General features: G+C 42.1%; 1 protein-coding gene across 4 annotated transcripts; it reads left to right on the top strand.

The window, feature by feature from the left end:
- The first annotated feature begins 92,838 nt into the window (after positions 1-92,838).
- PPP2R2D (protein phosphatase 2 regulatory subunit Bdelta) lies at positions 92,839-143,816 on the top strand. Of its 4 annotated transcripts, none has more exons than XM_045024402.1 (10): positions 92,839-92,994; positions 93,360-93,452; positions 114,586-114,683; positions 126,157-126,322; positions 130,803-130,915; positions 136,007-136,184; positions 137,122-137,286; positions 139,108-139,230; positions 141,016-141,124; positions 141,654-143,816. In XM_045024402.1, the coding sequence occupies exons 1-10, from the start codon at positions 92,988-92,990 to the stop codon at positions 141,931-141,933; spliced, it is 1,332 nt and encodes a 443-aa protein (XP_044880337.1). In that variant the 5' UTR covers positions 92,839-92,987; the 3' UTR covers positions 141,934-143,816. The 4 variants fall into 4 exon arrangements, with proteins under 4 accessions (XP_044880337.1, XP_044880336.1, XP_044880338.1 ...); XM_045024401.1 differs by lacking the exon at positions 141,016-141,124 and adding an exon at positions 138,887-139,056 and having other exon boundaries at positions 139,139-139,230; XM_045024403.1 differs by lacking the exon at positions 141,654-143,816 and adding an exon at positions 138,887-139,056 and having other exon boundaries at positions 139,139-139,230; positions 141,016-141,120.
- Positions 143,817-144,179: the final 363 nt, after the last annotated feature.

The following is a 144,179-nucleotide window of genomic DNA, read 5'->3' as shown; positions in this document are numbered from 1 at the left end:
TTCTGGATGAGTGGGGGAGATAATGCCCATGCCTCGGTTCACAAGTTCAGAGCAAACATTTTCAAAGTTATAAAGCAAAACTTACATATTTTCTTATAGCATGGCATACAGACATTGCAAGCGAGATTAATTTACAAGCGTTTCATAGAGTCTAAACACTAAATACAATCTTACGATATTAATACCTATTTTAGCAAAACTAACATACAGGTGAATTGGCCTCATCTCTAGCTATAAGTTTGTCATTTCTTAGCTAATGCCTGCAGAGCTGGCATCTGGCATGCCAGCATCACATATGCACTCAGCCATAAACATGATAGAAGAATATTTCTAACCGGGACAACCCAAGTAGCTCCTAGCTGTATGACACAAAACATAACTTGGAGCCTTTGCATGGTACACAAAATCCTATCTTAAAACTTACTTTAGTGAGTGTGTTACATATACTTGGGATAAACATATAGCAGATTGTCTAACCAAGGGATTCTGAGAGACTTTGGATTCCTTTTCTGAGAGAATTTGGATTCACCTATCTCTAGGTATTCCTCAGGGAATTTCTCTTCATACTTGCTGTTCCAAAAGTCCATTTTTATCTGGCACATTTTCAATATAGTCCTTTAAACTCCCAGGTCTCACATATGTCACATCGCCCCCCTAGAGAGGTCACATACAATCCTGGCCTACAATAATACATACACTTAATACAATAAGGTATTTTAAGAATATTGCAGGAAATTGCCATATCTGTCACAGCCTCATTAAAGGGAGAGGGCAGAGACTGCAGATGACAGGTCACAGCTGCTGCACCACTGAGTAGTAGACATGATGGAGATGTAGTAAACAGGCCTCATCCAGCTGGCCAACTTCATGGGATTGATGACAAAATGCAGGGAACCTAGAGCTGAGCCAGCACTATCGTCACGTAAACACTAATTAATCCCCCCCAGAATAGACCTGACAGGACCTAATTAGTGGATTAGAATGGGTTGGGGTGGACTAATGAGCAAATTGTCCCATTAACACGGGAGGTATAAGAAGGCACAAGAAGGAAATGTAAGAGGGAGAGAGGCAGGCTAGTTGAGTCAGAAAGGATTGCTGAGTAGAGAAATCCCTTCCCTCTCCTTAGCAGAGAACTGAAGTGAAACTGTCAATAATACATTGCATGCATCAGTAAGGTGGTGGGAAGAGTAAATGTAAATAAACTGCACTGGATGTTTAAAAACTGAAGGCCTCTGAGTCTGTGTAGACATTGCAGAAGACAGGAGGGAAATGTTGCCCTATCACATGATCCGTAAAAGCCAATGCAGAGCCTGTGGTCTGGTTTACAGTACAAAGTTAGGTTGATGCAGGGAGGCTGAAGTGTTCTCTGACTGGTTTTTGAATGTTATAATTCTTGACATCTAATTACAGACAACCCCACAACCTGAAGCAAATACTCACCAGCAACCACACACCACACAACAAAACACTAACCCAGGAACCTATCCTTGCAACAAAGCCTATTGCCAACTCTATCCACATATCTACAGGGCCCCTGAGAGTGGGTTTGGGCCCCGGTGAAAAAAAAATTGGGGGCTCCCCAGCAAGGGCGGACTGGCTAAACAGGGCTGATGAAGCCGGGGAAGCTGGGCTCCAGACCCCCTTCCGGACCACCGGGCCCCGGTAATTTGTACCAGCTTCCCCCACCTCTCGTCGGCCCTGATATCTATTCAGGGGACACCATCGTAGGACCTAATCACATCAGTCACACTATCAGAGGCTCGTTCACCTGCACATCTACCAATGTGATATATGCCATCATGTGCCAGCAATGCCCCTCTGCCATGTACATTGGCCAAACTGGACAGTCTCTACGCAAAAGAATAAATGGACACAAATCAGACGTCAAGAATTATAACATTCATCCAGTTGGAGAACACTTCAACCTTTCTGATCACTCAATTACAGACCTCAAAATCGTAATACTCCAACAAAAAAACTTCAAAACCAGACTCCAACAAGAAACTGCAGAATTGGAATTAATTTGCAAACTGGACACCATTAAATTAGGCTTGAATAAAGACTGGGAGTGGACGGGTCATTACACAAAGTAAAACCTATTTCCCCATGCTAATTCCCCCCTCCCCCATGTTACTTACACCTTCTTGTCAACAGTTGGAAATGGGCCATCCTGATTATCACTACAAAAGTTTTTTTTCTCCCGCTAATAATAGCTCACCTTACCTGATTACTCTCATTATACTTAGTATGGCAACACCCATTTTTTCATGTCCTCTGTGCATATATATCTTCTTACTATATTTTCCACTGCATACATCCGATGAAGTGGGTTTTAGCCCACGAAAGCTTATGCTCAAATAAATTTGCTAGTCTCTAAGGTGCCAAAAGTACTCCTCGTTCTTTTTGTTTAAATGGTGATTTCTGAGATTTTTAGTGTTTGTGTTGATAGGCAATAACTTAGAATTAAAGGCCATTCTGTTAACGGGGGGGGGGCGTTGTGGAGAATGATATAATTTTTTTCGGTACTTCCTGCATCAGCAAGAATTTTATACTCTTGGAGTATGAAAATCTTTGCGACTCTCTGGGAGAGACATACATAGGCTTCAGTAACTATGAAAAGGAAGACAGAGTAGCTAAACAATTTGACAAAGGCCACACAGTAAACTAGTGACAACTAGAAAGTAGAACTCAGTCCTACCTGTTCTCACTGCTGGACCACAAAGGCTTTGCCAAATATTCAGAATTTTTAGATTACATTGAGTATATCACCCTAGCTACCACAAGATAAGGACAATCTCCTTAGCTACTGCAAGATATAGAGAAGAGAGGCTATGAAACATTTTGTTTCAAATAGTGAAATTAATTTCAGTCGTATTTATTCATTGTATATATGAGGAATTATAGACTGTGATAGAATCAGGTCAGTCACGGAGCTCTTTCTACCTTAAAGGATATGTATGATAATTTATCCTTTTAAATAAAAAGTAGAACAATCTTGGGTTCTGATGACTAGTTTCTTTGCAAGTTTTCACTGAGAATTTTTTCCATTTAGCAAAAAGACTGATGCATTCTGATGATACAGAAGCTCATAAAAGATTTGGTTGTTTGCCTCACTCTCTTACAATTTATTAAGTCAGAATCGTTTGATGTTACATCAGTAAGCACAAGTGAGTACCCCCTTAGATGATGGTGAAAAACAACTTCAGAGTTAGAGCAAATAGAAAATATTGCCCTCTCTCTTTAGATATTGTAACTGAAAATCTCTTGTAAAATATATCTTCCCTTATCCCCTACTGACCAGTGTCCTTGGTCTTTTTACCAACTAGTGTTGTGCAGAGATTAATGTAGCCTTGAACACAATGGAACTTTCATGTGAGCACAGCGACAGGATGGCACTATGCACCATGGAAAATATTTAATCTGTGCATACAAAAAGGATCAACAGTCAATTCACTCAATGCCATCTTTGCCCTCCCTAGTCTCACTGTGCTGACTATGGTTATGGGTTCTGAGATGTGAACATTTGTCTACAACAAACTGGACGGCTACTGCTGATTCATTCCACAGCCATCAGAGGGAAGTAGCTTTCTGACAGGCTTTGAAGCAATGACCAAATAGTAAGAGGTTCTTTACCCCATTGCAAATCACATGATCCATCCAATATCATCAAGCCAAGGGACAGTGGGCCAGCCAACAATTGCAGTGTCATGACTTCCATTAAAAAAAATGGATGGCTTTACTCTGCCTTGTGGTGTATGAGTATAACTGCCATTAACTCCAGTTGTGGTTGTGTGTGTTATATCTTGGGATGCAATGTGAATAATTATTTCCTTTCTCCCCCAAAAAAGAGACACCTGATATTTTTGCAACTATCAGTAGTTTTTGTATATAATGCAACTAAATTTTGTAAAAGCCACTTTCACACAAAACATATCCCAAAATCCTTTGCAAATTAAAATAGTCGAGGGGGGGTGGATTTTGAAATTTTGACACAATTTTGGGAGGAAAAGTGTGGGGATTCAAAAATTGGGAATTGGGGGGCATTTTTCTACAAGGTGTGCCCTCGTTGCCAAGAAAGCCAATGGCATATTGGGCTGTATGAGTAGGAGCATTGCCAGCAGATCGAGGGAAGTGATTATTACCCTCTATTTGGCACTGGTGAGGCCACACCTGGAGTATTGCATCCAGTTTTGGTCCCCCCACTACAGAATGGATGTGGACAAATTGGAGAAAGTCCAGCAGAGGGCAACAAAAATTATTAGGGGGCTGGGGCACATGACTTACAAGGAGAGGCTGAGGGAACTGGGGTTATTTAGTTTGTAGAAGAGAAGAGTGAGGCGTGATTCGATAGCAGCCTTCAGCTGCCTGAAGGGGGGTTCCAAAGAGGATGGAACTAGGCTGTTCTCAGTGGTGGCAAATGACAGAACAAGAAGCAATGGTCTCAAGTTGCAGTGAGGGAGGTCTAGGTTGGATATTAGGAAATACTATTTCACTAGGAGGGTTACCCAGGGAGGTGGTAGAATCTCCATCCTTAGAGGTTTTTAAAGCCTGGCTTGACATAGCCTTGGCTGGATGATTATTTGGTGTTGGTCCTGCTTGAGCAGGAGATTGGACTAGATGACCTCCTGAGGTATCCTCCAACCCTAATAGTCTATTATTTTACAAAGGGAGAGAGAAACCTTTTGATGAAGTTTGCAAATATATGGAGAGTTGATGAGGTGGAGAGTTCTGGGAAGCTTGTGCCAGAGAAGATGAGCTGCAAAGAAGAAGGCTCCTGTGTCAGCAGTGATAGGACTGAGGGATACAGATTGGTAGAGCAGAAAAGGGAACATATAAAAAGGCTGTGAGGTATCCAGGAGAAATTCCACTGAGGATTTTTAAAAACTAGGAGGCAGTTTTGAAATTGAGTCTGAAATGAATAGGGAACTAGTACAGCATGTTAGAATATGGATAGTATATTTAAGCCTCCCTTGTTTGGCACATGCTGAAGTCTGAGAACCTGAATCTTAGGGAAGCCATTGAGAGGTGTTCTAGTAGCCAAAATATGTTTGTGTGAGGAAATAAATAATTATCCAGCAACTCTGCCCATGTATCTTCTGATCACATCCAATTTCTAAAACATGCTTCTTACCTTCACTGATTACTCTGCAGAACACCTAAGAAGGGTAAAGAAGCTGATATTCAAGGTATTTTTTCTTCTACTGAGGCCTATTCTTCATGCATTATTACAAATTATTGCATATTGTAAAACTGTAATTGTGATTCATATTCAGTTAACAGTTGTGAGGAAATATAGAGAGATTTACCTTTAGCTAACTGTGCAACTATAGCTGAAAGTTAATAGTAGAAATAGGAAGGAAGCAGTTTTTCCATCCCAGAGGAGTTTGTGGGATGTCAAACAATTTTCCTGTCCTGAACTAGAATGAAACATCAAATCTGAAATCTCAAAAATATTCATGAATTTATAATGTGGGGAAAATCCAATCAAAACATTTCATTTCAGGAACTTTAAAACGCTCATTTTTACTTCAACCTTTTCCAAAACTATTTTTTTAGTGTCAAGTAACTAAAATTGCAAAACAAAAAAGCCATTTTGAATTGGAACATGAAATGTTTCATTTTGAAAATGTCAAAACGAGGCGTTTTGACAATTTTGAAACTTTTTTCCAAAAATTTTTTAATCGGAGATTCATTTAAACCAACACTTTCTGGTGATCAGATTTGGTTTTTGACAAGCTGGCATTTGCCAATGGAAAAATGTTTTGTTGGCAAATTCCCAACCGGCTCTGTTCACATGTACATATTTCAGGGTTCCAGTGTGGTTAGGAGTTGTTCCCTCCCCTTTCAGATGTGGTCTCCCTCAAACATTATTCTTTTCCTACCCCTCTTCAGAGCTCAAATGGTAATATTTAGGTAATTGATTTTTGCGTAAATCTCCCACAGGTTTTGACATACGGACTGGTAGCAGAACTTGGCCCAATCAACATTTACACAGTGAATTCACCTTGCTTTCTGACCTCTCCTTGTATGCACCTAATAAACTGCCATACTAATAAAGACAGCCATCTCTATGCTCCCTTTTAGTCTTATTCCATAGCTCATCATGGCCAGCCAGAAATCTGTAAAAGTCCTTTTCATATGGGAAGTGGATATTGTTGCTCTGATCTTGCAATGCCTCCTTCCTCTGCTATAGTAAACTCTCTCCTTCATGAACGCAGCATTTCTTATCATGCTTTGACAGAATCATTTAAAAGATTCTTTCCTCTTTCATTCGTTAGAAACCAAGACACCAATGAATCTATCCGCAGCCATTATTGTTAACAGGAGTTATATGTGTATATTGCAAATAGCCCCTAAAAGTTTTGCATCCCTTGTCTCATAATTTTCTTTTGTCTCATCTGAGATAGATCTTATTTTACTCTAACAAGTAAAACTATCATCAGTTTCACATACTGGTAGGTGCAAGCTCCTCACACCACTTGAGCAGGGTTGGGCCCAGGCACGTGATGCTTAATTATTAATTTTAGTATTAAACACAATGGTTGAAAAAAAGGCACTGTTTTAATTTTAATCAGCCCAGTTTTTATATATTATTATCCATATTTTGAATGCTCTGTCACATTACAGAAGTCGTTTTCAAATATCACTTACAATTTGCAAGACAGTAAAAGATTTTCCATGGCTAATGTTTAACATAATACAGTTAATTAAGATTAGTTCTTGCAATGATGAGCCTGAATAAATCAAATTACTGCAATAGCAGGATCTGAGCTAAAGCCCATTGAAATCAGTGGAAGTCTCTCCATTGACTTCAGTGAGCTTTGGATCATGCTCCTGTAGGCACTCATGGGGATGGTGTTCCCCTTGCAGTAAATGCAACAAATATAGCAATAGGGGGTATATTCAAAGGGAACTGCAAACTGTAATAGGAAGAACTGGAGACAGCATATTGAGGTGAATTGTGAAAAAAATTTTAGTGGAGTCACCTCTCTCCTCCCAAAATAATTTATATCCACTGTAATCTCCCCTGTGCCCAGGGCCAGACTAAGGATTTGGGAGGGGGCAAATTAGTGAGTTGATTCTTTGGGTTACACCCCAAACTTAACTGACGCATTTTACATAAGAAGTATGAGAGGGGGGATCTTTAGGGATCTCCTCCTGCTGAGGAAGTGGAATGTAGCTGCACATTTATTTCACTCTTAGCAATGGGACAGGAATGGCTTATGTTTTAAGGCTATCTTGGAAAGAAAGAGTGACCGTTCTTCTTTAATGAAAGCAGAGATTCTCCTTTACAGACTCAAGGACTGGCTGTGTCCAGAAGGAGCACTTATCAGTGCAAGCAACCACTTTGCCCCTCAAAAAATTACTAGCTAGCATGGTGGTTGTAGCCTATAGAATGGTTTTGGATTAAGAAATAAGTAGAAAATAAGCCCAAAATTTAGGTGTAGAGGAGTATGGGAAATTGAAGTTGCTAGTGTGAGAAAAGTCAAAGATAAGTTGGAGACATAGCGTTATGGGTAAGTGAAAGCTAGCAAGAACATGACCCAGGGTCATGTTAACATTCTGTTTTGGTTATGATTGGTTTGAGCAAGGTTTTCAAACTGTGTTTTTGAAAACTGTGAACATTCTATTAAAATTCTATCAGTATTGATAGTAAAGGAAGGACATTAGTGCAGATGTTAATTTAAAGAATGTGTAATGTAAAGATCCAGTAAGAAGGTGGCAGAAATATAATTATGGTAAAAAGCAGTTTAATGTTAATTGGTATTATAATGGAGTATAAAACGAGTAGCCTTGCTAAATTGCAGGAGAGCTCCAATAAACATCCAAAAGGTATCATTAGGTTCCAAATTATAGGGAGTTCTGCAGAAAGGGATCCTTCCTAGAGTCATTTCCCATTTTGTACGTGTGCAACTGATTGTTCCTTCCTAAGTGGAGTACTTTGCATTTGTCCATATTATATTTCATTCTATTTATTCCAGACCATTTCTCCAGTTTGTCCAGATCATTTTGAATTTTAATCCTTTCCCCCAAAGCACTTACAATCCCTCGTCACATTCCCACCAGCTTTCATTATTGAACCTAATAAATGTCCCTTTCATCTCCAAAAAAGGTATATGTATATGTGATGCAGTGTCCACCCCACACAAGGCAGAGCAGGTTAAATTAGGATAATTAACTTGATGAGATGCACCTGGGAAAAAGCAAGGTGTGAAGGATTGATTGAAGATGGAGCCCAGCTGGGAAGGAACAAGCAGGACTGGTAAAGTTAGGAAGTTGGCAGCAGAAAGGTGCTGTAGGGGATGTAGGCTGCAGTTGCTCCCTGGGAGTAGGGAGGTGTGTTTGAGGCTGCGGAGTTCAGTAGTCTGCGGTTAGGAGAGAGTTTTAGCTGGTACATGTGGGGAGGAGGGAAGCTGGAAGCTGTAGAAAGGAGTCTGGGGAAAGAGCAACAGCATCTGAGGGAAAGCAGATCACACTTGACAAATATAGGGTCCCTGCACTGGAAGCTGGGGTAGTGGGCAGGCCTAATTTCCCCCTACCAGCTGCTGGGAAAATGGCACTAGACCTGGCCTTGGACTGGAAGGCTGATTGGGATGGCAAGAGGGCCATTGATTCAGTGGTTCTTTGACACCCTGGAAGGGGGAAAACACACAGTGATGTGGCTGAAGGGACACAATACAGCACCCTGAGTTGCAGAGAGTGAGAGAGAGAGAGCGGTGGCAGGGCATGCAGTGATTAGCAGAAATGGAGGTTGGACTGGAGTGGAGCTAATCTGCAGATGTGGCCACAAGGAGGTGCCCCAGTGGTGAGAGTGTAACCCATACACCTCCCGAGTGTGGTGTTCTGTCCCAACTAGTGGCACCGAGACCATTTAGAGAGAGTTAAATGAGTCTGCTCTACAGTGTTAGCTAACAAGCAGTTGGCTTTTCATACGGTAGAAGCTCATGCACTAAGCTCCAAAGGTCCCCAATTCAATCCTGTCGCTGACAACTGAGGTCTGTCATGTGACAGAATTAGAGCCATCAATGTCAATAGAGCAACATTGACTTATACTAGCTGAGGATGTGGCATTATACAAAATCATGCTACTGAGCTAAGGGCCAGGAAAATATTGTTAACAAAAATGGAACTTTTAATCCATTTCGTTTCAACTGTGAATGCCTCCCAACTGTTTCCCACTGCACTCTGTGGAGCAGAGGAGGAAAGTTAATTTTATTCTAGGAATACCTTGAAAGCTGTTCAAAGTGTTGCTGTTCTGCAACACCAGAGGATGAAATCTCCATTACAATATACTGTCCATGTCACAGTCACTGCAGAACAATAATGTCATTTAATTAACCTTAGTGGTACAGTAGGAAGCCATTTTAAGGAACTTTATCTAATCTAATTAACCATGCTGCATAATTAAAATTCACCCCTTCATCAGAATGCACGGTTGGCATAAACTCAGCATTTCATAATTAATAAAATGTCTACCTCAAAGTACAGCTCTACTATGTGACAGTATGGATGGAAATTCAAGTGACAATTCAAATACATTACATAGCACGGCTTGTAATCTGCGATCATCTGTGTCCCAGTGATCTTTACCTGGGCACAAAGTCAAAAATCCCACGGGGTGCAATACAGTTTCAAGAGTATGTTTTGCTGGTAACTTGAGAGAGGAAGGTAAGGGAGGAAGCACATAGAATTTGTGCTCTATACTTAGTGCTAATTGATTTTAAGGATACAAATACACAGTTTCTGTGTTTCACCTACAATTAATTTTGATGCCCCCAAACTTCTTTAAAGGGGTTAATATTGTTGACGGGTCAATATTGTTGATGCGTTTCCAGTATTCAAATGAGAATTTCATCTGAGTTAATCTGGATGAATGTTCGAAGAAGGATTTAGATGCTAGCATTACAAATCTTCTTCATTGCTTTATGATCTTTTGCAATTCCTTTAGGATTTTTCCACCGACATCTGTAAAAACAAGAAATATGCAGATTGTTCTGATTAACTGATGTATTTATCTTTAATTAGCCATGCTCAATAATATAAACTAAAAATAAAAAGGATCAGGGTCATTGCTCTCAATTCATACCTCTGGATGGACTTGCTGAGGTGAACCTAATATTTAACAAAGAAAGAAGAAGAGAAGCTGTATTTCAGTTAATCATATATGCTGATATTGTGAAGAATTGAGTTATTTCTGAATGACAGCAATGAAAATAGCCTTGGGGAACAATTATATTGTATCTGTGCTAACACAATTTGCAGAGTTAAGCCCACTGAAGTCAACAGAAGTCTTTCCATTGACTTTGACTGGCATTGGATAAGGCCCTTAGGGGAACATATACAATTGTTTTTTTAGATGTGCATTAGCAGGTGCACTTTCACCTGAGCTGATGCCTAGCCTCCCTTTTGGCAGTCACAAACTGTAACTGCAAGAGAATTCCAGACACAGATCTTAATAGTTATTTCCACATCTAACTTTCTGGTAGATGCCCACCACAGTATTTTAATATCATAATTCTCTTTCCTCAGTACTTTAACAGATCCATATTGAAAGCTCAACTGGAGAACAAACAGAGATTGAACTTTGTCCCACTGTCTCTTTTGATGATATATGTATATAATAGTAATATTAATGTCCTCAAAAACTGTACACTATGCAAATATCTCTACTCTGATCGGCTGCTGCCTTCAGAACTCCACATCCTTATGACCATAGCAAAAATGGCCTTGATCCCTCCTCGACCATTAGCCCATCTAATCCCAGGTAATATATATTCATTTAAAAAAAAAGACTTTCTTAACCTTCTTGTGCTCCACTAAGCCTTCTTCAAAGGGCATAAAAAAGGAGGGGCAATAAGACCAGGGTGGGAGGGAGTAACATTGACATAAAGCTTCTAACCTCTAAAGAGCTGACTTTGAAAAAACCTAGCTGTGTTTTGCCTAGTAGCTTTCACAGCTCTCATACATTTTAAAATTATCTGGGAATTACAGGTGTAGGCCTGAGACCTGATCAACCCGACCCTTCCCCCACCCCTCCCATATTTAACCAGCTTTGGGTGAAACTCAGGGAGTGCACCACTGAAATTGAAAAAAAGAATGTTCTGCTACTGATAAAGCACCCTGACCTCAGGAATGTCCCTAATGAGAGTTATAACTACCAAGGTTGTAAAGTAGAGACACCCAGGCTCTGGGAAATTAGGGAGAATACAGAAAGATACTCAATAAATGCTAAGATAAGCTCTGACCAGCGGTTTAATGCTGACCATCTGCATAAGCAGAGAAGGTAACAACTAAGTTACAATTTGGGAATTAAAGATAAAATGTAAAAAACTTGGGCAGGAAGGAGGACACATAGGTGCCAGTGAGTAATTGATTATTTTTTTGTTATTTAGGACTGTGGGATAATGTGATAGGTTTAATAAATTTGAAGGAGGGAACTAGTTTTTACCTATATAATGTAAATAAAAAACAGTGCTCTTTGGGAACCATTTCCGGACTGCAGTGCAAGATCAAGCTGCTGGAACTCTGACCCCTCTGCACAACTGGGATGTGCAGAGGCATTGCTGGGAACCCCCAGATGAATGAATCCTGAATGGTCTTTGGGTGAAACCTGTCTGTATATTGGGAATATAAGAGCATAAGAGATTTGCTTGGTATATGTATTCTGTGTGTGTTGCTAATAAATAGATGTTTAGAACACAACTGTGTAAGGCTCTTTCACTGGGAAAAGGTTCCGCAGACCCATAGAGCCCTGATCCCCAAGGGAAAGGGCAGGTAATTGACCAGGTTTCTTCCTGAGCCCCGTGGGTAAGGATAGAGTGCCTTACACTCTGAGCCCTCGGAAGGGAAAGGGTGTGGTTACCTACATTAATTGGGTCACACCTTGAGCCTATGGTAGGGTATAGACAGGGTTCACTAAATTGACCAGGTCACACCTTGAGTCCATGGTAGGGTGTAGGTTGGGTGCCCTAAATTGAGCAGGAAACACAGGCTCCACATTTGTTTCTATGAATCTCACGAATCTCACGGTGCATAACTGGACTAGACTAAGAGGGTATTATTATTTTATCTGATCTTTCGTGTACTGGAGTACAAAGCTCTCAAGTGCAAGGTCTCCATTACTTGGTCTCTCACATAGCTGAAAAAAGATTATTATTTATTTCTATTCTTGTAGCACTTGGGAGCCCCAATCATGGACCAGGATACATTTGTCTTAAGTGCTGTACAAGCACAGAACAAAAAGACAGCCCCTGCTCCAAAGAGCTTACAACTGGGGGCCCCAGTATTGGGGCTTTACAATTCAGGGGATAGGAGAGTTGCTAAAATCAGATTTGCCACAAACTATCATTTCAGTTAATTGAGATGGCTGGTCCCAGCTGGCAAGGTTGTTTGTAAGAGCCTCAAAGGATTTCTGTATATGTAAATATTCATCAGTAAAGTCTGAAACAAAATATCAGTTCCTCCACTTTTGATGCCTTCCTCTGGAGAGCCAGCTAGGAGACTGAACTTATCCTAGTGCCTCTCGATGATGTATGTATATTATAGTAATAATAAAATTAATGTTTAGCAAGTACCAGTCATTTAAAAAAGGAACTTTTTTTTTTTAATTTTCAGAAAGGTTTGGGATTAGGTAAATTCCAGTTTACTGATTGAATAATACCTAGTGTGAAGAAAGATGCAGCTCTCAGCATTCATTCTCTCTGTTGGACGTATGCAATATCCCCTTTATGAGCTATTAAAAACTCTGTTATATTCAATAATCTTTTCATGCAGGAAACTACAGTTCATAGTGTGCACAGTTCATTAAGTCTGGTATGAAAATCACCTCAAATGCTACAAATACTCAATGTCTCAATGTGGGTGTAAGAGATGGAACTCAACAAGCTTTTAATATCTAAAGAATAATATCAGATATCTGAGTGGGTATCATTCTCTTTCTAGCAAATGGTGGAATAAAACAATTACTTAAACAAAGGCCTTAATGCCAGTATTTGGTAACAGGGACATACTGGTCTCTGAGATGTAACAGATCAGACTATAGCACAGGGAAAAACATCATGCTTCACAAGTGTAATGTGAGGAATAATTTAATTTTTTTAACTAAAGCCTTGTTTCCAAACATATGTCACCCAACAGTGAAATACCAGCATAATAGGCTGCAAAAGAACAAGAAGTGTGTCATTCTGCAGAAACTGATCTTTACCTGCAGGAATTTCAGTGAAATCCCATTGTCCAATGGGAAAATATTTCTTTTGAAATTTTTCAACCAGCCCTATAAACAAGGCCTTAAACATAGGACCTAGACTCACTGTTGCTCTGTGTCTTAGGTAGTAATTTATATAATTGCAAAGTGAATGTGAAAACACTGCCAGATGAGAATGGTTGTGGTTCATGCTCATTTTGCACTGATGTAAATTGCTACACTAGGTGCAGGGCAATGGTCAATCATGCCGAAAGATACCCACAGACTTCTTGAGGCACTACAAATAGGTAACTTACATGATTAATACTACAGCATTTTATTTTTTCCAAAAAAAGGGAGAGAAACAATGGAGAGGAGAAATAGATTTGTTTGAATTATCTGTGCTTCTGGACACATTCAGGAAACAAATACAAATGGGAGCTTAGCTAGAAGTGCCCACAAACATCCTCAAGAAGGGGATTTGGTTGTAGTTACTAGGTATGACTGATAGGCTTTTAAAAAACCTTTGTAGAAAACCACCATTATGAGTGGGCAGTTTTGTGCATGTCATATTCACAGCCTGACAATAACAGCTCAAGGGCTGGAGGAGGAAGAGAGTTCTATATACAGGAACAAATACTCAAATGGACTTGACAGAAGAATAAGATGTAAGACCGGGAGAGTTATTTGCTGTCAAACTAGGTCTCAAAAATTTTTATTCTTTGGATACAGGCTGCAGATTTAATAGATTCATAAAGTTTAAAGCCAGAAGGACCCAGTAGATCATCTAGTCTGGCCTCCTATATATCAGGCCTACCTAATCACGTGCTGAGGAAAGCAAATCACCTCTGAACCTCTGAAGAAATCCAGGTGACACACTTTACCTTAGGCCAAATTATAGACTGAGAAATCATCTCTGAAGAAAGATCAGAGGGGCAAGAATGTATTTATATGTGTCTGCTACCGTGTAGAAGTGTAAGTGTCATGCTGAAGCTTTCCATTGTCAAGCAGATGTTACAAACCTAATTTTCATTTTTCATTGTAGGAATGTGTATAGTAATAGTGGTAGGGTTGTGCAAGTCTGTATGGGACAAAACACTGGTAGATTTACTAAATACAATTTACTATCTCTGTGTTTACTAAAGTAAATGTTTGTTAAGGGGATATTATTTCTCTTGGAAGCTGACTGGAAGTTTTTATGCACATTTTATTCACATCTACCTTAAAGTTTTGAATACAATAGCCATGGGAGTTGACTCTGTAAAGCTTTCCAAAAAGTCCTGAAAAGACAGAATTCTGGCTGATGTTTCAGCAACAACTTCAGCGGAGGTGCAGGCAGGGAAGTGTAATAATAGCTGTACATGGTTTTAGCCCCTCACTTGTTATACTAATACCAAGCCCACCCCTTCAACTGACAAGCAAGATAGTTTAGTTTGAATAAGAATATAAGAGCTGGCATACTGGGTCAGACCATGGTCTATCTTTCCCAGTATCCTGTCTCTGACAGTGGCCCATATCAAAGCTTCAGGAGGAGTGTATAGAACAGGCAATTTATGGAGATCCACCCTGTCTTTCACTCCTAGCTTCTAGTAGTCAGAAGATTAGGGTTGCCCGCCCCAGTCATGAGGTTGCATCCCTGACCCTTTTGTCTAATAGCCACTGATGCGCCTATACTCCATTAACTTATCCCATTCCTTCTGAACCCAGTTATACTTTTGGCCATCACAACATCCAATGGCAATGAGTTCCACAGGCTACTTGAGTGTTGTGAGAAAAAGTACTTCCTCTTGTTTCTATCAAACCTGCTGCTTATTAAGGTCCTCAGGTGACCCCTGGTTTTTGTATTGTATGAAAGGGTAAACAACACTTCCCTAAGTCACACTGTCTGGAGTGGCTCACAACCATGAGCGCCTACCTCAGGGCAGGCTGTGAAAAACAGGGCAGACCCCCCCAAACTGGTTGTAAGTTCTGTAATTAGATTTCACCAAGCCTCTAACAAATGAGATCTCTTGGGTCACTATAACAGTCTTACCACAAACAGTCCACTTAGACTTTCCAGTCTCTCTCTCCATCCAAGCAAGCTGGACTTAGTGATAAATAGTCACTTACACCAAAATTCAATTATTCGCTTGCTTCCAGTTCCAAGAAACCAGTCACTTCCCAGATCCATTTGTATCTTAGATCACACACCAAAGACAACGCCTGTAGCCAATTCTGTAATAAACTCACTAAAGGTTTATTAACTAGGAAAGAGAAATAAGAGATTTTTACAAGTTAAAGCAAGAAAACATATACACACAAATGTGTTGAAATCTAAATCCTGACATTGTTGTAGGGGTCTGTCAATTCAAAATGTTTTTCAGAGCAAACCCAGGGGTAACCCCTGGGGATCTCTGCCTCAAGGCCATCCGGGGAGGGGGGGCAATTTGCCCAGGCCTCCACGAGAATATAGTATTCTATAGTATTGCAACTTTTTTTATGGAAGTGGCCCCTGAAATTGCTTTGCCCCAGGCTCCCTGAATCCTCTGGGTGGCCCTGTTCTGCCTTAGTTCAATGTCTCTGCCCCTGTGAGAGTTCAAACAGCAAAGAGATGACAAATTTGTGACCCTGTTTTACCTTTTACATTTGGCCTTCCAGTCCACCAGTGAGCTTCTTTGCATTTCCAAGGTGTGATAGGGCCATTCACCAGTCCTTTGCAGTGTGATGTTTTTAATGACCCATTTAATCTTGATAAGTCTCCTGAATGGGGACAGGAGGGAGGGGATGATTACTGTGCCTGGGTTCACAAGTTCAGAACAAACATTTTCAAAGTTATACAGCAAAACTTACATATCTCCTTATCATATGGAATACCGGTGTTACAAGTGAGATTAATGCATGCAGCAATTTACAAGCATTTCATAGAGTCTAAACACTAAATACAATCTGATAAAACTGATTCCTATTTTGAACAAAAGTAAAATACAAGTGAGCTGGTTTGGTTTCCAACTATGATTATGTCAGTTCTTAGCCAGTGCTTATGGCCTTGGCTAGAACTGTCACTTAGGGCTTGGCTACACTTGCAAGTTGCAGCGCTGGTAGAGGCTTTCCAGCGCTGCAATTAGTAACCGTCCACACCTGCAAGGCACATCCAGCGCTGCAACTCCCTGGCTGCAGCGCTGGCTGTACACCTGGCCAGGCTGGGGTGTAGCGATTGCAGCGCTGGTGATCCAGCGCTGCTCATCAAGTGTGGACACACACCAGCGCTTTTATTGGCCTCCAGGGAATAAGGAGATATCCCAGAATGCTTTTAACTAAATTACTCTCTTTGTTTTGTTATGCAGCCTCTCTTTGTTTTGTTGTGAACTCCGATGGAGCTCCGTTGAACTGCTTATCTAAAAAACAAACACTGATCACAGCAAACAGGAGCTATCTGTACCTGGCTGTGAATGATCAAATGAGAGGCAAGCAGTTTGCTTGACAGATAAACAGCGTTGGATACAGGCTGTTTGCAATTAAGACTAAGGGTTCGCGAACATTTTGTGATTTTTCAATCCAGGGAAGCTAACACACAGTGTTGGCTCCAAAAATCCACTCTCTCTATCTTCCCCGCTCCCTGTCACAGTACACCACAGGGAGTGAGTGAAACAGCGGGGAGTCCATGTTGGAGGCAGGCTGTTTGCAATTAAGAGTTAAGACTAAGGGCTCGCAAACATTTTGTGATTTTTAAATCCAGGAAGCTAACACACAGTGTTGGCTCCAAAAATCCACTCTATCTTCCCCACTCCCTGTCACAGTACACCATCCTCCACTCCCCTCTTTTGAAAAGCACGTTGAGCCACTTGAATGCTGGGATAGCTGCCCATAATGCAGCACTCCCAACAGCGCTGTAAATGCTGCAAATGTGGCCACACACCAGCGCTGGTAGCTGTGAGTGTGACCACACACCAGCGCTGGCCCTGCACAGCTGCACGACCAGCGCTGTAACTCCCAGCGCTGCAACTTTCAAGTGTAGCCAAGCCCTTAGTTTGTGAGTGTCACACTCTATTCACTTTTTTCCCCACACCATTCATTATTTTATAGACCTCCATCCCCCCTTGTCTCACTTCTGCTTTCTGTGAAGGATCTGATGGAGCACAAAGTCATCCAGTTATCTTTTCTTTATACTGAGGCTTGGCCTTATAAGTGCCTCAGAGAACAATTTACTTGAGCACAGCACAGGCTGAGTATGTAAACATTCAGGATCTCCCAAGGTGAGATTTCCATAGCACTTTAATGAGGAACAGAGAACTGGAAGCTCTTTTTTAAGATTATGTATAGTACACATCTCCCACTCACATCCACACTCTTGAGGTTAAAGAATAGTGAAAAAGGACAACAGAAAATCATGTACTCTAAATTAGTCTGCCATGTACCATAGAAATATTCTACATTTTTAAAAGGATTATGCTAACCCACATAATATAGATCCCACAGCTCAGCATAAATGTTCATTTCAAGCCTGAGGATCATTAGACACAGTATTTGTTAATGGATTTTACTCTAACCAACATGCCAATTGTCCTTGGTTATATTTTTATAAAAGGGTATCCAGAAAGACATCAGACTCCATTCTCAGCTGCACTGAGTTCATGATTGACAGTGGGGCTGCGTAGGGCACCAAAATAGCTAGGGATGGCCCTGGTGTCCTGAAACTGGCAGATTGCTAGATGGAGAGTAATAGAAGCATCTTCTCTTTAGTGAGCTGATTATTGATAAATTAATCTGAATAGGTACAGAGGGTTGGATAAAGAGAAGCTTATCAGAAGGTAATCTAAATCTCTTGACCCAGAACATGGGATGAATTATCACAAAAACTGCCTGGCTTAATATATTTCAGCACATTCTTTTGCACAGCCATAAGTTTGAGCATTGGCCTGCTAAACCCAGGGTTGCAAGTTCAATCCTTGAGGGGACCACTTAGGGATCTGGGGCAAAAATTGGTCCTGCTAGTGAAGGCAGGGGGCTGGACTCAATGATCTTTCAAGGTCCCTTCCAGTTCTAGGAGATTGGTATATCTCCAATTATTATTATTATAACCTTTGCAAAGATATGTTACATGCCAGATCTAGTGTAAAACATATTCCAGTTATGTCATATTTATACTCATAAGCATATTTCTATAAAGCATTATGGGGTGCAATGTCACAGAGGGCTCTACCAGAATTTCCTGCCCCTTTTCAAATGGAAGAGGGATTGTTGGGTGATAGACATTTGAAAAATGTCTTGATATGATCTTCCCATTGATGCAACTGATCCTGCAGACTCTTCCTGATGCTGCCATCCTGATTCTTTACTGGACAAGCTGGTGCCACGTTCCCCCACTGACACTGCAAAGAAGAATAAAGGGTACAAAAATCACATCTGGTGGCTGCCTTTTCTAAACTGGCTGCTTCAGTTGACCATAAGGATTCCTTATCTTTCTTACACAAGGACTCAACGACGTTCCAAAGTCAAGCCAATATACAAAATAACAAATATGTCATTGAAAACTCAAATTTTAGTTTCACTTTTTTCATAGCTCCACTTGTAAGTGTTTCTTCACTGATCCAGGGCTGACATCTGAAGGGCTGATAACCCCACAAATGAATTCGCAACGGTCAGCACTGATTACTTGAAACAATGTCATTTCTCATCAGATAACAAAGGAAATGAGACTTCTCTCTCTAAGGGTAGGTCTATACTTACCTGCCGGGTCAACGCGTAGAGTTCGACTTCTCGGAGTTCGAACTATCGCGTCTAATCTAGACGCGATAGTTCGAACTCCGAACACGCTCCCGTCGACTCCGGAACTCCACCACCGAGAACGGCAGTGGCGGAGTCAACGGGGGAGCCGTGGACTTCGATCCCGCGGCGTCTGGACGGGTGAGTAGTTCGAACTAAGGTAGTTTGAGTTCAGCTACGCTATTTGCGTAGCTGAACTTGCGTACCTTAGTTCGGCACCCTCCCCCCCCCGAGTAGACCAGGCCTAAGACTTTGATGGCAGTCAGAACAGAAGGTCATCTGATAACTTGACTGTAATAAGAGCTTTTGGTTGAATCTGACTAATTTTGTACCATTAACTGTCTTTGAAGTCAGAGGCACACTTATGTCAGCAGAAGCCAATGGTCTGTGTCAAGTTCAGCATTTCTGTGAACTCATACTTCAGTGACTGTTAACCATTAATGATCATTAACAAGGACATGACCAATAACAGTCCTAGAGAAACCATCCGGGCTGTATGGGTCTGCTTGTGTATCTTTGGGTGATGGAAGACCAAATCACAGATCACCATTCATTGGCAGCAGCAAATTTCTCAAGTTGCTGCCCATTCCTGTTCTTCTGCCCAATACCAAACTTCCCAAGAGTACTTGCCCATTATCCTTTCCTACCTGTGTACTAAAGTTGCCCGGGAATATGATAACATGTCTTCTCAGAGTTTCATTAAAGATTGATTGCAGTTGCTGGTAAATATTATATGCAGCTGCACTGTTGGCCTTAGTGTTGGTGAAAGCATACATTGCAACGATGGTAATATGCCCAAAGCCAGTATGGAATCAGATGCTGATAAGTCACTCATTAATCGCCTGCCATACCTGGGTGAAAGTAAAATGGACAACCTAGCCAGAGCAATCCATCTATGCATTTTTGCTCTCAGGCTGCCTTATTGCCAACTTTCTTTTCACTATTTCCTGGCCAACACACCTCAGATAAAGTGCAGATATCAGTGTTCAGGATTTTCAACTACTTGACAAGGAGGACAACTTCAGCTATTTTGGACAATGTTCAAATGTTCCAGACACAAATTTTACATTTGCCACCAACATTTAGGAAACTAGAATAGCCCTTTTGCAAGATTGGTCATTTTGCCTCAGCAGCAGAGAAACTCTGCCATTTCAGCTACAAGGACAAATGACCAGATTGTTGCAGTTGGCACAGAGAGAATATATCAAATCAACCCCAGAAGGCAATGTAAACCAAAGACAAAGGTCAAAAAATGACAGTCTACAAACTAAATTCAATCCTCCATTGTATCAGCTCCCTTGTGCCCAGGAGGAACCATTGATATTATTTTTATCTTTTGGAATGGAAAAGAATGAGACAGAAAAGTTATGTTCATATTATGAAGGCATCTGCTTATCTTATAGCATATGCATGCCTGCAGTAGTAATTATAGCCAATGTTCACCACACAAACAGGGTCAAAATGTTGCAGTCACTCCACAGGACTTGGAAAACCTGAGGAGCAGAAGACTCTTAATGGTTCTGTTGTATAGTGAGATAGGCCATGGAGAAGCTGTGATTGTCTAGATGTTAAAACAGAAAGTGGGTTTGGAGGAGTGAGTGGTTTATGCTGGGGCAGAGAAGTGGCCAGTGGTTCCACCATTATGTCAATCCACAAGTTTAGCTACACAGAGAGGCCCTAGCTGCTGTTATAGCTCATGTAGGCTGTATTAGTGGCAGTGGAGTAATTGTATTGATTCTCCACAACAAGTTAAGAGAACTTTTATTTATAACAGATCGACATATTTTGAACAAAAAGTGGATCCAAAAAATGGCCTTTAAAAACATCAGGACAAGTTGTTGACTATTAATTTATTATTATTATTTTCCACAAAATTTTTTTTTATTTTTTTAAATTATGTATTTGATGGTTACTGAAATTTTTCATTTGCTAAATCAAAAATTGTATTAATCATTTAAATAACATTTCCAAGAACATTTTTGATTTTTTTTATTTATTTCGGGGTGGGGGTGTGAGGGATTGAAAATTTTCAAACACAACTTCAAATTTTCACACAAAAAATAATTTTTTATTCTTCCTGTGGCTGAAAATAAGTACAGTGTTTACTGAGACCTGAGTATGCAGCTCCAAAGAAAATTTCTGTTCATAAGTGAAATTGGGACTCAAAAAGAACTACTAATATCTGTGTCTTTAGGTTGAAGTGATGGCTGTACTGGCAAAAAAAATAAAAATAAATAAAGATTAAAAGGCTCCTGGGCATCTCATTCATTAGCTGTTGACTTCTACACTTCTTAACAATAAAGTTTTAAAACACACAGATATTTAGCAATGCCTGCCACAACAATACTATGACCTGATCAATAAAAGTGGGTGGGTGGGTGAGGAGGAAGGAGTGATAATGATAAACCAGCATGTAATGTTCAATTTCAGGGAGCTATCTTACCCAGATCCAAGTCTAAGTATAGAGTAAGACATAAATCTAGGTCATCCTTGTCAAATAAGATGTTTAGCTCTACTGGTTTTTAGTTTTTATCTTTTCCTATGAAAGCCTTTGGGAAGGTACAAATCAGCCAAAGTGCATATATGAGAATCTGAACATCTGGATGAAAGAGTTAGTGCTAAAAGTAAAGTCACTTTAGCTCTTGAATGAGTGAGCGTTTCATGTGCATTGGAAATTAAGCAGGATGTTTACATTCCAAGTGATAGCCTCTTTGGGAAGTATTGCCGCAACAAGCATATCAGCCTTTTTAAGATGTGTAGTAAATGCCAGCTTTAGTGTGGTAAAGATTGCTCTATAAAAGTGTCAAAGCTGATGGCTTTTTTGTGAACATGGGTGCTAGAAAATTCCACTCAGAAGCCTGTGGGTCTTTGTTTGAAGGAAGGAAATCTGAAAGGAAAGTTGCTGAAATTAGTGATACTTTGATGGGCAAATAAATATTTACTCATTACGAACATTATAAATAAAGAGATTTGAAAGAGTTTTTAGAAATTCTTTTCTCCCTTTTAATATGACTTAAAATGGTGCTGGAGTCTCTAAATAAGAGCAGTTACTTTTTCAACAGAAGTCCTGTTTGATGATGTATTTATTTGGATTTATTCAGAGTGGTAAACAGTAGGGTCACCAAAGGATCTATACTGGGACTAGGGCTGTTCAATATTTTCATAAATGATCTGGAAAAAGGGGTAAATAATGAGTTGTCAAAGTTTGCAAATGATACAAAATTACCCCAAATAGTTAAGTCCGTAGCAGACTGCAAAGAATTACAAAGGGATCTCGCTAAACTGGGTGACTGCACAACAAAAAGGCAGATAAAATTTAATGTTGTTAAGTTCAAAGTAATGCACATTGGAAAACTTTATCTATACATACAAAATGATGGGGTCTAAATTAGTTGTTACCACTCAAGAAAGATCTTGGAGTCATCATGGATAGTTCTCTGAAAACATCTGTTCAATATATAGTCACAATCAAAAAAGCTAACAGAATGTTAGGAACCATTAGGAAAGGGATAGATAATAAGGCAGAAAATATCAAAATGGCAGTATATAAATTTATGGTATTCCCACACCTTAAATACTGCATGCAATTCTGGTCAACCCATCTTAAAAAAGATATATTCAAATTGGAAAAAGCTACAGAGAAGGGCAACAAAAATGATTATGGGTATGGAACAGCTTCCATATGAGGAGAGATTTAAAAGACTGGGAGTGTTCAGCTTGGAAGAGACACAAGGAAAGAAGGGTTATAGTAGAGGTCTATAAAATTATGAATGGTGTGCAGAAAGTATATAAGGAAGTGTTATTTACTCCTTCTCATAACACAAGAACTAGGGGTCACCAAATGAAATTAATTGGCAGCAGGTTTAAAACAAACAAAATGGAGTATTTGTTCACACAATACACACAATACACAGTCAACGCACAGAACTCTTTGCCAAAGAAGGCCAAGACTATAACAGGATTCAAAAAATAACGAGATAAATTCATGAAGGATAGGTTCATCAATGGCTATTAGCCAGGATGGGCAGGGATGGTATCCCTAGCATCTGTTTGCCAGAAGCTGGGAATGGGCGATGGGATGGATCACTTGCTGATTACCTGTTCTGTTCATTCCCTCTGGGGCACCTGGCATTGGTCACTGTTGGAAGACAGAATACTGAGCAAGATGGACCTTTGGTCTGACCCTGTATGGCCATTCCTATGTTCTTATGTAATAAAATTAATAGATGGCAGTTTTAAAACTAACACAAGGAAGTACTTCTTCACACAACACAGTCAACCTGTAGAACTTTTTGCCATGGGACATTGTGAAGGCCAAAAGTATAATGGGTTCAAAAAATAATTAGATAAATTCATGAAGGATAGCTCCATCAATAGCTATTAGCCAAGACAGAGAGGCAACCTATGCTCTGGGTATCCCTAAACCTCTGAATGCTCGAAGCTGGGACTGGATGACAGGGATCATTTGATTAAATCGCCTTTTTCTGTTCACTCCCTCTGAAGCATCTTGCACTGGCCACTGTTGGAAGACAGGACACTGAGCTAGACTAAATCTTTCCAGACAAACATGATAGCATTACAGAATGAGCACAAGAAGATGAAGAAATAACTTATTTTGATTTTAGTAAAGTATTTGATACTGTGTCTCACTGAACCTTGATTGATAACCATTCAAATTGGTTTGGGTAGGAACACTGTCATGCACACTGAAAACTGGAAAAGATACAAAATAAAGAACAATGATAAATGGCAATGTACAGCATGGAAGATGTACCTTGTCGGCTTCTAGGCACTACTTTATACAAATAACAGTAATCAGCATTCATTGAGGCTACCGTCATCAAGAAATGGCACAACAGAAGGACATCAACATAACTAATTTAAGATTAAATTATCAACAATTCCTCTCTAGCAATACAAAAAAACCAGTAACAACAGACAGCGTTCAAATTACTGAATAAAAACTTTGATGGAAAATCATCAGTATTATTAGAAAATTCAGAAGCAATCCAACAGATGTAATGTTTCAAGAGACAAATATCAGAGAGGTAGCCATGTTAGTCTGGTTCTGTAAAAGCAGCAAAGAATCCTGTGGCACCTTATAGACTAACAGACGTTTTGCAGCATGAGCTTTCGTGGGTGAATGCCCACTTCGTCGGATGCAAGAGTGGAAATTGCCAGGGGCAGGTAAATATAAGCAAGCAAGAAGCAAGCTAGAGATAACGAGGTTAGATCAATCAGGGAGGATGAGGCCCTGTTCTAGCAGTTGAGGTGTGAAAACCAAGGGAGGAGAAACTGGTTCTGTAGTTGGCAAGCCATTCACAGTCTTTGTTTAATCCTAAACTGATGGTGTCAAATTTGCAAATGAACTGAAGCTCAGCAGTTTTGGCCTTGGTATGTTGGGAGAAATGGTTACACAAACAGCACTAACTAGAAATATGCTAGCAGGGGAAGAATACTGCATGGTAGTAACGTAGGACTCATGCTCCCTGGCCCAAATGAAAGGTATTCACAATTTAATGATTCAGTGAAAGTACTATTTACTTTCTTAATAAGTCCTGAGAAATGACTTATTCTATATTATTTTTCTTCCTGGAGTTAAATTTGTTTTGATTTTCCCCCCTTCATTCTCTTTTTGAGAGAGGTTTTATTGTCAACTTGAGATTTGCCATAACATACAGATGGGCTGATTTTTACAGCAGTAGCATTACCTGCAATTTTATAAACAAAATATATGCATAATTTAAGTGTTTAAGCATTTAATTACTCTAAAAGGAGTGAAGCCCTGTTTGATGTTCTGCTACTTTAAGATTAAATTTTAATCACAAAAGATGAATTCAGTCCTGTGTGAAGCAGGTGAGTGTTGCATATATTAGAACAGGTAAAAAGTAATGAGTGAGACCTGGGAAAGGGGAAATTAAGTCCTGCAAGTAGGGGAGTGTGTGCTTAGGGGTTTGAGGATTACTACAGAATCTCTCAGTGTGGAAGAACTAAATTTAGGACTTTCTGCTGAGCACTACAATCCTGAGACAACAAAACATGTAAGTAAGCTCCAACTCCGAGTGTTTTTACCTATGATGGGTTTTTCCCCAACAGTCCTGTGACCTTACCCACAAAAAACCCTGCCTTCATTATGCTATGACCATCTGGTTCCATGTAGATATGTAGTTTCTTTCATATAGATTTTTTTTCTTAATTGTCTTTAAAACACAGTACAAAACACACAGGTGTAGATAGAACTGGATAGACAACTATCATTCAGCTAATCAGAATTTCACCTGCTCTTGTGGACTACAACTGAGACTTGTCATCAAAGCATTTGGTTGAGGAGTGCATATTATAATGCTGGCTGTGACATGAAGAGTTTCCTGCATAGCAACCAAAAGCATTGCCAACAAGCCACAGATGTCCAGCACCTGAGGAAGAGACAATGTGATAATTGTAGACACCACTCTCAGATTCCACTCTTTTGAAGTTCCACTTTTGCATCTATTATTCTATCTGTAATCTCTTTTGGAGTTTGTCAGCTCCTGGAACACTGGACTGAGTCTTGACAGGACCTTGCTTATGGAGTGCAATAGTAGCTCCATAGCTTTGGACACCATTTACCAGCCTGCTTAGAGTCTGTAGCACTTGTGATGGGGTGATTTACATGAGGAGCCAAGACTGCTTAATTCTTCGGTGTGAGGGGATAGCTTGACTCACAGACAAAGGGACTCAGTTTATTTTCACTTTTGGAGCTTTTATTTTGAAGTTAGAGTTGCGAGAGAGGATGTCAGAAAGGCAGACAACCAATCCCCTGTTGGCTATAGGCCCAGCTGAGACCTCTCCAGGACTCTGGACCAGGGAGCCAGGCAACCTGCCCCACTCAGTTGAAAATACTGTGAGAGGGCCTCTTGCCTGCAAGCTGGCTAATGTTTGCAGTGCTCTACACTCCTCTTTAGACTCATTCCTCACATTTCCTCTCCCTGGGAAGATGCCAGGGAGGGAGCTGGTGTTTATGGTACAGTTGTGAATGGTGGAAAGTGGGGAATTTATTGTATTATTAATATATTATTAGTTGACCTTAACCCTCTACTTCCCTGGATCCACTGTTCCCTGCCTCCCATAAAGTCCCCCTTTGTTGTACTGTTGTTTTGGGGTGTGGCACATTATTTGTTGGGGTTTGTATTATTGTATTTTGTTTGTGTACAGGGTCCTATTCCTTGCTAAGGGTAGCATTATTAGCCATTGCCCAAGTGACAGCAACCTTTGTGTCCCAGGCACAGGAAGGAATCCCCTTGAGTGGAGGTACAAGGCATCTCAACAAAGAACCCAGGACCCAACTCATGCAAGAAGAGGGGAGAAGCCACTCTGATTAGCAAGCACCAGGGAGGGACAACATAACTATCTACTATAGTAAGTATATCTGCTTAGATACTTATTACAGTAGCAGATATTGATAAATATATTTATCAATCTATTCTCTATAGCTATATATTCTTTATTTTACATGGAATCTTTCATCCAAGCTCCTCAGAGTGTTTTACCAATATTACTTAAGCCTGAGAATACTTCTCATTTAGGTATTAATATACACTGCTACCCCGCTATAATGCGGTTGTAGGGAGCCAAAAATCTCTACCGCGTTATAGCTGAAACCCCGGGATAGTGGCAGCAGGGCTCCAGCGGTGATTTAAAGGGCCTGGGGCTCCCCACAGCAGCTGGAGACCTGGACCCTTTAAAGCGCTGCCCGAGCCCCGCTTCCGCAGCCCCGGGGTAGCGGCGGCAGGGCTCCAGCAATGATTTAAAGGGCCTGGGGCTCCCCACAGCAGCCGGAGCCCCAGACCCTTTAAAGAGCTGCCGGAGCCCCGCTGCTACCTCACTATACGCGAACCTGTGTTATATCGCGTTGCATTATAGTGGGGTAGAGGTGTACCTATTTAGCAAACTGGTAAATGGAGGCAGAGAGATGCTAAAGGAGAAGCTATCAGACACCATTCCTTCTCTTTATGGGCAACTACAATATATCAATAGGAGTTAAGCACCTAATCTGCTTAGGTGCTTTGAATATCTTGCTAGGCCCTATCTGCATCTTCAAGCACCTACATACCTTAAAAATCTAGCCCTTCACCCTCCAAAGTGATGAGCACTCCTATGAGATGTTGAACACCCTCAACTCCTATATAAGTCAGTGGTATTAGTTGGTGGTGGTGTTAATTGTGAACTTTTAGAGTAACCACTCAGGGGCATAGAGCAGGGAGATGAGACCATGGGCTTGGCTACACTTGCAAGTTAGAGTGCATTAAAGCAGCCCCAGGCACACTAACTCATGACACATCCACACTAGCAAGGCACATAGAGCGCCTGGACTCTGCAGCTGGAGCGCTCCTGGTAATTCACCTCCAGGAGAAGCATAAGGCTTGCTGCGCCTCGGCTGAAACACCCCAGCATCATTGTGAACGAGGTGTTGCATTATTGGCCTCCGGAAATGTCCCATAATCCCTTTAAGTCAAGTGGCCCCTCTTGTCATTGTTTTGGAATTGGCTGTGGGAAGGCGGATATGCCCTTTCAGAGTTCCGTTTCTGACAGCGGCATACTTATCTGCTCCGGGACAAAGTAAGCCATTACTGTGGAATGTTGCTTGCTGTGAGTATGTGAGAGAGAGAGGCGGGGGAGAGAGAGAGGGGTGGTCTGTTGCTGCCTGAACTTACAAGACAGCTTGCTGACATGCTATCAGCCCCCCAAAAACCCACTCTCTCTCCCCCCACATACACACAACACACTCCCTGTCACATTCCACCTCCCTCTCCCCCCTGCATTTTAACAGCACATTGCAGCCACTTGCATGCTGAGATAGCTACCACAATGTACTGCTCTCTGTGGCATTGAAAGAGCTGCTAATGTGGGCATGCCAGTGCGCTTGAATCTGACAGTGTGGACACACTGCAGCGCTTTCCTTACTGCACTCTCCGAGGGCTGGTTTAACTCACAGTGCACTACATCTGCAAGTGTAGCCATGTCCCATGTAAACAGGACATAAAGTCACTCTTGTGTTCACCTCAACCACAGTGTTCTGAGCCTCTAATCTCTATATGGTGTCAGAGTGGAATCAAATAAAGACCCAACAGATCATAGAACTCCCCCACAAAAAGGGAAAAAGAAAATAGTTAAACTAGCTCTCCAGCCCAGCCAGAACAGTGAAAAGCTGGACAGAGCTAGCAGCAAAACAGGTGGAGAAGAGGCCTGAAAATCCAGATCCCAAAGAGGACTGGTAAATCCATGATGGGAAAGTAAAGGACACTGAAATTAAGGCTTCACTCACAGCAACACCCGTTTGCTTTCTTAAAGGGCCACACCACCTTACTTCTCATAGAAACAAAGGAAAGTGTGTGGGAGGAAATCTATAATCTGTAAAACAGCAGAGATGACTACATCTGACTCCAAATACCACCTCCAGGAGAATTAGATTTCCAGCACCCTGAAGGATGACTACTTTGGGTAAGCAGATTCTAGAGCTCTGTCAGGCTTCCAGTATTGACCAGCAATCTGAAAAAATCAAGCTATCATCCTGCTCTGTACAGTGGGACCTGCAGCAGAGGACTGTGAAACACTTCAACACAGCTAAAGAAAAAATGGATAAGTATTTCATGACAGGCTGCGACATGAATTTTTTTTTTTTAAAGCAGGCACAATTTCACTTATGCAAGCAAGAGAGGGATGAGTCAGTGAATGATTTCATCACAGCCCTGTACAACCTAATCCAATACTGTGGCTATGTGGAGATGAATAAAAAACTTGTCAGACAGGCTTGTTGCAAGGCAGAGGGACAGCCAGCTATCAGACTCCAAAATGATCCTAACCTCACACTAGAGACAGCCAAGAACATTGTTACTTCTTTATATACTGACTTAGGAGGACTGACTCTTCTCAGGACTAATGTAGAGGAAAACCCCACTGTACATGCTGTACAAATGGGAAGGGAAATACCTCAGGCTGCCCAGAAACAATGCCCACCCAGACCAGTACAAGCACAGAAGGATCCAGAGAGGGCTATATTAACATAGATTAAAGAACAAGAATAAAACAGGAGCATGAAAGAATGCTCATGGAGTGATAAAACACCTTACAACAAATGGTTTTGTTAAGGAAGGGACACCACAATCAGGAAATGTCTAAAATGGGGACATTATGCAGCAGTCTGCCAGTCTACATGCATAGTAGCAGCTGTCTTTCAAGGAGATGATCCAAAAGACTGTGAGATTGCACTTCTTGGAGCCATAGGATATGACCAACTCCTTCCCCACCACCACCACCACCACCACCACAATGGATCATCACAATCACCCTGGGGGAAGTATAAAATAGACTTCAAGATAGTCATAAGTGCTAATGTAGCAGTGATTCCAGAATCATTTTATAGGAGGATGAAGGCACCAACACTTCAAGAGCCCAAAAAGATGTTGAAAGGCCCAGGACAGTCCCCTTTAAAACAGGGAAGGAAAATGTTTTGGGCCCTCTAAAACTGAGAGAGAAGACTACACCCAGAGGTCTATGGTGTAGATGGCCTACACGCTGCTCTGCTTGGCTGCCCAGCAATCACAGCCCTAGGCCTGGTTATAGGTATAGAACCAGCCACCACAGACATAAAACCTGAGATCAAGAAGAGGTTCCCAAAATTATTCCAAGGACTGGGGAAAGTGGTGGGAGAAAAACCATTTGATCTGGCTACACCTAGGAAAGTCTACCTTTCTACTGCCCAGAGTGAAAGCAGAGCTCAGTTGCATGGAGCAGATTGGTGTCATTTCGACTAGACGTCCAGTTGAATGGTGTGCAGGCATGGTAGTGGTCCCAAAACCGAATGACAAGTTCACTAATGGAGGAAGAGTCAGACCAGAATGAGAGAGTGTAAGTGATTACCCATATGAAGGAGGTTCAGGGTGTCAGTAAAGTAAATTGATTCATGGGCATTGTAACATCTGGGAAAATTGACTTGTCTACTAGGTGATGTAGGAAAGCCATTATGAGATCTCTGGAGTTCACAAAATTCTGGTATTGGGGAACTAAAAAACAGTAAGGCATTCAGAGAAATAAAGCAAGATCTGAGTTCTCTTTTGGGCTAAGGAGCTCAAGACAGATATGGAAGAGGCCCTTTATGGAGGAGATAGCAATGACATGTCCTTTAACTGAGATATATGGGTGTTGTGAGTCAGTAGCCACTAAACAAGAAAACAATCAATTCTTCTATCCTTTGTAAGAAAGTTTTAATAGTTGACTAAGTTCGGTCTAGGGTGGAGTGAAATCCTGGCCCTATTAAGGTCATGGCCAAAATTCCCTTTGACTTCAATGAGGCCAGAATTTTACCTCATGTCTAATATATGCCAATGATGCTTGAAAGCAGTAAACAATGTCAGTACTACCCTGAAGGAGACTGTTTTGAATGAGATCTAGTACAAAAAGATGAAGCGTGACTGGTAGATATAGAATGATTTGAAGCTATGTGGATGGTATGTGAAACTAAAGAGATGGAGGATAATGAGACGAAGGTGAAGTTTTCTTTATAAGTTCTGACTGATCTCTCTGTGACCCCTCAGTTAAAGTTGACCATTTGTGTCAGGTTTATGTTCCTGGAATATAAAATGTCACTATATCATTACTCATTTGAGCAACAGAGTGGAAATCTGTGCAACTTGACAGCATGTACATTTGCCCGGAGCAGCCTTAACTTAGACAAAGCCATTTTTGTCTATTTTCCTACATTTGTTACTAAATATAGGTTCCCACATCCAGTGCACTGAAGCAGACACATCCCTTTTTCTGCTGATGCTGATTTTTTTTACATCATATATCCGTTGGGTACCTAATGGAGAAGTAGCCACTTCTGTGTATGAGAAAGAAAAGTTTTAATGAATTTCAATGTCATATGTTTTATTTGTAAAAGTGCCTTGCACACTTTCGTGATTACTATACCCATACATCATATGCAAATAGTGTATTATGTTCTAATGAATTGGACACTTAATTTCTAATGTCATCCTTGAAAGCTAAATGAAGATCTTTTTGGTTTATTGTCTTTTACTTTCACATCAGTGCAGATCTAGTCTGGAATAGAATCAGTTTTGTTTTTCTTTTATTCTCTATTTTTACAGCAATGTTTTCATCAAATGCCAAGTAATCAAATATAGACATTCCTTTCGTCAGTGTTTATCATCACGACTTTTAATTCAAGGTCAAAAAGCATCATGGAATATCCGCTAAGGCTTTCTATTGATTTTCAGGAATGTTAATTTTGAGAAGAAATGGTTCATATCCTTTGTGTATTCATATTGCGTACTTTGGATATTAAAACAATGATTTCACGGTGCTTTATCTCAAACTATTTTATAAAGCAATGTTTAGTACTCATGTTGGAAGGGCTGGATACAGGCAAACCCTTATGCTTAGTATGCACTAAGCAGAACCACTTTACACATTTGGATGTGAAATGTAGCATCAGCCAGCCATGCTACTGTAGGTATATTGTAAAGAACATGAAGGGGAGTGTTAACCAGATTTCTAGGCTCCGTGCAGCTCCAGTTTAGAAAAGCAGTTAAGTCTGTGCTTAAGAGTGCTAAATTCCACTGTCAGTCTCAGGGAAGCTCTACACTACAGCCTAAGTCAATATAATTTACATGTCTCAGGGGTGTGAAAAAGCTCCCCCAATTCCCCCCCAAAGCAACGCAAGTTATGTGAAAATATGTGCTGTCCGGGATTATTATGTGGGGGGCTGCGAGCTGTCAGCTTCCACCCCAAACCCTGCTTTGCATCCAGCATTTATAATGTTAAATATATTAAAAAGTGTTTTTAATTCATAACGGGGGTCACCCTCAGAGGCTTGCTATCTGAGAGGGGTCACCAGTACAAAAGCTTGAGAATCACTGGCATAGAGTGTCTTCACCATTATTTCTGACTGTGATTACGCAACGTTGCTTCTGTTCCCTTACTGGATGAGTGTAACTGACATAACGAGGTGAAGGATGCAGTAGAAGTAGAGAATTATATCCTGCTATGGAATGATTCAGACAATCAGTAACAAAGTTAACATTACCTTTTAAATTATGTGGAAGTTTAGAAAGACTCCCAGAGAATCCTCTTGAATGAATTCCTGGTAAATAATGCTTTTCCAAAAGCGGTCTAGTAGTAGTGTGTCAGGTAAGTTCTGATTCAAGTGGCCTAGAAAGGAAAAGGTTTAAAGTATCCTAAATATTTCCTAATTCTGCCATTCTAACTTGTCCTAAATCTGCATCATGTTCCTACTGTGTTACTGAGACTCAAAAGCCCTAATTTTTGTAAACTCATTTTAAAAACTATTTGAGAAGTTCTGATCATTACCTTCCTCAAAGAATACTACTTACCACAAATGCAGTAGTCTCTATGACAAACTTCTGCTCTAAAGAGTGAATGCACCAGCTACTGAGCTGGCAATGGATTATTTTAATCATCCAGTACCTAAATCTACATCTACTTTCAACACTGATCTCTGTGTCCTGATGCCTGCATTTGCATGCTAAAACATTCCTGTTAACTTTTGAGAGTTGTTCTGCTTTATTTTAGAAGAATTTCTCAATATATCAGGGCAATTATTTTACAGTATATTTTACCGTGTACATACCCACAACGTAGGCTAAAGATTATTGCACACAGTAGCACCTGAACATTTTTCTTAATGAATGAAACATTTAGCTGGGTTTCCTTTACCCAACAAACTGCTATGCATACAATAATTAGTTTATGCAAATTAATAGAACTTAAAATTAACCTAGGTAAAATATGGGAATTAAACAGTAATTATACTTCTGAATTCTAGTAAAATAATAGAGCAAAGTTTTTTTTAATCTAAAATATGGTAAGATTTAGTTTGTTTTCTTATCATATATAATTCTTAAAACCACAGGTCGTCAGTAATTTCCAGCTTTCCTGGTAAACAATTACCTGGATCGAATATCTAAAATATTTAGAGTAGTTTTCCTTAAAGTTAGACTCAGCTTCAGTGTGTTTCTTCCGACATTGTAACTAAAGATTGGTCTCAGCTGAGTTCAATGAAAGAGGCTGCAGCTAATGCTCTTTTTCTGATGGCTAAGCACACATTTTACTCTAGATCATGTATAATGAACCATAAGGTTTTGAGAAAATAGCATGTATGATGCAATACATTTTGGATTAATAAAGGGCACAGTCCTCCCCTGTGATACATGGTCATGGAAAGCTTTGTGTATGTTGTAAAATCACCAACTCCTATTTGGTTCTGAGCACACATTGGTCAGAGGGCAGGGAGAAAAATTCCTCATCCTCCAACCCCTAGGATTTTGAATGACAGATGCTGGTGTTTCCCCAGTGAATTATTTCCTTGGAAAGGTATTACCAAGGGTGAATAATAGAGGAATTTGCACATATTTCTAAAGAGGTCAGATACTATCTTCATATAAAATATAAATGAATCTTTAATGTACTTGATGCAGACATGGGCTTAGGCTAGTTATGAAATGTGCTGCCAGTTATATCTCCTGATATTACTCATCTAATAAATACCATTGGAAAGAAAAGTAAATGAGTAAATTTCAGGAAAAAAACTAATGTACCAAAAGTGAAACAGTGATGCAGTAATGAGGCCCAGGGGTTTTAGGCTAAAAATTAATGAGGGAAGTACATCAAATTCAAAAGATAAAATTAATGCCAAAGCATATTTTCTTTTGCACATAGTTTAATGTACAAACTTAATTAGATGTGTGAACTGTCTTGTTAAAAACAACTCAAATAACTAAATAAAAGGTTTACTTTCAGAAGAAGTAATGTTTCACCAGTGGGTTGGTTTATCTGTTACTCTTACTTAAGCTGAAATTTCATATGGTTCAAAATCACAATATTCATTACCACAAAAGAATCCAGTCCCCAGGGGATGCTCTAGCCATTTCGCCGCCCCAAGCATGGCAGCGCTCCGCGGGGGGTGCTCTGCTGGTCGCCGGTCCCGCGGCTCCGGTGGACCTCCCGCAGACGTGCCTGTGGAGGGTCCGCTGGTCCCGCGGCTCTGGTGGACCTCCCACAGGCTTGGCGTGCTGGGGCCTGGAGCCGCCCCTGCCAGTCCCATGCCCACCTACCAGTACACAGTATTTGTGGATATTGAGAGCTTTAGATGAAACTCTAGCAAAGTAAAAAAGTGAGTACAAAGCCATAAAAGGAGTTAAAGGCAGAGCTGGGCATAAGATAAGACATTTACTCCACAGTCCACCAGCTTTTTTGTTCTTAGATAAGTGACCTTGCATTTGGCTGTGTTCAAGTGCATGCTGTTCAAATGAGCCCAGTTTATGAAGTAATCTGGATCACTTTGTATAACTGTCTTGCCATCTTTATTGACAAAATTGTAAGCTCATTGAAGCAATATGAATCTGTTTTCCCCAAGCACTGTATACACATAATCAAAAGACAGTCACTGGTCTAAAATTTGCTATATAAGATTTGCGTTCAAAAAATTAGTCCGTGCCAAGTATTCTGTGTTGATCTCTTCTTCTGCATAAAACCAATCAACGTCACTTAGCTTAATTAACATATATGGAACTTAGGGCTTGTCTTCACGTAGAACACTACAGTGGTGCAGCTGCACTGATGTAGCACTTTAGTGAAGATGCCCCAACACGGATGGCAGAGCTTTTCCTATTGGCGTAGTTAATCCATCTCCCCAAGAGGCAATAGCTGTGCTGATGGGAGAAGCTCTCCTGTTGACATAGTGCTGTCTACTCATGGGGTTAGGTTGGTATAACTACGTTGTTCAGGGTGTGTATTTTTCACAGCTGATTGTTATGCTGATATAGGTCTGTAGTACAGACCTGACCTCAGACATACTGTAGTACAGACCTGACCTCAGACAACTGCCAGTATGAGCATGGACACTCAAAAGAACATGCCTACACTGCCTCTTTAATATCCTAGTACAAGGGTGTTTTTTTAACAGGGTGAGTGTTTTGCTTGTTCTTGATGCTAGTCCCTGGGAGCCACTCACACTAAATATATTATCGCTATTTCTATTTAGGTCATATTTAAAATAATGGTCCAGTTTCATACCAAAGTGAATTTATCCTAATGTTTATATTCAATGTATTTTTTTTGGTAAAATATTTTAACTTTAAGAATCGTGTATGGTTTTCATTTTCATTAAATATGTTGCTAATGTAATCAATATATGGAAAAGGAGAACTTTTTTTTTTTAAAGGTCGATGTCTGCAGCTACTGATATATTAATACACAATCTTCTTACATTCAAAATTAGGTACTTAGGAACCAAGAATCAGATATGCTGTAACAAAATTTTGGACAAAATCAAAGAAAGCTTCTGGTATATTATAAATAGAGCCCTGTAAATCCACGGATATTCATTATATATCTGTGGATAATTTTTATGGATTGCGGATCGGATGCGGATACAAATTTTGTATCTGTGCAGGGCTCTAATTATAAGACGAGAGTGGCCTAGTCCTCTACAAGTGATACAAATTATTGTGACACAATATCTGTTGAGAACTGTTCTTATGCAAAGACATGATATCCGTTGCTTTGCTTTTGTTGTCACTGTTTCCTCCTTACTAATGAAATTTTTGATTGGGTTCTTCTTTTAGCTCTACTTCAAAACATCTCATATGTATTTTGCGTATTGACTAGGGTTGCCAGTTTTGTTCGGACATATTTCTGGAGGTTTCATCAAATGACATAATCTTTAATTAAAGATTAATCTTTAATTCCTGGAGACTCCAGGACAATTCTGGAGGCAATCCTAGTACTAACCAAGGATAGAAGGTGAATCGTTGAATAGAGTGAAACAAACTAGTGCTTCACAATTGTAAATAGTGAGTTGGAGTGAGGGGGAGTTTGGAGGTAAGTTTTCTTACTAAAGACTTTTCTACACAAAGCCTTATTCTGCACCAGCTGGGGTGTACATTCTGAGGAGCACCAGTGTGTTGCATAGTAACAGGCCATGCTGGTGCACACAGAAAGTTTCCTAGTGTATGTTAATGTAGTTCCCTTTCAAACAGTACAATATTAACACTCCTTAGAGAATTGTTACTGATGCACCAGAAGGGTCCATGTGATCCAGTTAGCGCATGACTCATTGTTGCACATTTAGAATTTACACCCCAGCTGGTTTCGACTAAGGCCCTGTGTAGACAGGATTAAAATTCAAATTTAGCTAAATCTTTATGGGAAAAGTATCTAATTTAAAAACATTAACAGCTTTCAGAATATAAAAAAAATTGCAAAATGATACCCCTTATGAAAGCGACCCTAGTAACACACCATATGATGGAAACACGGCCCCTTTCGGGGTGGGGGGTGAGGAATCTTTTCAGTAAGAGTTTTGGGAATAAGGCTGGAAATTATTGTTCCAGTCCTGCAAGGTACAGAGTGCCCTCATTTCCCATTGCAGGCAATGGAAGTCCTGCCACGAGTAAAGACTTGAGAGTTTGGATGAATGGGAGCCGAAGGCATCAATATTTCACAGGACTTGGCCCACAGTCACAAAAATAATGAGCTTATTGCCATCCCTTTCACCAGAGATACAACTAATGGGAAGGTGGCCAGAGATGCTATTGATTTGCTATTATGTATAGATTAGTTTTCTATTATACACTATGCACCAGCTATTTAATTATGGTAGCTAAGAACTCAGTTCCCTCTCCTAATACAAATGGATTAACATCTGGAAGGTAAAGGTCAAGGAATCAAAGAAAAATTGATATGTTTAACCCAAGATAAATATGAGGACTACTTAAATCCATGGACACCAATTTATCCTTACTTTCAAATATCACCCAGGAGGTATTGATCGCCTCATCTTCCCTTCCCTTTTCTTTCCATTTAGATTATTCCCTCCTAACTATACTCATCCCCACTGCCCCCCAAAATAATTGTGGAACGAACATGCTTTTCATCACCATCATTGTTCTACACCATTACTTCATGTTTATGTTTTGTCTATTTCGATTGTAAGCTCTTCAGGGCAGGGACAATCTACTGCACTGTGTTTGTATCATGCCTTGTATAATGGCCTCACGCTTGGTTGCCCCTCAGGGATTACCATAAACATAAATAAATAAATAAAACCTCTAAAGTGCTTTCTGTGCAGCATAACTAAGCGTATTGCTTTTCCAAATTCACATAGTCTACCCATGCTTGTTTCACTTTCTCCATTACTTATTTAACTCCTTTTCCTTTCTTACACCCCTATCTTGCTCTTTTGGTTTGACCAACCCCTCTCCACTCTCTTGATGTCAACTCTACTTAGCTCTTAATTCCCTCTGTCAATAAAAACTGAGGGCCCTATGGAAAACAGTGACAATGGAAGACAGCAAGGGCCTAACCTGCTCTCACTGGAATCAAAAGTAAAAGAATCAAGCACTTGCATGGTAAATTGGAGTGAAGGGGTGGGCTGTTTTGAAAATGTCTCCATTAGAGCTTTTATCAAATTAACAGTTCATTCCTGATACATGGGGATACATTCCTTGTTTGTTTTGTTCTAAATAGCTGAAAACACTTTTTAATTTCATTCTTTAATAAGCAAAATCTTTGTAAATTAGTAATTAGAAGAATAATTTAGGGAAACATTTTTCTCGATTGGATTGTTCTTTTGATTGCCTTTTACAGTGTGATAAACAAATATTAAAACATGCTTCCTGGCAGGCAGTTACTGTAACTGGAGTAGGGCTTTTTAAATGGAAATCTAGCCTTGATCATCGAATATTTAACAAATTGAAAACACTGCTTTTTCTTTTATTAAAAATCTGGCAAATACATTTTTGATAATCAGTTTGAAGAGAAGGAATACTGCTATCTGAAATACAAATGCGTTGTACACCAGTGACATCCATGGACTTCCTTGGCACTAAATGATTTGGGACACAGTACTGAAATTGGAAAAAGCTAGAGGCCAGAAGTTCTTACTTCTGGAAAAGTGAAAGCTTTGAAACATATGTAATTGTTAATTATATAAATAACTATATTCCATTTCTTTGGAGCATGTTATTCCCAAACTACATGTCAATATAATACATTACTATGTACAACACATGGTCTTCAGCATGTTGTACTATAAGAGCTCTGAGATCCTACTATTAACTCTGTTATATTTCAGAGATGCACAAAAAATAGTCTTGTGCAGAATAATGGTGTTGGAACCTACACAGGTCTTCCACAGAACTGGACAAAATTTTTCAGTCCAGACTTTTTTCAGTGAAAGATGCAGATTTGGTGACACCAAAGCATTTTGCAAATTTGCATCAGTTTTTCCGAATTGTTAAACTTGGAAAGCAAAAAGTATTCTGAAAGAAAAATCAACTGTTTCCTTTTGACACTTTCAAAACAACATTTTAATTTTTCTGGTCAAAAAGATTTTTTTTTGGCTTACAAATTTCCTTTAATTTAACATTTGAAAATTCAACTTAAAAAAAAATCTTGCCATTGAACCATAACATTTTGTTAAACGCAAAAAAGATTTTGTTTTGGGAATTTTGGGGGGTGGGGAGTGAGGAGGTTTAATTTGAAAAAAAAATCAAAATTTGCTTTTCATCTCATTCAAAATAATTTGTCTTCAACTTTCTGAAATTGCCAACAAACTGAAAAATCCATGATTTGCCCAGCATCTTAGATTTCAGACAGATCTACTATGTGCCACTTAAATCCTGTTGCAATACTATGCAAGAGAGTTGTATGGGGAGTGGCAGGGAATCACTATATGGTCGCAAGGGGGTTTCATGCTAGCTCGAAGTGTGTGGGCTCAGGGTGTGGACTGGGGATATAAGAGAGCAATGGAAATGTAGATTTAGTGGTCCAAAATTCCTACATAGCAGACAGAGGAACAACAACTGCTGTTCTCAACCATAGGCTCCATGACAGGGCCAAACTGCAACCCTGCAGTGTTGCCTATGAGTTGAGGGTGAGATAAATTAGCACACTGATGTTTAGTTCCATAGACAATCTGACTGCCATTGCTTTACTCCGGAAGGGCAAATTTCACCTAGAATGAATGTAATGCTCATGAAATGTAGCAAAGTGCCAGCCTTGGACACAAAACACATTGACTTATGAATGCACAGAGCAGAAATATAGCACAGGCAGCAGCAGTGCAAGTTTTGCCAGGCTGCCCCACCAGTGGGCCTCAACCATTCATGGAGAAACCCCCTCTGAGGCAAGGAGATCTGTACCCATTCCTTGGATAAAACAGGAATTTAAGGCTCTAGGACTCTTACGAGACCTAATTTCATTCAAAAAACTGTTATAAAACTGAAGTTAGTGAAGCTTAACAAATGTGAATTTGAGATGGATCAGAAGTTCAGAACCTGCACAACTTTCAAATCCATGATGATAGAGTGGGTTCAAATTCAGGCAAACAAGTTCTCCCATCCATAGCGAGAACCCAGATGTTCATTAACATTCAGTGAGTATTCACTGAACTCAACAAGTACCTTTTGTATTTTAATGAGTGCTGCATTGGCTCCTGTGGAGCAAAATATATTGGATGCAGGTGGTGGGCATGTGCCATACTTTTAAGCAAACATCAATGTAACTAGGAAAAAAATAGTGAAGTGAATAACACATAAAAGAATAGATTAATGAAAATAAGCTCTTCCAGATGGTTACTGTGAAAAAACAAGAGGCTAGGGCTGGAAAGGAAATGGGGGTGGGATGCTGTGTATGTTATTTATTAAAAAAAATTTAAGGGGGCAGGGGAAGGGCAGAGAGTGACAGGAAGATGAATATAGAAATGAGTAAATCATTTTAACAGGGAGTTTGGCAAACTGGGAGAAAAAGACAGAATACTGGAGAACAACAGCTAACCAGTTTTTGTGATTAGTAAAAAGATTAGAGCTAAGATTATCAGTATTTCTTCAGGGTCATTTCTCTTTGGAAGACTGACATATAGTGCCCTGGACAAGTATAGGCCGAGCTGGAAGCATGAGTTCTTGAGATTGCAAGCATAATATTCTTTTAACATAGTCTTTTATGCTTAGTAGTGTGTATATAGTACAAGTAAGCCAAGTACAAGAAACCAATCCTTACTAGGCAAATTAATCTGAGTGAGATGTTCAGAACTAGATTCGTTTTGTAGGGTCAATCATCAGTGCACACGGTGAACATTTTCTTCTAAGAAAATAAGCACAAAATCAGACACCTAAATCCATGGCATTGACTTCAGTGGGAGTTGTAGGTGCTCTGAAAATCAGGCCCTTTTCTTCTGATAGCTAATATTTAGGCATAGGTGCCTGATTCAGAGCACTCAGTTTGGAGGAATTATGCTGGATTGACACTAGTGTAAATAAAAGTAGAACTTGATTGCCTGTCTATTTAACTAACTAAAAATGTGAACTAGAGAGTAGTAGAGAGATCAAACACTCATTAGTGATGAGCCCAAAGAAAGGGAATCAGTAACTAATCCCTGCTCTATCACCATTTTACTGTTTGTCTTTAGGCAATTCATTTAGCCTCTTTGTGCCTCTCTTCCTTCAAATGTTAACTGGGGGCAGTAACATTCATCTAGCTCACAAAGGCATTTGTTAATGCTTATATAGTACTTTGAAGATACAGGATTGTATAGGTGCCAAGTATTGCTGTTTCATGTTGCTTTTCTTTATGTTTAAATTGAAGTAGATGTGTCCCATGTCCCGACACAGACAAACCTATGGTGAAGGGTAATGATCATCAGTGTTAGAGCTTATGGCTTTGTCCATTTGCAGCAGAGCCAGCTGCAAATTCCAGCAATCGCTATGCAGTGCAAGAGCTATCTACACAATGCTTCAGTAGCTAATTGTTGAAAGAACAATATCTGCACAGCCATAAAGACCCAGTTGGCTAGAAGCAGTAAAAATAAATGTCTCTGGATCTTGATCACACCCAGGCAAAGATATCTGATTCCTTACTGCTAGAAGTAGCCCAGGGAGAATGAAAAACTTGTATTGCCAGGCATACATACATATTGCCACAAGACACATATTGATTGTAAAATTCAATTATAAACTGCAAGGACAAAACACAGGTTTGTAAAATATAGAATTTACTGTACAATAGGATCAGACTGAACAATCTCTCATCCCATGTGCTCGCCTGCATTGTATTTGGAAGATCGTAACTCCCATGGCTGAAGAAATTGGGCCATACAGGGCAACCACTTGCACTAAGGGACTATGCCCAGCTCTAGATTATACTGATCAGTCAGCATCTAGGCTGAGCTAAATCCTTCCCATGCACCACAGGATAAACACTGTAAGTATTCAGCAGCATATTCATTCATCACCTGTCCATTACTAATTCTTCTGAAGATCAAGTTGGACCAATTTATGATATTCTGACACCAACACATTGAAACAAACTCTCATGTCACCTGAATATGTACAATTGCATTGAGACTATTGGAGTTATATTGGTGTAAGTTACATTGGTGTAGGCAGAATTTAGCCTATTATCTCTGGGAGAGGGAAATAAGCAACTTTGTTTTTTTGGAGAGGTAAATACCAAAAAGGACAGTAAATAAAAATGGGGACATACTGCACTGTGAGTTTTTAAGCAGAACGTCCAGTGGATTTTTGCTCATTTGGTTGTAAATTGGGATTCACTATTCATTCTTAATGTTAGAGTCAGTTATGGCCGTTTAAAATCACCATTGTTGACTATTTAAAAGATGATCATTGTAGCAGAAATATCCAGCTTCTCTGGAAGTGGGAGTGAATTTTGGAATTGTCAGTGGAATTTAAATTACCCTCCCCTCCCCCAGGACAGGGGCTGGCTTACTGGGGGTGACACTTAGTGGTTAGGTCTCTAGGTCCCAACTCTCCCCCGTCTGTAGCATCTCTCAGCATCAATAACACCAACACTGTGGCAGTCCACTTTTTGGTAAGTAGTGTCTCAGCCCTCCAGCCAGACTACCAGTTGAGTTTGCCTCCTTCTGGGGTAAGAGTCTGACAAAATATATACAGTCTAGTGTCCCCATAAAAAGAAAGGGTTTTCTACCCAGCTCTAGGCTCCTGATGGTGGCACATGTAGGGTGACGATATTGAAAATGGGACACCCCACAGGCCGGCCCGAAGCTCCCCTCTTCCCCCTGCCCACATGTGGAGCCAGCTGGCCCGAGCGGCTCTCCCTAGCCCTCCCTCCAGTGCTGGGCTGGCATTGCCACTCCCCCCCACTCCCCAGCACGTTCTTCCACACCCCGCTAGGGGTCACATCCCAGCTTTTTGGCAAAACTGGGCATTGGTCCAGTTTGCTCATGCCAATTTGAGCAGGGGGTTGGACTAGATGACCTCCTGAGGTCCCTTCTAACCCTGATATTCTATGATAATAACTGATCATCAGTTGGCAAGAGAAAATGGGACAAATGCCCAGTTTTGCCAAAAAAGTTGGGACGGCCGGGACAGGGCCTAAAAAAGGGACTATCCCAACCAAAATGGGATGTATGGTCACCCTAGGCACACCCTTGACTCAGGGTTTACAGTATCTTTATCCTTTCCAAGAGAGTGAGGTGGGAGGAAGAAAGGGGTTTATGCCCTTTCCACAAAAAAACATAATTGTATGGGACCCTGAGCCCTCCCTGTCCGCCAGGTTCTGAGCCTGGGCCCTGTGAGAAGCAGCAATAGAAAACATCACAGAGCACTTCATGTCTTCCCCCCCTGGGCCATTTCCTACTTTTTGCTTCCCCACAAGACTCAAACTCCTTCACTTAAAAATCCAGCAGAAAACAACATCCTAGCTGGACTCAGCTGGAAGCCTTCTTCTTTGTAAGCTAGCCTCAGCTTCACATTGCCCATGACTGTCACACTTTCCCTCCACCCAGGATTTCAGGCAGGTTGCAGTCTCTGATCAGCCTGTCTCCAGTCAGGCTTCCAGCTTCCAGCTTCCTGCCTCCCAGTTGTCTCTAAGCCCTCAGCCCAAGAGAAAGCTCCCAGCTACTCTTCCCTGGCCCCTTCTCTAGGGCCTAGTCCTTGCAGGCCTCTCCCTTGAAGTAAGGGCTACTATACCCTTATTCAGGAGCTCCCAACATATGGCTCTCCTCTGCTGTCTGCTATTTTTCCCTTCCTTTTTAGCTACTTCTCCAGCTGAAACAGGCTCTGGAGGTGCAGCAGGGTGGAGTCACCTGGACCCGAAAAGGCTTCTTAACCCATTCTGTCCCATCTCTCTCATTCACTCATACACACTCACCCCGTTTCTCCATCCTGGCTCTTGAATGACTTTTCACTGAAACTTACTTGATTTTTCAAGATTTGAAAGGGAAGAAGAGGGATATATAGAGTGCAACTTATATCTTCCACAAATAGTCAGAAATTGATACCAATAGAGAGGAATTTATTCCATCACAGACAACCAGATTTAGGTCGTTAAAGCCACACAGCACAGAACTTCGTAATCTAAGTCTTTTATATTAGCCTGCACCGCAACTCTTTTCTTTCATGTTGCTCCTCAAAGCATTGATTGACGCTATTATTTGTATCCGAATTGTCTCCCTTCAAATTGGGAACAAACACTGCTGGCAATACTCAACCCGTTGTATTCTTACATTGCATTAACTACATAGATAGAAAAGCCCTATAAATCAAACTACTGTGAGATTCTGCTTCAAGGATCAATCTGGGAGAAGGAGGATCCTTCAAGTTCATCAATTCACATGAGCCTGCTCATATGATTAATAAAACAGTACATTTTCCAAATCAGATATGTGCATAGAGTCAAAATCTTCATCTAGGGCAAGATTGTGGCTGGCACTTAAGTGTTGCACAGTGGAGATGGTGGAGGGGACAGAAGAAGGATCATCCCTTGGTGAACCTACTCCAGAGTCAAGCAGGTGATGAATGAATGAGCTGTATAAATAGCAGTCCCTGTGCTTCAAAGGGGTTGGGGAAAGTTGGGGAAGAAGTGCGGTCCTGACCCATTGCCTTCTGGTTCATAGAGCAGGACCAAAGCTGTGGGGGAAGTAAGGTCCACTATTAAAGAAATATAGTATCGGGCTCTGCTCCTATAGGAAGAATTCTGCCACCCTGAGACAAAATTGTTTTTTGACTTCCCTCAGGGGTGGTGTGGCTCTGAGACACCCTAATGTCTAAATAGCACAAGTGTGTGTGTGTGTCCTTAGTGAAGGCACAGCAAGTTCTGACTGACATTTCTTTCTCATGAAAGGTCAATGTCTTTTAAAATGGCTCTAACTAGTGTTTCCACAAGCTGTTCAATTCTTTATCTGCACCCACCCTGGTATACTCAAACATGCAGAATTTTTTCCTGACTATGAAAATGTCATAGAAATCAAAATAAGTTGCTTCCAATCTGACCCTTATAACCAAAAACCCAATAATCTGTAAAGTATGCAGAAAATAAATTAGCATCATGGGAAATAGCTTTTAACAAGTAAGATGTGATTCATATACTACCAAGTGATCACTGCAAGTACTGAACAGCAAACCAGATTCCACTGAACTTGACATCTGCTCTTGCTGATATCTGATGTATGCTTCAAGAATAATGAATAATAAATAACTGATTTTCTTGCTGTAACAATTGTTTGCAAAATTTCAGCTTGAATTATCACAACAGATCAAGTCTTGTTATTCTTCCCCAGTTAGTGTGTCACTTCATTCAGAATTATGCATTCATCACTTTCCATGCTGAATTGTACGTTCATTGTATGTAATAAATATACTTGGCTTGCTCTAGTTCCCTCTGAACTAATATGAGTTCCACTTTACCTTCTACCCACTTCATTGCCTATTTATACTGGATGTGTGTGTCCTGAAAAGAAGTGTCTATCTCAGGACTTTAATCAGCAAGATTCTAAAAGGCTGACTCTAAAGGAAGGAAGAGGAAAGCAGGACACATCTGGTTTGATCTATTTCTATCTGTCTTAATGAATCTTCAGTGGGATAATTTTTAATATTTTCTATGTCTCGCTGTTGGCATTCAGGGCTTAAATTGTGCCATCTTGTGGTGGCTTGTAAGTGGTGGGTTGTTGGGGTTGTTTTGTTTTTGGGGAGAAGCAGCACCTGCCATCCTGTACTCCAGAATCTAAGCTTTCATTCATAAAATGTCACTAGCATTTATGGCAATGAAGACAATCTTGAAAATGTTAACCATGTGTAAACCAAATACAATGTAGTCTGCATACAGCTTATAACTCTGAGAAGCTTGACCTGGCTCTTTCATCTCAGGGGTTGGTAACACTTACAGTTGAGGGATGATCATACTATTGCCTCTCTTTGGCCTGAGCCAAAGTTTGGGGCCCTGTGCGTGTTCCAGCTGGAAGAAGAGATTGATGGTATTAGGTATTTCTCTGATGCAATTTCTTTATTTACAAAGAACGTACAAAGTCCCATATCTCTGAACACAGAAGAAATCAAATAGAAAACATTATTTTGCTCACAGAACCAAGAGCACTCTTTTTAGCCTGCATCCCCGCAGCAAAAACTTCTTCCCAGGCTTCTTCCAGGGTCAGACATGCTTTCAGCTGTTCCTTCAGGCTGCCTCTCTCACTCCATCTGTTCCTGCCTGACCTCAGTTTCTGTGAAATCCCTCTTCTCACACATACCCAAAACAATACTCAGCCAAAAGCTTGTGAGTGGGTTCACACACACCTTTTGTTTTAGGTGGGGTTTATGCTTACAGTTATGTTTATTGAGGGGTGTGTTCAGACCTACTCATCTCAATGAGGTTTTAACTCAGCCCACAACAAGATTTCACCCCGCTCATAAACAGTATTATGGAGATCTGCACAATCTACTTTGAGGAACATCTTATTTTGATATTGACATGTGTGAGTGAAGCTTGGGTTTGGAGCAGTTTGGTAGAATATCACCAACTGTTTTCACAATCGGACCCCTGGAACCAACAAGCCACATGGGAAGCAAAGAAACCATAGAGGCAAGTGAGCTCCACCAAGTGGGAACAAAGTGAGAGGAGCTTGATTGCGAGCAGCAAAGATGGTATCCTGGGCTCTACCAAAGAGAAAGCCATGCCCAATAAGTCTAGCAGAGTTATGGGGAGCAATTAACCCCACCATATGGGAAGGAACCCAAAGAATGGATGATCACATGTTGAACATTTGCCCATCTGCTGTGAGTAGGGTCTCAAATGTTATTCCTGCACCTCAAATGGATGCAGCCTAGTGTATTGGCATAGCTTGGGAGACCACCACTATTTTATTTCTATTTCAAACCTGCAAGCAGTTATATCAGTATGTGCAGACAATGTTCAGCACAGCACTGGCTTTTAGCTGTGTTTAGTAAAGTGCAGTGTTGTTGTAGTCATGTTGGTCCCAGGATCTGAGGTAATATCTTTTATTGGACCAACTTCCATTGGTGGAAGAGACAAGCTTTTGATCTGCACAGAGCTCTTCTTCAGGTCTGGAAAAGGTAACCAGAGTGTCACAGCTTAATACAAGGTGGGACAGAATTAAAACCTCTTTTAAAGAAAACTAAAATGATCCTTTTTGATTGTCTACTAATTTCTTGCTGCCCAACCCCTTGATTTCAGGGGCTGCCACATCCCATTATTAGAGCTGGCCAGGAAATGGTCTGTGAAAAGAGTTACATTTTTGGAAAATATTTTGTCTCAAATAAGAACAAACCTCCAAGAGGTTTAGATTTTTTCCATGGAACTGGAAAGACCAGAAGCAGCAGGAACACTTTGATGTTTTCAAAGTAAAATATGCTCCCTGGAGGCACTTGGGAGCCTAGAAGTCCTGGCTCCACAGCACCCCACCACAATAGCCACTGCGGAGCTAGGAGCCTGGAAGCCCTAGGCTTTCGGAAGCCAGGGCAGGCTCCCAGGTAGGGATGGGAGAAATTTTTCAGACAAAACTTTTCTTCATTAAAAAATGTAGGTTCCGATCAACCAAAACATTTTGTGAATTTTCCTTGTTTTGGTTGGGAAAAAAAATCCCAAAGCCAGGGCTTCCAGGCTCCTCAGCAGCTCACCAGGCAGGCTGTGAAGGGGCTGGGAGCCTGAAAGCCCAGGCTTTACCACAGGTTTTCATGGGGCTGCTGAGAAGCCAGAAATTTTCCAACCAGGTCTACCCATTATAGCCCTCTCAGCTCTAGTTCTAACCCTGGAGAAATACGCTCAGCCAATATTAGATCACTATGTTGTTGCTATTATTTCATGACATTCCAGGGTACAATCCAGCCAGTGAGGGGTTGTGTCACCATATGCCCTGTAACCTGGGGTGTCTCACAATGCTTTGCTGCTATAGCTCCCAACCTAGGTCCCTCACAAACAGCCAAACAGCATGTAGGTCCCACCCTGAGCGTTTGTGTATAGCTGCAATGTGTCAGCAACGTCCAGTCACACTCTGGCTTCCACCAGCCTTGGTTACCACTTGCAGGGTGACCCCACAAACACACCCAGTCCTGAATTTCCCCCAAAAAAGAATACTGGATAGTTGAGGTATTTTAGGTTGGTTACCCCTCTTCGGGGATCAATATCCAACAGTTTGCTACCTTAAATGGAATTACCCACAATTCAGTTTAAACACAACACTGGATTAGTGTTGATTAAAGAAGAAAATAACGTTTATTTAACTACAAAGTGAGTACAAGTATAAGTCAGAAATGGTTACAAGGGAAATAAAGATAAAATACTTATACTAAAATTTAACAAACTAGATGTGGTTACCACATGAACCCAGTAACACTGCTGACCAAATTCTCAGGCCAGGATCTGCTCCCAAAGTCCAAAAGCTATTCCCTTTGTCTTCTTAGGTGAAAGAGAGAGAGATGGATAGGGAGAGTTACCCTGAGGTGTTTTGCTCCTCACTTTTGTAAGCCAGTCCCTCTTTGAAATGCATTTGCCTGAGGGTTACCTCTAGATAAGGTTTATTCTCACTGTAAAGGCAGGGACAAGGAGTCTCCCAGTGACAGAGGTTTCATGCTGCTTGCTAAAATGTAGGTCTGTTTGTTCCTGCCCCCCTGCCTTGCCAAAGAATGGCCACTTCATCTGTGATGGCCCATCAACTTTGATGACACCTGGGTAGAGGCATCAGCTTGTCCTTTGTGTGTGAAAAACTGATTTACCCAGACTTGTCTGGTAAACACATCTCAGATAATCTTATATTTAAAACTAGATATAATGTTGCTGCACACATTTCATCATGATATTGTTGACCAGTGAGTTTATTAGTTTTAAAATGGTACCTCACAAGGCATATTTGGTACAAAGATTATTAGAATAGTATGCTGGTTGTTAATACAGGACTGCATTCATTCACGCATCTCAACATTGTTTCTTTCATTTTGTATATATCTAAATGCTGGTATTGCTATATGATGCTTTATTTCTCTACTCTAGTCCTCATCCAGTTCCAATTAACGTCAGTGGAAAGATTCACATTGATTTCAGTGTGAATTGGATCTGGCCCTAGAGTCGCTTCATCAAGAATACTCTTTCTAACATTTTTTTTTTTTGCATTAGCACCACAGATGTTTGATCCTTCAAATGTGGCATTTATGGGTCCAATACTGCTCTCATCAATCAGTTGGAGTTTTGGCATTACTCCAGTCAGAACAGGATTAGGCTCAGAATATATTGAAGCAGACTGATCATTAATATTTTGTCTATTTAGTGGAATAATTAATCAAGCAGCTTTTAAAATTGTTGAGTGCTAAAGGCTAGTCTACATCAGAACACCAGCACTCATTAAAGATTCCATACAATCCCACAATATTTTTGCTGACCTTTTGCATTAGCGCACTTCCTTTTTTCTCCTAATTAAATCATGTTTTTTCCTAGGCTTTGATTAGTTCCCTTGTTTCTTAATTTCACAAAAGCAATTTGGGATAATTATTTCTTAGACGTGTTTACTATATATATTATCATCTGATCTTAGTTTCCCTAGGCCAATCTATACAGTATGTACTTTTTCTTCCCCCAAGCCGCTCTAGTATCAAATAATTATATGCTCATAAAAAATCACTAGTAAGTTTGTTTGCAAAGTACTTCTTTGTGTACTGATGTACTAAAAGTTAGCAGTTTACTGAGATCTCCACTTTTTATAAATAATTAGGCTGGGATTTGATCTTCCCCTCAGTAAAAGCAAATTGACGTCTCTCATTTAGTGTTTTTATTTTTAATTAACTGCTTCACAAAGTTAAGCTTGTTAACAACGGTGTTGGTTAATACATAAAGATATCTTAGCTAAGTAATTATCATAACAATGCACTTTTGTACTTAGGAAAATAGCAGCAAAAATACACAAAATGTTGTTTTTCTTTTCTCCCATTTCTTGTATTTTGACCTTTTAATTGTAAAGAAGCTGCTGAAAATTTGCCTAAAGCAGAGCCATAGTAACACTGTCTCATTGATCCAGAGGTGTTTATTCCATAAGCATTTGATGTTTTATGTACTAACTTCCCCAAGCCAACATAAGGTCAAATTCTGCTCTCGGTTACAGCAGTGTAAATCCAGTTTAACTGTACGGATGATAATTTATCCTGCTGTAACAAAGCAGAATTGGTTCCTATACTGGCTTGGCGAAGTGAACACATGAAGCCAGGGCTGCCCAGAGGATTCAGGGGGCCTGGGGCAGGGCAGGGTGTTCAGCAGCAATGGTCCCTCTAGGAGGGAAGGACCCACTGCCGAAGAATGAAGCAGCAGCAGTAGAGCTGCTGCCAATTGCAGTTCTTTTCCTTTTTCCTTTTTTTTTCCCGCCGCTTGCGGCGGTGCTTGTACCAGGGCCGCCCAGAGGATTCCGGGGGCCCGGGGTCTTCGGCGGCAGGGGGCCCTTCCGTTCCGGGACCGCCGCCGAAGTGCCCCGAAGACCCGTGGCGGGGGCCCCCCTGCCACCGAATTACCGCCAAAGCCGGACCCGCCGCCAAAGTGCAGCCCGGTCTTCGGCGGTAATTCGGCGGAGGGGGCCCCCGCCGCCGGTCTTCAGGGCACTTCGGTGGCGGGTCCCGGAAGGGAAGGGCCCCCCGCCGCTGAATTACCGCCGAAGACCGAGCTGAACTTCGGCGGCGGGTCCCGCTCCGTCTTCAGCGGTAATTCGCCGGCAGGGGGTCCTTCCGCCCCGGAGTGGAAGGACCCCCCGCCGGCGAAGACTGGGAGCAGAAGCTCCTGCGCCCGGCCCCACAAGAGTTTTCCGGGCCCCCCGGAGGGAGTGAAGGACCCCGCTCCGGGGCCCCCAAAAAACTCTGGTGGGGGCCCATGTGGGGCTCGGGGCAAATTGCCCCTCTTGCTCCCCCCTCTGGGCGGCCCTGGCTTGTACTCACCGGGCAGCGCTCCGAGACTTCGGCAGCACTTCAGCAGCAGGTCCTTCACTCGCTCCAAGTCTTCCACTGCACTGAAGGACCCACCGCTGAAGACCCGGAGCGAGTGAAGGGCCTGCTGCCGAAGTGTCGTCGAAAACCCGGAGTGGCACGCGGGGCCCCTGCGGGGCCTAGGGCAAATTGCCCTACTTGCCCCCCCCCGTCTGGGCAGCCCTGCATGAAGCATTATTCCAGCTAATAACCATGACAGCAAAGGGAAAGGGGGCAAACCGCTGCAGGGAGGCTGATGGGCAAACAGAGGGTGTGGGGGCCTCAGCAGCCTAGTGTAGCTGGGGAGGGACAAACACAAGGGGAGGGGGAGGACACATGCACTAGCATGCGCTTGTGAGCAAAGTCCCAGCTGCTCTTGGAATCCCAGATGGCAGACAGGGCGGAGGCGAGTAGCTGAGTTGGCGAGTGGAGGCAGTCCCAGGTGGTCCGTGGGAGTCGCGGAGGGGATAATGGTGGTAGTGGGAGAGCAGATGGAGTCATGTGGGGGAGAGTTCTGTTCTCCCTGCTGACAGCACGGACAACGACTGCCTTGCTATCAGCAGAGTCAATGATGGAAACAAAGACTCAGTTCAGGTAACAGCAACAGTCCCAGCAGTCCCAACAGCGGCAGCACCAGCAGCTGGTAACTGACCAGAAGAGGCCCTGGTGGTGGTGGTGTGTCAAACTGCCTCTCTGGGAGGAAGGCCATCAGGCTCCCAAGCAGCGACAGACAGCGATACAGCAAGAGGGGTCCGGGCTGGGGTGGCTGCAGGGAGTGATTAGTTGGTCTACATTCTGATCCCTTAGACTAGAGGACAATTACTGCCCCAAGAGAAACTGATTGGGGGTAATGATCTATTCAGTCTGGTGGGCTGAGTTGGAGAAGAACTCAATTGACCCCATCAGCCCAGCACTGATAAAAAGAGGCACAGCAAGGAAGTGCAAGGGGAGAGAGGAGAGAAAGGAGGAGGAACAGGGCTAGTCACAGAGAGGGCTCAGAGTGGGAAGACCTCTGTTCCCTTCAGGTCCTGCTGATCAGACCTAGATCCTGGCAAACACTGTAAATAGGTGGAAGCACAGGGGACTGTGGTGATATTGGCGAAGAGGACTTGAAAGCACACCTGAGGGACTCTGTGCAGTTTCTGCAGGGAAGAGGATGGAGAGGAGCAGGGCCCCTGTTACAGTGCCTATTAACCATTACACTTGGACAGTGGTTCTCAAACTGTGGATCATGATCTCCTTTGAATGGAGTCACCAGGGCTGGCTTTGACTTGCTGGGGCCTGGGGCTGAAGCCCGAGCCCCACTACCTAGGAACAATGCCAAAGCCTGAGTGCTTCAGCCGTGGGCGGCAGGACTCAGGTTTCAGGCCCCCTGCCAGAGGCTGAAGCCTTTGAGCTTCAGGTTTGGCCCCCCTGCCCAAAGTGGTGGAGCTCAGGCTTTGCCCCCCACCTTGAGCAGTGGGACGTAGGTGGGCTCAGGCTTCGGTGTGTCCCCCAACCCGGGATCATGAAGTAATTTTTGTTGTCAGAAGGGGATTGCGGTGCAATGAAATTTTAGAACCCTTGCACTAGGAAAAACTGGAAACTTTCAGAAGCTGCTTAAGAATTTCTAGTCCAGGCTGCTATCAAATATTTCTCCAAATCCTCTGCTAACCAACACACATACCTGAGAGAAATCAACTTCCCACTTAATTTTGGACCTGCTGTTATAACTTTGGGAACTGGACATTGGATAGGTCAGGGGGTTGAGCAGAAATCCAATTGGCAGCCAGAACACATTCTTGTAGAGATTAGTATCAGTGTGCAGGAATAAAAAAAGTGCATCATTACACAGCCAGCAGCTGTGTGTTGGATGCTGTATTGCTAGCCCTGCCTAGTAGTACTAGTTTGGAAAAATGAACTTCATTATCCACTCCTAATCCTTTGTCATAGGTTTTTAATCTCCCCCTACCCCATTTCATGGATATCAGCAGAAATATGCCATGGAAAACTGTGACACAGAGGTCCATTGATGGTTTACTACTCTGAGTCAGCAACTCTTGTCAGGCATGACACAGATTATGACAACTGCGTGTTGGGATAGTGGGTATGTACAAGATGTGTAATATATCATTTGAGAACTAATGAAACACTGGTGATTAATATCATTGTGAAATGTATATATTAACACTATGAGGGATGATGAATACTCACAGATGTTATGTTTTAATATCAGTGACTGACACCTGTGACCAAACAAAGGGAAAACAGGTTTTCAGCCAGATAAGAGGGAAGGCAGCGATCTACCTGTCTCCAATGTAAATTAAATAAGGTGTGACCAAAGACAAAGAAAATCACATTTACACGCAAGGTAAACAAAGACATAAGAGGCAAGTTGGGGAAAAGATGACCACTTAGTCTCAACAGAGAATGAGACTGCACCTACCTGGAAGACTTCCTGCCTCTTGAAACACAGTCAATGAACGTTGGGAACATAAGGAGTCAGAAAAGCCATTTTGGCATCCTTCACCCAAAGAGACAAAAGTACTGAACACTTTGATCTCGGTGAAGGGTCCTAGTCAGAGAGTCTGGTCAGCCATGCTGGAAAAGACACTTGGCCAGAAACACTTCTTTGAACAAGAGATACTACTCGTTTGTTAAATTAAGTTTTAGTCTTAGAAGCATACTCGTTTGTTTGTAACCTTTTCTATCTTTATTCCTTACTTTTGGTGTCATTTAAATCTATGCCGTTTTTATTAATAAGCTTATTTTACTGTTAATAATAACCAACACAGTGCTATGAGTGAAAGAAGAGTGTTCGTCAAACCCCAGTTAAATTAATGAGCTGCTGTTTACTGTCTCTGTAAAGAAGCAGCAAACTTAATAATTTCTGTAAGTGTTCCAAGAGAAGGACAGACACTACAGGGCAGACGGTTTGGGGGAAATTCAGGACTGCGGTGCGGATGTGGGGGGTCACCCTGCAAAAAGTAACTGGGTGGTGGAAGCCAGAGTATGAGCCGCATGCTCAGATGCTAGCTGTTGATGTCAGAGTTGTGAGCCACAGCAGCATAGCATTTAAGGCACGCAGAGTTAGAGGGCAGGGGGTGACACCGGTCTGGGTTGAATCCCAAAACATCACACATACAGTGCTCTGTTTCCTGAGAAATGACATTTCTCTCAGCATTGTGCAGGTTTCCTTTCTTCTTCTTCCTATCTTTGATCATCTTATTGTTAGTAATCTAGATCTCACTTCACCCACTGTTAGCAATAAGAGTGTATGGCAAGGCTGGATGAAGGTAATACGGATGGCAATGCCAGGCCATGTTCATGCCCCTGCCCTGGGTAGCACTAGTAGGGGGCTACCCACATCAAAGCTGTCTGCTGGGCTTGTTGGGGGGTGAAGTAGCATCACCACTCCAGGTTGGCTGGGCTTCTCCTCCCTGGATCACTGTTCTCTGCCTTCAGGCAGGTTGGTCTATACTGCAGGGGAAGGCCTCAGGCTGCACTCCCCAGCCCTGGGAAATTTCTGGTACAATGCAAAAAGGGCAATAGGTTGAATTTTGTACACAAACTGGCCAGTTTGTTAACTACATCCTAAGGTTTTTGTTTTGTTTTCTGTTCCTGACTAAAAGGCTGGCAAGAGTTTAACATTCATGGGTCTAAGAAAGCGTGCACTGAGCTGAATGGGGACTTACACTTTTTGAGCCCCATCCTGCTCCCATTGAACTCACTGAATTCATTGAGAGCAAGATCAGGCCTTTAAATATGCCTGCTAGCATAACTATTCATACAGTATTACCTATTCTAATTGGATTAGCCCTCAGTTAAATTTGACAGTCATTATATGAGAAGTATTCTAACTCTGTGGCCTCATAACCTGGGTGACCAATGTTTGATAATAAAACCTTTGTTCATAGTTGTTCATAGCCAGTGTCCTTCCTTCTCCACTCTCACAGGGAGAAGCTGCAGAAGAGGACAGAGAAGGTAGAACACTACATAGCTCCTTACTTGTAAGCACAGTCAATGGAGTGAATAACTCTCCTTCCATTGCACAGGCTGTTAATACAAGTAGATTTTATTCATACTAACAGAGGAGAAATGTCTGTTGGGCTGCAGGTGCAGTATTGTTCAATGGGCATGCTCAGCTTAACACTCCATGCACACCAGTGACAAGCTGTCTTGAAAAGTTTATAACTAAATATCACTGCTGCTGTATTAGGGGGAAATATTAGTATGACATAACATCCACCAAAAGGAAAATCCTTCAGTTGCTCTTCATCAATTGCTTTTCATGTCTGATTTGTTAATACGTCTGTCCTGAGTATAAACTGACACAGCTTCTTTTCATGTGCCAGGAAGCTAACAAAATGTGAATCAAGCAAAATTCCTTTCTGGAAGCTTTAAACACTTATAGCTTTGCGAGATCACAGGGATCTTTGTATCATTCTTCCCAGTTCCACCAGCTCTTTCAAGTGATACCAAATAAAAATTATGTTGTGATGTATGAGAGGATATTGTGCCTCCTACAGAGCTCACCCAAGATTGCATGAAGGAATGAAAAATATGGATGCATGTTCTCTGTCAACTCCAAACATATAGATAGCATTAAGGCCAAGACCCTCAACTGCAGCTGAGCAAAGATACACAATGCAACCTGCCAAGCGTGACGACATCTGGTCCCCAACATAAACTGGCACAGCCATGGGGCTGCTATAATTTGCACTTACTGTCAATGGTCTCCCTGTGCAAGGAAAAAACAACACCACACATGCACACACACCAGTAGCCACTTAAGCCAGCTCTAGAGATGCTTAACATCAGTGGCAGAAGATAAAGCAGTTGTCTCCCAGGACAGGGTCTGGCCCTATAGGTCCAATTTTTTCACAGTTAATTTTGGCTTATTGTTTTCTTGTGGTAAGGAAGATGGAGGAATGTTTAGGAAAGAGTACTGTGTCTCTCACAAGCAGTTTAACATGTCACTACATATTCCTTTATAGCTATATTACAGACAGGCGTGCGGTGGAAATGGTCTCCAAATGGATTTAGCAAAAATTCCATCATCTTTAGCAGCCTATGTTTTATTGCTCATCTCCCAGGGTAGGAAGGTATTCCACATGTTAACAACTAAAGCATCACTTCCCTTTCATCCTCTTTGTAGATCACACAGTACTAAAGCCCACCCCTGCTCAGATGTTATAATTTATATGGCGCCAAAAATAGGCTCTATGGCTCTTTAGAAAAGAAATAAAAGACACCGTCCCCCTCCTTGCCTTGAGTTGTTTACAATATAGGTGATATGCCCCATGCTGGTCATGTTGCAATAGCCATAGAACTAACTCATAAGGAGTTAGGTAAGTGCTGCTGTTTGAAGTATCTTTTTTGATAATTGCTTTAAACAAAACAATAATAATGAGACAAACTTAACAAAACCATCAATATCAAACAAGAGCAGTTATCAGACCCTTAAATGCTGGATTCATTTTCTACAACATACCAGTTTGTGCCCGCTGGTGTCATTAACGCATTAAAGGGAATCATTAGTGGGCTCTGAAGACTGTTCCAGCCAATCCTCTCTGGAAGGGGGCACAGGCCTTGAAATAGACAGTATAAAGTAGGAAAAAACTGAATAGTTCCTAGGGCTTCATGGCAATATGAGTTTTCTATTTCCAGGGAGGGAAATTCAATTATTTTGAACACAAAGATGAATTACTTTAGGAAACTAGCTACTAACCAGTGCGTATACAAGCAACCTATGTTGAGAGCAGCTCACAGGTGCAGCACCTCAGAAATATTCTAGAGAGGCGTGACTCTTTCCTTGTTCTTCCCTTACTGTCAGAGATAGTAAACTACTATGGCCCATACAGATTACTATTCCCCCCATATGCTGGTTCAGTTGTGTTGGAAAATGTCCTGGGGAGGGAGACCAAGACTGACTATTCACTTTCCCGCCCCCACCCCCTCACGTCCTCTCCCTGCAAGTTGGGGAGGGAGAAGTACCAGGCTGGAAGCTCCTGCTTACCTACCTCACATCCCGTGCCTTAGTATAGGGTTGCCAGGTGTCCGGTTTTCAACCGGAACACCTGGTGGAAAAGGGACCCTCCCCAGCCCAGTGAAAATCAGTGAGTGAGCAAGTGAGGGTGGGGAAGAGCAAACAACGGAGGGAGGGGGGATGGAGTGAGCGGGGTGGGGCCTCAGAGAAGGGGCAGGGCAAGGGTATTCGGTTGCAATCAAATTTCAAATATGACTTGACAATTTCCCAACCCCTCCCAAATTAGAAACCAGAGACTGATAGTGGAAATGCTGACAAATCCTTCAGTGTGCTATGGAAAGGTGCTGCTTTAATGTGCATACTACTTCCTGACATTCTCTTAATTGCAGTTAACTAGGATCTTTATATAAAATTTATCTCCTTTACAAATGAATAGTCTATCTATTGTATCATTTTGAAACACTCATTTTGTGGTGAATTAAAAAACAAAATACTCTTGGAACCATTGTTTGTTCTTCATGCTGTTTGTTCTAACACGTGCAGTGTTTCCAACTGGAAAAGGAAGTGTATGAAAACTTCACAGGTAAGGGAGAGGGAGAAACCAAATATAGCTTTTGCATCAGTTTAGTCAATCTGTCACAGGCCTATTTTTTTCAACCTAATGTGCTTTTGTAAATAGTACTATTAAAATATAAACAAAAACTGTTCAGTGTGAAAATGAAATGTGTCTGTCCCAGGAGAAGGGAGAGTCTCACGGCAAATTCCACTATCCCACAAGATTGTGTCCCACAGCTAAAGCTGGTAAAAGATATTTCACTGATTTTTTAGATGAAAAATGCTTTTCAGAAAAATAGACATTTTTGCAAAAAAGGTCTATTTTCATGGGAAATTTTTAGGTTTTCTTTGGTTTTTGGTTTGATTCAAATTTGAAGTTTTTAAATGAAAAAAAAATGTTCTGTTCTCTATTTTTTTTATGGGGAGGGAGGGAACGGGAGGAGGGAGAATTTCCAAACCAGCTCTACCCACAGCATTCTAAGCCTACTGAGAACCACCCACCAGAAAACCAAAGACGGTATCTTAGCTTGTGTCTCACGGAAGTACAGAATACTAACATGAAGGCCGGTGGAACAGCCAATAGAGCAGGCCTGCACAACTCGTAAAGCGGCGAGGGCCATATTACTCCAAGGAAAACAGCTGAGGGCCGAACCCCCCCACCCCCCGGCCCGGCCCTGCCGAAACACATCCCCTGCCCCAGCACCGCCCGCCCCGTGGAAACAAACCCTCCTTCCCCAGCGCCACCCTGCCGAAACAGCTGTGGGCTGAAAAGGAAGGCTGAGGGCAGGTGATACTTTATTAAGAATTTTTCAATTAAAGCAAACAATTTTTTTTAATTTTAATGTTTTTTATGAATCATGGAAAAATGAAAAACACTTGTTCCATTGAAAGAAAACATTTGTACTTTTCATAATTACCTTGCAAATTTAATGAGAGATTCCCCCCCATGAAATAAGGGGAGGGAAAAAGGGGGACAGCTTGAAGGGATTTTCTGGGGCTATGAACTAAGGCGAGGGGAAAGGAGGGCAGCGTGAGGGGATTGAATGTGACTGTCCAACACACAAACACAGGGGCTGCAGGGAACCCGGGGGTGGGGGGGGGAGTGTGTGTGGAAGGAGGAAGGTCCCTGGACCCAGGGCCGGCTCCAGACCCCAGCGCAACAAGCACGTGCGTGGGGCGGCAGTTGTCCTCAGGGGCGGCAGATTGGGCCGGCGGACCTGCCGCAGTCACGCCTGCGGGAGGTCCACCAGAGCCCCGGGACGACCGGACCTGCCGCAGGCATGACTGCGGACGGTTTGCTGGTCGCGCGGCTCGGCTGGACCTCCCGGAGGCATGCCTGCGGCAGCTCAACCAGAGCCGCCGGATCAGCCAACCGTCCACAGCTGCGGGAGGTCCAGCCGAGCCGCGCGACTAGCGGACCCTCACCAGTCAAGCCAGCGGAAGGTCCGCTGCTCCCGGGGCTCCGGGGCGTCTCCCGCGCATGACTGCTTGGGGCGGCTGAATATGTAGAGCCGGCCCTGCCTGGACCAGGGAAGGAGGCAGCAGTCTGGGCAGGGCAGGTGCATTACACGTCTCCCCCAGGGATTTCCTGGCTGCCTACAGAGAGTTCAACCCCCCACCCCCAATCACTACAGAGATCACCCTTGAGACCAACGAGCACAGTAGCCGCCCCTCTCCCAACTGAAGAGGGGGACTTGGGGAGGGTCTCGGCCCAGTTGCCTCCCCCTGAGCTGCAGCTCAAGCCCAGGCCAGGTGCCCTACCCTTGTTTGGCACTTCCCGGCTCTGCCTCGTGCCCAGCTCTTCACACCTCAGCGGGCCCCGGAAATGACGCACCCGCTGTACGCCAGGCAAGGGGAGCAGGAGACGGAGACACGTGCGGTTCTGGCTGTTAGGGCAGTTGGAGCGCGATGCGCGCATGTGGGGCTGTGAGCGAACCCAGCAGCCCCACCTTGCCGCTTGCCCGCGGGCCACACAGTGAGCCCACTCAGGCCACACAGTGAGCCCACATGAGGCCTGGGGGCCGCATGTTGTGCAGGCCTGCAATAGAGCATTCCAAAATGAAGTCTTGATGCTGCTTCCTTCCCCAGGACTCCCTGCAGCTGGTGAGTGCTGAATGGATTAGAAGTCACACTAAAATCCTGAGTTGATAGGGGGTGGGCAGGAAAGGAGCCATGAACCCTTCCTCCTTTCCCAAAAACACTTAGGCCTGGTCTACACTAGGAATTTAATTCGAATTTAGCAGCGTTAATTCGAATTAACCCTGCACCCATCCACACCAGGAAGCCATTTAATTCGACCTAGAGGGCTCTTTAGTTCGAATTCTGTACTCCTCCCCAACGAGGGGAGTAGCGCTAAATTCGACATTGCTATGTAGAATTAGGCTATGTGTGGACGGAAATCGACCTTAGTAGCTCCGGGAGCTATCCCACAGTGCACCACTCTGTTGACGCTCTGGACAGCAGTCCAAGCTTGGATGCTCTGACCAGCCACACAGGAAATTCCCCGGGAAAATTTGAATTCCTTTTCCTGTCTGGCCACTTTGAATCTCATTTCCTGTGTGGACGTTGTGGTGAACTCAGCACCACTGGCAACGATGCAGAGCTCTCCAGCAGAGGAGTCCAGGGAATCTCAGAGTAGAAAGAGGGCCCCAGCATGGACTGACCAGGAAGTCTTGGATCTGATTGCTGTGTGGGGCGATGAGTCTGTGCTTTCGGAGCTGCACTCCAAAAAACTGAATGCAAAGACCTACGAGAAGGTCTCCAAAGCCATGAGAGACAGAGGATACAGCCGGGATGCAGCGCAGTGCCGCGTGAAAGTCAAGGAGCTGAGACAAGGCTACAAGAAAATCAAAGCGGCAAACAGACGCTCCGGAGCCCAGCCCCAGACATGCCGCTTCTACGAGGCACTGCATGCCATTCTCGGTGGGTCTGCCACCACTGCCCCACCAGTGTGCGTGGACTCTGACGATGGTATAGTGTCGACGGCCAGTTCCTCGGCGATGTTCGCAGATGGGGAAGATGAGGAAGCAGATGAGGAGGGGGAGGCAGTCGACAGCTCTTACAACGCTGATTTCCCCGACAGCCAGGATCTCTTCATCACCCTCACTGAGATCCCCTACCAACCCTCCGCAGCCGTTACCACAGACCCTGAATCAGGAGAAGGATCAGTCGGTAAGTGCTTTAAACATGTTAACATTTATTTTTTAACAGAACAGGAATATAAACTAGGCAAAAAGAAGGTCTATATATAGGGGGACGGAACAGGCATCTTCTTCGGAGATCTCCAGGAAGCTGTCCTGGAGGTAATCGAAAAGCCTCCGCAGGAGGTTCCTGGGGAGAGCTGGCTTATTGGGTGCTCCGTGGTAGGACACTTTTCCGTGCCAGGCTATCATCTGGTACTCCGGGACCATTGCCTTCATGAGCATGGCAGCAGAGACCCCTGGTTTGTGCTGGCTTTCATGCAGCATGCGCTCTCTATCTGTCTCTGAGACCCTCCTCAGGGTGATCTCGCGCGCAGACTCCTGCATTTAATTAGAGTAATTTGTGTACTATTAGTATTGGTAGTGCTTCACTGTTCCTTTGCATAACAAGAAGCGTCACTTTACAGCCACGTGGTGGAGGCTGCAGAGTGGCAGCATACAGCGATCTTTCCCAGGGAACAGCCGCGAGGGGGTGGAACAGGGGCAGACTTTCAGGATTGCCTGCAGCAAGAGCACAGTGGTATACATTCACTTTTAAGCAGCCAAAAGTCTTTGGCTTACCATGCCTGGCTGCTCCAGGGATTCTGCTTTCCTGCCCCGCTTGTCTGATCCGTAGTGCAATACCCCAGGCAATGAAAGCGAATTCAGAAAAATCAAACTTTCCCTGAGTGAGTTCGCATGAGATAGGTGCTGTGCATGGTCTTGTTCACAGACACTGAGTAGACTATGTTTCTTTTTTGAAAAAATGTATCTTTGTAAGGTATTCACTCCCTTTTTCCCATCACACAGCTGCAACTGTATCCCGACCTGCTCCAGCATGCCCCTCACAGAGGCTGGCGCAGATTAGGCGGCGCAAGAAAAGGACACGGGACGAGATGTTTGCTGAACTTATGGGCTGCTCCCGAGCCGAGGAGGACCAGCAGAGCCAGTGGAGGGAGAACCTCACTCAGCAGCAGCGCTCACACAGCGAACGGGAGGACAGGTGGTGTCAGGAGGACCAGCAGGCGACTCAAACGCTGCTTGGACTAATGAGGGAGCAAACGGACACGCTCAGGCGCCTTGTCGATGTTCTGCAGGACCGCAGGCAGGAGGACAGAGCCCCCCTGCACTGTATCTGCAACCGCCCTCCCCCGCCACAAAGTCCAATACCCCCCTCACCCAAAATAACAAGAAGGAGGGGCGCCAGGGGCCGTGAAAACTGTCACTGCACCCCAGCAGAGTGCTCAATTACCCAAAAGCTCTCAGTCCATAAATTTTGAGAAGTCCTTCCCTTTCTGGCTCACCCAAGCCCAAATCCCAGTTTCATCCCCCAACTGTGTTGTTGAGTATTAAAAGTTATTTGCTGTTAAGTACTGTTTCCATCATGTTTCTTTGCAGAAGACTTTGTGTGAAGGGGGGGAGGGGGTTTGTAATTGCATAGGACATTCACCATTACCAGGGTACAGACATGGGGGCAGGATCAACAGCAGGTCACACACAGAGTGCAGTCACTAGGCACCCTGGTCAGTCTGTGAGGTGTTTTTAATGTTCTGTTCATAGGCGGCAGGTGCCCTGCTCAAGGTATATTTGGAGGTGGGTCTCTCCCCCGGCCCTGCCTGGATCGGGCCCTGGCCCCTGCGGGTCTCCCCCCGCCCCGCCAATTCCCTGCCTGGAGCAGGTCCCAGCCCCCACCTGCCACCCCTCCCCCGGCGTGTCGTCTCCCCCCCTCCCCTCCCCGGCCGTGCTGCATCCCTGCCTGACAGTAGAGCGGCTGCCCACAGAAATGCTGTCTGCTGCCCCAGGGTCCTAGCGCCTTCCATCCACAAATGGCAAGGCAGGCTGCCCTTACCCTGCCCTTCTACCGTAGCCCTGAGCCTCTACAATGCCCCAAACCCTCAGCCCCAGCCAGAGCCCTCATCCCCCTACACCTCCTCCCCCTTCCCACACACCCCTCACCCCTTCCTACGCCCCCACCCCCAGCCCAGAGCCTGCACCCAAACTCCGTCCCAAACCCTGCACCCCTCACCCCTTCCTGCACACCCACCTGTAACCGTCCTCCCCCCAGAGACCGCTGTAGGAGCAGTAGCCTATCATTCCTGGAGTCTAGAAGCGGTCTCTACATCACTGACTGCACACCCTACCCACCACAGTCTGCGTCCCAGTTTCAACCCTTTAACGCAAAGTCATTAATAAAGAAAACGTAGTTAAGTAACAATGAAACATGGATTTTATTTTTACACGTGTGTTGGAAGGGGGGAAACGGGGTGAACGAGGTATGTAACTGCAGAGGATAGTCAACAGTAAGTGGGTAAAGAAACAGGGGCAGGTTCAGCTTCTCTGTAAAGAAACTGAATAGTCACAGGTCACGCTGCTCGCTGAGGAACCTAGCTTTCAAAGCCTCCCAGATGCACAGCGCTTCCCGCTGGGCTCTTCTAATCGCACGGCTGTCTGGTTGAGCGTAATCAGCAGCCAGGCGATTTGCCTCAACCTCCCATCCCGCCATAAAGGTCTCCCCCTTGCTCTCACAGAGATTGTGGAGCACACAGCAAGCTGCAATAACAATGGGGATATTGGTTTCGCTGAGATCCGAGCGAGTCAGTAAGCTCCTCCATCTCCCCTTCAGATGTCCGAAAGCACACTCCACCACCATTCTGCACTTGCTCAGCCGGTAGTTGAAGAGCTCCTTGTCACTGTCCAAGGCGCCAGTATAGGGCTTCATGAGCCAGGGCATTAGCGGGTAGGCTGGGTCCCCGAGGATCACTGTAGGCATCTGCACATCCCCAACATTTATTTTGTAGTCCGGGAAGAAACTACCTTCCTGAAGGTGTCTAAACAGACCAGAGTTCCTGAACACACGCGCGTCATGAACTTTGCCCGGCCACCCGACGTTGATGTTGGTAAAGCGTCCCCTATGGTCCACCAGTGCTTGCAGCACCATTGAAAAGTAGCCCTTTCGGTTAATATACTGGCTGGCCTGGTGGGCCGGTCCCAGGATAGGGATGTGAGTCCCATCTATAGCCCCACCACAGTTTGGGAATCCCATCGCGGCGAAGCCAGCTATGACGACCTGGACGTTTCCCAGGGTCACTACCTTTGAAAGCAGGAGCTCCACGATTGCGTGGGCTACTTGCATCACAGCAACCCCCATGGTAGATTTGCCCACGCCAAAGTGGTTCCCTACTGACCGGTAGCTGTCTGGCGTTGCAAGTTTCCACAGGGCTATGGCCACTCGCTTCTGCACAGTGAGGGCTGCTCGCATCCTGGTGTCCTTGCGCTTCAGGGCAGGGAACAGCAAGTCACATAGTTCAAGGAAAGTGCCCTTATGCATGCGAAAGTTTCGCAGCCACTGTGATTCATCCCAGACCTGCATCACTATGCGGTCCCACCAGTCCATGCTTGTTTCCCGGGCCCAGAATCGCCATTCCACAGCATAAACATGACCCATTGCCACCATGATCTCCATGGCGCGGCGTACCGTGCTTTGTGAGAGGTCTGTGCCACTCTGTGACTTCCTGTCCTCACCGCACTGCCGTTGCCTCCTCGCCCGATTTCTCAGCATCTGACTGTGGAAGAGGTGGACGATAAGGTGCGAGGAGTTGACAACGGCCATAAGTGCAGCGATGATCGCAGCGGGCTCCATGGTCGCACTGCAGTGCTGTGACGTCCGTGCTGTCACTGACAGAAAAAGTGCGCGAACTGATTTCCCGCCGGCGGGAGGGACGGTTGAATTCTGACAGTTACCCAAGACAACCCTCGACACAGTTTTCCCCCCAGCATGCATTGGGGGGAAATCCCAGAATTCCAATGGGCAGCGGGGAGTGCGGGAACTGTGGGATAGCTTCCCACAGTGCACCACTTCCAATGTCGACGCTTGCCCCGTTAGTGTGGACTCACGAAGTCGAATTAGTGTCCTTAGTGTGGACACACAAATTCGACTTTGTAAGGTCGATTTCAAAAATTCAAATTAACTTAAATCGAACTAATCTGGTAGTGTAGACATACCCTTAGCAAGGAGGGAAGGAGCATCTGTCCCAAGACATAAGAGTGGCAGGGGAGGAGGAATGGGGGAGCATGAAGGAAACAAACAAAACACAATCATCAGGGTCAAAGGCATGAGGAAATTAGGATTAGCCATTAAAACACTAGGCTGGGACTTGGGAGAATGAGGTTCTATTCCCTGCGCCACTGCTGACTTCCTGAGTGACCTTGGTTAAGTCATCTAGCTTCTCTGGGCCTCAGTTTCCCATCTGTAAAATTGGAATAATAGCACTTCCCTATTTCAGAGGTGTTGTTAGAATAACTATATTAAAGACAAGGAGGCGTTCAGGTACTATACTAATGGGGGACATATAAGTATCTAAAATAGAAAGTTGCAGTCAAAATGGCTTTTGATTTCTACTTCCCCAGGAAGCATTCCTGGAATGGGTGGAGCTTTGAAGTGAAGCTTCATACGAGAAGTTCCCCTCCATTGTAGTGATGTTCAAATTATTATCCATAAAGGGAGCATTTCCTCACACCTAATTGCTCATCATTACCAACAGATAGTTGAAGTGATACCCTGGGAATGAGAACTTCAGTTTTCAGTTCTAGAAATAATCTCTCTCTGTTTTGGATGCCATTACATTCCTTACTTGAGCAGCCTAAATGTACCAATGACCATTTTATATAGCACAATGTCCAACATGACTTATTCTGATCTGGACATCGTAATTGGGCAGTCAGTTATCCTGAACATACAGCTTTCATTTATGCAGACAATATGGATTTGTAATTCTCTGGTGAGCTCCCCTTCCTTGGTAAACACATGAAACAAATACGAGAAAATAGGCAGGAAAAAACTACTAATGGCAGATTACAGAGAAAAAAAGTGGGTTTTTTTTACCAACCATGCTATCTATCTTGTCTGCCATGCCCCTTGGTCTTTTAGTTACTAATCCATCACCTGGTTTCCTGGATTAGTAGATAGCAATTATGCACTCATTCTTGTAGAGTATAAAAACAAATCCTTAAACTTTGATGGAGTATTTCCATATAAAACAAGGTTTTCCAGTGTTAGTATTCCACCCATAGACTCAGATGGTAAAAATACTAAAAAACAGAGTCAGAGACATTTCCCAATGTTTTACATATTTTCCCACATTAAAGAAAAATAAAAACCCACAACCTAGAGAACCTAGTCTAGAATAATAAATATCCATAGTATTTTAACCATTTTTTTTTTAAAATGTATGTATGTATGTATCTTTCATGCCCCTGATTTAACTGTTTCTAAAAGGGACAAAAATTTAAACATTTATCTAGGGTTTGGGGGTTTTTTTTGTTTTTTTAGGAGAAGTTCTCTGCAACCAAATGTTCTCCACTGAATCTTTTGTAACAAGGAACGATAGTGCCACCAAGTGACTAGATGTTTTTCCCAGAAAATCATTAGTTCCAGATTCCTTTTCTATGGCTTTAACTCCATCAAAATTAATAAATCAATACCAACGTAAACTATCTATCAAATCCTTTCCCCTAACTTCTTAGCATCCTGGATCTTTTGATTACTTTGGTCTTTAAATAGGGTGACCAGACAGCAAGTGTGAAAAATCGGGACGGGGGTGGGGGGTAATAGGAGCCTATATAAGAAAAAGACCCAAAAATCGGGACTGTCCCTATAAAATCGGGACATCTGGTCACCCTATCTTTAAAGCATCATGCTGCTGAAAAAGGACCATAGAATTTAACCATTCTGTGAAGAGTGTGTATCACAAGGGAAAGATTTTCTTTTTATTTCACTTGGTGTCTCTTCAAATCAGATGAAATCTTTGTCATCCATTTTCAAATGATAGACACAGGTATTTCAATACACTGTTTAATCTAATCACAAAGCAAAAGAAGGAACAGTGCAGCCTTCCCCTACATTTGGAAGGGATATTCAAGAGTTTGTATCATAGATGACCTAGTCCATTTCATGTAGTGGCTGATTTTAATACTAGGAATGTCTTAGTGAAAAAGTCTTTGTTTTGCTCAGCACAATAATTGAACATCTAGACCTAAAGAAAATAAAAATGCAATATTTCTTAAGATGGGATAACTTCCTTACATGAACAAATGATCTCTTTTGAATCTAGTGCCTAAACTCTGTGGTGACTGGTTCTCTAGGAATATCTATATTTGGTACATTTGTTGGGGGTGGGGTGGAGCCTGAGGGTTTGCTAAACTGCAGAATAATTTTCTATATTTTGTTTAATTTTAAAGAAAATCTTAATACAGGCGAACAATACTGAACTTCTTTTGAGAAGGCTGCAAAAAATAAATCCTAAACCCCAACAGAGGATTACTGCCATTTTGGGGAGCTCAGATTGCACACTTGGATACCATCATTGGCATACCCAGTTCTACATTTGAGCACCCAAACCAGCACCTACATCTTAAAAACAGGTAAATGGGCACCTATGTAGCCAACTCCCTATGGTTCCAGATGCTACTGTCCCACTGCACCACCAAACATGCATCATCATCTGCTGCAGAGAGATAACTCTAACTTAGCTCCCTTTTTTTCAGTTGTAGCTGTTACTACCATTACAACACTTTGGCCCACCATGGACGTCATCTTTACAATAGAGGAGAGAACGATATATGAAAGAGGGGATGTGGTCATAGTTTGAAGTGCAGATCTTTTTTTTTTTTAATTTAGGTGCACTATCATAGGGTGCTTTAAGAGCAGGTGCTCTAAAATGGCATTTCACGGGCCTTCTTTAGAGGTTCTGTTTAGCAAATATTTGATTGTGCCTCTCTTTATTTCTTTTTCATTCTCTGACAGAAAGTGGCACCAAAGTGTCATTTGTGGACACCCGGAACCAGCTTCTTAAAATGTCTCACTCCCCATTTCTAATGCATTTGGTAAAAGAGTAGGTTCACTGATGCCTATTTCAGCACCTTAGTCCTCCCCACAAGATTATTCAATATGGAAAAATGTGAGTATCATTTCACCAGCTGATTATCCTTATCCAGACAGGTTACTGGTATGTTCTGATAGGATTTTACAGCAATTCAGGCTAAGGCTGATATGTTTGCCAAAAATGTAGTTCACTGGGAAGAGAAAATGGACCCTTTAGAACAGTTTCCCAAAGCGTGGGATACTGCCCCTCCAGAGGGTGGGAATGGATTTGTGTAAATTAAGATGTGTAGACTCTTAGCCACATAAACTGGGGTTGAAGTGTAGAGGGGCATGACTGGCAGAAAGGGGGGCTCACTTTTCAAAGATTGGGAATTAATGCTTTAGAACAAGAATTTAAAACCAAACACTCTCAAAATCAGGGCCATGCACGTGGAATTAGATCAAGCTAAGTCACTGGCCAGGGCCAGCCTTATGGGTGGGCAATGTGGGCAACCACCCAGGGTGCCATGGTCAAGAGGCAAGGAATGGGGCAGGCCTGGGTTGCGAAGTCATGGAAGGGACTCAGGACAAAGGTGGGGAGCCAGCAGGGCCCGGGAGTGAAGGGAAGTGGTGGGGAGCCTGGGGAGACAGCGGGGGCCAGGAGTACGGGGCGGGGGATGGAGAGGGAGGCGGTGGGTGCCAAAATACAAGTTCGCCCAGGGCACCATTTTCCCTAAGGCTGGCCCTGTCACTGGCTACTCTCAAGCATAATGTACTGCTTCATCCTGAAGTGACACTTTAGAAAACACCAGTAATAAGTATATTTGTTTAACAGGAACTAGCAGAGTTTTGTTTAATATTGTATTTTAAACATATCCAGCTAAAACCTAAGTTTCCCTATCATAAGTGGGAGAAAAGACTGCAGTTCAAGCTTTTGCTCATTCATGACTTTCTTGAACTATGCTTTTATCCTTTTGGATATTTAAATTGTAAAAATATTTGGCCCAATTCAATTGCAGCCTAAGCAGGTGAAACTTAATTGATCCTTTGGCACCATGGTTGAATTAAGCCCTAAGTGTTACCTTTAGTTTGGCTGGAGCATGGTACGTCACTCCAAGGACATTGTTCTTACTAACATATATGTGAGAAGGGAGGGAGAAAGGGGAAAAAGAATTATTAATAAATCTAAACTGGATCCTGCTACTTCAAGTAATCTGTCCTCCCCCCCCCCCCCCGCAGTAAAAAATACGGCTTCCCCTCACCCACAACCAGGGAAACTCAAACATACTTCTTACCCTTATCTGGTGCTTAATCGTTTAAAAAGCTGTCCTCTTCAGCAGAGCACAAACAGAAAAACCACATTACCCCTCACCTACCATACAAAGCTAATGAAGTCAGCAGTCTCCTCGATCCGTGTTCCCCATCTAACATTTTCTAACCCTCAACTCATGCCTTTCTTTTTGCTCCTTTTTGTATCTTAAATGAGCCCCAGCTGCACTGGTTCTCCAATCATTTAACCCTGAAAGTCTGGTTTCTTACCCAGCAGTTCTGAAATGAAAACTAGTTGTGGACTTGGGTCCAGATCCTCAAAGGTATTTAGGTGCCTAACTCTCAATGGAATCAATGGGAGTTAGGCACCCAAGCACCTTTGAGGATATGGGCCTTTGACCCTATCTTGGAGACCTTGCCCATTCCAGCTGCATAAGGTCTCTTGAGAACTGGATGGGTAACACACCCTCTCACTCCTACAAAGGTGTATATCTGAGGCCTTAATTCTTTCATGGTGCAGTGGGCACGGTCTGGAGTTCTCTGCTCAGTATCCCCATCTGCTTCCTTTGTTTACACCTTTGACTCTCCCTCCTGTTTATCATATTTTGTTCCTCATGTTTACTTGATTCCTAGTTCTGTAGCCCCACCCTCATTTAAGGGCTGGCCATTTGTTCTGGTGGGCCTACTCCTCTGGGATTCCAAATAGGCTGGTTTGAGGGTTGAATCCCACATTATATCATTTTGATTCACAGTCTCCATTCCTGCTCACTCATGTGAGCAGGTGCTATCAAAGAGACGTATCTATCTCACTCAGAGATTTCTTATACAAATCTAGAATTTTAGGGTCCACTCATTCCCCTGATTCCATCAGAAGAGAGGGGTCATCTATTCATGAGTCTGCCCCTATTTCATGACACAGTTCCCAACCCTTTCTCAGGACCCCACTCAAAAGCTTTCTGTGGGGTCAGGATCTGCACATGAATGATAGGCACAGAGGGTGAGCTGGGGCTGCACCGGTGAGAACCACATCATTCCCCATCCTCCTCAAATCCACAAGAAATCATCAGCTCAGGAGTAACTACAGCCTTCCCCATGCAGTGGAACCACACACACTGAGGGGCCTCTGCAAATCAAACTGATTAGTAGGGTGGAGGCACAGAGAGCTGTATATCCATGAGGTTTGCATGTGAGCACTCTGTTTCTTCAGCAGGGTCAAACCCTGATCCTCAGATGGAAGGAACTTCACAAGGGAGTCCTGTAGTGCCATCTTCCTGTTTGGGATACTGGGGCGGGGGCGGGGGAGGGGGGGAGAGACAGACAGGTTGGGAGGAGGCAATATATTACACCATGTTTGTGGCCCCTCAGTTTCTGGAGTTGGCTGTGTTGATCCCTGGCTTCCAATAACAACCCTTGGGGGCCAAAGACAGCCAATGTAGATAATAGCACCTTCTATTCTTAGCTGCTGCAGGGGCTCATAGGTGACTGTGGCAGGCACCCCCTAAGGATTCTTTAATTAATGCCAGGGACCAGAAGAGGCATAGGGATACCCCAGCCAACCCACTTTCCCCTGGCTATGGCCCCTGTACCAACAGGGAATCCTCGAGCGGCCAGGTAAAGCTGCTGTGTGCTGCTAGATCAATGAGAACCAAGCCTAATGTTCTGGTGGACTGAGCCCTACCATAGTGCAATTTGCATGCTGAGGGGCCAAAGAAAGGTATAAATCACATTCAATTAAGTGCACTTAAACTCATTTTGATTCGCCTTTGACCAGCGGCGGCTCCAGGCACCAGCGCTCCAAGCGTGTGCCTGGGTGCAGGCGCGGCGCTGAAGGTTGCCTGACTGCCATGCTTGGGGCGGCAAAAAAGCTAGAGGCGCCCCTGCTTTGACTCATCATTTAGACTTTCTGCTTCCCATAGAAATAATATCATAATCCTTGATTAGTTTATGTTTATAGAGCACTTTAATGTTACAGTATCTAAGTGCTGAGTGTTGGAGGGTTTAAAGACACCTATGTGCATTATCACAGTTTCAGGGTCCGTCGCCTCTCTTTGAGTGGAGACCCTTGTCTCCCTCATGACCAGGAGTTTTTAAGGTTGAACAGTTTCCTGCCTTATGCTGTGAGATTCCCAGCAAGCCAGACAGCCTAAATAGGCCAGCATCAGCCTCTCTCTCCAAAGGCTATGAACAGTGTAATTGACTACAGTTACAAGTTACCACACAGATCTTTCTAAGCAAGCATACTTAACCTGAAAACATACTAAAAACAATAAAAGAACCTACACACATGCTAATAAGCTTACCAGCGATCACCTCAACTCCAACCTTGGACTCTGGTAAGTGTCAGTCCTTCAAAACCCACAGCTGGGTTTTCTCCATGGTTACCAGTTCATGGCTATCTGAGATTCAAAACCAGACCTCACACTGGGCACTTCAGCTGTTTCTTTCTGCACCTTAGAGACTAACAAATTTATTTGAGCATAAGCTACAGCCCACTTCTTCAGATGCATAGAATGGAACACACAGAAAGAAGATATTTATACATACAGAGAATATGAAAAGGTGGAAGTAGCCATGCCAACTGTAAGAGGCCAATCAATTGAGATGAGCTATCATCAGCAGGAGGAAAAAAAAACTTTTGAAGTGATAATCAAGATGACCCATAGAAGGTGTGAGGAGAACTTAACATGGGGAAATATGCTCAAATAAATTTGTTAGTCTCTAAGGTGCCACAAGTACTCCTATTCTTTTTGTGGATACAGACTAACACGGCTGCTACTCTGAAACCTGTTTCTTTCTGTAACTCAGGCCTTTGATCTCAGACTCTGGGAACAGGTAATCAGCAGACAATGACCCTCTCCTCAGGGCCTAGCTTCAAAAGGCTGGGATTTTGCATAACTGGAGATAGGGAATTTGCATTAGCCTCTCCCGGAGGTAATCTCCAGGAAATCCACTTCACATTTATTGTCCTGAAAATCCATTCTTGTCTGGGACATTTTCAATATAGTCCTTTGAACTCCCAGGCCTCACATCACATCTCCCCAACCCCAGAGAGGTGATATTCAATCCCAGCCCACAAAAATATATAAACTTTGCATTTAACACAATGCACCCCAAAGATACTTAAACTTAATTCAGTAGGTTCTCCCAAAGATGTGTAGGAAATTGCTATATCTGTCACACTACCCAGCACCTTTGAAAGGGTCTTCAGTGTGCTCAGGTTCTCACAATGACCTGATTTTTCCCTCATCATCATCATGCTCTAACTAAACAAACCTAGATAAGTTAGGATTTTAATCTAGATTTAGATCAAATTTGTGTGTCTCAGACCCTTATAGTAACAATGAGAATTGCATTTTCCAGATTCCTCCAAGTCTGACCCCTGAACGAGGCCTAGTTAGAACGTACAGCTCAATGGCTGAACAGCCTACTCAACCTGCTCCACCCAGCCGAGGGAGGCTAGTTTGGAAACATGAAAAGCTATGTTAATAAATGCACATGAGAATGGAAACTTCCTGAGACAATGAGAGAACAGAAAGAAATATACTTTATTTGAAAAATTAGACATGTACAGTTTACATAGGCCAAGTTTTCAGGATTGTACAGTGCACAGTGCTGCAGTAAAACTTGTGGTATACTGGTGGATAGGAACAGCAAAATTTCATAAGTGAGCATGGTCTAGTGATCTGAACATTGGATTAGGGACCTTAAACTTCTGAGTTCTTCTGCTGTGGCCTTGAACAAGTAATTTAGGAAGAACTTACACCTCCTGCTGTACAATTGTGCAAGAGAGAAGAGAGGGTATAAGAAGCATCACACTTTGGATCCCAGTAAAATCTAGTTTTAGTGCTGGGGACTACTGAGGGTCAGCTCTGTAGTGATCTAAGTGGCACTAGTGACTTTAGAAGGGCATTTTTAGGTGGCATAAGTGTATAAGACCATGGTCATGCATGCCCCTGCATGTGGTATATTGGAAGCCTATCACTTTAAAGAAAGGCTGCACTAAGGAACCACCGGACTCTGTTGTACACACAGTACTTTGCAAAGCACCGGACACGGGGCTCAGAAGAGCCATAACTGAGCAATTAGTCAGGCTGTGTTTCTCCATCTCTACAATGGGGAAAATGGTATTTACCAACCTGAGAGGAGAGCTGTGAGGATTAACTCTGAAATGTTCATAAAGCACTATGAGCTGCTAAGTATTTGTCCAGTTTTTACAAGCAAAGGATGTTTTAAAATACTAATGGGCAGGATTGCAGTGAATAGTCATGAGATGAATAGCATGAAAGACATGAGGTGAACTGAGGTGGTCGCCTCAGATGCCAGACTGTGGGGAGGCGCCACTAGAACCCAGAGTTTAGAAAATTGTGTCTGCTGCTGGTGCATATGTATTCTCTCTGCTCTAGATGCACAGAGATGGTGGAGTGCTGTGCTGGAGGAAGGGGGGGCACAAGAGACATAACAGGCAGGCAGGAGAAAAGGTGAGAGGGAATAACAGAAAGTAGCAGGAGCTGCAGAGAGAGAGAGGAGGAGGAGCCTCCTATGTACCTCTCTAGCACCCCCAGGAGCCTGGACTGATTAACACCAGCTTCTCAGGGAGCTTCCTGTTTCCTGCTGCTTCCCTGAACCCATTTGAGGAGAAGAGGCAGTCAACTGAAGTAGTAGGAGCCAGTTAGGCCCTTAGGATGCTGATATCTTCCCTCACTCAGGCCCTGCTACCAGCCTGCTTAATTGTCCCCTTCAACTGAGAGCCACTATAGCTGGCACAGAATAGCAGCCATGAGTGAAAGAAGAAAACACCTCTCTGGGGCAGCATTCAGAAAAAGAAAGCAAGCACAGGAAGCTTTTCTATCTAAGCAGGAAGGAGCTCTCCTGAGATACAGAGAAAACAAATGTTCACAGTAAGCCTTTCGGCCCCAGTGAGGATGTGAGTGGTGAGGAGATGCCTGATCTTCCAGTTAGTCAGAGTGCAGGTGAGCTGGCAGCTACTGCAGCATCCATATCTCCATCTCAAATGGATGTAACCTTGCACATTCCTGAAGAAAAGTGTAGATCAGAGAACAGTGCGGTGGAAGCACAAGAAACAGGTGCTGCTGAGTTTAGTTCCTTAAGTCTAGATAATCCAGGACTGTGGACCCACTTGAGCAGTAGCCCAAGGGACTTCCTTATACTACATGGGCCACAGCAAGTGAAAAACTTCATGTTCCCCAAAGACAATTAAAATAGAATTTTCCATTCAACACATTAATGGCCTGAAATCCCCAATGGTGACAAAGTGGAGAGGCCATGGCTTATGTACTCAAAAACCCAGAATGCTGCATACTGTTTTTGTTGCAAACTCTTCCAGTCTAATGTTCCAGCCACATTGGGTTCCACAGGAACAAAGGACTGAAAAAATCTGGCTAGAAATCTAGCATGCCATGAGAAGGCAGCAAATCACCAGAGAGCATTCCATAGGTGGAAAGAGCTTGAGATGAGACTAAGGTTAAAGGCCACCATCAATGATCAGCATCAAGAGAAGAGTGCATCAGAGTCTCTTTACTGGCAAAATGTTCTGCAACAGCTCATTGCCATTGTGAGAATGCTTGCTACCCAAAACCTAGCACTGCATGGCACTTCAGATCACTTGTATGTGCCAAACAATGGAAGCATCCTTAAAATTGTGGAGCTGATGGCTGACTTTGATGCTGTACTCCAGGAGCATCCAAGAAGAGTCACCACCCAAGAAATGTACACGCACCACTACCTTGGAAAAACAATTAAAAATGAGATCATACAGTTACTGGCAACAAAAGTCAAACAGAAGATTGTGACAGATTTGAAGTCAGTAAGATATTACTCTCTTATTCTGGACTGCACACCTGACATCAGCCATACGGAACAAATGACTTTAATGATGCGTTTTGTAACAACAACAGAACCTAGTGAAAATGTCCCTGCAATGGTGACTGTCAAAGCGGAGGTGATAAAGCCTATCAAACACCAAATTGGGAAGATAGATGATGCCATAGTTGCCATTATGGAGGATAATGCTGTGACAGGAACAGGTTGTGGGAGAACAGTGGCAGAGGGAAATGGAATCACCAGAAACATACATAACTTCAAATGTCTATGTGGCTTAGTGTTGTGGCATGACATACTGTTTGAAATAAATTTTGTAAACAAGAGACTCCAAGGTGTTGACCTTGATATATCTGGAGCAATGGAACAACTGGACAAAGCAAAGTCATACCTATAGTCTGACCGGTCAGATGAGGGATTTCAAAACGTTCTGAAGAGTGCACAGAAGTTGGCAGAGGAACTTCACACTGAAGCTATTTTCCCACCCATTCAAAAATACAAGAGTCACCAAAGAAGATGACATTTTGATTACGAGGCATGGGATAATCCCATAAGAGACCCCAAACAACAATTCAAAAAGTTGAATTCTTTAACCAGGTGCTAGATTGTACAGTACAGCCAGTTGAAGAAAGTTTCATGCAGCTCAAGGAACATAGCAGTATATTTGGGATGTTGTATGATATTCCAAAACTCCTTGCTGTGCCTGAAGAAGACCTACACCAGCAATGCAGGGCATTAGAGACAGAGTTGACAAGTGATGACATGCGTGATGTTGAGGTGAGTGATTTAGGTGACAAACTGAAAGCCCTTTCAAGATACATTTCAGCAGGATCAACTCCAAAGGCTGTTCTGGAATATATGTGCACAAATAAGATGACCACCCTCTTTCTGAACGCTTTTCTTGCTCTGCGCATACTTCTAACACTTCCTGTAACAGTTGCCAGTGGGGAAAGCAGCTTCTCCAAGCTGAAGTTAATAAAAACACATTTACGCTCCACAATGACACAGGAGAGGCTGGTCGGCCTTGCAACCATCTCAATAGAGCATGAGCTGGCCCATACTGTGGACCTTCAGAAGGAAGCAGTTCAAATCTTTGCAACCAAGAAGGCACAGAAAGCACCACTTTGATTATTCAAACAGATAAAAATGCCAGTGTTTACTATACAGAGAAGAAAAGTTACATTTGCTGTTCAGGCGTTTGGAAGTTAAGTGTTACTTAAAATTTTTGAACAAGGCATTTTAAGTTGTTAGCTCTCCATTATTGGGGTAGGTAGCAGAGCAGTACCATGAAAGGAGTAGAACATGAAGAAGGCAGAATTGAGACCTTTCAAAGTTTGGCCCAAGCGAGGGGGCATGGGGGTGTCATTTGAGCTCCCCATCTCAGGTTCCAAAATGTTGTGGGCTGGCCCTGGAGAACCCTAATCTGTTGCAATGACAGTCTGAAGTATTACAAAGCAGAGGGGAACTACACTGTAATTGGTTTCAACGTGTGAAATTCATATACAGGTTGAAGCTATGATTCTCAGGCAGCAGAGGGCACCATTCATCCAGAAATGAATGTAAGGAACCAGAACATTTTGTAGATCTCTAACTACAACATAGATAGCAACACCTTGTTAAAGATCAACGGAATTGTAGCTAATACAAGCTATTTTCTTCCATAACTATTAAAAGAGAGGGTAACAGGTATAAAAGATAATGGAACACAGGAGAGCTCTGGCAGTACAGGTTATGAGTTATGGCAAATATAATTTAAAAAAGCAATATAATATTTTTGAACTCTCAGACTATCAAAGCAATAGGAAGAAAACAAATGTATGTTTTAATATATAATGGTTTAAGGGAAAAATTGTTATTGTCTCAGATAATCAGATGCCTTATTTAGTTCTCAGAATCATCCCATCATTCAAGCTGACATTTGATCTCAAAATAAGATTTAAGGATTTGTGGTGGCTCAGGAAGCTTTGATAAACAAATAGTCCTAATACAAGGTACTAAATTCCCAAAGGATTAAAGGTGAATGGTCAAAGACTGACATGAGTGATGCCAGCAGATCAGGTGCCATCTCATGCATGGCCCCTAGGCTTCAGCGGAACACTAACAAATAATAGCTGGGGCCAGTCTGGCTCACCTGCATCTTAGTATTGTTAAAATAGGTATAAAAATGTATTCAGTGTTTAGATTTATGGAATGCTTGTAAACTGCTGCATTTATTAATCTCACTTACAACATTTGTATCCCAATTGGCCTGTACACATTAGGGCTGGTTTGCAGTTTACCAGGTTTCCACACTGGGACAACAACTGCATGTTTTCACTCCGTTGGTAGCTCACCTTTTCCTCATATACTGTTGTACAGTTTTAGCAGTATTTTCAGACTCTCTTCATCCAGGTGTTTTAGCATTTTCTTACATATGTCATCCTTGCTTGGTGCAGAATTTTTGTTTTTAGATATAGTTTTTGAAGTTTCCTCATACAGAATTTTTCATTTAATATTGTATCCTCATCTTCCTCCCACCTCTTCCAGGTTTCATGATTCCCTTTAATTATTTTTTTTTCCTCATGTGGATTTCTATACTCTGATTTTCACTATTACTAATGTCATGGAATATTTCTGCTAGGGCTTCTGCTTTTTCTTCAATGGATTAAAAGCTCTAATGGCTTTTTACAATGAGGCCTGGTATAGAATTGCTCTTCCTCTGTATTCGATTAATTGTCCTAAACTACCTATATACTGCCCTTGTTTTAGTATCTTGATTTTTTCGTAGGACTTTCTCCAGCTTTCTTTTTTCCTTTTTACTAGCCCTTTGCATAATTGCCTTGTTTATTTTATATTTCATTAAGTCCTCACTATTCATTATATTTTTTGGTTTCTTATATATGTTGTTCCTTCCATAAATGCTTTTTTTACACTCCTCATTCCACCATAGTACATGGTTTCTACCTTTAGGGTAACTTGATATCTTAGGTATAGTTAACTCTGCTGCCATCATGACTCCCTTGGTCATATTGCTACTAAATTCCTCAATGTCATCACTTATACATTATCCATCCATATTTTTGTTACCTTGCTTCTAAATAGTTCCCAGTTTGCTTTTGTTATTTTCGAAGTAGGGGGCCTTCTTCCTTCCTTAACATTGCCTTTACCTTGATATACCATAAGTACAAGGAAGTGATCATCTCCCATTCCCTCCTCTTTATGGACTTCCTCGCTGCATTTGCTTGCTATACTACTTGACACAATTCCTAGGTCTGGACAGGAAAGATTTCCATCAGCTGCATTAAACCTGGTGGGTGTACATCCATTCAGTATTACGAAATTGTTTTCACCAGTTAATTGTTCTAGACTCTTGGTGCTCTTTTATAACTTTTTTCACTTCCCCACAATATCTTATGGCCGTTTAAGGCCTGGAGTTGCGGCTGAAGACCTTGTTATAAGGGCACTGGACTGTTTATTTGTGGGACTTTGATATGCTGGAAGGGGAGAAACTTTTAAGTGACCTGGCTGGAGGGCAAAGTCACAAGTAGAGAGGCAACCACAGTGCCAAAGCTACTATTGTGGGGAAAGGAAGCACCAGATGACCAATGGGCTGCTATGCCAAACTCAGTCACAAGCGGCGTGCCTGTGGTGAGTCTATTCATAGCTATATGAACAGGAATTTGTAATTCCTGATTCACCAATTTTATTTAAAACCATATAGGTCCCAGAACTAGATAATATACTGTAGTGCATAATCCTGTACCAGCAGGGTGATGACCTGACAGATCTTATCCATATTTCAATTTCTATGATAACAAAATATAATCAATGTTAGAAAAGAAGTGTTCTGGTGCTGCAGAATATCAGATCTGGTCATGAACTTTTTACTTCCTACAACTTAAACACACCGACTAGCAAAAGTTGTCTATTCATTTACTTATAAATACCAATGACAGACATTTCAGCTGACAAACATTCAAGCTGTCAAATAGAAATGATAAAGCTATGTAAGAAACTGCTTTTTTGTTAAGCACTATTTAATCTATACCAACTGCTTAGACACAGCTTGACATAAATAAAAGGCTACTGGTGTTACAGCATAGTGACTAATGGCCAATTTTGTATTCTGTTTGACTGCACAACTTTATCTAGATATGTTATTGGCAGTCCATATGACAGTGAAAACACCAAGTACTTCACATAGTCTAATTGTGCGAGACAGACTTATGCACAGTTTTGTGATGTGATAAAGGGAAGAGGCAACAAAAAATGCTGTCTAATAGCCATACAACACACTAATGGCATAACAGTATTCACTCATTCTACATTCAAAGTGCTTTTCCATGCCTCCCAGCTCTGAAGGAGGCACCGAGGCTGCTGCTTTTCTATTTCTTGGCCCTTCTGGCACCCACCCAGGTTATGATCCCATATCTGGATATTTTCTCTTCACTCCCTATTCAAGTCTCTGTCTCCTGACACCTCATCAAGCCACTCCAAATCACTGACAGTTTAGTCTATCCCCTTCCTCGTTCATTCACCCTCATACTTCTTAACTTACATTTGTGGTTAGCAAAAAGGCCAGAGGCCACTGATGATGTTAGGATGCTCCTATCTCCTACCTCTTTTTGAAAAGTGTTTTGCGGCTTGCTGGCAAATGACTTCAAAAGGAGCATATAATACAGATACTTTTTCCTTGCTCCTCGGCACCAGCAGGAGATTCTTATGATGATGACAGGGATTCACAGCTTTTCTTATGCTGATAATCCACAGCTCCCCCTTCATTACCCCTTGCTGATTTTCTCAGCCCTTTCCTACCAAGGCCAATCACAGACAAGAGGAAGAGTAGACTTTGAAGGCTTGCCTCCTGAACCTTGCCCATTGGGGCACCTCATGAGAGCTGTTGAACTTTATCTCCACTGGTCACAAAAGACATTTTCAAAAGGTTCTGCTGGTAAACTGTGAATTTCTCCCACATGATGATTCTCAAAACTTTGGCTCAGTGACTCTGCCAAGGTAGCACAAGAAGTCTGTAGCAGAGCCAGAAACAGAACCCACAGCTCTTAAAGTCCCACTCTAATGTTTTAATCTTGAGACTAACCTTCCTCTCTTTTTTCACTTCTCTCTAGAATTACTGTGGTGTGCAGAATCTCATTTAATTAGCTGTCATGTCTAATGCCTAAATTTCAGACTGCCTGAATTTTGGACAAAGTGCTTCCACAAGGCAAAAGATCAGTATTGGTACCTATGGTGGTGTGAAGGTGAGAGTCAGCCTTGCTATAAAATAGATTGGATAGGCAGTGTGCACAGGGGTACCACAACAGGGAGTGTCAGGGGGCTATGGCTCCCTTACTTTTTACCGGCCATAAGGGCGAGCAACAGGGCAGGGGTGGAGAGGAGCAAGGCAAGAGGGGTGGGGTCTTGGGGGGAAGAGGCGGCACAGGAGCAGGGCCTTGGGGGGAAAGGGCAGTGTGAGGGCAGGGGCTCGGGGAGAAGAGGCGGCATGAAGACAGGCCCTGAGGGGAAGGAACGGCACGAGGGTGGGGGCTCATGGAGAATGAGCGATGCGAGGGCGGGCCCTCAGTGGAAATGGGCAGCAGGAGGTCAGAGAGAAGGGTGGTGCGGGGGCAGTGCCTCGGGGGGCAGCACAGCATGGAGACGGGTGGGACCACAGTTCAAGCACCTGTGGGCCCCCACCCCACTTTTAGGGCACTTCTGCCACTCCTGAGTGTGGGGCTAAATTGTACAGGACTTTGAAAGTTTGTACAGGACTTTGAATGTAAGGCACTTGTGTTGGATGCAGGGAAGCTAGTGAAAGGACTTAAATAGGCCATGATATAATCAAAACAATGGGCCATGAAGATGACTTTAGAAGTCAGTGGCGCCTGCAGCCCTATGCACATTCTGCATGGTGTATGAAATAGGCAGGGCCAGATTAAAGCACAGGCAACCTAGGCCTACACCTAGGGCCCTGTTCAGGAAGGATTTTGGGTGAGCATTGTTCTACAAGACATGAAAGTATCTTGTTAAGTAAGCCTAGGTTCTAGTATATGTGTTATGGTTTTATATGTAACCATTTGTTTCCAATATTTGTACTTGTCATTACTTGAATCTCTATAATTTGTTAAATAAACGTTCACACGTTTTTACTATAAACACATCTAAGTGTTGTGTGTCCAGTGGACCAGTGATGTGAGGTGTAACCTGTAAGGTGGGTTGTACTACTTCTTTGGAAGCAGTGACTTTGTGAATATTGTGTGTGTGAGGATCTGGACACTCCAGGAGGACACTTTTGGAGGTCTCAGGGGTTGGAGCGTGCCTATCTCTAACCTGTTGAGAGAGAGAGAGAGAGAGAGATGGGCCTGCCTAGGCCTACAGGGCAGTGCTTGTGTTGCTCATGGCTGATGAAGTCAGAGAGCTGACCCATAGCAGGCAGAGACAAGGCTGCCTCACATAAAGGGCAGGTAGTAGCGAGAGGTCTCAGAACTCTATGCATTCCTGGGAAGCATCACAGAGTGCCATCAACTTTTTACCATTTATTATTTTACCTGTGTGAGGAAGTGTTCCTCCTTTCATTTCACAACAGCATATAGTTGTTACTTTCCTGCCGAGCAGAATGCTGATTCCATGGAGTAATTTTTCAATACAGTGCAAGAAGAATTTGGCACATGGTGCCTCTTATGTGCTATGGGTCTTATTTATGCCCATTAACTTGATACTCAAAACTGAGGGTGCAGATGCACATAGAATTATGTAATAAATAAATTGCCACAATTATATCTATATATGCAAATGGCCAGTTATATGTTTAACCAGAAAAATGAATCCACAAATACTCAGTTTGGTAATTGCACACAAATTAGGTGCATAGGAAACTGTGTGTAAGCCCTTTAGAAAATCTGGCCCACAGAACCTGGTTTTCAAAAGGTATTTAGGTGCCTTAAGACACAGACAGCCAACTAATTGGATTTTCTTAAGTGTGTAAGCAGGTTAGTTGCCTAATTCCTATTGAAACAAATGGGATTTTCACATTTAACCTGCTTATTGCGATTTTCCACATTGCCTATGCCCCTAATGACAATTAATGAAGATTCTCTCTTAGCTCATAAGGTCTGCATTTTAAAAAACCAAAAGCCCTAGGTCCTAAGACTGCTGCTGTATGTCTTCAGTTTAACTGTTGATCATGATATATACATCTAGATTGAGATACTACTAATTTCTAAAATATGGACTGCATACTCTGTTTTATGCTATTCTCTATTTTTATATTTATACTTCTGTTAGCCATCGCTACTACGAAGAGATACATGGAATATACAACAGACAGTAGCAAGATTGTTTCAATTATTAAGTATGTTTAAATTATTTAAAATTTCAAAGTAGCCAACATATCATGTCAAACCAGTAGCTGACCTCAAACTCTATTAGCAACATCCAATAGTAATTTAAATGTTCTTTTCTTTCAATAGAGTCAAATTTAGCCCTGGCATAAACTGGTTCCTGCTCACTTCATAGCCGAATTGGACCCATTATTTCTTCACTAGAATCCAAGACTTCACATCTGCATAGTACCTTTTCTATGTAGTTTGAGAGCTTAATTTATATTGAAAGGGCAAACATTTTAAAATGGCTGATGGATGACTTTCTGTACAATAAGCAAGTTGACATCATACTATTTGTTAGGTATAAAGAAAAAGTTGGTGTTGTTTAATATGTTCAATTAGGTATTTTAATAATGTATTTTTGAAGTAATATTAAGTAAATCACTGGCTTCAATAGAATTTAATATGGAGGATATGAACTATGGCCCTTGGACTCCAGCTTAGTAAGCAAACTTGTTTACAACTTAGACACTGGAGTCCTCTGGCTCAAACTGGACTGAATCAGCTTTTCCTGCCTTAGAGATTATATAAGATCTTTCTCAGAGCCTGCACAGGGCTGTCCATTCCAGCGGCAGCGTGTGCATGGTCAGGTCTTCCTAATACTCCAGAGCTAGAGGGAAGAGTACCATCTATCCCGCAGCAAGGTTGAGGAAGGAGAGGCCTGTCCTCACTATCCCCGCCACAGCGAACCAAATCCATTTTACCTGTGGAGGGTCCTCCTGCTTTCCTGGTGTCCATCATCCCAGAGGGTCTCCCCGCCTGCGACAAAATCCAACAGTCGTCGGGACTCCCCAGTAGTCCTCCTCGAAGGCTCTAAATCAGCTGGAGAGTAGAAGGTCCAGGGCTTTGTACCTGTACACTGTGTCCACTGCGCCTAAATCGTAGGAAAGGTTTCTGTATTGGGATTTCATTTATTGTTTTTCTGAATGCCAAGGGAGGTTTTGTGGGTCTGAGCTTCAAGCTCCTAAAGCCAGTCACTGAATCACTGTATGGTTAAGTTTGTGTTTCTTCCCCCATTTTTCCCAGTTTTCTGTACCTTTCCCCTTAATACACTTACCTTTGTTTGCACCATATTACCTTGTCTTTTCTTCATTTTTATTACATCACACAGGGAGGGAGGGACACCCTTACTGTAAGCTATATCCACTGGTGACAGACATGGAAGGGAGCCAATTCTGCTCTTCTGATATATGGGGCTTTCCTTTTCTATCTTTCCCCCTACCATTTCTCGAGTATTTTCTCTTTGAAGCGTTACCATACTACTTTTGGGGTAACACATTGGACAAGGAACATGAGCCATTATGCCTGCTTCTGGCTCTGAGAGGATCCCAGAGTTTCATCCATTTAGTCCCACCTCTCCAGTTTGCCAGATTCATATATATTTTAAAATACAATTGTTTCTCAGCTTCACTAAATTATTTCACTTTTTTTTTCTGATCAGAATTCCAGAATAGATCTACACCAATATATCTACATCAACTTTCTACTGCTCTTAAATACTTATTTAGGGAGTAATGGCTAAGGGAAAAGTAGCAGGGGAAGAAATTTTGCCAGCCTTGGCATAGTATGTTTTGGGAAGTGAAGAAATACTCTGCTTCTGCATTTGAACCAACTGTAGCAGTATGTACAGCACTTCTTTACTCCAAGGGGAATATGTGGGTGTCATCCAAAAACTTATTTCCTACGACTGACATCAGCATGCAGATGTGCACACTGAATATAAAAACTGACATTGCTGTGAAATGCAGTCACAAGATTAAGAGAAAGGATGTTAATTTCACTTCATGGCCAATTAGAAATTTACTCTGGGAGGCTGTTTCCTTTGCAGGGGCCTTAACCTCTTCCAGGGGTAGCTCAGACAAACCAAAGGAAAATGAAGAAAATAAATGTATCTGTTTAAAGGCCAAATTAAAAGTTACTATTCAACAAATTGGCTCTTGTTTACTACACCCAAAGTAGAAAAGTTCCAGCAAAAAAGAGACATGATCAGGCTGCCATCCGTGATTATGTCATTTTTCTTTTTCCCCTCAGTAAAGGCCTTTTGCAGACTTCTGCACCATATTTATAAACTGTTTATATTCAGGCAAACAAATATTTGGTCTATGTTTAGAGCAGAATTCTGTGGCAAAGTTTCTGAAACAAATATTCTTCAGATTTTGAAGGAGGTTTTGGAGACCCACGCCCTTAAGGCACCGCAAAACACAAATACTTCTTTTTTTAAGTATCCATTTTAGTGCCTTATACAGGTATAAAAGGTCTAAATGTATGAGTGCTGTCATGCTAAATCTGCCTTGGTGATCAATCCCAGATAGTGACTGTCTTCTTGGTTTTAGCGTATAAGTGGAGTATCAGGAACCACACCTAACTAAAGAAATGACTCACAACTTAGCTGTGACATGTTTATAACATTTCTTCTGCCCTGGAAAAGACACACGTTGCATTTAGAATCTAGGTAGGGCTGGGCAAACCCAAAAATGTATGGAATTTTTCTAAAGTTTTAATTAAGCTCCACAGAATGAAGGAGCTGTAGCTGGGTGGGGATGGATGTAACTGTGACATTTAGCAACGTATCACAGAATAGAAATCTTATTACAATAATTATTACAATTATGACTAATTCACTAATATGTCTCTCTTTTGTCTTCTAAGAGAATTGTGAAATCAAGCTCATTTTTACTTCAGTCATGGAAGCATCAAGAGGATGAGCAATTCCCTTCAAACTAAAGACTGTGCCCTTCTATAGCATGTTGATTATGAAAGACAGACAGATTATTAGACGGACACTCCTCATACATCAACTGCACGTTAAAATTACCTCACAGAAGTTCTTGCTGTTGTAGGTTTTAAAATGGCATAATGGACAATCCCTTCCATTATGGTGAATTGCAAATACAAAGAAAAGTTTTCTTTACGAATCAGAACTTTAAATTCAGGGGATCTGCATTCTACAGCATGAATTATAAGACATAGTAGGTGACAAAATAGAAAAATAATTATTAAGTTAAATATCTCATCTCCACTTTAAGTGGAAAGGTAATATTGGGTATGTCTACACTGCAAAAAAAAAAATCCATCTGTGGCAGCAAATCTCAGATTCTGGGTCAACTGACTTGGGCTCACACTATAGGGCTAAAAATAACAGTGTAGACATTCCTGCTCGGGCTGGAGTCCACGCTCTGACACCCATCAACCTTGCCTGATCAGAGCTCAGGCTCCAATCTGAGCAGGAATATCTACATTGTTATCTTTATCCCCCTAGCGTGAGCCTTGCCAGCCCAAGGCAGTTCTGAGACTCTCTGCAGCAGGTGCTTTTTGTTTTGTTTTGTAGTGTAGACATACCCCCATGGTTCACCTGGGTACTCTTGCTTGCTATTCCCACTGAATAAAAAAAAAATGGGTAGCACATTTACTATAGCAACTGATTAGAACGGTGCTGAGTACTGCCCCTTCAGCACTATGGGCAGGGAAAAGTAAAGAACCATTGTGGAAAATGAAATAACTTTCAAGTGAACTGAAGGGAATTTGATTCTAGAGTTGACTTGAGATATGTGTCTGAAATTCTAGTGATGATGCAAGCAGTATGCCTCATATGAACTGGATCTGTGCCTGTCCTGGCTGATGAAATTGGGTCATTTATTAGAAGACATGTCAGAGCAAATAGTTGGCAAACAACCTCAAACAAGGTGCGGTCAACCCTCTGCTAAAGAAAACAACTTTGGATACCAATATCCTATCCACCTGTCTTCCAGGCTCAAACTTCACTTACCTAGGAAAGAGTTGAGAAGATATCAGGACAACTCTTTCAACAAGTCATATCCAGAAGTTTCATGGACATCATTATGAGGGAAATAGCCTTTTGTGAGTGAGGACTAATATATAAACTTCAATTTTCTTTATAATGTATAAACTAGTCCTTTTTAGTTTAAGTGGAACTTCTAGTAACAGGACTGCAGACGGCTCTGTCAACTTTGCGAAGAGGTGAACCTTTATCTGGTGAAGCTACAAACTGTTGCCCCAATTGTCAGTAAAAAGCCCAGAATACTTTAAGAAATGCAGAGAGAATGAAATATTGACAAGTGTGAGGTATTGTACCCAAATAGTTCTCATTAGGTCATTGATCACATCCAGAATATGTAGGACACTTGAGGAACTTGGCACCATCTGCACCCACCTATTGAACTCAGAGATGGGGTGGGGGGGGTGGGGAAAAGAGGCCTGAAATCATGTCTGTGAAGTCATCTACCATTAAATCCCATGCTTTTTATACTTTTTGGAAGTACATCTGCTTTGCAGTATGGTGATGGATACTGTTAAAGGACTGCCAGTAAAAGGAGAGGATTTTCCAAACTGACAAATTGAAGCTTGCCCACCCTTAACCCTGATTCACACACATTACTGGGGTGAGATCTGTGATCCTTGGATTTCCTCAGATCTCCAGGAAGGTGCCATGAGAATAGAGCAAGTAAGAATTGCAACTTTTAAGTACCAGGTAAATATAGAAGATGGTGTGATCCTCCTGGGCCACTGCAACATCAAGAAAAGCCAATGCCTCTGCTTTCCTGAGGCAAGTTCCAAGGAAACAGGATGCCAAGATTCCACAGGCCATGTGAGCCTGACCAGCCAAGTGCCCAGAGAAAGCCAGCCAGCATGAGATTCCACACACATCACCATGTTCCCTGAACTCTAGTCCTGACTTTGATGCTCCAAAGACTATGAAAGCTAGAGAATTCTCTCTCTAAGTAACCTTTTTTCTTTTTGTATTTTGTGATCATGGGGATTTGTGATCATTGTATTCCTGATTTTTCCCTCTAACACTTAAGATGCGTGTTAAGTAATAGCAAGTGCATATCCGAGTCCTAAGCAAGTTCAACCTCAAATCACCTTATGCTGCCCTGGATTGTAAAAATGTGCCTGCATTTACCACGGTGCCCAAAAGGGAAGATTAAGAGTTGCTGACTACTCTATTACAGTGGGTAAGGTAGGGAAGTTATTCAATATATGGCAACCTTGCAGGAATCTAGATACATCTTCAAAGGAATTAAAAGTAAAACTATGCCTCCTTAAGTTTCCAGGGTTAGTATTTGAAAGAATCATGTAGTGTGTTAATTTCAAGATCTGAAGCTTGATTGTGTTCATCTAATGATCTGATTGCGATTCCATTCCATATCATTGTTAATTCATAGGCTTATTTATTCAATTCATGTTTGTAACTTTGATTTGTTAACTGTGTGTTTAATTCTTTCTTCGTTTAGTAAAAGGTATAGTAATTAGTCTTTTGCTGAAAGTTTAATTTTAAGTTTCTTTAACGTATAATGAAATCCATAAAAAAGCATATAGAACTGTGTTCCCCCCCCCCACAATTACAATCAGGGTCACAAATCCTCAGGGCAAAGGTAATTTACATGAGACATCTGTGAGCTATAGTTCTTCCCTTAAATTAATACCTATGTACTGCATATAATCCAATTAGACTTCAGATAGGACGTTGTACTAATTTGGGTGGTCAAGAATCTCCCTAGGATATTGGAAAGAGGAAAGATACACTGCCTGACACTTCCAGACATTTCAGTGGCCTTTGATATTGTTGATCACAGGATGTTGCTCAACTCATGACAGGACTTGGACTGGGTGAACAGAAGCACCTGCTCATTCTGTTCTGAGCGATCCTACACAATGGTTTGGGGCAACCGCTCTCAGCTGTGCAGGCCCCAGGCAGGCTCAATCCTAACACCTTTTCAGTTCAACATCTACACCCGATATAACGCGACCTGATATAAGACGAATTCGGCTATAACGCGGTAAAGCAGTGCTCGGGGTGGGGGGCGGAACTGTGCACTCTGGCGGATCAAAGCAAGTTCGATATAACGCGGTTTCACCTATAACGCGGTAAGATTTTTTGGCTTCGAAGGACAGCGTTATATCAGGGTAGAGGTGTATATGAAATGCCTGTAGGAGATCATCCATAAGGACTGCGGTGTCCTCACTATGATTATGATACCCAGTTTTATATCTTTTTTTCACTCCAGGCTGGCACATCACCTGATGTCTGGCAGTAACTGGAATCTGAATGAAAACCAGCTAACTGAAGCTCAGTCTGGACAAGTGTGATGGTCAACAGCAGGAAGAAGGTGAAAGTCCTTAACCACTCTATCAACTGGGGGCAGCTGCCTGACCCTTAGTAAAGCGAGCCAATATCTCAGGCTCTTATTAGTGTAAGGAAGACTTGTCCGTGCTTGCTGTGGGTCAGCTCCCTGATTCCATAAGCTGCAGGCAACACACTCACTCTCCTCCAAGCCTACACAGGCCCCACTCTCTCTGTCTCTCCAGGTTAGTGACAGGAACACTCCAATCTCTGAGCCCTTTTAGCATCATCCTGTAGTGTCTAGCCCATTCCAAAGGACACTCACAGTATTCACCCATTCACTGCTTCCAAAGGAAAAAGTATACCACAGTTTACCAGTCACGCCTCAGATCACCACTCCACTTAACATATAGCAGGTAAGTAGGTTTATAATGAAAACAAGTAAAAGTTTATTTAACAAAGTATAGATTCAAGTAGCAGAAACAAATAGTTACATATAAAATAAAAATCATATCAAGCATTATAGAACCTAGAGTTAGATATTAAAGTATCGAATTAAGTAACAGAGCAGTGCTCACCAAAATCCTTCTAGAATTTTATTTCCACACTTGGCTGTGACCCTCCAATCACGAGACAAGTCACACTGTCAGCTTTCCTCCTCAGTTCATCCTGGGATACACCCCAACAATCCACTGTCTTTACGGGATCCCTTCTTGCTGTGTACTTCCTCCTATAAATTTCTTCTCTTGAAGATTTCACAATCTCTTAATTAACATTTGGCTCAGTATGCAAATAGGTATCAGTTGTGAGACAAACAATGTCCAATACACACATCACACATGACCAGACAGAGAGATAAGTGTGTTACCTCCTGCTTGAAAGGAACCTGTACAAGATGTGTAACTTCCTGGTTACCTGCCTTAAGAACAAAATTCTCTATACAGACACACACCTCCTTTAAATACTGTATTATCCATCCATACATTTCACAGTGATTATGATGATCAAGGGGCTACTGGCTCACATGCCATCCTAGTGAATTCTTATGTACACATCTGACCCATGGGATCCCTCTGCCAGCTGGCACCAAGAGGTTCATCCTTTTGCCTCCTCCCTGCCCCCCCCCCTTTTTTTTTTTGCATCATGTCCACTTTTCATCCTGCTCACCAGTTCTCAGCCCAGTGCTGAGGTAGAGGTAGCTCATAGCACTTTTTTGCATTACAGTGAATACAGATGCTGAATGCTAAGGCTTTGTCTCTCTGGACACTGCTAAGCAACCTATAGCCTCAAACCCTAACCCTTCTTTCATCTGATAATTAATAGTACATTGTCTATGTTTTACATATGAAAAAAAAATTCCACTGGCATTTGGTAAAAATAACTTCACAGCCATGAAGGAGTGAGCAGAGATGACTAGCCGCCGAGGAGTGTGGCTGTTGGACAAGCAGCTGCCGAAATGCTGCCGAGAAGCGGCAAAGCCAAGAAGCGTCGCCGCCAAAATGCTGCCAAGAGGCAGCATCATCAAGAGGTGTCACCGCCGAAATGCCGCCATGGTGCCCGCGGGCACCGTGTTGGGGACCACTGAGCTAGAGCAGTTCAAAAAATTATGAGCCTTAGACATTTATGAATTAACCAATCTTCTTGAAATTCCTCAGAAAATTCAAGGTTTACTTGAGAGAGAGATTCTGACTGAAAATTGGGGGCAGGTACCCCAGGTGAAATGCTGTTTTCACTGAAGTTAATGACAAGATTCTTAGTGAACGTCTAACCCTGCAGCTGGGACATATGATTCCCAACAAAGGTAGACAGACTTTTGCTAGCTCTGTTCAAGTTAGTGTGCTAAAAAGAGCAGGGTGGACATTATGGCAATGGTAGTGGCTTGGACTTGCTGACCAAGTCCAGGCCAACCCAACCCCCTGGGTCTGAGATCGATTGGCTAGACAAAGCCGCCGCTTGTACCACAACATCCACAATGCTATTTTGTCTACCCATGCTGGGAATCATACCTCCCAAATGCAGTATAGACAGACCTCTATTGACTTCAATAGGGTCAGGATTTCACTCACTGTGTTTCTCATATAAAACATAGGTTAAACTCTCACTTTAAGTGCAAAACAGACAGCAACGTTAACTATGGTGTTGCAATGGCTCTTTCATAATGCAAGTGTCTTCTTTTTCATTGTATATTTAATCAAACAAACCAGTCTACAGGAAAACAAGATAAATGAGACTAGGGGAGAAGCAATAAATAAAATGTGGTCTGTAACCCAGATGTGCACATCCTACTCCTAAGAAGTGTTCATTGGTTTTATACTAGTTTAAAAACCATGTTATTTCTATTAATATGAATTGAAATCACATTACATTTGTCCCACATTTATAATGTCAAAATGACTTTGTCAGAATTAAATGGAGATTTGGGCCTCTAGAAGATACACCTGTGGCCCACATACTGCAGGATGATATGCCTGGTTGGACTCCTGCGCCCATGTGGAGCCCACAGTAGCATCTGCGTGGATTCGCTTTCAAGATTGGGGTCTATATTATTACTTCATGTTGTATCATTCCAGGATGAAGTTTTTGTTTTTTTTTTAAAAAAGAACATTTTAAAATAGGAAATCCAATTGGCATTAATGAATAACATGCAACTTCGGTGGTATGCTGCATTTAATTAATTAAGGCCTAAAGGATTTTTAAGGGATTCTAATATACACTGACACCATTTTCCTTTTTAAAATGAAAGATTCAGGGCATTTTTCCATGAAAGTACCATTTGTGTATAAAGTTGTATAAATTAAACTTCTTGGGTGACTGATACTATAGATTAGCTGTGCAAGGCATTAGCTAGAAAAAAAATACAAGTTATTAGTGCACTTTTCATAGGCTGAGGTTTTGAATGGACATAAACTGTTCTGAGACTGGTCTCTCTAAAGTAGATCATGGTTGATGTACACTGGCAGGGCAGCAGTCAGAAGTTTGCAGATGCCATTGTCTATAATATCCCTGCACATAAATAGAGGACTTCAAAAATACATTTTGTGAGCATTAAATGTATTAAGAGGAAAAAAAACCACTTGGGAAGAAAGGTGGACAGACTACTGTTGTATGTGAAAGGGAACCTTGTCCCAAGCAGGAAATGTGAGCAGTACATACTCCTAGCATTGGAGATTTTTAAGAACAGACTGGACAAAATTGTCAGGGATAGTCTAGGTTTACTTGGTCCTGCCACAGAGCAGGGGGCTAGACTTGATGACTTCTCGAGGTCCCTTCAACTCCTACATTTCTATAATACTATTTAGTTCCATACTAGAATGGCACGGTTTAACAAGGAATGGTAAATCAACTCTGAATTCTCCTTGTTATTTTGGATTTAAATCAGATCCTTAAAAGTATAAAGACATATGGCTGTTTAAAGAAAAAAAAACAGTATAAGGGTAAGGAATAAAGATACTAAAACTCGGTAATACGTCAATGGTATTAGCTCAGAGTGTAGGATTCCGAACAGAGAACTAAAGGGGGGTGGGGGGCAGAGGAGCCTACCATTAATGGGGGATTTAAAAGCAAAAATATGTCCAGCATACTAAGAACATAAGAACAGCCATACTGGGTCAGACCAAAGGTCCATCAAGCCCAGTATCCTGTCTACCGACAGTGGCCAATGGCAGGTGCCCCAAAGGGAATGAACAGACAGGTTATCATCAAGTGATCCATGCCCTGTCACTCAATCCCAGCTTCTGGTAAACAGAGGCTAGGGACACCATTCCTGCCCATCCTGGCTAATAGCCATTGATGGACCTATCTTCCATGAATCTATCTAGCCAGCTTAGAAGCCAGATATCTTCCTGACAGTGTTTCCTCTTTTTGTGGCCTGTTGATTATGGTGTTACTGAAATGATTGCATAAACTGGCATGGAGAATGGAAACACCAGTATAGATCTACTCTCTCTGTCCTGATTGATCTCACAGGATAATGCTAAGCAACTGCTCTCAGCTGTGCAACCACCAGGGCTTAATCTTGTCAATGCTGGCTCTGAGTGCCCAGATGTGTGGAGATGATGTTTGCCTAACCTTCCCAGGTCCAATCCTTTTACCTCTCACCTGCATACCAGGCTTCTGCTCACCCAGGATCCCAACAGGACCTGCATACCAAGTTGGTGTCTCTATCGCCTCTGATTTTGAACTTCATTACAGTTTATCCAACATTAGCTGAACCGACCAGCCAAACTGAGACAGAAAAAAGGTTAGCTAGCATTGTGTTTAAACACGGCAATAGTAACACTTCAGCCCTTTCATCCCACCTGTTCCTCTCTTGCTGCCTTGTACCAGAGATGATCCGTGTCTCCCCATACTAGGGAGGGGGGGCACAATCTAAAGGGGAGGACACGTGTCTCCTCTGCTCAGCAACCCACCCCTGCACCCAGCCCAGGGCCGCCACGCTCACCCTACCCAACCAGAGTTACTGCCGGAATGGGCTGTGTACATCTCCCACTGTGTCTCCCCACCATGTTTGGCTGCTCTCCCTGCACTTCTCGTACAGCTCAAGCTGGCCACTCCAGGTTGCTGCTCTGTGCAATAGCTGCCTGAGGAAGCAGCAGCAGGCCACCCCCCACCCCCGGCCCTGTCCCAGCTGCCATGGACAGGGGCCAAGCAAGTCAGAAATATGCCTGGAGAAGAGGAGGCTCCAGCTTGCTCGGCCTGTGTCCCCAGCAGCCAGGCCCAGGCAGGGGGTAGCCCACCACCGCTTCCCCAGCCAGACTCTCTCAGGCAGCTGCTACAGTGACCCAGCATGGCTGGCATGAGAAGCTGCTGGTCCCACCCCTTCCACTCCCTGCTCAGACCTGGCTGCCAGGGACAAGGGACAAGCGTGCTGGGGGGGGCAGGCACAGAGGAAGGACAGAACCCCTCCTCTGCCCCCCAGCAGGCCCATCTAGGGAGACACTGGACCCCCACATGCTCCCCTACACGTCACCTCTGCCTTATACCACCCCGCTACCCATTTGGTCTCAGCCTGAAGGAACCCTTTCCCCCAGCCTGGCATTAGCAGTGCTTAATTGGTAATGAAAGAGGTACTGGTGCTCAAGCAACATCTGTAGTTTCATACTGACACAGCAAGCCCAGCGGTGCCCCGCGGGGCTCAGAACTGCCAAGCCCCGAGCTGCCAGGGCTCAGAACGGGCACAAATTAAGCACTGGGTGATACCCTAGCTGCCACCCCACTCCAGCCTGTCCCCCTCCTCCTGGTTCAGGATCCCCCCGTCCCCGCTAAGCAGGTTTCCATTTGGCGGCCGTTACAGCTCAAAGGGGATAAACTGCCCCTCCTTGGGTGCCAGCAGGCCACCCCCTCCAGTGCACCCACCTCAGCCAGCCCCAGCCCAGCAGGCCTCCCCCTTCGGCCAGCCTATGTCCTCCAGGTCCCCCCCACGCCCCCTGTATCCCCCGTCGTCACAGCTCGGGCCCGGCTCCGCCTGCTTCCTGCACCGCCTGGCGCTCCCAGCTCCCCCTCCCGGAGGGAGGCAGCCGGATGACGTCACCGGATCAGGCCGACCGGCAATGGGCGCCATTTTGAAACCCCAAAACCTCCAGCGGCTGCAGCTGTGTGCGGCGGCGACGGCGGCTCTGACCCGGTCCCGGCCCCGGCCGGCGCCTCCCCCTCGTGGGCCCCGCAGCCCCCCGCCCCACACACACTGCGCGACATGGCAGGTGAGAGGGACGCACGCAGCGCCGCGGCCGTCAGCTGGGGAGGCCTGGGCCTGGCCTAGGGTAGGGGCCGGGTGGAGGAGGGCGCTCTGCCTTCCGACCGGGGCGGGCAGCGAGTCAGGCCTGGGCGGGCAGCGCGGAGCCGGGGCATGGGAGGCGGAGCTGGCTCGGTGGGGCTGGCTGGGTTGTTCGGGGCCGAGCCGGACCGCGTGTGGGCCTTGGCCGAGCCGGTGCTGGGTGGGGGTTGAGCCGGGCCGGGCCGGGCACTGAGGAGCCTGGCCAGGGTTGGTGGGGAAGCCGGGGCAGGTCGGCTCCCTGGGGTCGGGGTTGCCCGCGCCGCTCGCCCTGACCGCGCTCTGTCTCCGCAGGGGTGGCAGGAGGTGGCGGAGGAGGAGGTGGTAACGACTTCCAGTGGTGCTTCTCCCAGGTGAAGGGGGCTATCGACGAGGACGTGGCGGAAGGTAAGAAGGGGGGTCCGGGCGCTGCGGCCCGCGGTTGAGCAGGAATCGCCGTGTCATAGGGGTCCCCAGTCGGGGGTATCAGTGACTCCCAGTCCTGCATTCACTTGAATCCACCCCCGCCTTAGACCCAGACACCAACACCTATTTTTGTCTAACGTGTCGCGCCTATCGACTCGTGCGAGGAGTCGGTGCTGGTGCTGCAATTCTCCTGCCCCAGTGTGAATCCCGGAGGATGGGGTGTGTGTAGGAAGGGGGGGAGGATGCGATGACTAAGCTAGTGCCTGTGCTTTTCAGAACGGCTTGCTCTCACAAGATAGCATAACAGAGAAGGTGGCTTCCTCCTCTTCTTCATTTATAATCACCAGGGAGATGGGGTATTGACAGTGGTAATTTTTTTTTTTTTTAAAGAAAGGTAGTCAGACATGTCAAGTTTCTGCCTTCTGCAGAGAGGGAGGCTCCTTCATTAGCAATGAATTTAAAAAGCAGTGTTTAGAATTTCACTATGGCAATGAAGGATTTTATTCATGCCTGCTGACATTTGAAAGCTATAAATAAGGACATTTGGGTAGGAAATAAGTATCCTTTTAAGCGCAGTTGAAATACGTTAGACTTGTAGAGCATTTCGGAATAAGAATGGTAAAACGATAAACATTTTGCTTTAAAAAGTCCACTTCTTCTAAATAATCAAGATTGATGTGTATAGTGTTGCTATATGAGTTTCAATGAGTTACAGTCTCTGTTTTTAAAAGATCTCCTATATTCAGATTGTCCCAGTTTGAGATACATGCTTATTAAGAGGATGTCATATGCTGCCTCACGTATTTGAGTTTCTGCTACATTAAAAATAAAAATAAAAACACACACATACTTTATCTACTTGTGTGCATTGTTCTTGGTTCTGGAATTACTTTTGAATGTATTTTTCTGTACAGAGTTTGTTTCATCCATATTATTTTTCACTGCAAAAATATTATGAGACCATTTTAGTTTTCGTGTTACTTTTGTTTTGGAGAAACAGCATTGCTTCCAAAATATCTGGCATGTGAAGAGACTCAATTTATTGGAGCAGATAACATTCAGACTAGAGATGGGATTTATGCGTCAGCTGATTATTTCTACACTTGTAACACTCTAAAGTTGTGAATTTATGTAAATTAATTATATTAATAGGTTTTCAGGCATTCCTAGAACACTGTCTTTTTGTTTCTTTAAACCTCTTGTCCGTGAAAAAGCTTAAAGAGCCACCCTTGCTTATATTTTAAGAAACAATCCAGTTTTGGCAAAATATTTACTATGATAAAATTACCTTTCAGTCACTGCTGATTAGCAGGACATTTGTATATAATCAGAAGCTCTCTCCTTTCTAAATAGCGAGTACGTTTTACTACCTCATTCAGTGATTTTGTAACATTAGAATTCAATGTGGAAGAAATGTATATTATCAAAGATCCAATGCACATTATTACAGGATGTATTGCAAGTTAGAAAGACTTAAGCTCCATCCCTTGGCATAGTCTGATAGGAAAAACTGTATAGCTATAACTTATAAAACTCTTAACAACACACTTTCCAACTATGGGTCTGATTTTAAGTACCTATTAAATCAGCAGGAGTTCTGCCTAAGTGAAACAGAAGCACCTGTTGTGGCCTCATCACTTTAGCATCACAAACTACATTAAATCTGGCAGTGATCTTGCCTCAAGGTGACAGAAAGTCTCCCCAAAAATGGCCTCTAGTATTGCAAGGCTCACATAACTGCTGGCCAGTGCAATCTGAAGTAGACAGTATTTTCATTAGAAGGGGTACAGTCAGGGTTACTAGATAATGTGCTGATTCAGCTTATTTCTTCACCAACAGATCTCCTATTTAACACATCACCATATTAAAATTGCCCTTCCATTGTGTATCCCACAGAGGATGATGGTGGTGTTTGCTACCCTATAATATGAGTGAATCCCCTTGTGTGCAGCGGGCCCCTTTGTTGGCATGGGAAGTGAGGTCCGTGCCCTACTTAACCCCATTCCTTCAAGTGTGCGTTGAGCCCAATATTTGTGAAAGTTTACTCGTGGTGTTGTGGCTCTTAGCGTTTTCTTCAGTCTTTTGGCTGAGATTTAAAATTTCATCCATTTGTTCATAAAATCTTTCATAGTAAAAATTTGTGTCAACTGAAGGTATTAGCTGGATCTTTTATTTCTAAGTGTTTTTGAAGAGTGTCTTAAATTTTATATGAAAAGCATGGACTTCAAATGAAGGACATTTCATTAGCTCTATATCAAAGTACATTTTAAAAATCATTTTTTATTTTTTGGCCTTATTTCCCTCTCCTCCTCCCCCACCCCCCCGTATAAATCAAAATCTTGTAGACTCATTTGCTCCTGATACTGCTTAATGCTTTACCTTTTGCTTAACTTTATACCTGTAAGTAGTCCCATTGATATGAAAGCATATGTGTTTTACAGGATTGAAACCTTAGTTATATTTATAATTTGCTACACTTGAAATACTGTTAGCCTTTGCCATTTGTTAGAGTTCTTTCTCTCACCTTTTGTCTTTAAACAGGAATATTTATAATCACATTTAAAAAAAATAACTGGTCCCCCAGTCCTTCATTGGGCTCAGCTATTGTGCCTCTTTGTCATTGTGGCATTCACTGAAGTCTGAGAGTCCGCACCTATAGTGAGCATTGCAGTATTTAATCCTAGGTGTTGAGGTTGGGCCTTGATTACTGAATTGTGGTGTCAAATCTCAGTCTTTTTTTTTTTTTACCAAGCTGTCCATATAAACTGATTTGATGGGGCACTATCAGCTTGCATTATAGTCATGATGGTATAGACTACTATCTGCAAATCTCCTGTCACTTTTTGTGGTCTTACAAATATATTTTTTAACTGTCTTTATCTTTTGCTCTATGGAAAAAGAGATGTAAGTGGGGAGAACTAACTCTACAAAGAAATCTGAAAATGACAGTACACAAAGTGGTGTCAAATCCATAAAATACACAAATGGAGACTTTTTTCTATAAACTCTTTATTAAGTACTCATGTTTAGTTTGCAACTATTGAGGAAGTTAAAAGTGCTTTTAGTTTTAAAGTTAGAGGTATTTCTTTAACATAAAAGATCATGTTCAGCATCTGTTTCTGTTATGATGCTGTTTTAATGAAAATACTATTCTGAGTGGTGAGATATAATCTATTTGGATTGTTACAATGTGCTGATACAGGTAAGTTCTATCTGAAATGTACATTTTCAAAACTTTTTTTTACCTATTTGATTAATATAGAAAACTGAAGTTTGCTTTCTTTCTGATGCTATCCGTGTGCTATAACAGCTATTATAAATTTATAGTGAATCTTTTTTGCTGAGATTGATATAGGATTTTTTTTTATATGTATATCTTTAAATAAATGGAAGTGCGCTATTTCAGGATATCAGTGATGGCTCTAAACTGGTCATACAAAATGATGATAGATATTAGATTTATTGCATATAAAAGGATGTAGTTTTCAAAGTAGGAAAGTTTGAGAACAGCTGAAGAATGGTATTGAGGAAAGAAATTTGATAATATAAAGCAAGCGTTTCAGTTACTTAACAAAGATAGACTTCTTAAAAGTGGATTGTTTAAATCTCAATTGTAGTTTCCTTATTTCAGGGGAATATTTTGCCTAAAGCCTCCATGTTGAGAACCCCAGATTTCACAGGCAACGATAGCTCTGGGATTGCTTAACTTTGTTTAAAGTTACTTTATAAATGTTTTGTAAGCACCAATTAGAACTGTGATTGATTGATCTTACTACTTTCTCTAATTTGCCCTATCTGATCGATAGAAGCTGTTTTTCAGCAGACATAATACTAAATTAATTCTTTAAAACAAACAAGAAAGCAACAAGAGTGGTCTAGTGTGTATATCAGCATACTGATATGCTTGTGCCCTTGAGATCAAAAGGTATGACCATGTTCCTTAGAGCTTGTCTACACTACAGAATTAAGTCAACTTAAGTCGGCATACAGCCACCACAATAATTAAAGCAGCGGTTCATGTCCATACACCGGCTCTACCCCGATATAACACTGTCCTTGGGAGCCAAAAAATCTTACCACGTTATAGTTGAAACCACGTTATAGGTGAAACCATGTTATATCGAACTTGCTTTGATCCGCCGGAGTGCACAGCCCTGCGCCCTCCCCCCTCACAGCACTGCTTTACTGCGTTATATCCGAATTCGTGTTATATCGGGATAGAGGCGTACTTGCTTCTTCTGTGGGTGGTGCTCTTCCACTGGGCATTGTGGGACACTGACAGCTGGAGCCTGGCAGCCCTGGGGCTGACAGCTTCATCTGTATGCAGGGGGCTCACAGCTGCTTCCCCCACCTCCTGCTGTCAGGCAGATGTTGGGCTCACAGTGACCCAGAAGGTTGCTCAGTTTCACAGCAGGGAGCCTACCAGCAATGAAATTAACATTCTTGTCAGTTTCGCAGCTGCTGTTAGTTCACATTTTGCTCTGGGGATCAGCTTACAGCCTGAGCTGGAGACAAAATGAGAATTAATAATAGCAGTGAAACTTACAAGATTGTCAATTTCACTGTTGGTGGGCTCTCTGCCCTGAAATTGAGCTCTGGCAACTTGGTCAGCCCTGGGGCTCCCACTGTGGGCCCTGCTTGCAGGGTTGACAGCTGAGTGTCCTCCTGCCACCTCCTGGTGAGGGATTTGGCAAGGAAGGAGAGTCTGACCCTGGACAGGCTCTCCTTCCCACTCAATCCCACACAGGAGGCGGCAACAGAACTCTGGGATGTCAGCGCCGGGCAGGGGGAAGGCTGGGAGCCCACACCCAGCTGTCAGCAGTGGTGTGGGGGGAGGGGCTCACAGTGTGAGACAAAAAACAATGTAAGTAATGCACTGTGCACACAGACACTGCATTGCTCTAACTACATCAACATAAGCACTGTGCCTGCTGGTGGAGTTACTATGTTGCTATAATGGGCCACTTACTTAAGGGAAGCATCATTGTAGTGTAGACACTGACATAATGAGGTTGACATAAGGCAACTTATATTGACCTAACTCCATAGTGTAGCAATAGTCACTTTCAAATCTGGTTAGTGGAGTACTATGGATAACATTAAAATTTGTTTAGCTTCACTATATACCTTTTTCCTGTTTTAATTTCAGGGGTGATAAGTCAGGGAGCTGCCTAAATATTGGAAGGAACCTAAGATCCTTATCAGACTGACATCTTGAGTGTGTGTTTGTTTTTTTTTAAGGCTTCCCAAGGTTGTTAACACTGTCATAAATGTGTTTCTCTTGAAAGCAGTGTGTGTTGGTATTTGGACGGTGTTAAAGATGCTGTCTTCTGTAGTCAAATACTAACTATATATATTTTGCTATTTATACTTGAAGTGCTTTCTAACAGTGTGATTGCTTCACAGAACAAGTGCTCCTTTTAAGAATTTATGTAGCTTCAATTTCTATCGTATTTTAAGCTTTATTTGGACATTGGTGTATCTTGATCCTTCTTTGAAATAAAGGGATGAGTTTAGACTCCAGTCCTGCAGATATCTGCATGTTGTTGTCACGCATTCTAGCAAGTGTCCCATTTTGGCCACTTATTTGGATAGCTCTGAGGGGAATCCAACCCCCTGTCTATTGGATCCCTGGGGTGTTTCAAGCTTCTGCAGGCTGAGTGGAGTCCAGACACTGCCCTAATCTTGGGGTCCCTGGGCAAATTCTCAGGGTGCAGACTTTCTATCTGACATATACTCTCCCTTCCCCCTCATGCCTCCGGAGTTTTGGAACCCAATATCTAGCCACCTAGCCCTTCTGGCATGGCACTGACCCTTCAGACTTCCCACTACTTAAACACATCCCTGTCCCAGAACTCCACCCGACAGTGTGAAGTTTTTGGTTTACAGTTTAACTCTCAGTGACACGTAATAGTTGTGAAGCATATACAGAGTGTGTATGTGTGGGTATAGCATTACACTTTTATGTTCTCTTATCTTTAATCGTGTAAAGTACAGGAGAGTACAGGTAGTACAAAATATACATCCCAAATGTAGCATTCCACAGTAGCTCATCCTTCCCTTGGGAGTACTTGGGGGATCATCTGTGTTCTGTCAGGACAGGCAGGTGCAGTCCTCTGCTGCCATACCAAACCTCACCCTTCAGCAGTCTCTCTCATCTTAATCTGATCAAAATGGCTCTCCTTCACTCTGTTACCCTTGTGAATTCATGTATAGACTCCTACTGGGGCTGCCAGCTTCTTTTGCTGCCCCTCCTCACTTGCCCATAGACAAGAGGAGGAAGTGCCCAGCTGGAGCAAACCCATTTCCTAAGGTGTCATACTTTAAATTGACCATCTTTGAGTGCTCATCACTCAGTTGTCTCTGGCCTGGCAGAGACATAACACAACCTTCTAACTCACGATGGATCAACATACATATAGGCTTTCTATGCCACTGAAATTTCATGATGCAATTTCATAATATCATCCACAGTTCAGAACTAGTTCAGACAGAAGCCCCAGCTCGTCACAGTAGGTGCTCACCCATTAAAATTGATGGAGTTTCAAATGTATGTGGCTGCGACTGTGCTTTAGGTACAGACTAATTCTTAGAAGCAATGTCGCATAGATATTATTTTGTCAGACTTAAAATCTCTTGCATGTGTATCACATATTGTGGTGATAGTCATATAATAACTGCATTTATGTGCACCTTCACTCTGCGCTCACTAATCCAGTTCCACCAGGACTATTGTGAACATTCCAGACAGTAATCACTTAAAAAAAAAAAAAAAAGCTGGCCAGATAAGTTCCTCAAAATACACTGTCTTGAGGAGCAAGGCAGTCAGCCTTAAATCCTATAACTTGTCTTTTTAAATTTGAGTACCATGTAACCTTGGTAAGGCTAAAAACAAGATTTTGAGCCATTGGAAAAGGAAGAGCCCCATCTCAGAAGTGGACATGCGGAGCATGTTCTTCTCACTTCTAAAATAGGAGACCTTAAAATCAGGTTGTCATGCTCTAACAATTTGAGTACTCTGTACAGTTTTTGCATCCTCTGAGGGCTTGGCTACACTTACAAATTTGCAGCGCTGCAGCAGGGTGTGAAAACACACCCTCTCCAGCGCTGCAAATTGCGGCGCTGCAAAGCGCCAGTGTGGTCAAAGCCACAGCGCTGGGACCGTTATTCCCCACAGGGAGGTGGAGTACGGACAGCGCTGGGAGAGCTCTCTCCCAGCGCTGGCGCTTTGACTACACTTAGCGCTTCAAAGCGCTGTCGCGGCAGCGCTTTGAAGTGCTAAGTGTAGCCACAGCCTGAGATTATGAACAGTCTGTATGTATCTTTACCAAGCTACAAACTTCATTTTGAAGTTGCAGCCCTTTCTCTTCTGTTGTCCTTTTGCTGCTTCCATGTTAGACCAAAATTCCAACAGAGTAGAGGTACAGGCCTGACAATAGAAGGTCAATAAATCTGAAATGCTCTCCCATTGAAACGGAATAGCTCTAAACAATAGACTAGTTAATCAGGGGAGAGGTCACCTGGAAGGAATTTGATCACCTGAGGAGGCTGAGCGGGATGTCACCTGACAAAGTGGGCTAAAAGTTACAAAAAGGTAGGAGCTCCTTTTTGTGACCATTTTTTTTCAGCTTATGACAAGGAAGAAGCAACCCAGCATGTAACAGCTTGCAGCCCAGCATGTAGTGACTTGATGAGGCTAGAGACTCTGCTTGTGTAACTTCCAGGGAAAGAGTGAACTCACAAGAGGCTTTGCATTTAGGATTTTCATTGTTTTTCTAAATGATCTGTAATGTCTTGCATTTTATCTCTTAAGTAAAAGAGCAGTGGTGACTTCTGAGGCTGTGTCTACGCACCTTTTAGCATCACAGCCATGCTGCTAAAATGCGTGCAGTGTTGTTGCTGTTTGTCAGCAGAAGAGAGCCCTCCCGCCAACCAAGCACTGTTCATACTGGCGCTTTTCATCGGTAAAACTTTTGTTGTTCAGGGGGATGGTTTTTTTTCACCCACCTGAACGACAAAAGTTTTACTGACGAAAGTCCAGTGTAGACAAAGCCTAAGTAAAGTATCTGAGTTCATTATATGCAACAATTACTGTACTGCCTCAGGAGAGAGTTAAACTGAAAGCCAGAAGACTCTCTCACCTTTTGGCAGAACTCTGGGGTAGGGTGAGTTTAAGCAACAGGGAATCTGAGAATAGAGGCTAGGCAGCTGGGTGGGTTCCAACTCTCATGGGGGAGGGGGAGCACTAGACAGAGGGTCTGCACCCCGAGGATGTGCCTAAGGCCCCAAGGATGGGGCCATCGGTTGGCCTCTGTTCAGTCTCTGTGAGCTTAAAACAGACAACAACCCAGCAGCTGGGTCCATTTCAGCAGTGCTATAATGTGTGCCCACTGAAAGCTACTGCCCTCTGTCTCCCAACTCAGCTCCTGTAAAGCAAAAGTACTTGGTTATTAATTTGAAAAAGAGACTGGCAGAGCGGTAGGTCTTGTAAAGACCATGAGTCACATGGACTTGTTTATATAATAAAATTTGACCATTTATACGGGTACAGTGTAATTACCAAGTGGCCCCACTCTCATTCCAGAATAAAATTGCCTTCAGTGTAGCTTATGTTGCTTGGGAAGGGTTTAAGCTAAAGTGAAAAAAAGCCACTTTTCTACTGGAATACACCTCTACCCTGATATAACACGACCTGATATAACACGAATTCTGATATAACGCGGTAAAGCAATGCTCGGGGGGGCGGGGCTGTGCACTCTGGCAGATCAAAGCAAGTTCAATATAATGCGGTTTCATCTATAACTCAGTAAGATTTTTGGCTCCTGAGGACAGCGTTATATCGAGGTAGAGGTGTAATTATGTCCCCATGGGGACATTACATTAGTCTAAGTATATTTATGTAGTTAGAAAAAACTTTTTATGTCAACAAGCTGCTTGTATTAAGCCTGGAGTAGGCAACCTATGGCACATGTACCAAAGACGGCATGCGAGCTCATTTTCAGTGGCACTCAACACTGCCTGGGTCCTGGCCTCCGGTCCAGCGAGCTCTGCATTTTAATTTAATTTTAAATGAAGCTTCTTAACCATTTTAAAAACCTTATTTACTTTACATACAACAATAGTTTAGTTATATATTATAGACTTATAGAAAGAAACCTTCTAAAAACGTTAAAATGTATTATTGGCACGCGAAACCTTAAATTAGAGTGAATAAATGAAGACTCAGCATACCACTTCTGAAAGGTTGCGGACCCCTGTACTATGCTCTGTACCAGCTGGATTTTGTAATAATTAAGTGTTCATTTAAACAACTTTGCCAGTAGTACAGTGAAATAACTTCCAAATAATTTAAGTAAATTAAATGGTCTTTTAGTAGATTTAGATTATTGGCATAGTTCCAGGGGTTAGAAAATATGTCCAGAGAATACCATAAGGAGTTCCTTTTGAAAATATAGGCTTGCCTCCTGTTTGCATAATCTTGTATATTTACCTTCTCCTGCTTCTTGCCCCCTTGTGTCTGTCCCTTGTGTGCCTCTGTTTCTGTGGCAGTGGTCCCCAAACTGTGAGGCACGCCCCACCAGGGTGGCACAGAGGAACATTTGGGGAGGGGTGCAGCCCAGCCACCACAAGGAGACAGGGAGGGACTGCCATCAGGTCCCACCCACAGCCTCCCCCGCAGTCTGATTGCAACTCCTCGCCCAGCCCAGCCTCGGCCCCTGGCTGTGGCTCCGCTTCTGGCCCCTGACATGCCCCTAGCTGTGGCCCCAGCCTCATCCCCCTTACCACTGTCCATCCGCCCACCCTTGTGAGCCATGGGCCCCTCTCCTGAGGTGGGGGGGCATGACCATGAAAAGTTGGGGACCGCTGTTCTGTGGGACAGAGTGGCACACTATGGAGAAGGTGAAAGTGAAGATATTTCCCTCCTCATGGCTGAACTCCAGCAACTGCTGTTTTTCCCTTCCTGTGGTGTTGACCATGTCCTCAGCCCTTTCCCTCTCTCCTTTTTCTTCTTGTAGCTAACAAATCTAGGAAAGCAGCTGTATTTTAACACGTTAAAATCCTAATGGAGTTGGATAGGATTGGATCCCAAAACAATCCAAGATTCATTAATTTTACTTAACTAAAACTTTTCAAAAAGATCTAACTATATGCAAATTTGAAGGGACAGTAGCAGGCACGTTTTGAGATACAAGAAGACAAACGTTAGACAACAATCAGATTCAAATCAGGATACATTTTAAATGACTTGTCATTCGAAAAGATTTTGATTTTCTGTAAAGTATGCAAAAAAAAAAATTCTCCCAAGCCAGGGGTCGGCAACCTACAGCATGCATGCCAAAGGTGGTACACGAGCCAATTTTTGATGGCATGTGGCGGCGGGTTGAGCGGCTCAGCCCGCCGCCGCTCTGGAGTTCCCACTGCTGGCCCTTTGCCAGCTAGGGTCCCGCTGCCAGTCCCACTCAGCACCCGCTGCTGGCCTGGGTGAAGGAACCCCAGGCCGGCAACGGGCTGAGACCCTGGCTGGCAGGAGCCAGTGGCTGAAACCCCAGAGTGGGGGCAGGCTGAGCCGCTCAGCCCACTGCCGCTCTGGGGGTCCTGCTGCTGGCCTTTCCGCTGTGAAGGAACCCCAGGCTGGCAGTGAGCTGAGAACCCGGCTGGCAGGAGCCAGTGGCCAAAACCTCAGAGTGAGGACGGGCTGAGCTGCTCAGCCTGCCCCCGCTCTGGGGTTCTGGCAGCTGGCCCCTTGCCAGCCAGGGTCCCTGCTGCAGCAGCCCCACTCACCTTGCTTCCAGTTGAAGTTCCAGCACAGGCCCCCTGCCAGACAGGGTCCAGGCCTCCAGCCCTGCTTAGCCCTGCCAGCTCCACTCACCTCAGCTGCCAATCTGGGGTTCCAGCCGCTGACCTCCTGCCAGCCGGTTAACAACTGATCACTCAGAAGCCTGTGTGCAGCTTAAAGTATAGGAACTCCTCGCTTAACGTTGTAGTTACGTTCCTGTAAAATGGAACTTTAAGTGAAATGATGTTAAGCAAATCCAATTTCCTCCATAAGAATTAATGTAAATGAGGGGGTTAGGTTCCAGGGAAACTTTTTTTACCAGACAAGACTATATTAGATATACACACACACAGTATAAGTTTTAAACAATTTAATACTGGTACACAGTGATGATGATTGTGAAGCTTAGTTGAGGTGGAGGAGTCAGAGGGTGGGATATTTCCCAGGGAATGCCTTACTGCTAAATGAACTAGCAATTGACTGAGCCCTCAAGGGTTAACTCTCACACTCTACAAGACAGCAGGAAAGGGGGAGGGCAGACAGAGACAGAGAAACACACCCTGTGTGAGAGAGAAAAAATGTGCATTTCCCCTTTAAGTAGCAGACCCCAGGCTTAAGTACACTGCTTTGTTAATTAAATCAGCTTGCTGAGACCACAGCTACTGCCTAGAAGCTCCCTCGGTCCTGTGTCCCCCCTGCTCTGTGGAAGATGAGGTAAACGGGAGGGGAAAGACACCCTGACATTAGCCCCCTTCTTGCCTCCCGCCCCCTGTACAGCAAGAAGGAGTCTTTGGGAGCAGCTCCAAGGCAGGGGGCAGGAGCAGCACATGGCAGTGGGGGGAGGGACAGCTGCTGCACAGGGAACTTAGGGAAGTGTGGAGCTAATGGGGGGCTGCTGGTCCACCCTGGTTCCAACCACCCACCAGCTAGCTGCAACAGACTGTTCTTCCTTACTTTACATAGAATAGTAGTTTGGTTATATAATATATAGACTTAGAGAGAGACTTTCTAAAAACTGTTAAAATGTATTACTGGCACGCAAAGCCTTAAATTAGAGTGTATAAATGAAGACTCGGCACACCACTTCTGAAAAGTTGCCAACCCCTGCCCTATGCCTTTACAGTAAATATGGCGGTCTTCAGGCCAAAACAATTATACAAACCAAAGCAAACAGGCAAAAATATTACTTTAGTAATGGAAGCTGTTTGTGACCTTAATTATGGAGAAGCTATTCTCCCTCTACGGTATCTTAAGTTATACATTGTGAAAATGCTCATTGTTGCTGTTGTCGAAGAAAACTCAGTTCTCGCTTATGTTTAGGTGCAGCAAAAACAAATACTTTATTATAATACTCTAGTGAACACAAGAGGGAGAGAGTGTCAGGAACTGGGTTGCCCCTTGTCCTGAACAGATCTCTCTCAATTAGTAAAACAATCATAACAATCTTTATACCTTCTTAACAGACAGTGGCTAGCAAACTTGCAGACAGTAAAAGTAAACATTTGCATTTGTTTATACATAAGCCTATTCATTATCTTATTTGTCTGCAATACCAGAACAGAAAACAAGACTGCAATTCACAAGGTCGTAACGACTTTTCACACAATTCACTCTGCACCAGATACAGGGTAACAGCTTAACCTCTGCTAATTAGCTAACATACATTAAGATCCCTTCAAACCTTTATTAATTAATTCTTGGCCTCCACATTCCCCCCTTTTGTACTTCTAGTACAACAAATACCTCAAATCTCAATTTGCATTAAACCATGGATTTCAGAGTCCACAGGAGACATCCCAACCTTAGGGGTTTTCATGGGATGTAAGGACAATGCATGATTAGCATGAACATGAAAAGTAGTATTACTATCATTACGCCCTTTACAACAACAACAACAATAACATAATCCCACACCAACTAACAACACTACAAACAATAACATCCCCATAGGAATAAAATAATGGGGTTGTCGTACAGTTTTGGTAACAAAGCACAATACATCAAACTTAGTACATAAAGTAGAAACTCTATAAGCTGTATGAAAGGCATTCTGCTCAGCATGATATATATTCTGAAGCATGTGAATCTGCCCTTGCAACTCAGAGATTCTGCGAACCTCTGGCAACAATGAAAGCAAATTCTGAAACCGATCAGGTACTATCCTAGTCCAATTAAAATATACCTGAAATCTAAGAGCTACATGTAACATTCTATCTGCAGGCCAGTAAATAATATGATTGCCTGCAGCAGTGGTAAGATTAATATGTATATCTTGTAACGTGGTGGCATTAACGTACACACAGCTATCATTAGCCTGAAAAAGTGGGTGTCCTGTAAGGGTAGTTCCTTGACCATTACCCTCCCAGCAAATATTGTCATAAACAGTGACAACTTCCCCTGGCTTCAGTTCCCATATACACTGAAGCTGTGGTGGTTCTAACGGCCAAAATGTCCATAAATTCCCTAACCCCATCCAAATATCAGCTGTAATCCCAGGAGCACTAACTAAAAATCGATTAGGAGAATCAGGTGGCCTGACTTCCCAGATATCTCGGTGAATCACCCAATCCCACATGCATCCTCCCCATGGACCCGGCAGGATTCGGTATGTGGGAGCCCACACCCCCTTAACCGGTCCATATGCTTGGAAGGAGCACTGTGAACGTCCACATTTCCATCCAGAAAGTCTCCAAGTATGTCTCCATGGCCACAGATCAGATGGTACTCCTGACGTGTCTGTAAGGGCAGTGGGCCAAGCTTGGTGCACTAGATCATTCCGAATGGCCATCAGCTGGTCATTCAGGAAATCCTGAATTTCCGAACATGCTAGATCCCACTGCAATGCCTTCCCAGCTTCAGTTATATTCAGTACCATCTCTCTCAATAAATTCTGGGTCAGAGAACTAAGGGCGGAAATGACATGTAACTCACCCACCCCGGTTCGCACTTGTGTCAGCTGTGCCCCAGAAATCAGGCCAGTGGCCTTCTCTAATTGGCCCAATTTCTCATCATGCTCCTGGGTCTTAAAAATATTCCAAACAGCAGCTGCAGAATTGGCCCCATCCCACAAGGATCCGGCTAGATCCCTCTTCTTTCTAGAGGAAATAACCCAGGCCCTCAGTTGTGCTAATCTAATGGCAGCCCCTTGGGAACAATTTGGATATGTAGAGGTGATGTGAAAACTAGATAAAGGCAATGTAAACTTCACAGTCCCTAGTGTAGTGTTTAGTACAGTCCACCGATATTCTGGCACATTTCCCCTCAGCGTAGGTCTATACCACATCTGTTGGTTGTAGACCTGCATATATTTCTGAGAGGCATTAATATCAATAGCATAAGAGGGAGTGTATTGCAATAAAGTACAAGTCACATTATCAGTCACTGGAATGGTCTCAAGACAGGTAAAATTTCCAGTAGTAGAACAAACTCTTTGGGTAGTCGTTTGATTATTCACTAATTGGGTAACCAAATAACAATAAGGGCCTCTTTCAGGAAACATAGCACAAATTCCAGGAATAACCATCATATCTACTTCACTATGGAATCCATCAATTTCATATCTAAAGTCTAGGGGCTGATCTGCAGTAATATTATGGATCTCTATTGCCACTGATCCATTTGTTTTCCACTCAATGGTTCTCTCATATGAAGTCTGTTGAACTTTAAAAAATAGGCTTTCTGAGCAATATCCTAATAAATCACTAAGATGGGAAGGTCTGGGCCAACGAATCTCATTAGAATATACAATTTCGTTTACATCCGGATAAATTACAGAAGTGACGGCCAGGGTTGAGGGGCCAGTGGGGGTAACCTTTGTGGTAGCAAGGTGCTTTTGGTAGTCATCATCTGAAAGCCAATTAGGGAGGGCAGTACATCCCCAGGGTACTTGTCCATAAGCACAGAGCCCTGCCCCTGGAAGAAATCCAAGCCACCATTGAACCCCACACGCCCAAGCACGCTCCCCACAGTTCCCTCCTTGCCAATAAACGATGCTTCGTTTCTTCCACCAGGGCCAGTTCATAACGTCTCTTTTAGTCAGGAATCCCTGAACTCTGGAGGAGTTTGCAGAACGAATGTATCTTCTCCTCTTCCCCAAAAACAATCGTGGTCTAGCATGATAAAGGGAAGAGGGTTGTAATGTGGGAATACCTTTAGAAAAATCCAAAGGCACAGTAGGTCCGTCAGAGGACAAGGGAGAGGTTTCTAGCACGTCACCTTGTCCTCTTCTTCCGCTGTCCAGCAGGTGCAGCAGGGCTAGAAGAAGGAGCACGTTGATCATCAGTAGGTGTGGCCTCCCGAGGTGGAGGTCTTGGCCAGTTTATTTTTTAAAATCCCGTTCTGGCGTTCCACTGTCCCAGCAGATTGTGGGTGATGAGGGCAGTGAAGGTTGTGTTGGATCTGCAAAGTTGTACATAACTCCTTTACAATCTGTCCAGTAAAGTGAGTTCCACGATCACTGTTGATACTCACAGGAATGCCAAAACGAGGGACAAAATCCTTAAGCAGAAGTTCGAGCGACCATCCGGGGCATGCCAAAGATTATCAGAATGTAAAATGCAGCCAGCAGCACTCCAAGAGTGCTTCTCAGTTCTTGATGTTGCCTCCTGGATCTTAGCCAGATCGTCAAGGGAGGCCAGTGAAGGCTGCTCTATCAGTACACAGGAATGTACAGCCTGAGGTGCAGAAAGAGCCGCTGTCCTAGCTGCAGAGTCAGCTAGAGCATTCCCACGGGTAACTTCATCATGAGGGGTCTTGTGAGCAGTACATTTAACAACAGCTATAGCTTTAGGCAACAAAAGAGCATCCAAAAGAGCAGAAACATAAAAACCATTCTTAATAGGAGAACCAGTGGATGTAAGGAAGCCTCTATATTTCCAAAGCAATCCAAAATCATGAACCACTCCAAAAGCATAACGAGAATCTGTATAGATAGTGACCGTTTGATCTCTAGCCAGAACACAAGCTCGAGTCAAAGCCACCAGTTCAGCTACTTGCGAGGAAAACACTGAAGAAAGGAAAGCACTTTGAACAACAGCACAGGTAGTGCAGACAGCATAACCAGCAACTAATGTACCCTTAGAATCTCGCAAGCACGAGCCATCCACAAAATAAAGGAGATCAGGATTCTGCAAAGGCACATCCAGTAAATCATCTCTAGGACGAGTAAGAACAGACGTTACAAACACACAATCATGTGGGGTTCCATCTTCAGGCCCAGGCAACAAAGAGGCTGGATTAAGAACAGGGCAACGAGCCAAAGTAATATGAGAGGAAGAAAGCAAAACCAGTTCATATTTGATAAGACGAGAAGCGGATAAATGCTGCGTCCTAGATTTCAACAAGAGTGCAGCCACAGCATGCGGAACACACACACTCAAAGGAGATAACAGCTTAACCTCTGCTAATTAGCTAACATACATTAAGATCCCTTCAAACCTTTATTAATTAATTCTTGGCCTCCACACTGTGAAGAACTGGGGCATCTCAATATTGAGAGTACCTATCCTGAATTTCAACACCCTTCTGCACACATTAACAGAAGTGTGTTGAGCTGCTGAGCAAGACTTCCATTTACTGCCTTCCTAAAAAGTGGTCATTTAAAATGCCCTAACATCAAATCAAAAAGAATGGGTCCCATCTATAGAGATTGAGTGTCGTAAATTCCAGGATGATAAAATGGCCCTAAGAATGGCTACTGACAACTTTGAAGCTGTCGTGTCCCATGACATTTTAGTTTCCTTCCTCCCTAAACCATCACATTACAAGGAGCAAAGCTGCACAGTATATTTGCAGAGAGCAGTTAAGTTATATCAACAGAACTACTTCCAGTAAGAATATACTCCTCCTTCAGATCTATTCTGCCACAGTAAGATGATAGTAAATCATTGCTTGATTAATAACAGTGCATTATAGAACCATATAAATCCCCAAAAACCTGCCTTCTTGCCTAATTTACAAGTGCACTTGCTGAGGCCTGTGACCGCTTCCTGGGCAGAGTGAGTCTGTCACCCTCAGGGAAACATGCAGGGCAGCAAGTTGGACAAGCCCTTAGAAGTGTTTCCAAGTAATACATAATTAATCTCATAGCTTTCTGTGGGTGTGCCGCTCCCAAGAGTAGTGCTTCGTGGTATAATAGGCCCAGAAATCTATTTTGTCTCTTCAGAAAGGACGGGGGAAGATATTATGATGTTGATGCTACTTGTTCTTTCCTCACTTTTCTGGGAAATCTTGGTAATGGTTACTTCCCTCTTGTCAAGGATCGCCTGATATATTCTAGTAGTAGAGAAAATTGGTAGTCCCGCAACTAGTGGAAGAAAAATATTCTTATGTAAAAAATGTGATTAAAAATACATCAAGTTTAGTGTGGTGACTTTAAAAAATAAAGCCCTGCAAATGTGGTTGCTTTTTTTAAAAAAGTGGCTTGTAAGGGAGAGAAAATGGGTTTGTGCACAGTGCATAAAGAAGAGCTGAAAGTGCTGGAGGCTGGGGTAGCACAGCATGAGAAAGGGATCGAGAAGAAGGTGGGAAGGGTTTTCCATGAAATTTTTTTTTTTACCCCCCACCAAAAAAAAATAAATGTTAAAACACTTAGGTCTTGTCTACCCTTGGAATTGTATGGATGGTTAGAGAATTTATGGGACTGGTCCTTTATAATCATGGAAGTGAAACCTGCCTAAAAGGAAAAATTAACTTATTTAGAATGGTTAAAGCTGTTTTTTGCCAATTTAACTCAAAGACTTCAAAGAACAGACTTTATATATTCAGTACCTTCACCCTTTTGACCAAGGGTTCAGAAAGATTCCAGTACGTATGTTTGAGTCATTCAAAAAGTCCTCCGAAATTCCTCATTGTTAAGGTAAACAGAAAAAACAGGCGAAACCCCTTTTTAAAAAAACATAACAATTTGAATTTTGCATCAGAAAGCAAAAAGAGCAAAAGCCCAGTCAGTTTTTCCTTTTCAGGAAATCTTGATCCTTATGGGAAGCTCTTTGTTCATATGAACTGCTCTTGGAGGCAACAAGCCAGGTTACCTTCTAGAAAGGAGATGAAAAATTACTTTTGTCATCAGGGGATTAATAGTTCTGAATTGCTATACGTTATGTTCCAAATTTTTTTCATGACAGTTTGAGCTGAAAGAGCCAAAGAACACTTAGATGTAGTTAGCTATAACAGTCCCTTTCCTAATTCTTGTGACCCTCTAATGTTTCTGTATTTGTTCTATATAGCAGTAACATCGTTAAAACTTCTTATGTAGGCTTAAATAAGAAAGCTCTAGATTTTGGAAAAAATAAATAGAAGTGTTCTAAAACATTTGTTAGAGTTACAAGCTAGAGGAGCAGAAATTAAGTGACCTTTTCCAAACTGGAAATTTCAGTGGTGACTCCACCATGCTCTGTGCAGCTCCCTGGCAACAGCAAAACAGTAAAGTTCTCTTGTGTGCTCTTCTGTACCCCATGTCGCTTCCTTCTCCAAAACTTACTTTCCTGTATGGACTGTCAGCAATTTACGTTTGTCCCAACAATGCACCCAAAAGTCATTCTAGTGGCTGCATCTCCCACATGGCCTCATTAGTTTTCCAGTAGTGACACACAATAAAGGAAAATCCCATATTTTCATAGTCTCCAGCAGTCAATCCAAATGGCTACTGTAGTTGCAAGTTGATTCAAATGTCTGTTTGACCTTGTTTACCTCTGCCACCATTGAACTTTGTCACTAACTCCACTGCCTCCACTTCTTTTGTTGCCTTATCCTATTATGCCACCCCTAGTTATCTACCTCTCCATATCGAACATGTCTTTAATTCACCCAGCATGTTTTTGGGGGTTCTGTATCCTGACTGCATAGTTCAGTGGACAGAGCACTGGACTGTGAGTCAGCAGAGAAGTTTGGGTTCTAATGCTGGCTCTGCCACCAACCTGCTATGTGAGCTTGCCTGATTTACTTCATCACTTTGTACCTCTGTTTCCCTGCCACCCTTTGTTTTGCCTAATACAATTTTAAAGTGTTTGGGACAGGGACAGTATCCTATTTGTAAAGTGCCTGGTATAATGGGAACCCAATCTCAGTGTAGCTGTAATGCAAATAGTAAATAATAGACCTATGTTAAGCAAGTGATATCAGTTACTCATAGCAATTAAACAAAATCAGTCTGTGAAAAACACCTATAATGATTGTCTCCCAAGGTTTCAGCAATGCCAATTTCTGCTTTTTGTTTTAATGTTTTTTTGAGAGAATGAGTCAATGAGTACTCTGGTAGTTAGAATTGGAGGATAGAATAGATGTTAGGCGTTTTCCGAAAAATGTTTTTTTCCTTTGATTTAAAGGTTATCAGTAATAGCTTAAGAGAAGGATTAATTTCAGTTTCTGTTCAGAGGCAGTTTGCCAGTTTCCACTTGTTGTATAGCTTTCAAATTTTACAGTAGCAATGTGCTTATTTATACAATGATGATAGTCTGTAACTTAAAGGCTGGACATTTAAATATGAAACATTCTTGAAAATATCCTAAATTTATAGATTTTATGCATCAAATTTGGATTGCCTCCACTACTTTCTTAAATCGCTTGCTCGTTCGTTCTGCTTTTTCGCAATTTTTCAGTTTCTCATTGTGTACGTGATGCACACACCTATTTTTTCTCATATCTTTATATGTATGATGGAGTGATATTTTTATCTCAGTTTGTGTCCACTTCAAGGAGCTCAGGATTGTCAAAACTATTTTTGAATTAGATCATTCTATTCAGTGCCATTAAAAACCTTTATGACACACCATCCTGTATTCAGAATATTCCATATGTATTGCAGAAAATTTATTTTAGGAAAAGTGTTTTAGAACTTTAAAAAATAGTTTCAGGTTATGTGAGAGGCAAAGTATTGTCATGGATCAGAAAGTGACTGAGATAGGAAATAGAGTTGGGGGGAGCAGGCACTTTTTATCATGGAAAGGTTTCAACAGGGTGCCACAACATCATATGGTAAGACTAATGTTTAATTTATTAACATTTATCTAGAAAAGGAGATGATCAGTGAGGTGGCAAACTTGCAGATAACACAATTATCTAGTCAAGACTGGAGAAGACCTTAGGGAACCTCAGAGGGCCCTTAATCAAGTTAATTGAAGGGGCAACACAATGGCAGATGAAATTCAGGATTGATAAAATGTAGCATGATGTGCACAGCAGAGAGTAATTGGAACTACTAATACACTCGGTTGGGTTCTAAACTAGCAATAAACTCAGGGAAAAGATCTAAGCATCCTTTTGGACAACAGTGAAGGCCTCTGAATGTTCCGCAGTGGTTTAAACAAAAAGAGGCAAATTGGTAGAGTGCCTAAGGAATGAATGGAAATTAATACTGAAAATACTCTAGTGCTGTTATATGACAATGGTATGCCTTTATCTGGAATAATGTGTTTTGTTCTGGTCACTCCATTTCAAAACTGATGTTGCAGAATTGGAGTGGGTTCAGAGGCAGATAATAAAAATGTTTAAAAGTATAGGTGAACTCATAAGTGATTAAAAAGATTGGGATTCTTTATGTTGAAAGGAGACACATTTCAGGGGACATAAATACAAAATAATGGTATAGAGAAAGTTGAGAAATATCTGTTTGTTTGTGTCATCAGAGCAGGAGGTTATTCAAAAGAATTAAAGGTGGCAAATTCAAAACTGATAAGGAAATTTTTTTTTTCATTCAATGCCCAATTAGACTGTGAAACTCAATTCCCCAAAATATCACTAAGGCCAGAAATTTAGCAAGATTCAAAACAAGATTAGATATTTATCTAGGTAGCAAAAATATCCAGAATTGTAATAAATTCAAAAATTAAAAAAAATTGAGAGGATATAAATATCATGTTTTAGCTTGTAACCCTCAATTGTTGGAGATTAGCTTAGAAGGAAACTTCCCCAGAGGGCAGGTTATCTCATACCTGCTTTCCCGGGGTTTGCAGAGTTTGAGCTCCAGTCCGAGCCCAGACATCTACAATGCAATTTTATAGCCCCGCAAGCCAAAGTCAATTGACACAGGCCAGCTATGGATGTTTGCAGCATAGACGTACCTTTGTGGGCTTAGCTTGCTACCTTGTTCTATTCAGCACAGAGCATACTGTTGCCACTCAGCAAATGTACAGCAATAAGATATAATAAGATATACATGCACAAAAGTATTGGCTTAGTTTTGGATAGAAATGCTGTAAGTTAGATAGGATTGTTTTGCTGTCATATTACCAAAGTGGAATAGTTGTCTTCCTCTGTATTGTGTTCAGTTTCTAGGTCTTGAAACTACTTGGCTCAGTTTACACATTATAATGCTACTTTGTCTCTATTTTATGTTTACAGCTGATATTATTTCAACAGTTGAATTTAATTACTCTGGAGATCTTCTTGCAACAGGAGACAAGGGAGGCAGAGTGGTTATATTTCAAAGGGAACAAGAGGTCAGTGACTTCAAAAACAATGAAGTGTGCCTACCAAAGCTGCTCTTGAGTTTTTAATTTATTAACATGCATGATATTGCTACAGCTTTTGATATCACCAACTTTAAATGTTCCCATGTTGTTTTCTAGTCCATGATATTTATTTAGAAAATTTGAAATTGTCCCAATCTCTTCATTGAACTCAATGCTGTATTTGAAGCAATGGCCATTCCAAGTATTTCTGTTTGGCCTGTACAATCACAATTCTTCTGCATCACAATTATCCTTGCATCTGACGAAGTGGGTATTCCCCCATGAAAGCTCATGCTCCAATATGTCTGTTGGTCTGTAAGGTGCCACAGGACTCTTTGTCAATTATTCTGCAGCTTACCATGGGACCTACCGTTTAACTTAAAGCTCAGGGTCAGGGTGACTGTTAGAGAGCTTATTCCTTCACTTTTACCCTTCCCTGGTCCTTCTTGCATGAACAGAGAGCAACAATACCCGAAGTCCGAAGGTGCAAACAATTAGATGTTTATTGGGGTGAACTTCCAGCAAGCTTAAATTCAAGTTCCTTTTCCTTATTTTCGAATCCCAACTTACTTTCTGTTTGCCCCTAATTTATATAGTAATATTTTCAGCTATACCTTAACCAATCATTCTACTAAAATTTACCTAACCAATCCTAATGTATTGTAACATGATTAGCTAACCAATTATATCCCACCACCTTAATTAGTTTACACCTAGCAAAATTAATTATACAGCAGTCAGAAACAATCACAGAACCAGACAGGGACCATGCAAATAAACATACAAAACAATACAGAAGTGAGGATTTCACAACTACATCTATACAGACATAAGGGTTTTGCAGCTGTGTCTATTGATAAGTGAGTTCTTACCAGACAGAAAACTATCAAACTAAATTTCTAGGCTCTTTCCTTTCTCTGGAGGTGATAGATCGAATCACCTTCCTAACAGCCCCAGATTGCCTTATTTTAATATGACTAGTTTGGAATGTGAGGACGTGACCATACATTTCCCAGTTTATGGCTGCTAAAGAACCAGGCCTTAGACTGTCACAGTAAGAAAAGGCCACTACACAGACAGTGATTTTTGATTCTTTCTTTTATACCTTTATAACTAGCTAAGTGATAAGAATACACCTAAATTCTTAAAGTATAGGCCTTTGCAGACAGGCCTGAATATCTATATCCTAACAGTGACAAAAGATAAATTGTAGTCTCTTTTAGAAATATTTTAACTGTCTTCAGAAAGAAGGCATGGACAGCTCACCTGCTAGGAGGAAAGCAGAGGGTGCTTGAAAATTGAAGCATCAGCAGCTTGCTGTGTTCTAGGGTAGCAGAGACAGCAGCTTCCCAATCAACCCCAAAAATGTGTGACAACCTGGCAGGGCAGAGCCAGGGCAGAGAGAAGGCCTTCTCCAAAAACTTTGGCAGATAATGTCATTGAGATAGTAGGCACCAGTTAACATTTTCCTGTTACTCAGTGTGGGCTGGCATGTGTATATATACACTTCATATTTGCATATTGTTTGTACCATAATCTTCACAATAGAAGGAAGAAAACACAGAAAAAATCGGTATCCTCAATCTTGATAAATACAGATGGTTACATTTAAAAGGGTCATAATCCAGTTTATTACAACACACAAATGATGTTCATTGGAATACTGCACTATGAGCTTATGGAATGTAAAGAACACAGATTTACTACCTGATCCTTACACAGCCAGATACTTGGATTACCATCGCTTTGCCATATCTGTAAAAGAAATCTTTATATGGTTCTTGCTACCAAATGGAATGTTCACTTTCTTTCAACTTTTTTCTGCCTCCAAAGAGCATTTTTATACCTTACTTTGAAAGCCTGAGGAAAATCCTGTCTCTGAGCCCTCAAGTATGCGTACATTTATATCTACATTTTAGAGTTATACATAAAAACTACGTTAAAAGAATGTTCAATTTGCAAAGTCAAGCACTCAGAAGTTAGGAATCACCAGAATTAAGGTGGCCCATGAAACCTTAACTTTTACTGCTTGTGTGTATGCGTTTTGACAGTCTTTAATGCAAGATCTCTTACTATTTTTTACAGAACCCTGCCTCATTAAGTGTATAGGATGGGCAGTGCTCAGTTAATGGGTAGTCAATATTTCATTTTAGCCTCATAGTTTAATATAGTGAAACCCCGCTATAACACGATGATTGGGTCCAAAAAATTGGATCGCGATAAATGCAGGGTCGCAGTATAGCGAGGTTTACCATTTCAAGATGGTCAGTTTCAAGCTAGTCAATTTCTCTTGGGCAGAAAATGACTTGCGTTTGCGAACTGCCCATAACAGTAACTGAAAGGGTGCAGCTCCAGCAGCGGGGGCTCTCAGCCATGCAGTGAGAGAGGGAAACACTTGGGGAGAGTAGGGGAGACGTGCAAGGGGCAGAGGAAGAGGGAGGAGCACCTGGGGAGGAGAATGGCTCTTCTCACCAAAGGATAAGCAGTGCTCCAGCCTCTTTTTTTCTTTTTTTGCGCTGCTGCGGCACTCTGGCTGTTTTTTCTTTTCTTTTCTTTTCTTTTCTTTCTTTTTTGTGCTTCTGCGGTGCTCTGGCCGCTGCTTTTTTTTTTTTTTTTTTTTTTTGCCTGGGGCAGCCAGAGCCACCTTATGATCGCCTTATAGCCGAATTTGCGTTATTGCGGGGCGCGTTATAGCGGGGTTTCCCTGTATATGGACCCATGCCTTATTTACTGCATACAATTCAAATCCTGCTCTGCATACAGAATTATTAATTTTCTCATGGGCTTGTCTATGGCACTCATCACATAGAAAACTAAAGACAAAAGCACCATATAACCCGTGGGCGAACACTTTTCACAAAACAATCACTGCATATCTGACCTCTCAGTCCTCATTCTCAAGGGAAACCTGCACAACACCTTCAAAAGGCTAGCCTTGGAGCTTGAATTCATAACTTTACTAGACAAAACTAAAAATCACAGACTTAATAAAAAAACTACTTAGGCTAAACAGTCTGTTCCACCTTGTATTTAGCTGCAACAATCTGAGTACCTTTCCCAGACCTGAAGAAGAGCTCTGTGTGGCTCAAAAGGTTGTCTTTCACCAACAGAAGTTCGTCCAATAAAATATATTACCTCGCTCACCTTGTCTCTCTAGTAAATGATCATGTAGTTTAAGACAGGATTATAATGCATATACACAAGGGAGATAAATTAAGGTTGCACAACAACCTTATTTCCAGGGTTATCTCACTTTTGAGTGCTTGACTTTGCAACCTTAATGTTTATTTAACGTGACTATTTGTGTGTAATTTGCTTTTCTTAACAACCTAGGAAAACTAAAAAGAAATTCCATCAAGTGGAGCCATATTGACTTCTCACATGTTCCAACCTTTCTGATGAATCATGTGGGAGTATAGACTTGTAGGGGATTGGTCACATTTAAAGCTGACTGGGTGGTATTCACACTAGGTCCTCAGAGGTTGTGCAGCCCATAAAGAAATTATCAATATATGTATATAAGCCAACTTTTTTTTTTCTCACATCAATTATGGGAGGTATAGTTCAGACCACTTTTGGTCCCTCTCAAGTGTGTCCTTCAGGTAATAGGCTTAGATTCCTTCATCTCTCTCAAGGATGGAAACATATGTTCCAACCACTCTGGGACTGGAACTCTGGGTGGCAGCCTCGCTTCCCAACTATTATTACATGACAAGACCAACTGCATCCAGCACCTGTAAGCTCTTTTCCTCTGAGGGCCTGTGACTAGTGACTCAAAAACTGCTTCTCAGAAGAAAGCATTATTTATTTACCCAAATGTATGTAGAACTCCGAGAAAAGAGGTAAAACAATAAAATACCTATATGCTTGGTTCTTAGATAAACTTTATTCTTTCCTTGCAAATGTCTCAAATTCTGTGGGTATTAGCTGTGCACACACATGTGCACACATTGGTGGCTACTAGCCATCTGTTGGAGTTCTTTAAAAAAAAACAAAACTTTAGTGTTCTTGCATTTTTATTAGAGAGGTCTATCTACTAACAAAAACAGAAAAAACATAAACCTTGAAAATTTGATACTTCTGTGGTTTAATTCAAGTTCAGGATGCTGTTACATGTTTGAGAATATTTAGCCACTGGTTTTATCAGCTTGGATGTTTTAACATTGACAGAAGTTGCTGCTTTTCTAGAGAAAACAGGCTTGTAGATGTTGAATTTTAGATGTTGCATGTTGCTGGAACGTACCCTTGGTGGCCAGCTGGGAGGATGGAGCAAGTACAGGCCTCCTTTTTTTAGGCATGGAGTCATCAAATGGCCAGATGCCAGAAGCCCGTTGCAAGCAGACCCACAAGCTTTGGCAACTTGGTTTACGTCAGTTTTTTAAGTTGGTGGCCTATCTGGTTCCTTCCCTTTGGAACACCTCCTCAGGAGTCCCTTGAGGAATCAGAATGGAGTACTCCTCTTCTGAAGTCATGAGCATTGTCCAATGGGGTTCAATTTAGGTCACCTTTACCAAACAAAGAACCTCCGGACTGCAGTAATACCACTCAGAAAATCCACAGATAGAAAAATGTTTAGACAGTCAGCAGGTCCAAAGCTATTTTGAGACATTTGACGTCTTGGGTCAGTCCACAGACATTATTTCAACTATCCTATGAAAGTCCCAATTTGATGATGATTGAAAAAAAATACAAAGCTATGAAAAGATGGAATTGAAATAATAGGAAAACACAAACAAGACATTCACTGAGCCATGCACAGAGAAGAACAGTTCGTGTTTTATAGACAGATATTTATAACATCCGCTTTTATTTTTTGGTTCTCTTTGAGCAGCTTTTCAGTTTAAGGGGAAAAAAAAAATTTTGCGTTGAAGGTTAGACTTTAATTCGGTCAGAGCAAAAATACCTTTTTCCTTCTAAAATCACACTTTTGGGATCCTTTTTTTTTCTTTTTTTTGTGTATAGGCGTATCTGCTTCACAGACCTTTAGATCCCCAGCACAGACCTCTGCCACTTGAGATATGTCTACACTGCCAGAGTTACAGTGCCGGCAATTACAGCACCGCTCAGAGAGCACTGAAGGGAAACCTCTGTTGTGTGTTCACACTGTCAGCTGCCTGCGCAATATCGTGTTCACGCTTGCAGAACTTGCAGTGGTATCTGGAGTGGTGCACTGTGGGCAGCTATGCCACAAAGCATCTCTTCTTCTTCTGTCACTAAGAGTTGAGGGAAGGCGGAGGGGGTTGTGGGGCATCCTGGATCCTGTCCCAGTGCCCTGTGAGGCATTGCTTTGCATCCCAGCAATCCCTGTGCTTTCGTCCGCATTTAGCACCATCTTTCAATGGCTTGTGTACTGTGCGCTCTCCCTCTTCGGTCTGCAGGAATGGATCCCGCGCTGTTGCCCAGTATGCTGCTCGCTCTGATTAACATGTCACGAGTAGCAGTGGAGTTATTTCTTAAACTACACAGGCAAGAGAAGTGCGACATTGATCTCACCATGCGTAGTAGCTACGACACTAGATTGCTTGTTGCATTCACAGAGATGCTGATCACAATAGAACACCGCTTTTGAGCTCAGGAAACAAGCACTGAGTGGTGGGATCACATTGTCATGCACATCTGGGATGACGAGCAGTGTCTGCAGAACTTTCAGATGAGGAAAGCCACATTCATGGGACTGTGTGATGAGCTCACCCCAGCCCTGCAGTGCAAGGACACAAAAATGAGAGCTGCCCTGCCATTAGAGAAGCGTGTGGCGATTGAACTGTGGAAGCTGGCTACTCCAGAGTGCTACCAATCGGTCGCTAACCAGTTCAGAGTGGGAAGGTTGACCATTGGACTCATGTTGATGGAAGTGTGCAGGGCTGTCAGTCGCATTCTGCTCCAAAAGACACTGGCTCTGGGCAACGTGTGTGACATTGTGGATGGCTTTGCACAAATGGGCTTCCCTAGCTGCAGAGGAGCGATAGATGGCAGGCATATTCAAATTCTGGCACCATACCACCTAGCCACTGAGCACATTAATTGGAAGGAGTATTTCTCAATGGTTCTCCAGGTGCTTGTGGATCACCGTGGGTGTTTCACGGACATTAACTCAGGCTGGTCCGGAGAGGTGCGTGACGCACACAGCTTTCAGAACACAGGCCTGTTCAGGAAGCTGCAAGCAGGGACTTTCTTCTCGGACCAGAAGATCACTGTAGGGGAAGTCGAAATGCCCATTATGATCCTGGGAGACTCTGCCTACCCCTTAATGCCATGGCTTATGAAGCCATACACTGGGCACCTTGACAGCAGCAAGGAGCAGTTTGACAGGCTGAGCAAGTGCAGAATGACTGTTGAATGTGCCTTTGGCTATTTAGTGGCCTGCTGGCGCTGCCTATATGGGAGGCTGGACCTTGCTGATGACAATATTCCTATGCTTATAGCTGCATGTTGTACGCTCCATAATATTTGTGAAGGGAAGGGTGAAAGCTTCACTCAGGGCTGGACTATTGAGGCTCAGCTCCTGAAGGCTGAATTTGAACAGTCAGAGACCAGGACTATCAGAGGGACACGGCGCGGTGCCATAAAGATCAGGGATGCCTTGAGGCAGAAATTTTGATGCTGAAAGCCACTAATATTTGTTGCTGTCCTCAGAAGTGCAGTGCTTATAATGCTAAGAGGTGATTGTCATTGGTGCAGATGATGCACTATGAAGGTTTAAGAAAGTTGCCTGCTGCTTTTCAGGGCTCTGTTTTCTTTCAGTTAATAGAATAAAGATTACTTTCAAACCAACACGATTATTTAAAAAAAACTGGAGGAGAGAGACAAACAGAAAAACACATCTGCACTGAGCGGGAAGGGAGGGTCCCAGGAGGAGGTGGGGTCCCGGGACAGTTAGATTTGCGTATGTCCAGGTATCATATCCAACCTTCTCCTCTGGAGAACAGTGCAGTGGGTACTGTACTTCAGCAGGGCTAAACTGCAGAGGGATGGGTGCTGAGTGCAGTGGGTACTGCGAGTCTACAGTGCTGGACTGTGATGGGGAAGGAGTGGAATACTGTGGATACAGACTGGAGCCAGGAGGTTGATAAGAGTGTGTTCGTGGTGTCTGGGGCGAGGGACAGGATGCATGGGAAAGAGTTTTGTGACAGTGGCCGCAGGGGAGGGTGGGTGAGGAGCTGCTTGGTTTGCAGTGGTAGTAGCACCTGAAGCATGTCCGCTTGGCTCTCCGTAACATTTAAGAGCCACTCCGTGGCTTCATTCTGGTGTGCCGCGTGCTCCTTTCAGTCCTTCTTCTTGCTGTCCCGACACTCCAATTCCTGTTTTTTGTCCGCCCTGGCCCTTATGCGGCTTGCCTGTGTGCAGCAATGGTCCTCCCACCCCACCCTCCAGTGACAGCAGAGTGGTGAAGGAAAGTTACGCTTAATGGGGCAAGAAACAAAGCAGCTCTGCCAAAGAACCTGCGGCAGCAGATTGCCCAGTATCTCCATGAGCATCTGCCTCAGAGATCTTCAGGAAACTCTCATGAAGTGACAGTCAATCAACACCCTGTTCTGCCGCTCAAACTAGGCATGTGGTGTTAGGCGCATCACACAGACACAAGCCTGCTTTCTGCAACCCCCCTGCCTGCAACAACTCGCTTCAGCGATTCCCAAAATCAAAGCCACTTACCAGGGGCCTCCTCTCCTGGTTGCACTTTCCCAAGATCTGACAGCTGCGACCAGCTAGCATCCTCTGGGGTAGAGAAGGGCTCCTGGCTGCATCCATTTCTGGCTTCCGGGTCATTCTCTGCCTCTGATTCAGGAATCCTGGGTTTTATTCCAGATTCTGCGTGTAGCATACTCAAGTGATTACAAACTGTTTTGCCCTTGGTCCTGTCTCAACCTGAACTTGTTCCAGTCCTAGTCTTGCCTTCCCACTGCCTCCTCTTGGTTTCTTGTCCCAGTCCCTGTCTCCCCACCATGGATCCTTATACCTTTGCATTGTAGTTACGCTGCTATTTTTCTCAAAATTTCCTGGGCACCAGCAGTGGGAGTATTGAGAAGACAAGAGACCGTATTCCTGCTTTTAATTCTGGTGCCTGGCACCACAGCAGTCCCTGGCTGCTGGAACAAGCAACTGCAGGGAAGTCCTGCTTATCCCCATGAGCTAGAGCAGCAGTTCTCAAACTGTGGGTCGGGACTCTGTTTTGTTGGGGTTGCCATGGCTGGCTTAGACTTTCTGAGGCCCAGGACCAAAGCTGAAGCCCGAGCTCTACCACCTGGGGCCAAAGCCTGAGGGCTTCAGCCCTGGGTGGCAGGGCTTAGGTTACAGGCACCTTGCCTCGGGCTGAAGCCCTTGGGTTTCAGTTTCGTCATCCCCCCTCCCCCCCCACACACACACCTTCCTCCCACACATACAGGGCAGTGGGGCTTTGGCTCCCCATCCTGGGCCGGGGTGGGGATAGGGAAGGGGAGGCTTGGGTGGGCTCAGGCTTCGGTCCCCCCTCCTTGGGTCATGTATCATTTTTGTTAGAAGGGGATTGTGGGGTGATGACAGTTATAAGTACAGTTATAAAGTGTTGGTCAACCTTAACTATACGCTTCACTACCTGTTCCATATATGATAACTGTTAATGTGCTATAATAGGCACAGAGCTAACTCTGATATTCACAGGATGCATCTTCCTGTCCCTTCCTCAGTGACTATTCACAGTAATTTTTTTAAAAAAATATTTAAAATTATGTACAATTAATGATAACCTAATACACAACTTTTGTAAAATCTAGGAAAATTCCCAAACAAGGAATTACAGTAACTCCTCACTTAACGTTGTAGCTATATTCCTGAAAAAATGCAACTTTAAGTGAAACGATGTTAAACGAATCCAATTTTCCCATAAGATTTAATGTAAATGCAGGCGGTTAGGTTCCAAGGAAATTTTTTGGGGGCAGACAAAAGGCATTATATACTGTACAGTACTGTACTGTACTGCGGTGGGGAGGTGCCCCTGCCTTAGCCCACACAGGCACAGCCCGCTGCAGACAATGAGGCAGGCAAGGACGCTAGGTAGCACCTTGCACAGCAGCAGCTTCCCCCCCAGAAGAACAGGTGCTGAGTTTGCCAGGGGATGCTCCAGGCCAGCCTCTTCCCACCCCTACTGCACCTCCTCCCCAGAGCATGCCGCATCCCCCTCCTCCCCCTTCCGCCCAGCATTCCCCTGCCACCAAACAGTTGTTTGGCAGCACTTAGGACTTTGAGAGGGAGGGGGAGGAGCAGAGATGCAGCGCTTTCCCACTCCTTCCCCTCCCACCAGTGGCGGATTTAGAGTTAGTGAGGCCCTGTGCTCAGCTTCATTCCCCCCCCCCCCCCCGGGAGCATTCTCTTATTCCTCCCCCCCCCCTTCATTCTTTTTGTCCTCTTGGAGCTCAGGGCTGGGAGTGCAGGGTCTGGGAGGGAGTTAGGGTGTGGGAGGGCGCTCAGGGTGGGGGTTTGGGAGGAGGCTCAGGACTGGGGCAGACAGGAGGTGCAGAGCACTTACCTGGGGCAGCTTCTGTTTGGTGCAGGGAGTGTGCAGATGGCTCTGCGCAGCGTGGCACCGCCCCCATGGTCGTGATTCTGGGAGCCACGATTCTGGGATTTGCCCCCACCCTGGCAGGCAGGGCTACCTGGAATGCAGGGGCTTTAGGGGCTGCAGGGCCCTGGGCTAAGGGGGCCCTGACCTGCAGCTCTAAAGCCCCTTTCAGAATGTGGCCCTGCGAGCACAGGCAGGAGGAGCAGGGGCAGCCGCACAGCCAGTGGCTGGAGAGAAGCGGAGCTTTCCCCTTCAAAGGGCCTCATTCCAAAAGGGGCTCTAGAGCTGCAGGCCAGGGTCCTTGGTCCCCCTTAGCCCAGGGCCCTGCAGCCCCTACAGTCCCTGCGTTCTGGGTGGCCCTGCCTGCCAGGGGGTGGAGGGGGGGCAGCTCCCCCCCCCCTCGAAAGTCCTCCCAGAAGCGCTGGGAGGAAGGGAGGGGGAGGAGGAGATGAGGAACTTATGCAATGCTCTCTTGTAAAGTCAGCCAAACGACGTTATAAGGGAGCATTGCACAACTTTAAACGAGCTTGTTCTCTAATGGAGCAGCGACATAACTTCAAAACAATGTTAAATGGGAGGACGTTAAGTGAGGAGTTACTGTACCTGAGGCCTCACCAGCCTACTCCATATTCTGGTTGTATTTCATGGTGGTTGTTGTTAACAGAAGGAAGCACCTGAACAAGAGCCTGCTGATGAGTGGTCTAAAACAGAATGGAAGCCAAGTTGATGTCTTGAACTACAGTGTCCTCACCTTCCGTTGAAATGAATGGAAGTTGAGGATGCTCAGCACATTGCAGGATTGGACCATCTTTGCTTGATGGTTGGGGTTTTGCCACACATTGATAAAGGGAGATGACCATTTGCAGGTCACTTTTAATGCAAATCTGCATTGATGTCAGTTTGCATATTTTAAAAAAACAGTAATTTTAGAAATTACGTGTTGATTGTCCTAAATAACAAGAACAAGAAACATTTGTATAATATTAATCTACTGTAAAACTTCTTTGTTTCTCTGCAGATCTCTAAGTCAAGGCCAGCTGCAGATCTCCTGCTCCCTCACTATTTGGTGCACCACATTCTCTCTGTTGCTGACATACCAGCCACAGAACCCTACTGTGGACTGGAGCTGCCCAATAGTGGTAAGAGTCCACTGTCTTCCAATATGCGCAGTTTTGTAGAGTTTGTAATGTTATAACATTGGCATATTAAAAAAATACATTTTAAAAACTTTACAAAACCACACATCTTGTGAGAAATGGGGTCTTTCCGTAACCATGTAGGGTATGTCTAATGTGCAGTGAAATTCTGTGGCTAGAACATTGCCAGCAGAGAGCGTGCTGGTGCATCAAACATAGCAGGAACAGACTGGATTTTACAATTTCTAAAACTAAACAAAAATGGAAGTTTAATTAAAACTTACAATTTGTATTGTAAAAGACCAGTTATACAAAATATCATTCTAATGCAGAAGTAGGCAACCTATGGTACACGTGCTGAAGGCAGCACACAAGCTGATTTTCAGCGGCACTCACACTGCCCAGGTCCTGCCCACTGGTCCATGGGGCTCTGCATTTTAATTTAATTTTTAATGAATCTTCTTAAACATTTTTAAAACCTTATTTACTTGACATACAACAATAGTTCAGTTATATATTATAGACTTATAGAAAGAGACCTTCTAAAAATGTTTAAATATATTACTGGCACGCGAAACCTTAAATTAGAGTGAATAAATGAAGACTCGGCACACCACTTCTGAAAGGTTGCCAACCCCTGTTCTAATGGATCTTGACCAGTTCATCAAGACTTTGCCCAGTAGCATTTCCCAATTCCTGGTTCACATTTAGAATGTATATAATGTTGTCATTTTCTAGGTATAAAAATAAATAACTTCTATTTCATTAATAAAAATGTTATGCTTCCTTGCAGAATAAAAGCCGTCCTCATTCTCGGGGAGAATATAACGTTTACAGTACCTTTCAGAGTCATGAACCTGAGTTTGACTACTTGAAGAGTCTAGAAATTGAGGAAAAAATTAATAAAATTAGGTGGTTACCACAACAGAATGCTGCTCATTTCCTGCTGTCTACAAATGGTAAGGACATTTCATTGTGTACTTTTATTTTGTAAAACAGCAAGATCTTTTGATACTTCTAGTTGAATTTCATAGTCTTACCCTGGATCCATTTGTTCATTACTTTCATACAACAGAATAGTATTCTTTTTTCATAGTTTTAATTCTATGCAAGACATGTTAGGTTTGATACCATATGTTTAGAATAGTGAAGTAACTATGCATTAGCTGTCTTAGGGGAATATGGGAAGATATACCTACCAACCCACTGAATGTGCCCTTGGATGTAATATGCAAGCTGACATAATAGCCAGCAGTACTTTCCCTGCCTGTTGTTCTGCTTGCATGACTGAAGGCTATGTAAAGAAGCTCTGTGTGCTTTCTACTCCTTTCGTGCACAAATGTGTTGCAAAAGGCAGGAATTTAGCCCCATAACCATAGCATAGCTTGAGAGAAGGAGGCTTTAAGCCTCCTTTGTGTTTCTCTGATCCTGGCGCTGTCCAGTGGCAGGGCCGTTCTTCAATGACAGAGCAACCTGATGTTAGTGATGCAACATTATTTCTGGTGGTTCCCACAATGTGATACGTTGCCCAGACATCAGAGCATGGTGCCTGCTTGGAAGAGCTTACAAACTAAAAGGAACAGCTGTATTGACAGGAATACATTTATTTATATTTCCATTACGTACATGATCATGATATGTCAATTCCATACATAAAATTAAAGAGTCTCACTTAAATAAATCTGAAATATAGCCCTACCTCTCCTCTCTGCCTTATTAAATTGGAGAAAATCTTAGTAGTTATCTTCTAATATATGTTAGTAGTAAATATTTATATCATGGTTTCACTAAAATACTCCATTCTGGATTGCAGTACGATTGTGCTGGGTACTGTAATACAGTGCAGCTGTTTCACCATAATGCTCTATTAATAGGGGAGGGCTTTTTTGCAGGTTATTACTCCTACACTATGTCCTGAAAATGCCGGTTGGCAAGTCCAAAGAGATGATATGAACTTGAAATCAAACCAGTTTAAAAAAAAAAAATCAACAGTAGTTTCAAGTATTACATCTGACCTGGAATCTACCTGCCAATTTTTGTTGTTTTAAATCACTTTTTTCTAGTTGTAACTGTTTTTCTTCCCCATTACTGTGTGAAAGGTGAACACAGATGGAAACTACACAAGGAAGCAGTGAAACTGAATACAAAAGTGATATTAAATGTTGAAAACAAATGACATCAAAATTATTTCCCTCTAATCTTTCAACTAATGTAACCTTATGATTATTTGTAATTAATAGATTTAAAACATGGAACAAGTGTGATTAAGTTTCATATGGAATACTGCAGTATACAATTGCACTGGTGTTCTTTATCATAAAATAACCTGCAAAGTGAGTGTGAAAGAACTTTGTATCTTTGGTGGTTGGGGTGGGTCTTATATGCCTGTAGAAGCCTACATTTTATTGTACATCTGACTGTTACACAAGTTATCATTATTTGCTGATGATGTACTTGCCACTGTATAAGATTTAAAGGAAGGCCCCTCCCCAGATCAGCTTGTAATCCAAATAAACCCCCTTACTCAGAGGCCTTGAAGGTACTAGTTTATAGATTTAAAAAAAAGTGATAATAGCTTTTCTGATTAGCATTTGGGGTTTGGGAATAAGGCTCATTCTTCCTTGTCTCCCATAATGAATTCACTTTTTTCCAGAATGCTAGCAAACAATTTTCCCCAGATATCTATCAATTCTACAAATACAGCTTTTGCTTATTCTATATTGAATTAGACAATTATAGAATGGAAAGAAAACCTAAAAAGGTTTCAGATGAGATATGTTTATATGGAGTCTATTAAAAGGAATTGCAGTCTATCTGTAAACTTGAAATAACTGGATAATTTACCTTGTTCCTTACATGGTAGAAATTTCTTGGCATTCTAACAGCCAAAGCTTCATCTTTGTACTGTCGAAGTTACAGTCCCTTTGGCAATAACACAACCCAGCTCCTTAGAGAACGTTTCTGTTGTCTTACCCAGCATTTGACTGGAATCATCTACCTTTTATGAAAGTGTCAGTGCACATACCCTATTACCTTTCAGAAGGACTTGTCCACTATCTCATGATCACCTGTTAAACAGAACACCAGGGACATCAGCTGTGAAACAGCAGAACAAATCTCTGTACATGTCAACATTGTATATCAGTCTTCTTTTTGTTTATGAAAATAGTGCATATAACACCTTCTGAAAGAAAGGTTTATTCAAATGGGTATGTCACACTTTTAGTAGAATTTTAAAATATAAAGGGAATCTCACTCCTCAGGAGATCATTGGTTCAACTGTACATTTCTTTGTTAGCTTGATGGGGAATAACAAAAACAAATTACTAAATTCAACTACATCGAGCATGCTACTCAAACCTTTTATTGTATATTCATATGTGTATATTTATTTCTTAAGGAGGAGAAACTTTTTTTCAAACATCTCTCCTTAAGTCAGAGGAGTAGATTTTCCTAACGGCAAATGAAAATAGCAGACTTCTTAAAGATCTCATTCTTCCTCTAAAGGAAAGTGGATGATTCAAGCTTCTCTGCTGTTTCCTTGTCTTAGCAGATAAAAAGAGGCTAGACTTCTGTTTAAATTTGCACGCGCGCACACACAGCTGTGGTTTTACCTCAGGATTAGCCAGGATAGAGTCAGGGGCTTTGAATGTTTTTCCTTACACTCAGAATGTTCAGTGGAGTCAGCCTCCTTCAGGTGCAGTGTTCCTTCTCCTTTAGTTGGTAGAGATGATCTTGTGAGAAATGCCCCTCCATTTATGATGTCAACAGATATAAGTATACCCAATGCTTATGGTGTCAGGATTTCACTTCTCCTACGTTGCTCCTCTTCCCTCTCAAAAGTCAGAACCCCCACTTAGTCCAGAAGCCCATTGGTACCTTGGTTCTGATGTAAGCATGTCAGGAATAGAATAATCATATGCTTTCTTGGAGAAGAATATTTAACATGGAAATTTGTCAGTCAAAAGACACATTGCGTTAATACTCCTTGCTGGTGGTCCTCAGAATATTTTTGCCAGAGCTTTCAGTCTGTCATAGATTGAAAAACTCACAGCCTCATCCTTGGACAACTTATTTCACATAGATGACCTGCTAGTCTCCAGAAGCCTAGGGTTCAATTCTTTGTCTGAACCAGCAGACCAAGATGCTCCTGACCTTAACAAGGTGATTCACCCTGTGTAGTGCTCCTCCTTAAATCTTCTTACACAACCTCACTACTTGGATCAGGGTAACATTCCTTTCTAACATTGTCCCTGGAGGCTGATTCTTCCATCTTTCTGTAGTGGAAAAAGAGCTTTCCTGTCTTAATAGTTCAGTATCCTTATGTGCACAAGGATCATGGGGATTGGTGATCCTGAAGGAGAATAGGATTCTTTCCCAAGTAGATTTTCCAGTGGAATATATTTGAACCATACTGAAAAAACAGGTGAGCTGAAAGCTACATTCAGAGGACTATTCTCTGGCTCCAGAAGGTGGAAAGAGAGGCCCAGTTTTGCTGGCTGTAAGAAGAGCTTATAGTTGGTGTATTTGTTTTTTTGGCAGTGGGAGGGAGGGAGGAAAGAGGTTGCTGCCTTCAAGGATGCTTGTCTGGGAAATTGACTGCATATGAAAAATTACAGTCATTTAGGAACTTTGTCATGGCTTTTTGCCCCCTTGAATAATAAATCCAACATGGCTTTTGTAGTCCTCAGATTGGAATCCAGGATTTCGGGGAATGGCCGAGAAAGCTGTTTCCTAGAAATTCAAAGTTGAAGTTACAAGAAATCCAAGCATGTTAAAGAATGGAAATACACTGTTAGAGCACCCAGAAAACCTTAACTCTATCCTATAGTGACACTATAAGGAAAAATATATGAAAAATCTAATGTCTGTCTGGACTTCATCTAATCCAGGGTATCAAATACTACAGTGCCTTTATATGATTATTTTATGCTGGTGCTACAGGGCAGAATTAAGACGTTAGGGCCTTAACTATGCATTTCCATACAGTAACATATTTGAATTTCTTTTCATTTCAGTTTTAATTCCAAACTTCCTCAGTTGATCTTGTTTGGGGCATAATAAGAACATCCCTGCAAATCTCTACATTACTGATATGTATTCTCAACTTTAACACCATTTAAAATTTATATTTTGTCTGGAAAATTTATATAGTTAAAATAGGCAACTTTAAGGACAATTCTGAATGGTTTCATAAGCAGTTCAAACAAAGTAAAATATTCTAGTATGTAGTGTTTGTGTTTTTAATCATTTTATACTATGGTAGCGCTCAAGGCGACAATCAGAATTGAGGCCTCTTTGTAATAGGCACAGAGGAAACTCAGATGAAGAAACAATCCCTGCCTGGGAGAGTTTATAATCTGGCATATAACTTTATAATTATTGAATCATGTTTAATTTTGTAATTTCAATTTCAAGAATGTGAATTTTTGTTTTTAGATAAAACTATTAAATTATGGAAAATAAGTGAAAGGGATAAAAGAGCTGAAGGTTATAACTTGAAAGATGAAGATGGACGACTTCGGGATCCGTTTAGAATCACCTCACTACGAGTATGTTTTTTGTTTTTTCCTTTGGCTCTAGTTAAATCTACTTTTTGAATGTACAACTTTACCTTTGTACATTTAAAAAGAGGTGTTATTCACTTATAAAGTTGTGTATTGTATTGTAGTTTGTATTATGTGGAGTCAAAACTGTATTGGGTATTTCAGGATCATACAAAACATACAGAATTAAATGAAAGACATTACTGAAGTTTCATTAATTCATGGGCCCATAACACTATCTAGATGCTTTGAGAAGATTAAAGACCAGAGTGCTTCAGGCACAAATATTTTGTTATGGGCTTCTTAGTGACATCTTGGAACATCTTAATGCTGTTGTAAATATAAAATAGGGTTTTTAAAGTCTGTTTAAAATAAGTTAATATTTTTCATTAGGTGTATCCTTTCACTCATCTAAATTTCTAGAAGACAGTAAAATTAAGATAGAATATTTTTGAATAATCGTTTTTTTAACATAAAACTCTTAAGCTATCTTTGAACCTAAATAATGTATCACTTCTACTTATCTCCCTGAATAGCCTGTTGTGTTAGTGACTCATCTCGCAGTATTTGTGTGGATTCATAAATTTGCACTTAAAGTACGGTGATTATCTTTGACACTGGTGGAAAATTAAATTTCAAGAATATTTTTCTGAAATGGTCAGCTCACTTTTTAATTAAAACGAACTGTTAGGCCATATTGGTCATCTAGGTCTAAATTTAATGGTTTCAAGGATGCATTACAAGGGACATTTGATGTTGTATTTGAGTGGAGCTTGTTCTGAAATTGAAAGGTCAAAGTATTTTTTCCTAATGGTTTTGATTTAGTGCTTGTGGATTTAATGACAGGTTTCAGAGTAGCAGCTGTGTTAGTCTGTATCTGCAAAAAGAACAGGAGTACTTGTGGCACCTTAGAGACCAACAAATTTATTTGAGCATAGGCTTTCGTGGGCTACAGCCCACTTCATCGGATGCATAGAATGGAACATATAGTAAGAAATATATATACATACAGAGAACATGAAAAGATGGAAGTAGCCATACCAACAGTAAGAGGCTAATTAATTGAGGTATTATCAGCAGGAGGGAAAAAAAACTTGTAGTGATAATCAAGATGGCCCATTTTATACAGTTGACAGGTGTGAGGATACTTAAAATGGGGAAATAGATTCAATATGTGTAATGACCCAGCCACTCTGTCTCTATTCAAACCCAAGTTAATGGTATCTAGTTTGCATATTAATTCAAGCTCAGCAGTTTCTCATTGGAGTCTGTTTTTGAAGCTTTTCTGTTGCAAAATTGCTACCTTTACATCTGTTACTGAGTGACCACAGAGGTTGAAGTGTTCTACTGGTTTTTGAATGTTACGATTCCTGATATCAGATTTGTGTTCATTTATTCTTTTGTGTAGAGACTGTCTGGTTTGGCCAATGTACATGGCAGAGGGGCATTGCTGGCACATGATGGCATATATCACATTGATAGATGTGCAGGTGAATGAGCCCCTGATGGCGTGGCTAATGTGATTAGGGCCTATCATAGTGTCATTTGAATAAATATGTGTACAGAGTTGGCATCGGACTTTGTTGCAAGAATAGGTTCCTGGGTTACTGTTTTTGTTGTGTGGTTGCTGATGAGTATTTGTTTCAGGTTGGGGGGCTGTCTGTAAGCAAGGACTGGTCTGTCTCCTAAGATCTGTGAGAGTGAGGGATCATCTTTCAGGATGGGTTATAGATCTTTGATGAATCGCTGGAAAGGTTTTAGTTGGGGGCTGAAGGTGACGGCTATTGGCGTTCTGTTATTTTCTTTGTTGGGCCTGTCCTGTAGTAGGTAACTTCTGGGTACTCTTCTGGCTGTCTATCTGTTTTTTCATTTCAGCAGGTGGGTATTGTAGTTTTAAGAATGCTTGATAGAGATCTTGTAGGTATTTGTCTCTGTCTGAGGGATTGGAGCAAATGTGGTTATATCTTAGAGCTTGGCTGTAGACAATGGATCGTGTGGTGTGTCCTGGATGGAAGCTGGAGTCATGTAGGTAAGTATAGCGGGTCAGTAAGTTTCCGGTATAGGGTGGTGTTTATGTGATCATCACTTATTAGCACAGTAGTGTCCAGGAAATGGACCGCTTGTATGGATTGGTCTAGGCTGAGGTTGATGGTGGGATGGAAATTGTTGAAATCATGGTGGAATTCCTCAAGGGCTGCTTTTACATGGGTCCAGATGATGAAGATGTCATCATCATAGCACAAATAGAGTAGGGGTGTTAGGGGACGAGAGCTAAGGAAGAACACTTCAGCTTCTCTGGTCATTCAATAACAGACTTAAAGGTGGCAATTTTGCAACAGAAAAGCTTCAAAAACAGACCCCAGTGAGAAACTGTTGACTTAATATGCAAACTAGATACCATTAACCTGGGTTTGAATAGAGACTGGGAGTGGCTAGGTCATATTGAATCTATTTCCCCATTTTAAGTATCCTCACGCCGCCTTGTCAACTGTCTAAAATGGGCTATCTTGATTATCGCTACAAAAGTTTTTTTTTTTCTCCTGCTGATAATACCTCATCTTAATTAATTAGTCTCTTATAGTTGATATGGCTACTTCCACCTTTTCATTTCTCTGTATGTATAGATAATTTCTTACTATATGTTCCATTCTATGCATCTGATGAAGTGGGCAGTAGCCCACAAAAGCTTATGCTCAAATAATTTTTTAGTCTCTAAGGTGCCACAAGTATTCCTGTTCTTTTTGTGGATTTAATGTTTTTAATATGCAAAGAAATGTTATTGATAACATTTTCTTCTATTTCACCATCGTAAACTAAGAACTGGATCCATTCCTAATCCTGATTTACCCTTTTTAATATATAAAGCCATTGCAGGAAGATTCAATGCTGTGTCAAGACAAGACCGAATACAGTAGCGCCTCAGAGTTACGAACACGTCGGGAATGGAAGTTGTTTGTAACTCTGAACAAAACATTATGGTTTTTCTTTCAAAAGTTTGCAACTGAACATTGACTTAATACAACTTTTAAACTTTACTATGCAGAAGAAAAATGCTGCTTTTAACCATTTTAATTTAAATGAAACAAGCACAGCAACAGTTTCATTACCTTACAGTTTAAGCTTTCTCCTTTTTTGTAGTTTTTTTTTTTTCTCCCTCTGCTGCTGCTTGATTGCGTACATCTGCTTCCAAATGAGATGTGTGCTTGACCGGTCAGTGTTTGTAATTCTGTGTTTTTTCTTAACTCTGAGGGTCTATTATACATTAAAAATTCTTTTGAGAGCAGAAACAAGAAGGCTTTCTACTTTTGGTCATGTGCTTTTATTACTGAGGCTATAAAAACACAGTATTATTAAAGCCAGTCACAACCCAATCAAATTACAATAATAGGTCAAGTCATTTTTCCAAAGCAAGATTGTATGTGTAGGTAATATTTTTCTTAGTGTCCCGTAGCCATAAGTAGTAAAAAACTACTTCCACAGCTTTGTGGTTCAGGGTTTAGTTTCACCAGTAACTTATTAATAACATATGTTCCTTTTATTTGAGATTTGGTGATATTTACACTTGTATGTTTTCATAATCGATCACCCAGGAATGATTCAGGTGGTCTCTTAATATGTTCACCTGATGCTATTTCATTTTCACATTCTAGTCTCAAAAGTTACTTTTAGATTTCATTGAGTGAATTTTACTTCACCCTTTTCCTTTTTTAAAGAAATTTGCTTCACCCACATAAAACCTAAATAACTAGATGCAGGGACTGTATCTTTGTCAATGTGGTACACAGTGACTTCCCCTCCAAACAGCAGGTACTCCAGAATTGCAGTTGTAGCAATTGGGGTGTTAGGCCTACTGGATTCACATAAAGACATCCCCATTCCTTCAGTACTGGTCTACGAAACTGGCACAGAGGGTCTTTCCCCTGGGCATGGAGAGTGGAAGCCCTCTGTGTGGCTCGTGCCCACTGTTCCTCTGTGCAGCCTTGCAGCCAGGAGTTAAAGGAGAATTTCACACTTAACTGCATTAATTGTAATTTAGATTTTGCTTAACCTTTCCTTAATTACACTAATTCTAGTGTTCTGGATTTTGATTGTTCTTTTATAATAAAAGTCATGTACCCTGAAATATTATTTTTAGTCCACCTCATCCTAGCACTCCACTTCATCAATTATATTTTTTTCTTGCGTTTTAACTTTAAATGTTAAAATGTGACTAATCATTAGTGGCAAGAAGAAGAATTTTTTTTATATAATAAACAAGATATGTGGCAATTCCAGAAACCTTGTATCTAAGTTTAAAAAAAAGAAAAAAAAAAGTTTCCATTCTCTTACCTTTCCACTTGGTGTGTTGTTAATAATTTGTCAATAGTTCAGTAAAAAGAGCATCAGATTATGTTATGAGGACATGGTCAAGTTGATTTCATTTGCAAATTAACTTTCTTCTTGTTCATCTTTCAAATAGTTTTTTTCATTCCATTTTAAAATGTTGTTTTAAGGGTTTTTCAGCTCCCTTGTTGCTGTGTAGAAGGGATTAACTGATTTTTAGAGGAGAAACAGTGCACCAACTGCTATCAGATGCTCTAAGTAAACAGTCTTAGATCTCTTTTGATCAGCTAATTTTTGTTATAGATCTTACAAGTAACTACAGAAGATTTATTTTCAGGTATGTGAGAGTTTCAAATTGAGTATCTCCAAATTGTTCCATATGAACATGTACTTATCTCTCGATGGGGAAGTATGGGAGAGCCTTACATATTTGAAATGCAAAAAAATGACAATCGGGGGATCTGGTTTGTGACTGCTAATATGGGGAAAGTCAGTAGGGTGTGCAACTGTTTTATTATATTTTTTTGCCCAGAGGATTTGAAAAGTGCCCCAGAACTAAGTGAACTGTGTTCCTGTACAGAGAGAAAATCAGATTTCTGTAGTCTACATTATTGTTCTACATAATAGCAAATAAGACTATTTATACAGTAGCTGAATTAATTCATCTTTAATGTAAACTTTTGAATCACAAATTACTAGCTCTTATCTTTACAGTGAACTTTTTCCCCACATATAAAAACTGACTTTTCTTGTATCTTCTCTTCCCCTTTGCAGGTGCCAATATTGAAACCCATGGACCTAATGGTAGAAGCAAGTCCCCGAAGGATATTTGCAAATGCACACACGTATCACATAAACTCTATTTCAGTAAATAGTGATCATGAAACATACCTTTCTGCGGATGACCTAAGAATTAACCTATGGCATTTAGAAATCACAGATAGAAGTTTTAGTATCCTTTTCCTGTATGAATTCTATGATTATATATAAAATTTCTCTGTTTTGACTATTAATAGAAACATTTTTATTGTTATATCTGCAGTTTTACTAAACATAAGTGCCCTAAATACTTTCATTTAACTCTAGTCTCATAATTAAACAATAGTTCAAATGCACTAAATCACAGTGAAACATGTTTTTTAAATGGAAAGCTGCAAGTAGGAAGATATGTAGAGTTTAGGTAGTTTAATTTTGCAGAGCAGAAAGTGAAGATGAGGTGAAATGCTGGGACCATATATCTTAAATGTGGGGGTCAGTCTTCCATTAAAGGAGCTTATTGATAATATACGTAAAATAAAATAAAGAATTCCATTTTGCTAGAGAGTTCTGTCTTCTGTTGTATTCAAAGTGTCAGCTGTGTAGTCAGATGTTAATCTTGAAATAAAGTAAAAACTTAGAATTTTGCATACCAAGTATGGATATGCCTTGCAAACAATACTGAAAGTGATCCTTTTGCTATGGCTTAAGGCTGCCCATCTCAGGCCAAAATGGTCCAAGAGATATTTTGGCAAATAACATAGGTGTCGTCAATAAAAGCAAAGATGAAAGAAATATAAAATAGCCATAAAGTTGTTTCAGGGCATAAGGGGAACGATGGCCATTCACTGTTCAGTTTGTAAGATCCTGCAAAAAAATTCCACACAAATATTTTTAGTTTGTAGGGTACAGATTCTAGGACCAGCCCAGGATTATTTTTATGCTGCTCCTGTCCTTTTACAATGAGTAAATGTCCCCAAAGCAGAAGGGAGGAACTCACCTTATGCGTCTAAAAATATACCAGAATCATAATTAACCTTTTTTTCTTTTTCTTTTTCTTTTTTTTTGGAAATTTTATTTTAGAAACAATAAAAGTGAAATGCTATTTGTTGCCTTTACCAACAAACTTTCAGACATTGTAGATATTAAGCCTGCTAACATGGAGGAACTAACAGAAGTGATTACTGCCGCAGAGTTTCACCCACATCATTGTAATGTGTTTGTCTACAGTAGTAGCAAAGGAACTATACGACTCTGTGATATGCGTTCTTCAGCCCTCTGTGATAGGCATTCAAAATGTAAGTAACTTAGAATATTCTATCTTTTTGCTTTATAGATTTGTTTGTCGTATACAACATGAGACGGTGTAGGTATTCTACTTGTATAAACAAACATTAAAATGTCAAATTCTGCTTATTGGTAAAGAACTTACAAAGGTAAGGAGTCATAGTTTTGTAGAATGGAACATTTTAATTGTCTTGTTCTAGGCCATCAGCAAGCAGAAGTGTAGCATGAGACAATTGACGATGTGACTCAAGTGCTTTTGGCACCAGTGAGACCTGTCTTCTGTCCAGACTCAGTCTTGGTGCTTCTCAAAGGTATCTGCTTAACAAGTGCCAGTTCAGGGCAGTTTATTGACATCTACCTTTGTGCATTAGGAACTGGGCTGAGGCTGCCAGAACCCATTTCATTTGTGACCATTTACAGCTATCGGAATGAATTTTATTCATAATGATCTGTGCTGGATTTGAAGCCAGTTCCCAGAGGTGAAAGGCCAGTGTTTTTGAAGCACTGAGCCACACAGCCTCATATAGGTGAGGAAAGCTTTTATATTTCCACCATAAGGAATAGGGCCCATCTTTACACACAGCCTGTTGTTTCTTGGTTGTATTACAGTAGTAATGGTTTTATATATATCTACTTCCTGGGGTTGACCTAAATTGCGTTGATATTTCCAGGTAAGCTCATATACTGTAGCAAAGATAAGGTTTTTTTATTGGGGAAGGAAAATGCTTAAACATTGTGGCAAGTATGGTATGGTGCATTTCCTTTTTAGTCAACTTAGCTTATATAATTGGAAATGTCAATGGCCAATCTAACTTGTCATATTTTTGATAGTTTCCTTTACTTTGTAAAATGTACAGTAATCTATGATGTTTTTATAAAAGGTTTGTAAGAAAGAACTTTGGTATTATTCCCTTGGTGTTGAATGCTTCGTATTGTCATTGATTTGAAGAATTAAGAGTAAATAACTTTCAACCTAACCAAAAAGCATGTTTCAAGAAAGCAGACAAAGATCGTCGTTGCAATTTCAGTGTAAATACAAACTTGCTCTTTCAGTAAATTTTGTGTGTGGTGCAATTTATATTCACTTATAAATAAACCATGTACCTTACAGCACCACTAAAATATGTGGGATCTGTAAAAGAAATGTACACTGGAGATGCTGACTTCTCTTACTGTTTCATGTTTTAAAAAATTTTAGATTTACTTTATCATAACGTTATAGAATAATCGGTAGTCTTAGTGGAACACAGTGACTTTTGAATTTAACTTCATATACCATTTTTTTGTTGAATGAATGTTAAGAGGCAGAAACTCAAACTCCAGGAATTGCAGCTTCTTGATATGCCCTAATGGGAGAACTCATTGGAGCTTAACAGCTAGTGATACTAGCTACGAGAACTTAGTGCCTTTTTAAAGAAGGATCACCTTTTTTTTTTAAAAAAAAAATCCCACAAAACTAAGCAGGCCTATGGTCTCCTTTTCTTTTCTTTTTTTAAATGGAGGATTTAGTATTCAGGTCCATGATTTTAAAATATGTAAATATTGAATAGCATTGCCATTTGTAAAATTTGGTGTATTGGATTCAGTTTTACTTTACATCTTTATTTACAGTTTTTGAAGAGCCTGAAGATCCTAGCAGCAGATCATTCTTTTCAGAAATTATTTCTTCAATATCTGATGTAAAATTCAGTCACAGTGGTCGATACATGATGACAAGAGACTACCTTTCAGTTAAAGTGTGGGATCTCAATATGGAAAACAGGCCTGTAGAGACATATCAGGTAAAGTGTTGCTTTTTTTTAATTAAAAAATATTATCTCTTTCTTTTTTAGATCTGTCTAATACTTCCTTAAATGTTTTAAGGTTCATGAATATCTTCGAAGCAAGCTTTGTTCTCTGTATGAAAATGACTGCATCTTTGACAAGTTTGAGTGCTGCTGGAATGGTTCTGATAGGTAAGGTTAACTTGTGAAATAAGGTTAATTTCAGAAATTTAGTCCCCAATCCTGAAAACACTTAAACACATGCTTATGTAAAGTATGTGAACAGTCCTTTTGAACTCAATGTGCAAGATTAGGGTCTTAAATTTTCTTTTGCATTCTCAAAGAGGTGGCAAAGGCAATGTAAACTTTCTCTCAATTAACCCTATTTCAGTATAAATTATTGCTGCAGTTGCATACAACTAGCTTTTTTGGATTTCGACTTTAAAACTATCCTGAAACCATTTTTTTCATAATTTTTTGAAATAAGACAAAAAATAACTGGTTTTCAATATTTTGAAAGATCAGTTTTTGTTTAATTTTATTTCCAACCTTTCTGTTGGGTTCTGTCCTTAAATTTGTTGTCGAAGGTAAACGATACATGTAGAAACAGAGGTAGCTATATAATGCAGTTTTACGTCTTCTAGCTTTTGTTTTCTTACATGATCCATGGAAACGTTTAAAATTTCTGGATAAAAAGTGCTATACAAGAGTGCAGTGGTTTGGAGCTGCACTATGATAACTTATTGATACTGTATGTTGCCCTGATTATTGGGTGTTTACTGTATGAATATATTGATATATTAGCTAAATAGAGGTATGTCTGAAATACAGGCAGGAAGGAGAAGTATGCTCAAGAGAGCTACCTATCAGCAAACACTGGAGAGTTGTTAAGGGACAATGCCAGCACTGCTAGCTTGATTCTGCTTCAGTCTCCAAACAGTCTACAAAACTGGATTTGGCCAGGACCCACCAAATACCAAAGAGCAAAAGAACCATAGCAGGGTATAAATAGGAACATGCTCTCAGGGGGAGTTAGAACCTACAAGGAACCAGAGTAAAATGAGACTCTGACATAACAGCTTACTCCAGGCTTCTGGGGAAGCTAGATCTGCCTATGTCAACATAATGGGATGATAGGACTCTTAAATAAGATAGACATGCATATAGACTTATTTATTTTAAAATCCTTTTTCCCCCATACACTTTGTTTCTGCTGCAAAATAAACAATGCTTTTGTTTTAAGAAGGCTGTTTGGTCAATATAGACCTCTGGTTACAGATTCCCAAAGGGGAAAATCCTGATGCCCAAACACAGGGAGATCTGCAGGGCAGAAATGTTTGATAGGGTACTGTAGCCTAGGTCCCAGTCAAGGAGAGGGAGCATTGCAAAATTCCACCCTGGGATAGATATGGGAATGAGCCTAACATCTGAAGAAGTGCATTCAGTGAGATAAGAAAGAGGACAGAGGTGCAGCTACATCTGTAACCATGACAGAGAGCTTCTTATTAGGGTCATAGCAAAAATCTCACTTGGAATGTTAGGATTGTTAACTTGCTAACTTGCTATCCTGCTTGTATCAAGTTCCAGAAAGGAGTGGTGTCAATCCGTTTACATTTCTGCTAATACAAGAGTTAAATATCTTTCAACAAAGTTGATCATTTTCTGAATTTTGCAGGCAAAAGGTTACCTGCGTTACCTTTTTGATTTCTCAAAGTCAAAAGAACTATCATAGGTTTAGAATGTGTTATATAAACAAACCTGTTCTGTAGTTAAGGCTCTGATATCGTCCTTGTTACACAAATTATGTGGCACTGTTTCCACCCCAGAGAAGTTCTCTCCCTCTCTAGTATAATCCAATCAGTATAGTATTCTTTGTATTTTGATATTAAAGTCAACGTATTTTACACTGTTCTCAATTATTAAATTTTCACTGTGATGTAGATATTTGTATTAACTTTTATAATTTGTTCTCATCAGGGGAAGGTAGAGATAACTGGTATCTGGGAAGTGGCTTTGGGCTCCAGGAGGCAGTTTTGAAATACACATCCAAGTGTCTGCAGTGCAGGAGAGCTGCCCTGCATTTCTGGTACTGCTAGCTGGAATTGGGTGGTTGCTCAAGGACTACCTTTCCCCCTGGCTGCTTCCAGTGCTGTAGGATGAAAAGGGGGTAGGGAAGGGATAATACTAGAGAAAGAATAGGGGCAGTTCTGCTGTGAGGGGGAGGGTGCTGCTACTTCACTAGCCACTTTCTTTTGTGCTGGTCAAGAGGGCTAGAGCAGGGAAAGGTCATGAATGATTTGTCTGTGTCTGTAAGAGAAGAGACAGTGAGGGGAGAGGATGTGTAGGATAGCAAGGGGGTGGGAAGAGAGCTGGAGAGAAGGCAGTGGTGAATGTGGTGTATGAAATAATGTGGGAAGATGGATCAAAGGAGTAGCAATGAGGAAGGACATAAAGAGGGAAAAGAATATAGTGCAAAGTTGTCTTAAACTTGAGCGCTGGCAGTCATTTGTTCTGTGCACAGAAGAAATAAATTAGAGGCACACTGCAGTGGAATAATGTATTATGGTCTCTAGTAATCCAAGTAAAATATTTCCCTTTCTTCTGGTTTTAAACAGTGCTATCATGACTGGCTCCTACAACAATTTCTTTAGGATGTTTGACCGTAACACACGACGGGATATTACATTAGAAGCATCAAGAGAAAGTAGCAAACCTCGTGCCATCTTAAAGCCACGCAAAGTGTGTACAGGTGGTAAGAGAAAGAAAGATGAGATAAGTGTTGACAGTCTGGACTTCAACAAGAAGATCCTTCATACAGCATGGCACCCCACAGAGAACATCATTGCTGTAGCTGCCACCAATAACTTGTATATATTCCAGGACAAAATTAACTAAAGATGGCTTATTTGAGGACAAAGTCATCTTCTTGCATAGTTAAGCTCAGTTGTTTCTGTAAAAGAGAAGGCCTTGTTGTCCTACCAGTAAAGAACATTGATGCACTTACTTCCCTTTATAGATAAAGGAGAGAAGCTTGCCTGGTTTTGAGTTCATGGTGTAGTTCTGCCTTCGGTGAGGGGGGATGTGAGTTGCAATTTTCAACAAGAAAAAGCCCACAAGAAGCAGAATTGATGGACAGTGCTCAATAAAGGCCAATACTCAAATGTATTTATTTAAGTCTGAGCCTTCCTTTCCAGTTTATAGACCAAAAATTTAACACCCAAGAAGAAAACTTGTCATAAAAATGTAATTTCTGTCTCTGCGCTCTTTCTCTGCTGTAATATTTGGGCCTTTCAAAACATATATTGTGCTTTATGCCTGTAAAACATTCCTCCTCTGGCCTTTTATCTAGGCTTAGGTGTTTTTATCTCTAAGCACTTAGGTAGGTCTTGAGTTGGGTTTGTAGGCAGATTTCCATGTATATTTACTCACCAACTGTATCGATAACCACACCTTCTGGTGTAAACCACTTAATAAAAATAACAAACTATAAAAAGTGTTTTTAAATCTGAAAGTATGTATTCAGTCTTTTTATTTTTTTATCGCATGTATTGAGGTTGTGAAAAATAATTCTGATGGGAAGATTTGAAAAATGTGTCCCAGAACATTGATTTTTGACAGGCAGGTATGAACAGTTTCGTGTAGTATGAAATATTTCAAACTCTGAAATTAGTTTCCACAAAATTTGTATTAGTTTAAGTTGTGTTGGTTTCATGTAAAATTACATCATACTTTATACAAAAAGTAGGAGATTGAAAAGGTTGGTATAAAGTTATCTAGGGCCATAATAGAAAGAGACCACCTAGAACAGAAGGAAAAAATATCTTAACATTCAACAAAATTGCTGCTTTAACAATTCAAAATCCGATTTATCAGATGCCTCTCAAATGTTTGACATAGACACATACCTTATGTGCATTACTTTTTTTTACCTGTTTAGTACCTTTGTTTTGGAAAAATATACTTTATTTTAAATATTAAAAATTGGCATATGTATATTAAATTTCACATTGCAGTTAAAAAAAATAACTTCTTATGCAAAGCAGCAGCACAACATAACAAAGTTTAATGTATTGTAACCCATTGACACCATGAGATCAGGTTATATGGAGGCTACATACTGATATGAAATGCATTTGTGGTAATGTCTGTTCCTGTTCACAACAGGAGATTAAAGAATAATTCTTGGTACTCTTTTTCAAAAGAGCCTGAAACTCATCCATCAGTTTTTCACCCAAAATAGGTGTGGGTGTAAAATTGTACCTGAAATAACTGCAGGCTCATTTTAATAGCATCAAATTACCTAGATATGTAAGGACTATAAAATGTGCCTGCAAAATCAGAGGCGTCTTCTGAAAATTAGACCTTTGAGCTTCCCTGATGAAATACAGAAGTGTGGTTTACACTCCATTTTTAATAAAAATGAAGGTGTATTATGATTACTCAATCAGATATGGATATGCAAGAGAAAAATGTCTCTGTTCCTTCCCTCTCAATTAATGTCCATAGTGCCACTCTTGTTCACAATAAGCTAGTAAATACAGCTAACTTTTTGGGGTTCTACGAATAAAGTTTAAATAAAAATCTTATACTGTATATTGGTTGTGACACTATTTGCAAATCTTGAAATGTGGAACTAGGTCATTTAAGCATTAGATTTGACCTTGTTCTTAAAATACATAATAGAGCTAATACAATGGGATTGTATATACTTGTTCAATTATTTTGACCAAAAAGTTTAATAAATTTTAAATGTTTACCTGAACGTGCTCTGTGTATTTTGACAACTTTTTCCTTTTTTGCTTCTGAAATTGAAATTCTAGCAGAGTTTCCCCCAATATAATTCAATGTAGACTTCCATATTAAATTAGTATGCTCCTTAGGAAAGGGAAATGACCAAGTATATTTAGCAAAAGCCTGTAGAATCTCCTGCAAACATTTCTTATGCACTTCACTTGGTTCATTTGAGTAGACCCATTAATTTTCCACTGAGCAAAGTTAAATATGTGTAAGGGCTTTTCTACACTTAAAATGCTACAGTGGTACAGTAGTGCTTCAGTGTAGACATTATGTATGGCCGACATGAGGGGTTCTCCTGCCAGTATAGGTAATCCACCTCCCTGAGAGGCAGTAGCTAGGTTGAT

The sequence above is a fragment of the Mauremys mutica genome, chromosome 7, assembly GCF_020497125.1.
Source record: "Mauremys mutica isolate MM-2020 ecotype Southern chromosome 7, ASM2049712v1, whole genome shotgun sequence".
Taxonomy (NCBI): domain Eukaryota; kingdom Metazoa; phylum Chordata; order Testudines; family Geoemydidae; genus Mauremys; species Mauremys mutica.
The sequence above is the reverse complement of the archived record's forward strand: the minus strand, read 5'-3'. Positions and strand labels throughout refer to the sequence as shown.

Coding starts and splice junctions, on each gene's coding strand:
- PPP2R2D (XM_045024401.1), top strand. Junction 114,684..126,156: donor TATTTCAAAGGGAACAAGAG/GTCAGTGACTTC, acceptor GCTTCCTTGCAG/AATAAAAGCCGTCCTCATTC. Junction 130,916..136,006: donor TTAGAATCACCTCACTACGA/GTATGTTTTTTG, acceptor TCCCCTTTGCAG/GTGCCAATATTGAAACCCAT.